The 121,543-nt window shown below is 29.0% G+C and overlaps 7 protein-coding genes, 1 non-coding gene and 1 pseudogene across 13 annotated transcripts; 5 read left to right on the forward strand and 4 right to left on the reverse strand.

Annotated features, from left to right (window-relative positions):
* Positions 1-13,243: 13,243 nt before the first annotated feature.
* Positions 13,244-14,070, reverse strand: LOC124922750 (B3 domain-containing protein Os04g0386900-like). Its single transcript, XM_047463458.1, has 2 exons — positions 13,791-14,070; positions 13,244-13,713 (listed from the first exon to the last, which is right to left on the reverse strand). Exons 1-2 carry the CDS (start codon positions 13,905-13,907, stop codon positions 13,405-13,407), a joined length of 426 nt encoding a protein of 141 aa, XP_047319414.1. The 5' UTR covers positions 13,908-14,070; the 3' UTR covers positions 13,244-13,404.
* A 5,814-nt stretch (positions 14,071-19,884) lies between these two features.
* LOC124918984 lies at positions 19,885-20,281 on the reverse strand (annotated as a pseudogene).
* A 5,696-nt stretch (positions 20,282-25,977) lies between these two features.
* TRNAA-UGC lies at positions 25,978-26,050 on the forward strand. Its single transcript has one exon. It is a non-coding gene; the product is annotated as a tRNA-Ala (tRNA).
* Positions 26,051-43,619: 17,569 nt separating this feature from the next.
* On the reverse strand, positions 43,620-47,239 carry LOC124918985. Its single transcript, XM_047459072.1, has 3 exons — positions 47,015-47,239; positions 45,009-45,658; positions 43,620-44,587 (listed from the first exon to the last, which is right to left on the reverse strand). The coding sequence occupies exons 2-3, from the start codon at positions 45,611-45,613 to the stop codon at positions 43,906-43,908; spliced, it is 1,287 nt and encodes a 428-aa protein (XP_047315028.1). The 5' UTR covers positions 45,614-45,658; positions 47,015-47,239; the 3' UTR covers positions 43,620-43,905.
* Positions 47,240-66,321: 19,082 nt separating this feature from the next.
* Positions 66,322-68,558, forward strand: LOC124918986 (50S ribosomal protein L3, chloroplastic). Its single transcript, XM_047459073.1, has 2 exons — positions 66,322-67,003; positions 68,115-68,558. Exons 1-2 carry the CDS (start codon positions 66,397-66,399, stop codon positions 68,402-68,404), a joined length of 897 nt encoding a protein of 298 aa, XP_047315029.1. The 5' UTR covers positions 66,322-66,396; the 3' UTR covers positions 68,405-68,558.
* Positions 68,559-76,265: 7,707 nt separating this feature from the next.
* On the forward strand, positions 76,266-79,918 carry LOC124918989. Of its 6 annotated transcripts, none has more exons than XM_047459080.1 (7): positions 76,269-76,302; positions 76,471-76,661; positions 76,737-76,823; positions 76,909-77,181; positions 77,679-77,897; positions 77,984-78,130; positions 79,231-79,918. In XM_047459080.1, the coding sequence occupies exons 2-7, from the start codon at positions 76,533-76,535 to the stop codon at positions 79,606-79,608; spliced, it is 1,233 nt and encodes a 410-aa protein (XP_047315036.1). In that variant the 5' UTR covers positions 76,269-76,302; positions 76,471-76,532; the 3' UTR covers positions 79,609-79,918. The 6 variants fall into 6 exon arrangements, with proteins under 6 accessions (XP_047315031.1, XP_047315036.1, XP_047315037.1 ...); XM_047459081.1 differs by having other exon boundaries at positions 76,271-76,302; positions 76,474-76,661; XM_047459076.1 differs by having other exon boundaries at positions 76,285-76,399.
* Positions 79,919-80,169: 251 nt separating this feature from the next.
* Positions 80,170-82,537, reverse strand: LOC124918987 (beta-hexosaminidase 2-like). The gene is made up of 2 exons (XM_047459074.1): positions 81,638-82,537; positions 80,170-81,257 (listed from the first exon to the last, which is right to left on the reverse strand). Exons 1-2 carry the CDS (start codon positions 82,482-82,484, stop codon positions 80,308-80,310), a joined length of 1,797 nt encoding a protein of 598 aa, XP_047315030.1. The 5' UTR covers positions 82,485-82,537; the 3' UTR covers positions 80,170-80,307.
* Positions 82,538-94,063: 11,526 nt separating this feature from the next.
* On the forward strand, positions 94,064-96,042 carry LOC124921714. The gene is made up of 2 exons (XM_047462402.1): positions 94,064-94,212; positions 94,292-96,042. The coding sequence occupies exons 1-2, from the start codon at positions 94,098-94,100 to the stop codon at positions 95,848-95,850; spliced, it is 1,674 nt and encodes a 557-aa protein (XP_047318358.1). The 5' UTR covers positions 94,064-94,097; the 3' UTR covers positions 95,851-96,042.
* A 15,335-nt stretch (positions 96,043-111,377) lies between these two features.
* Positions 111,378-114,698, forward strand: LOC124933334 (protein SOSEKI 1). The gene is made up of 6 exons (XM_047473832.1): positions 111,378-111,567; positions 111,651-111,720; positions 111,921-112,033; positions 112,839-113,439; positions 114,246-114,386; positions 114,515-114,698. The coding sequence occupies exons 1-6, from the start codon at positions 111,378-111,380 to the stop codon at positions 114,696-114,698; spliced, it is 1,299 nt and encodes a 432-aa protein (XP_047329788.1).
* The last annotated feature ends 6,845 nt before the right edge of the window (positions 114,699-121,543 follow it).

Consider the following 121,543-nt stretch of genomic DNA (forward strand, 5'->3'; position numbering starts at 1 on the left):
TCTATACATAATTACATATTTGACTTATATTAAAATAGTAAAGTTTGGAAACAAATAAAAAAAAATTCAATGTTTGGAAGACTTATTTATATTTCTATTAGTTTTGCATTGTAGATGATTATTGTTTTTGACTTAGAGCCTACTTTAAAACATAATTTGTATAAGTATGGACAGTAGTTAAGAAGTTTTGTGAGCTTGGTTGGATTGAATAGATGACTCCCTATCTTAGTTATCTTTTGGTGAATTATTTAGTTTTAAAAAACCACCGAACGTTTAAAGATAATGGTCGACTGATGCGTTTACTTTATTATCCATAACGCTATTATTATTATTATTATTATTATTATTATTATTATTATGATATGATGATAGGCGATGTCTCCTCGTGAAAAATGGTCGAGGCAGTAAGTGAATTTATTGATATTTTTTAGGATTTTCGAACTCGTTAACTCTAGTTATTATGCTCGTTTGTTGGTGATCATTTTTTGTTTGTGTTTTTAGTATTGTTTTTCAAATAATTAATCTTATTGTATTTCGGGTGTGTTTGGTGACATTTTGGACACTCATATAGTTTTATTATTTTTATCGTTAGGTTTAAATTAATCTTATTTATATCAAATTACATTAACTTATAAAAATATAAAAATAAAATGTATTTCTCTATTAGTAATGTTATGTAAGGTTTATTTGAATAACCTATTTAATTGTTTAAATAACTTATCATCCTTTTATTTACTTTTTCATTAATAAAATTAATAATTTTAACATAATTTTTCATAACCGTACCAATAAAAACAAATTGAATTACCTAAATAAATTATTTAAATAACCTCAATCCCTAATCCGAATAAAGTCGTACGTGGTGTACTAATATATAATATAATGATTGATTATAAATAAAGTTATATCTTTGTTGTATTTGATATACAAGACAATTTTTGAATTTATACAAGGACAGAGTGAAAGTTATTTGGATTTTATTTCATATTATTTCATATGAAATGTAAAATTATATGTAAAATTTATTAGATAAATTAATTAATTCAACAAATATCTTTTTTAACATTTTATAGGTGTCAAAATCAAGTGTTTCGGGTATGTTTGGTGATACTCAGTATTTTTTTTATTATCGATAAACTTGACTACTCTTATTTTTATCATACTCTATCAACTTTAATTTTTTTTATCTTCTTTAGTAATGTTAGGTGAGAGTAATTTAAATAACTTATTTTAATTATTTAAACAACCTATCTGGATGATCTCGACGTAAGGTCATCCAGCTTTTATCGGGTACTTCCATATTTCTAATAAAATGGAAAACAACCCGCATTATTAATTACTTACATTTGTCTAAATTAATTAGGCTTACATAATGTTAACATAATTTCTAACTAATCTATCATTATCCAACCAAAATTCAACATACATATCATCTAGAATTATATCATTCATACACCTTTTGAAGCAATCAATTCTAATCCAACATAATTTTATTCATACATAATTCATTGCTTTTAACAATTCTAACCTACAATCAATTCTAATCCAACATAATTTTATTCATACAAAATTCATTGCATTTAACAATTCTAACCTACAATCAATTCTAATTCAATCCCAATCTAATCCAGCATAATCTAACAAACTTAATACCTAATCTAACATAAATCAAATCAAACAAAAATCTAACATGAAAAGCTAACATAATCAAACTAATCTAACATAAACCTAATCGAAAAATCAAACTTAAATCTAACATGAAGAACTAACCTTGCACCAAAAGAGCAACGAAGAAGAGCAGCGGATGTAGATTGACGGGCGGGCAGGGGGCGACTGAAATTCGTAATCCAAACCTAAAAACAATAAATTACACCCAAATCACAATCAAACGAATCACAATCAAAACAAAATCAAACCAAAACCTAAATGAAACAACATCTAACACAAATCAAACCAACCACAATCAAACCTAAATCAAAATTAAACCCAAATCATACCAACCACAGTCAAACCTAAATCAAAATTAAACCCAAATCATACCAACCACAGTCAAACCTAAATCAAAATTAAACCCAAATCATACCAACCACAATCAAACCTAAATCAAAATTAAACCCAAATCATACCAACCACAATCAAACCTAAATCAAAATTAAACCCAAATCATACCAACCACAATCAAACCTAAATCAAAATTAAACCCAAATCATACCAACCACAATCAAAAATAAACCCAAATCATACTAACAATAACCTAATCTTAAACTTATAACCTAATTTAACAATAATATATACATAATCTAACAATAATCTAACCTAATTGCAAAAATCTAACAATAATCTAACCTAATTTCAATAATCTAACAATAATCTAACATAATCAACCCAAATCTAACAAGAATCTAAAATGAATCTAACCTAATTGCAAAAATCAAACCCTAATCTAACCTAATTTCAATAATCTAACATAATCAACCCAAATCTAACAAGAATCTAACAATAATCTAACCTAATTGCAAAATAAATAAAAAAACTAACCTTGCAGGGCGGCGGCGGCGGCGGCAGAGGGCTATTCTTCAAAATAATCGGTGGTCTTCGGCAGGGCGGCGGCGCAACGTCTTCGGCAGGTCGGCGGCGCAAGATCTTCGGCAGGAGTACGCGCGGCGGCTTGTTCGTCGGGGAGAGGCTTGAGTGCGGCGGAGATGAGAGGAGAAGAGGGAAGTGAAATCGGGAAAAGAAGAGAAAGAGGCGCCCGTTTTTTAATTTTATCATTTGATTTCCGAGAGTTATATATATAACTCTCGGTTTTACCCTTATTAAAACCCGAGAGTTGTATATATAACTCTCGGTTTTACTCTTTTTAAAACCCGAGAGTTATATATACAACTCTCGGTTTTGACCCTTATTAAAACCCGAGAGTTTTATATACAACTCTCGGTTTTCACTTGAAACCCGAGAGTTTTATATACAACTCTCGGTTTTCACCCTTATAATTCCGAAGGTTAAATATTTAACTTTCGGTTTTATCACTTCCAAATTTGTTAAATTCTTTTGTTTCTCACCTACTAATGACCTTTAACAACATTGATTAAACACATTTGTTATCCTTACAATATTGCACAATCCATATGATCAAACATTACACATATTCTTTACATAATCATACATAAACATTCAAATACACTTCTCTATATTAATAAAACACAATCATAAACATTTCAACATAAAACACAATATAAATTTTTAAAATATAACTCACATTAGATTATATTAGTTAGGAGTCTATATTGAAAAGAAAAAATACTCTAATTTAAAAAATTGAAAATATAAAAACCGAAAGTGATATAATTAACCTTCGCAAATACACATAAAAAACGAAAGTTGTATATATAACTTTCGGTCTTGAGAAGTATAAAACCCGAAAGTTATATATACAACTTTCGGTTTAGATGGATAATTCCGAAGGTTAAATATTTAACTTTCGGTTTTATCACTTCCAAATTTGTTAAATTCTTTTGTTTCTCACCTTCTAATGACCTTAAACAACATCGATTTAACACATTTGTTATCCTTACAATATTGTACAATTCATATGATCAAACATTAAACACATTCTTAACATAATCAAACATAAACATTCAAACATATATAAATACACTTCTCTATAATAATCAAACACAATCATAAACATTTCAACATTAAACACAATATTCATTTTTAAAATATAACTCACACTTGATTATATTAGTTAGGAGTTAAGATTAGTGGCTTAAAAACAAAATAATTTAACAAATTAGGAATTGTCAAAACCGAAAGTTATAACATTAACTTTCGTTTTTTATGTGTATTTGCGAAGGATTTACATATAACTCTCGGTCCTGAACATAGTTAAAACCGAAGGTTTATTTGAAAACCTTCGGTTTTTACCTTTCCCTATACTTAGAAAAAAATCGGATTTTTTTAATGTAGGGTCAAAACCGAAGGTTTATTTGAAAACCTTCGGTTTTTACCCTTCCCCATACTTAGAAAAAAATCTGATTTTTTTAATGTAGGGTCAAAACCGAAGGTTTATTTGAAAACCTTCGGTTTTTACCCTTCCCCATACTTAGAAAAAAATCTGATTTTTTTAATGTAGGGTCAAAACCGAAGGTTTATTTGAAAACCTTCGGTTTTTACCTTTCCCCATACTTAGAAAAAAATCTGATTTTTTTAATGTAGGGTCAAAACCGAAGGTTTATTTGAAAACCTTCGGTTTTTACCTTTCCTCATACTTAGAAAAAAATCTGATTTTTTTAATGTAGGGTCAAAACCGAAGGTTTATTTGAAAACCTTCGGTTTTTACCCTTCCCCATACTTAGAAAAAAATCTGATTTTTTTAATGCAGGGTCAAAACCGAAGGTTTATTTGAAAACCTTCGGTTTTTACCCTTCCCCATACTTAGAAAAAAATCTGATTTTTTTAATGTAGGGTCAAAACCGAAGGTTTATTTGAAAACCTTCGGTTTTTACCCTTCCCCATACTTAGAAAAAAAATCTGATTTTTTTAATGCAGGGTCAAAACCGAAGGTTTATTTGAAAACCTTCGGTTTTTACCCTTCCCCATACTTAGAAAAAAATCTGATTTTTTTAATGCAGGGTCAAAACCGAAGGTTTATTTGAAAACCTTCGGTTTTTACCCTTCCCCATACTTAGAAAAAAATCTGATTTTTTTAATGCAGGGTCAAAACCGAAGGTTTATTTGAAAACCTTCGGTTTTTACCCTTCCCCATACTTAGAAAAAAATCTGATTTTTTAATGCAGGGTCAAAACCGAAGGTTTATTTGAAAACCTTCGGTTTTTACCCTTCCCCATACTTAGAAAAAAATCTGATTTTTTTAATGTAGGGTCAAAACCGAAGGTTTATTTGAAAACCTTCGGTTTTTACCCTTCCCCATACTTAGAAAAAAATCTGATTTTTTTAATGTAGGGTCAAAACCGAAGGTTTATTTGAAAACCTTCGGTTTTTACCTTTCCCCGTACTTAGAAAATTTTCCGATTTTTTTAATGTAGGGTCAAAACCGAAGGTTTATTTGAAAACCTTCGGTTTTTACGAAAACAAAATGGGTCAAAACCGAAGGTTTTCAAATAAACTTTCGGTTTTGGCGATGCGATTTTTTTTAAAAAAAAATATGAAAAGTCAACAAAACATAATTATTTAATAAAACATATTAAACCAAACCAAATAAACATAATAACAATAATTCATAAATATTAAAACATAACTGTCATAAACCCATAATAAATCCATAATAAATCAACAAATTAATTATTAGATGGGGTGGAAGGAGGGGGTGGTTCATTTAGTCGACTCCTCAACAAGACAAGTTCCTGTTCGAGATTCTCTAATCTCTGAGACATTTCGGCCCGGTCCGCTTTGATTTCACTGAGCAAACGACCACTTTCGGCATCCCTTAGTCGGATTTGTTCCATTTCCAGCGTCATCTTTCTGACCTCTTCCTCACGTGCCGCAATTTCTGATTGTCTTATCAGATTCTGGTAACACGGATGCAGTTTCTCCGGTGTACGCCGAAGTCTCTTCCATGTCGAATCATCACCCATATCCTAAATGCATTTCAGATATATGTATATATATATATTCATCAAACAAAAAATCGTAAACTAACATAAATCTAGATCTACAATATATATATACAAACTTAAGAAAAATCTAAATCTTACAATAAACAAAACAAAAAAACCAAATCAAACAAATTACCTGAAGAGAGGAGAAGAACCCGCGGCTTGGAGGAGGCAGGCGGTGGCGGAGGCGGAAGAGAGAGAAAGGAGAGAAGCGGAATGAAAAAGAGAAGGGTTAGGGTTTGTATTTATAGAGGTTGAGGCCGAAGGTTTTATAAAACTTTCGGTTTTGATATTCGTCAAAACCGAGGGTTTATTAAAGACCCTTCGGAAAAAACCATTTCAAAATTTTTTTTTTTTAAATGAGCAAAACCGAAGGTTCTTTGTACAACTTTCGGAACTGAAATTTTCAAAAAAGGCAAAACCGAAGGGTCTTTGAATAACCTTCGCAATTAAAAAACCAAGGGATTTCAAAACCGAGGGTTTTTCCTAAAACCTTCGCAAATAACCCACACCCAACACTTAGAATTTTTTTGGGTTTTTTGGGAAGGTAAAAACCGAAAGTTCTTTGTAGAACTTTCGGTAATAATTCATAACCCCGAAGGTTTTACACCCCCCTCGGAATCTATTTTTAATCCCGAAGGATTTGTTCCTCTCGGGAGTATTTAGGAGAGGTTTACAAAACCTTCGGGAAAAACCGTCGGTAAAGGTCCTTTTTTTACTAGTGAGTTGTGGTTAATTTGGATATATTTGTGAGAATAAATTGATACTTGGGTCGGATTGTGGGTTGACTCGCCCATAAACTTAAAACGATTAAAAATTATATGTATGTTTTGAACTTGCAACTTAACAAAACAAATACAACCATTTAACCAACTATGCAAATAGCACTTTGTATTTTAAATTCAACACGAAATTTAATGAACGCGAGACATTTTAAAAATATAAGTTTAACTTTTTAACTAACTAATATATATAATGATGCTAAATTTTTAAAGTGTCTGAATTGTTGGGTCGAGAGCTGTCGTTAATTTGGATATATTTGTGAGATTAAATGAATAATTGGGTCGGATTGTGGGTTGACCCGTCCATAAACTTAAAATGGTTAAAAATAAAATTAAAAATGTTATATGTATGTTTTGAACTTGTAACCTAACAAAATAAGTACAACATTTTAATCAAGTGTGATTAAGATGTGATTTGCCGAAGGATAATAGGTCAGTATCAATTGAAAATGGTTTAAAAAATATAAATCAAATATTTAATTATCCAAAGTGTAAGGTCACGGTGTTAAATATTAAAAAATATGAATTAAATATTTGATTAACAAAAGTGAAGCATTCGGAAAAAATATATGATAAGATATGCGAGAAAATAAGTTGTTTTACCGAAGTGAATAAAATTTAGAATAAGAGCGTTCTATTTTTTATTTTAATATATTATTCGTGATTTATTAAAAAATTTAAATATTAAATATATATAATTATTATTTTTATTAAATTTATTTTATTTTTATTTTTATTTTTATTTGTGCAATGCACACCCATCTTTCAAATTATATTAAATAAGAAATAGGCCTTATACTTACATTCTCGCAATCCCGGGCATAGGTCTCCATCATCTCCTTGAATTATTCTCTCCATCCATTTACAAATGGTCCAATTATTATTTTTTATTCGAACTTGTTATTTTATCAATTAAATTTTAAATTGTGTTATATAAATTATAATTTTTAATCATTACAATTTTAGTCATTTAAAATTCTTTTTAAACCAACAAATTAATTTATCCGTTTTAATATTTTCCTTTTAACTAATTATGACAATTGTAAAACAAAATATCAATTATATTTTTTTCTTTCAGTTTTTTTAATTATTATCACACATTAAACATTTTTAAAACATTATAACTATATTTAATAGTTTGAAATGCATATATTTCAAAACAAATATTCAATTGAAAGCATAAATATGTCCAATTTAGTAAATCGGACACAAAATTATGACGATTCAAAATTATCTAAAAATAAATTACAAACCTATCTCTATCCGATTTTTTTCAAAACTTTTATTAGATCATATATTTTATACTCATTCAATCACATACAACAAATTAGAATTAATAAATTTCGAAAAATATTTCATTTAAGAACAATAAGTTCAACACGTCTAAAAATATAATTTTATTTACAAATATAATTAGACAAACGTTTTGTTTATTTAAAAAAAACTTAAATTTTCAAATTGTTAAAATTTGGATAGTATACTTTAACAAGTTAAAAATTCGAATATGCCAGGACAAGTTAAAAATTCGAATCCAAAATGCAATTGGCCATTTACACAAATGAGCTTAAATTTCTGAAATGCTCCCCCAAATTAAATTGTGACTACTTCTAAAGTGTTGCCACGAGTTCAGAAAATCCCCATTGTAATTTGAAAAATAATATATATATATATATTAACTAACATTATTTATAAGTCAAATAGTTTAATAAATTATAATTTAAATAGTAAAATTCTTACCTAAAAACTTTTAATTTGATTTTACTAAAAAAAAAATTAATTTAAAGGGGTCATATTTTTTTGAGATCATCACTCCAAAAATAATTTTAGTTCATAAAAAAATTTAAATATTAATTTTAGTTTCTAATATATTTATTTCAAAAACAAAAATATACATACTAGTAATTAACAATAAAAAAAATAATCTAAAATTGGGGGAGACTCCATTTGGGGAGTTAAATTGTAATTATAACAACAAATAAATAGAATGGAACATGTGATATTATAATGGTAAATATATTTTTATGACATTTGAAAATAATTTAGAACAATAACACATAAAAATTCATGGGGTTTTCTCAAATAATACAATATCTACAAACTCAAATAATTAGATTAAATAAATAAATAAATAAAACAAAATAAGTTGCATCCATCCTCAACTAAGTTGCCTATTCACACTTCTTTTATTTTATTTTTATGTTGGTCAAGCAACGTTAATTCTATACAAGATTTATATTGAAGATCAAGAAGCAATTGTAATGGTCAAAACTATGTTATTTTATAATAATATATCAAGCCAAATTAATGAAATTCTACATAGTAAATCTCATTAAATATAATGTTGGTTTTATTGTGAAATACAAAACTTATAATTTATGGTTAGGTTAATCGTTAAAATTTCACCGTTTATAAATTATTTAAAAACATTCATCATAGGGGTTTATATAATTACGACCTTAATTTCGCTAACTTTTTACAGTTATAAAGGCGTTCGTGGTCGTGGTAGTAATCCGTACTCCTTACTGTTTTCTTGATTTTTCAAGAATTATCTGAAATTCTTTTATAAATCTCACGAACTCGCGACTTGAGATCATTCGTTTTCTAGTTCACCAAACGTCTTTTCAACATCTCTGATCAGGACACAAATATCATTACAAAATACCTACCAACAGTTTTTAAAAACGATTAATAAGCAATAGAAAATGTTAATATTCTTATAGTTCATCAAATGAACTAAAATGAGATGAAAACAGTTTTTCTTTTCTAAGGAGAGTAATAGAGTACGATAGAACGATCCCTCTTCAAGGGACGAATTATGTATTTATTATTTTTTTCATCAATCACCATTATTAAAAATAAATAAATAAATAATAAGAATCACAAAATTGACTTACAATCAACTATTAATGCAATTAACCATTAATGTATTTTTTAAAATTTATACATATATATTATAGTATAACCATTAATGTATTTTTTTAAAATTTATACATATACAGTTTATGATTAGCAAATTATTGTGTAGATAATATATATATTATAATAAAATATAATTATATTTTATTTAATAAATTTAATTAATTATCATTACAAACTTTTTTTTATTTTTATATAAATATAATTTCTAACTATTATAATTAATTTTCATTTTATTTAAGATATCTGTTTATCAGAAATAATTTATAAATATTTAATAACATTTATTAATAAATTCAAAATTCATTCTCATTTTACATTAACTTTATTATTTATTGCATGTGACCTATTATATATGCCCTATAGTTTTTAGTAGATTATAGTCAACAAATTAATTATAATCCAGTCACGATAATATTTTAGCAAAATTCGCATGACTTCTAATGCTCAAAAAAGTTAATTGGTATAACTTTGACAAAGTGTTGAACATGTCCGCTTTGTGAATATTTATCTTGTCACACCTTATACTCGACTCAATTATTTGAGTATGATTATAATTAACTGTCAACTCCTAGTAAACCGAAATATCGCATACAACCCAAGTCTTATTTTCTTGTCATCTCGAAACTTACTACTCCTTTAAGCTATTCTGAAGAGACCATCAAGGCATCAACCCAAAAAATAATGTCATGACCATGGACTATTAATTAGAGTTTCGATAATAGGCATTTGAGTATATACACCCTTATTTTTGTAATAAGAATTGTGACTCCTATATTGACTATTCACAATAACACTATACGTTTCCCATATACCTAACTACTCTATCTTAAACGCCTTTTTACAAATCGTCCATACCATAACTGGTGTCAAAGTATATGATTCACATTTTATTTATTTGAGTACTTAGACTTATGATTTATTTGAATACATCGAGTCTAGGGATAATTCATAATAGTCGCTATGCGATTCACAACCGACACAAAATTATTAATTACCATGAGAGGTCTCGTGCGAAGCACTTCGGTACGACGTTAACTAATTTATAATCACCCATTTGTTCATTCAGATTATCAGCTATATTCTTGAGTTTTAGGAATAGTTGCTTGATCAAATCAAGTAATGTAGCATACATTAATTTTACCGATTTAATGATGTCATATTTTATTAAACATATGATTATGGATTATTTAAATATGAATGTTATGAAATATAATAAGTGACTTATTTGTATGATCATTTATATCATGGACTTTCACTAATTTATAGTAAAAAAATGATTTTCACAAATCTCTATATATAATGATTCTTAATTTGCAAAGTGTTTGGATTGTTGGACCTAGAGTTATGGTTAATTTAAATATATATGTGAGAGTAATAGATACTTGGGTCGGATTGTGGGTTGACCCGCCCATAAATTAAAACGGTTAAAAATAAAATTAAAAATTTTATATGTATGTTTCAAACTTGCAACCTAACAAAATAAGTACAACGTTTTAACCAACTAGGCTAATAAGACTTTATATTTTAAATTCTACACCAAATTTGATAAACGCGGGACATTTTAACCACATAAGTTCAATTTTTTAGCTTACTAATATATATATATATATATATAATGCTTAATTTTTAAAGTGTTCGGATTGCCGGGTCGAGAACCGTGGTTAATTTGGATATATATATATGTGAGAGTAAATGAGTACTTGGGTTGGATTGTGGGTTGACTCGCCCAAAAACTTAAAACGGTTAAAAATAAAATAAAAAATGCTATATGTATGTTTCGAACATACAACCTAACAAAACAATTAGTACAATGTTTGAACCAACTCGACTAATAAGATTTTATATTTTAAATAACACAAAATTTGATGAACGTGTGGCATTTTAACCCTATAAGTTCAATGTTTTAAATATATATATATATATATAAATAATGATGTTTAATTTTCAAAGTGTCCGGAATCCGGGTCGAGAGCTATGGTTAATTTGGATATATATGTGAGAGTAAATTGATACTTGAACTGAATTTTGGGTTGACCCGCCAATAAACTAAAAACGGTTAAAAATAAAATTAAAAATGATATCACATTTTTATCGTATTTTTTTTCACAATTTTTATATTATTACTCGTACAAATGCACAAATTATATACTAATTTTCTTAAAGACAATGGTATAAAACTAGTTCTCAACCAATCAAAATCAATATCATATTTAAAAAAAAATATATAAATGATATATATATATATATATTTATATATATATATTTATATATTATAAATATTTTATGGTGAGATATATATTTTATTCTTAATATTATATTTAATATATAACAATTTAAAAGATAAAGTTGTATACTTATTATAATTGTTTTAAATTAGTATTTTGTGTATAGATAAATGCTATAAATATATGGTCAAATAAATAATTATTTCTTATTGATAAAAAATAGTTAAATAATAAAATATACAATCAAATAAATAATAGTTTTATAAAATTTTAATTAAGGAAAATAAGTTGTATAATAATTTGAATATTAGTTTTTGATTTTTTAATTAGATTTTTATGTATAGAAATAATGGTTAGTATAGATACTAATTTAATGTTATTTTATAGCTTTTAAAATTAATTTTTGTATATATAAGTTTTTAGTTAATATTATGTGTAGAAATAAATATTTATATAAATATTAAAAAGTTATGTAATTATATATATATATATATATAATATTAATAATGTTTAATATTTAAAATAATAATTAATTATTTGGTGCAATAAATTAATATAAAATATTGAAAAATTAATATATTTTTTTATTCTTAATTTATAAAAAAATATAAATTAAAATTTTAAATGAGTGTTTATAATAAAGATAAAATATATTATGGGATAACAAGTATTATTTTCTTAGTATTTTGTAATTAATTTTTAGAAGATATTTATAATTTAAAACAAATAAATATTAAAATGCAATTGATTGTAAATTTTGAAAAATTTATATTATAGTTATAGTTAAATATGTGACAGGATAATAACATATAGTTGATCTAAGAAATTGGTAATTATGAACGTTATATAACTATATAACTTGTATCACTTCCCAATGCTAACTAAGATTATATTATTTTCTATAACTATTTTAATATGTCAAATTATTACTATATTTCATTATTTATTATTTAAAATTAATAACATGTTGATAGTCAAGAAGATAGAATTTTACTTCCATGTTCATTAGGCTTAAGAGAGATTTTTTACACATTTTATTGTAGTTTTTTTTTTTTTTTTGTTGATACTTGTTTGTTATAATAGATTCAGCTATGTTTGACCAACTAAGTTAAAAATAATATGGTTGATATGCATGCACACTTGAAAAGATCTAGCATTTTATTTTTATATAATAATATATGTTACTGTTTGGGTTAATCATCTCTAAAAGAATTTAAAAGAAAAATGAATTAGATAGTTTATTCGGTATTGACATGTTTAAGTTTGTCAAGCATTTTATTGTTTATTCGGTATATGTTATAGTTTTTGCACAGTTCACTTTGTATATATATATTACTAATCATAATCTTTCATGACACATTTCACTTAACATCATTTTGAATAGTGAAAAAATGAATCAGAGGTTACAACTAAATATTTTTCCAAAACATTTGAAACATTAGACATAATACAACATTGATCCTATTACTAATACAATTTACATATTATAAACGATAGTTTTTAGTAACTCACATCAAATAAGATTATTTAGAAAAACAATACCTTAATTATTTAAATAACCCAAAATGATCAAGACCTTAAGATTATGTTAGAAGTTATAATTTTAACTTTATTATGCAAATAAATTTCTTGTGCTTTAAGGTTTGAACATGATCTTAAAACAGTGGACTTCTTCTTCTTCTTCAAGGTTTTCTTAGAAAACAATTTTCTAGGCATAGAATTCTTTTAAGGTTTAAAGAAAACACATAAACATACTCCTTAACGAAACTAACAAAAGTAAATCTAAAGACATTGTTAATGGAAATACTTCATGATTTGACAATTTTGAACTCAAATTTAACTAAGGATAGTTCGATGCCTCTAATCCTCATCAATCACGATTGAAGTTTCCGACGTCTCTCCGTTCCGATTGTTCATAATCCGGGCCGGATAATCACCTCTCAAAATCTGAGTCCTGAATCTAGGAGTAGTTCTTGACACATCAAGTTCAAACACAACAGCATCTCCAAACTTAAGATCATTATCTTCCACATATTTCCTCCATTTCGTATCAAATCTCTTGAAGGTTTGATCGCCAAGATACTTAACCTCCCATAACCTGCCGCAATAAGTTAGCACAACAGAGATTGAAGCAAGAGGAAGATGCTTTTGCATCTTAACTGGTATACCCTGCAATAAAATTGCAATTATAATCCAGAAAAATTGTTTCTTTTTTGAAATAGTTTAATTAAAAATAGAATCTTTACCAATAAACACAAAGGCCTGACATGGGTTTTTTCAAGAATCATATGAAAATATGGATTCCCTGAGAGAGGCCAATGTGGTCCGTCAACTGGCCATGGGTCACTGGATAATCGATTCATGGCTCCTAAATAAAACCCAGAAATTGAAAATCTTTATGCAACTATGGGTAAGCTTGAATATCCATGAGAATGAGACGAATATATAAGGAAAAAGGAAATTCAAAGCGGTCAGAAATCTTATCCCGTTTTAGATAGAGTTTGGCCTGTATTCTTTTAGGAGTTAAGATAGACTGTGGTGGCTATAACGGGTAAATCTTCAGGCGTGCTTCGTTCTTTAATGGGGGGGATTCGTGGCTTCATCCGATTGGCTTCATTCATTTTGTACGAAAGGTTCAGACTGAACTCAAGCAGTAATAACGTCTCAAGGACTGATGGTGATGGAGAAAGAGACAGAGACCTACAATTTATTATAATCTTACTTTTATTTTATCTAATAAACAGAAATTAGGAAATACAATTAATTATCCATTGGAGAGATTGATATGAATTGAAAATCCACTTATGTCTAACTAATTTATTGAAAGTAGATTTTTGAGTTATTAGTTTAGAATGACTGAAAAAAATCGAAAAAATATTAAATGTACCTTAATCGAGATTCTTATTGAACAAAACTAGATAATATAGATTCGAAAACAATCTAGCCATTCATTATATTGGGTTTTTCTGACTACATATCTGGAGCTCCCCATATGTGCTAAAATCTTTTATAAAGATGGAGAAGAAGATTCTCATTTGAAAAAGCTATAAGTCAGGCCGTTTTAATCAAGAACTCAATGACTTTTTTTTGCCAGCCTTCATGATATATAACTTTGTTTGGGTAGTCTTGAAGATGGACATAATTATGTATAAATTGTATGGGGATCACAAGACTTTTCATTTTTTTTTTTTTTATCATTTATTGAGGTGTGAAAGTATTAAACTCATAAAAGAGTAAGGGGTTGGGTATATTGGATATTGTGACTTTCAATACTACAGCCTTTTAGATTTGTATTTGAACAAGATCAGTTTGGACTAAATTTATTAGTTACATGTATGATGAGAATAAGTTTGGTTTGGTTGATTCACTATTTTAATCTAGTGGGGTGTAGTTATCACTATTACAATTAAGAAAATTTTGACAAAACATAGATAATTATTTATAACTATTTGAGATTGAAAATATGGTCCACATTGAATAAGATAAAAAAAAAAAAAAAACCATTCTTTGTAATTACAAAGAAGAAATCAAAACAACATGAATCAAAAATAATTTTTTCTTTGAAAATTAAAAATCCAACATCTAATTAGTGATGATAATTGGTACTCGTATATCCGATATCTGTGGGTACCTGATAATCGGGTTCGAGTTTTTTAATCGGGTACGGGGTCAGGCATTAGGTATGGAAGAAGGTATCCAAATCGGGTACAAAGTCGGGGATGGGGAGTGTGCGAAACCCAAACCCGATACCCGACTATATATAAAAAAATAAAATATATTTTATTAAAATTTAATGTAATCTTTCAAATACCTCAACATTACAATTATCATCATAAATATTTTGTTTTTATACAAACTCTACTCCAACATTATTTTATTTATATTAATAAAAAAATATTTCTCTCGTCATCTTCAATTTTTGTTTAATAACAAAATATATTTCCCTTTATTCACTCTTTATATTTAATCTTTAACTTTTTTCTTCAACACTAATTTTAATTTTTCTTCGGTTTAACAAAAACAAAGTTGTCTTTTTCAAGATCTACAACATAATTATATAAGTAGGTAATTTTTTTTTTAACATTTCGATATTACTAATTTTATTATCTATTACAATTATGTTTCTTCTTCTTCAACTTTTACAATCTTTTAAGTTTTTAATCGGGTAATGGGTACCCAACGAATCGGGGATCACTACAAAATTTTGGGTGAAATGCGACACCCTGACTTGCCATTATTTTTTCATCAAATTGAACATTTTATAATTTGTTTGTTTAGGGATGGACAACATTCTAATTTTACTATTTGAGACTTTGTAATAATGAAACGCTTTTCAACCGTGAATAAATTTTCAACCACTTATGCGATTTCTTTAGAATAATGTTTAGTGACTCGATTTTTATACATTCTTTCTCTGACTTGTTCTTCAGAGTATTTTTTCTGCGTACGTGACTTATTTTTTTCCACTAATTAATTTTTTTTAACATACTGAGCTTTTAAGCTTATGCGAGATATAAAACAATGTAGTGTCGGACGATGTGAGATCTAATAGAAGGGATAATGTCTGATCCGTGGCCAATTCATGGAATGGACGAGAGGAGGGAGTCACCAGTTTGTCAACGCCGTGTGGGAGCTCGGCAAGAAAGGATTTTTTGGGAGGAAGAGGTAGGGGTGAGCATAATTTGGGTTTACCCAAACCCAACCCTAACCCAAACCCAAAATATTAATTTGGGTTGGTTAATATGGGTTGGGTTGAGTATGGGATGAGTTGAGTATGGGTTGAGTTGAGTATGGGTTGAGTTTAATTTGGGTTGGGTTAGGTTAAGGTTACCCATATTACCCAAATTATATAAATTTAATTTAATTCTCTATTATTAATACAATATAAACTAATCAACTTCCAACTTTAAGTCGAACACGTTTTTGACATGTTTAACACGTTTTTCACACGTTTAACACGTTTTTAATATTTTTAACACGTTTTCACACTTATAACACATTTTTCACATGTTTTTCATACGTTTAACACGTTTTTAATATTTTTAACACATTTTCACACTCATAACATGTTTTTCACACGTTTAACACGTTTTCACGTTTTGGCACGTTTAACACGTTTTTGACATGTTTAACACGTTTTCACACTAATAACACGTTTTTCACATTTTTGTCATGTTTAACACGTTTTTGACATGTTTAATACGTTTAACATGTTTTTGACAAGTTTAACACGTTTTTTTTATATTTTTGGCACGTTTAACACGTTTTAACATATTTAATACGTTAACACGTTTTTGATAAGTTTAACACGGTTTTCACATTTTTGGCACGTTTAACACGTTTTTGACATTTTAATAAATTTTTGATATGTTTAACACATTTTTTCACTCATTTAACATATTTTCACACGTTTAACATGTTTTTCACGTTTTTGGCATGTTTAACACATTTTTAACATATTTGACACGTTTTTCACATTTTTGGCATGTTTAACACGTTTTTGACACGTTGAACATGTTTAACACGTTTTTGGCTCATTTAACACATTTTTAGTACATTTAACACGTTTTGGTACGTTTAACACGCTTTTCACGTTTTTGGCACGTTTAACATGTTTTTGATATATTAACACGTTTAATAACATATTTTTTTGCACGTTAACATGTTTTGATAAGTTTGAACACGTTTTTGGCATGTTTAACACATTTTTCATGTTTTTGGCACGTTTAACACGTTTTCACGTTTTGGCACGTCAAATGTGTGAAAAACGTATTAAACGTGTCAGAAATGTGAGAAACATGTTAAACGTGTCAAAAACGTGTTAAAAATGTCAAAATATGCCAACACGTAGATCACATGGAAAACGTGTCAAAACATGCCAAAAACGTGAAAAACATGTTAAACGTGAAAAACATGTCAAAATGTGTTAAATGTGTCTTAATAATGAAAAACGTGTCAAACGTGTTAAACGTGTCAAAAACGTGTTAAATGTGCCAAAACGTGAAAAATGTGTCGAAAACGTGGAAAATGTGTCAAAAACGTGGAAAATGTGTCAAAACGTGTTAAACGTGTCAAAACGTGAAAAACGTGTTAAACGTGTCAAAACGTGTTAAACGTGCCAAAAACGTCAAAACCGTGTCAAAACATGTCAAAAATATGGAAAACGTGTCAAAACGTGCTAAACGTGCCAAAAACGTGAAAAACGTGTTAAACGTATCAAAATGTGAAAAACTTGTTAAACGTGTCAAAACGTGTTAAACGTGCCAAAAACGTGAAAAACATGTAAAAAAATGTGTTATAATCGTGAAAAATGTGTCAAACGTGTCAAAAACGTGATAAACGTGTTAAATATGTCAAAACATGAAAATAGTGTCCAGAATGTCAAAATGTGTTAAACGTGCCAAAAACATGTTAAACGTGTGAAAAACGTATTAAATGTGTGAAAAACGTATTAAACGTGTCGAAAATGTGTCAAAATATGTTAAACGTGTCAAAAACGTGGAAAACGTGTCAAAACATGTTAAACGTGTCAAAAATGTGTTAAACGTGTCAAAAATGTGAAAAACTTGTTAAACGTGCCAAAAACGTGTCAAAATTTGTTAAATGTGTCATAGTCGTGAAAAATATGTCAAACGTGTCAAAAATGTGTTAAACGTGTTAAAAACGTATTAAACATGCCAAAAACATGAAAAACGTGTTCAACTTATCAAAATGTGTTAAACGTGCCAAAAACGTGTTAAACGTGTCAAAATGTGTGAAAAACGTATTAAACATATCAAAAATGTGAAAAACGTGTTAAACATTTCAAAACGTGTCAAAAACGTGAAAAATGTGGAAAACGTGTTAAAAATGTCAAAAATGTGTTAAACGAATAAAAATGTATTAAATAAGTCAAATACATGTTAAATGAAAAAATAAAAATAAAATAATTTGGGTTACCTAACCCATACTCAACCCAACCCATACCCAACCCATATTAGTAAATAATATGGGTTGAATTATGGGTTTGGTAAATTTAATTTGGGTTGAATATGGGTTGGGTAATACGGGTTGGGTTTACCCGTTTGCTCACCCTTAGGAAGAGGTGGCTTTTGTCTTTTTATCCGGGCAAAGGTCTCTAATCTCTCTTCTTACAAAGAGTCACATGCGCTCTTTGTTTGTTATTTTATTTGGCGTTGGGAAGGCTGGTCAGGACTTGGACTTCTAGCCCAGGCATGGGCTCGGTCTGGCTCTAACCATTTAGCCTATGCCTATTTGGTTTAGGTCATTTGGCTTGGCTCATTTGGTTCTTTCATAAATTTTTTTTTATGCATAAATTTTTTTTTCTGCAAAACAAATATAATTTATATTAGTGCTAAGTAATATATATTATTATACTTATTCTTTTAATTAATATTTGTTTGTTCTTTTATTTTATTTTATTTTATTTTACAATTAGCTTGTGTTTTAATTATTTTGGAATCTATTTATATAATATTATTTCTAAAAATATATATTTTTTTATTTTAAATCCCGTGCAATTAGTCCGTCTAAGATTTTTTTAAATATTATTTCGATGAATCATAATTATTTAAAAATTATAAATTGAAGATGTAACAATTTTGAGTGTCTATGATCCCTCTTAGACACAACTTGAATAATGTTTTTATTTAAAAGAAGAAATGTAAAAATTTGTTTAATAGACACTGCATTATGAGTCTTAATTTAGCTGGATAATTTATTATTGTTGTTATTTTTTAAATGCGGTTATAAGGATAGAGATCAAATCTAACAAGATTTATAGGAGGCTTGTGTATGATTGCAAATGAGTCAAGCCGAGCTCAAGTCAGCTTGAGCTTGAGCTCGACTCGAACGAGTTTATAAATTTGAGTTCGAGCTCGACTCGATTATTTACCTACAAGCTTGGCTCGACTCGAAAGCTTGAAACCAAAATTAAATTTTCAAACTCTAATTTGATTCGAATTCAAACAAAAATTTATTTTCAAAATGAAAATATTAAACTTTCATACTTATTCAACATTCAATATTTTAAAATGAAAATATTAAACTATCATAGTTATTCAAAATTCTAAAACATGATACATAAAAGAGTACATTTTCTTGTTTGTCGCCAAACAATTCATTTCTCATTGTAAATAGTTGGACAAGTAAGCAAATCTCAATTTAAAGGAAAATCAATTAAAGCAAGTCAATATTGAATCATCAATGACAAATAACAACACACATAAGATATCAATCTAACAAAGCCATGGTAGACATTTAATGTGGAGTCTATTGAAAGAAATTAGTTGGTACTAGACAAGAAATATGACTACTAACATAATCATTAAACCACTGTCTCTAAGCCCTCTCACCGCGAATACGTCTCGCAATTAGAATGTCTTTTGGTATAATAGTCACATGTTTGACGTGGATGGCGTAGAGATTAATGTCTTCAAATGGATCGACTAGATACGCCTCAGCTGCCTCTTAGAGAGAAGCTACGATGGAGCTCTAAAATCTCATATTTGTTTTGAAATCTTGTGCAATCTCACGAGTATTTAGAATTGAAGCTTAAGGATCTACAACTTTGTACTCTTTTGGTACTTACAAATCTCTCTTTATGGTCTAAACCAGTGAGGCTTCTTCACACCTCCGGTAGCTGGAGTAGATTTTCTAGTTGCCTTCGTCACTAGTTATTTCCTCGGCGCTTTGCCATTAGTCAATTTCTTATCGGGGTCTATTTCGTGCACGCCATGTGGATAAATGAGAGATAATATGAAGAAATGCAGTAATCTTATGAATGAGCGAGAGAGAAATAGTGTGTAAGAGATAATATGAAGAAATAAAACAACTCTTGTTAATGAGTGAGATAAATAGTGAAGATGAAATCTCATGTAGGATATGATGATGTATTAGGGAATTAGAATAATGTGAATTGTGGGTCTGCCATATAAACTTTGAAGAAAAATATTTGTTTTAAATTTTAAATTTTAATATTAAAACAAATATATATATATATATATTATCATACTCGAAAAAGTTAGACAAATCATTGAGCAAGTATTATATGAGTTCGAGTTCAACTCAAATATTAAACGAGCTGGTTCGAGCTCGACTCGAACTCGGTCAAAGTCAAGCTCAAGTCGAGCTTTGTCCGAACAGCTCGTGAGCTGCTTAGGAAAGCTTCACTCATTTGCTGCCCTAAGCTTGTGTATCATAATTTTTAAAGACCTTTATTTTTATCCCTAGGGTTTAGGGTATAACATTTTACTTAGTTAGGGGTTAGGGCCTTTTACACCGTTAGGATTTAAGGTATCTTTTCACTCTTTTTAGGGTTTATGGTATTTTTTTTACGCCATTTAGGATTTGAAGTAACCTTTTACGTTATTAGGGTTTAGGGTAACCTTCTTCGCCTAATTTGCGTTAATTATATAATGGACCCAATAAAAGAAGGAGGAGAGCATCTAATTCACATTAACCATTTTATGGTTGGGTCGATCTTACCTTGACCTCTGGTTGTCTTGGCTTAGCTCTTTAGCTTTTGACTTCGCTTCACCTGCATTGGCCACATAATGAATATCCGTTTTGGGCTTCTTCTTGTACTTGTGTGTATGGTTGGTAGTTGGATCTTCCATGGCCATGGCTCTGTCCAGTTCGTTGCTTGCGGTCATTAGGCTATCTAGCGTGTCATGCTGGCGGGTCAACTAACTCGACACTATAAGCTCTATTGGTGTTTTCCTTGATCATCATGATTTGATCAGTTTCATGTTGCTTTGACTATTGGATCTTTCTAAGAACAACTATGAAGATATGAAACTCTGGAAAATAGATATTTGCTAAAGAAGAAAAAATCTTGAAAAAACTTGAGTGTTGTTTATTCAACCTTTACAACCAATCCTTATATAGGAGTAATTAGCCTAAAACCCTAAATTGCTTATACATACAGGGCTCAAGCCCATTAATAATTAAATATACCCTAATGGTATAAAAGACAATATAATAATATAATATATTATATTGTATAATATAATAATATATCAATATAATATATTATTATATTATATACACTAACATCAATAAAGGCCTACAACTTTATATTTTCTGACAATCAATGCTTAAACTCACAATCTCCCCCGTAAGCTTGATTTGGTTCGAGATACTTCACGCCGAGCATCTCTCGCATCTCTATAAATTTGACTATTGCTAGTGCCTTAGTGAGAATGTCTGCACGCTGCTCTCTAGTGCCTACAAACTCTACAACGATATGTTGATTCTTGACGCATTTACGGATGAAGTGGAACCGAATGTCGATGTGTTTTTTGCGTCCATGAAACACCGAGTTCTTCATTAATTCTATTGCAGACTTGTTGTCGACATAGAGGATTACCTGCCTCATCTCGCATCCGAGCACCTCGCTCAACAAGTTTCTTAGCCAAAGTCTTTGGCACGACGCTGCAGTAGCTTCCATAAACTCCGCCTCACATGAAGATAAAACAATAGTTCGTTGTTTTTGATATTGCCACGTGATCAGATTCCCGTTGAGATAAAACACCATCCCTCTAGTACTTTTTCTGTCATCTGTGTCACCGGCTAGGTCACTGTCAGTAAAACCAACGAGTTCTTCAACTTCTCGTCCTCTTCTTAACTGAATCCCATAATTCATCGTTCCCTTCACGTAACGAAGAATGTCTTTTACTGCCTGTTGGTGTAGAGTGGCAAGCTTCTCCATGTATCGACTCGCTATGTCAACTACATAAGAGATATTCGGTCGAGTGTGTGTCAAGTACCTGAGACACCCGATGATACGCCAATACTCCTTCGGATCCACTAAGCTTCCTTCCACATCCTTTCCGAGCTGCAACTTTGCTTCCATAGGATACTTGCTCGAGTTACAATACTTCATTACAAACTGTTTCAACACATGTTTCGCATAAGCTTCCTGCTTTACCTTAATGCTATATTTCTTCTGGTCCACCTCGATACCAAGTATTAACCTGACTGTGTAATGTTTCGCCACCAGTGCAAAGTTCTCCTCAAAATCATTGCATTGCTTCTGCACATAGCCTTTTGCTTTCAATCTCGCTTTGTGCTTGAGGATGTTGCCTTCGCTGTCTCTTTTCAACTTGAAAAGCCACTTTAACTCAATGGTTTTGTGACCGGGTGGTAAGTCAGTGAACTCCCATGTCTTATTCTTCCTGATAGACTCGAGCTCTTTGTTCATGGTTTCATTCCACGACTCTTCGATTACCGCCTCGTGATATGTTGTTGGCTCATCGGTGGTGAGCAACAACAATTTATCAAGATCCATCTCTACTAGTGGTGCCTCCACATAGACATCTCGTAGGATTCCGAACTCCACGGGATTTTGTACGAGCTTGTTGTTGTTGTTGCACCACTCCCACTTCTTCTCCTCCTCGAATATAGAGTCTCTGCTCACATAGATTTCCCCGTAAGATGAATTAGGAAACTTGTGCGTTTTGTTTCCGTCTTCAAACTTCATATTTCCGGTAATTTTCTCGTCGAGCTCATTGAGCTTCTCTCGATGGCCCTTCCTATGGTTGTTTGCTCCATTGTCAAGGTACCACACATTAGTGTGATTACACTCATCGCCACTTGCGAGGAGTTTCTCCATGACTTTCTCTTCACTGAACAACACCACATCTGGTTCCTCCTTGGACGGTTCTTGCATGAACTCTTCAAGGTTTGTCTTCTCGTCTCCTTCAGCAAACATTAATACTGGCTCCTCGTCATAGAAGCTAGCAAGGTTTGCATCATCTTCTTCGGGCAAAACTTTCGTCACTACCTCAGCAAACATTAATGCTGGCTCCTCATCATAGAAGCTAGTGAGGTTTGCATCATCTTCTTCGGACAAAGTTTTTGTCACTACCTCAACAAACATTAATGCTGGCTCCTCATCATAGAAGCTAGTGAGGTTTACCTCACCGTCAGATCTATTGTTAGGGCACTTAGACGCGTAGTGCCCATACTTTTGACAAGCGTAACACTTCACTGTGCTCTTTTCTTTGCGGGGCTTGGTACCTTCTTGTCGAGGTGAGCTTTCTGCACAACCTCGCCCTTGACCTTGACCTTGCCCTTGCCCTCTACCACGACCTCGGTTATCTCCACCGTTGCCGCTACGACTCGATGATCCAGAAGAAAAATCGGCTTCTCCGTTTTTCTTCATTCGTGACATCCATTCATCATGCGTGAGTAATAGATGCTCCTCCTCTTGGTCTCCGTATCCGCGAAGTCTCTCCTCGTGGACTTTGAGACGACCGATGATCTCTTCGACGGTCATATTCTTGAGGTCACCAAATTGTTCGATCGCTGTAACGATCTGCATGTATGTTTGTGGTAAGGCTCTAAGGAACTTCTTGACGACGGAGATCTCCTCCACCTTCTCTCCTAACGAGCGGATACCAGTCACAATGGATGTCAATTTCATGGCGAAATCATCCACCGATTCCCCATTCTTCATACGAATCGCCTCAAATTGTGTCTTCAAGGTTTGCACTTTTGCCTCCTTGACTCTCTCCACTCCAACATGCATTCTTTAACGTCTCCCACGCTAGCTTAGCGGAATCCTTCTCAGCCACCATGAGAAGAACGTCCTCAGGGAGTGCTTGATAGATGGCGGCGAAAGCCATTCTATCCATCCGTTCGTCGACATCTTCGAGCATCACGGCTTCCCACACTCCTTGTGCTTGTAAGTTTACCCGCATCTTCAATGCCCAAACCGAGTAGTTACTCTTCGTGAGTAACGGATAGGAGAGCGTCACGTTCCCTTCTCTTCCAATCTTCATTGCCGTCGCATCTCTGGTTGATCTTGTCGACGACATGTTCTTCAATCTAGCTCTGATACCAAATGTTGGCTTTGACTATTGGATCTTTCTAAGAACAACTATGAAGATATGAAACTCTGGAAAATAGATATTTGCTAAAGAAGAAAAAATCTTGAAAAAACTTGAGTGTTGTTTATTCAACCTTTACAACCAATCCTTATATAGGAGTAATTAGCCTAAAACCCTAAATTGCTTATACATACAGGGCTCAAGCCCATTAATAATTAAATATACCCTAATGGTATAAAAGACAATATAATAATATAATATATTATATTGTATAATATAATAATATATCAATATAATATATTATTATATTATATACACTAACATCAATAAAGGCCTACAACTTTATATTTTCTGACAATCAATGCTTAAACTCACATTTCACAAGGAAGATCATCGATGTTATATAACCAAGATTTGACTCATGATGTAATCATAAGAATCGTCGAGTCCAATCAAGAACTTTCTCAATAATTTTTTAACATTTTCTTGCTCAACCCGATTAGAAAATAAACAATATAAATTTACCACAATTTTGTATTCATAACTAGGCAAAGAATTGATGCATCGAAATTCATCCCACCATCGATTCACTGAGGAGAAATATTTCTTAAAAGGTGTATTGCCTTGTTTATGTGAATTTAATTATATTTTTCTAAAGCTTGAACGTACTTTTGTTCATTCTCACTTGAAATATTCTTTTAAGTCTATCCCTGAGTTTTAAGGTCGTTTCTATATGAATGAAGTCTTCTTTGATCTCTTTGTTGCAAGAATTAATAATTCATGAGCTTACTAGTGAATCTTCTTTCAACCACGGCGAATATTCATATTGATTGTTATGGCATTGGCATTGAATCTTGTCATCAACTAATCCTAGCTAGTTTGGATATTATTGTAAGGGAAATCCTAATGCTCTTGTTCCAACTAAGATATTTTTTTTTATAGAGAATATAGTCGTAACAATAACAGTATTTAGAAAATTTTGGCTTCCTACTTCAAATGGATCATCAACCCCCTTCATAGATCGATCACTAGGATTGACTCGATTTCTTGTCATATGCTCTGGAAGCTCACTAGTGTGTTTTAAGATCTCAACATGAGGATCAATCAAAATCTTCGATGACTGTTCGAATTCAACATCATTCTTTGCATCATTCTTGTTCGATATGTTTTCTTTAGAATCCAGGTCGATAATCATTTCTCAAAATCAGAGTCCTCAATTCTCGACTCATTGACTTCAAACACAAAAGCATCTTCAACCTTAATATCTTTGTCTTTCACATATTTCCTCCAATTTGTATCAAATCTCTTGAAGGTATAATCTCCAAGATACATAACCTCTTATTAGCACAATAGAGATTGATGCAAAGGGAGATGCTTTTGCATCTTAACAAGTAAACTCTATAATAAAGTTGTAATTAGAATTCGACAATTATTTTTTCGAGAGGTTTAACTAAAATATAATCTTTATCTATAAGCATAAAGGTGTGTTCTGCGATCGTTTTTCATGCAAGAGGCACCAGAATTAATTTTGCATCTCCAATAATCTCATCTCAAATTAGATCGCATTTGAAAATTGCGTTTAAATATTTGAAAGACAGTTGGGGATGTAGCTCAAATGGTAGAGCGCTCGCTTTGCATGCGAGATGCACGGGGTTCGATCCCCGGCATCTCCAACCAAACTAATATTTTAATCATTTTTTTTAATGACAAATCCAATATAATTAACATCTTTATTGATATTTTGCAATGGTAGTTGACATGAAAAAAGCAACTTAGATTAGCGTCAAATTGTAATTTTACAATGATAGTTGACATGAAGAAAGCATCTTATAATATATAGGGCGGAGTTCTTAGAAAATACACATTATTTACAAGGAATTGAAGATATGTTTCTTTTTCTAAAATTGTGAATCTGAATGTTTCTTTCTACTTGACTTCATCAATAAGTTTTGCCATGCTTTAATTTTATCCAAGTCTTTAGATTACTTTATTTCAACAAATACATCATTTTATTTTCAACTTAGATTTTCAAATATTCTCATAGACCCACCCAATTGAAGATTCAAATGTAACTTATTTAGAACTTCCGGTTGATTGGTTAGATAAAAGTATAAGACATTTGTATGGTTATTTTCAACTTACGGTGTTTTAAATGAGAATCGAATCTATGACATTTGTATGGTTATTTATAACTTATGGTGTGTTTTAAATGAGAATCGAATCTTAGAAGTCAATTTTGTTAACTTCCGTTGATTGTTTAGGCAAAAGTATAAGACATTTGTATTGTTATTTTCAACTTATGTTGTTTTAAGTGAGAATTGAAACAGTGACATTTGATGTCTTAGAAATAAATTTTGTTAACTACCTTAGTTATTTGTAATGTTATTATTGAGAGACAAGGATTTAAAGAAATTCTAATTAAAAACATTAATTATTCAAGCCATTCCATCATATAAACTTAGAAAATATTTGTGTGAAAAACTGATTCTAAAGTGAGTACTTTTATTGAAATTATAATAATATTCATTATGTGACAGGATAAGCTTGCTAAACATGAAAAAAGTGGGTATTCAGTTTCCTCATCATTACTGGCACCCAAAACAAGTTTGTGAATTATAAACCGAGATTTGAAAGTCAAACTACGTAAGAAAATGAAGATATCAAACAATGGGTTCAAGAACTAACCTTGGTCCATGAGAAAATTAGTAAAAGGGATTCAAAATAAGTGAGAATATTTGATAATGATATGAATGATCGAGTTTGTTTGTACCCTTTTGTAGCTGAAATTTTGAAAGTTTGATAAGGGGTATAACTTAATACATACTTAAACTAGTTACAATGAATATTATAAAACTTAATATATTCTTTTAATCTTAATTTTATAAAATTATTAAAATTTTAATTTTTTTTATTATATTTTAAAATATAATAATAAAATAAATTATACCTAATTATTAATTTAAATTTAACCATGTTTAATTTTCAAACTTAAATAATAATAAATATACAATTACTTATTTTTATTTGATTTTTTTTATTTATATTTTTTTTATTTTTATAAATAAAAATTATATTATTTTAAGTATAAATTTTTTTAATGTGATAATTTTTATACATAATTAAATATAATTATTATTTAAAAATAATAATAATGTTAATTAAAAAATAATAATCATATATAAAATTAATTTATAAAATAAAATTGTATTTCATTATTAAAATAATATATATAATTAATTATATAAATGACTGATATTATTATTATTATTATTATTATTATTATTCATTAATACAATTTATATATATATATAATTTATTTCTGAAACTAATTTATAATTATAATGTTCGAATTTTAAATATTATTTTATTAAAAATATTATTATTATTTTATACAAATAATTAATATTATTTCAATATATAAATATTTATAATAATAAATAAATTTTAAAATTAAATATTAATTAATATATAATAAGTTTTATTTATAAAATTATATAAGTTAAATTATAAATAATTTAATATAAAATAATGTAAAACATGTAATAATATAATTTATTTAAAAATATATTTATACAATAATTATATATTATTATTTTTATATAAATTCATCTAATTAATAATACAAACTACTTATAATAAATATTAAAATAATAATTACAAATAATTTAAAAAGTATAAAGTTAAAATAATCATTTATACTTCTTACTACTTTCTTATACCACCCAACCAAACACAAAATAATAAAATATATATAACTTATACATCTATTTTACTCCCAACCAAACACTAATAACCTATATAACTTATACCTCCTAATACTTACTTATAATTTATACCCCTTACAACTTATACCTATATAACTAATATACCGTACCAAACACTATCCTACTAAATTACTAGTCTTATTCTCATCTATTTAATATTAAATCATTCTCACATCCATTTAATATCTTTGCTAATAAGTGGAGTGATTTTAGAAGTGTTAAACTAGCATGTTGCATTGGTGCGAATATAATATTATTTAAATTTAATTAATTTTGAAATAATTTTGGTATGAGTTCAAATTTAAGATTAACATATATTTTTAAATTAATCTAAGTATCTAAAAATTACTTTATGAGTTTCAAATTTAATTTTTGATTTTTAAGAGAACCTAAAAGAAAAAAAAATCAAATTTATAAATTGCCCGTTCGATCCCAACCAATCACATAAATCCACGACATCTAACATCAGTTAGATGAGAGGAAAACGATTTTCGACAAAATATCTTCAACAAACATCAAGTTTGAGATGAAATTACTAATCAAATTATATAAAATTTTATTTGGTAAAATATTATTTATTATTGATATGCTTATTTAAAAATAAAATACTAAAAATTAATATAACAAATTAATTTACAATGTCGTGTTAATACTTGAGAAATTTTCAATTGTACAATAGGACCACCCACGAATACTAGGAAATAAATTAAGAAATTGGGAAAAACTACTGGAATGTGCAATCAAGATTAATTTTGACGCGAGCTTTAATCAAGGATCGAGACAAGCAAACATGTGATTTATCGTCTACAACCATCATGGAGCTCCACTTTTGATTATATCTTTTAAAACAATTACCTTCTCGACGACACAAGCAGAATCAAAAGCCATAAGAAAGGCCCTTTAAATCGGAATCGATAACTCTTGGAACAATGTTCTCGTTGAATTTGACGCTATATTTTTAAGCAACCTCTAAAGCTAATATTTTTTCGATTATCGAAGACATTCACCTTCTATTCACGTTCAACCCCGAATTCAAGTTTAAATTTAGTCACCATGAAACTAATTGTTCGACTAACTTGATCGCAAACCATTGCAATTTTTTTAGAATTATATTTTTTAACATTTCTAATTTGTTGGATCCATTTTCGGTCATTATTTTTGATTTATAAAACAATTTTTTTTTATAAAAAACCAAATTTAGTAAGAACTACATTTATCAATAATAAATAACTTTAATATAATTAATTTTGTAAAAAAAATAAGAAAAATATTATTATAATAGATAACTAGCATGAATCCCACACATTTGCACGAATAAAAATACAAACAAAATATTATTTATTTATTTATAACATTTTAAATAAATTTAATATTATTCAAATTTAATTAAATTAAATTAATTTTAAAATTTAATGTTAACATATATTTTAAAATTCATTAAATATCTACAATTACAAAAATTTTATTTTACTTTTGATTCTATACATCTGACTGTTCGATAAACTTAAACGTTTGCCGCCAATATGTCATAGAGACATCATGTCCAATTTTCTTTAGTATCGAAGGATGAATGAAGCTTTTCCTGGACTTCTTGTAGAGAATGACGACGAATTCATGGAAATACTCCCATGATATCTCATCAAGAAAATAACATTCATGATGGATGACAAACCCATGATCATGCTTATGGGCTTGGAACATGCTATCTTCTACTATACCCACAACCTATTTAAGCAGCTATAGTTTCATAGATGCTGTTTTTGCTATAGACAGACCAATCGACCACAAGACCTATGTGGGATACCTCGAAAAATGGCACAACGCCTTCTAGATGAATATCATTGAAAAACGAAGGAAGTACCTAACTGTCATTCTTCAAGAATACGAGCAGGTAAAGGAAAATGAAGAGGATGAAGTTTCTAGTGTGGGAACATGCTACAGCTAGACTTAAAGCTTGTGACCTCCGTCAACACCTTTTCTCTTTAGTCTCTCTCTGTTGATATCAACAAGAGAGATTTATCTATAACAAACTTAACGCGTATGTTCTATATAACAACTCTATGCTTGCTTTCGAATCACAAAAGAGATATTCACTATCTAGGATTCATCTTATGTGCATATGCATTACATTATACTTTGTTACAATTACAAACCCTCACCTCTTTCTCTTCGTAACAGTCCACGACTATGAAAACCGACGCGACCCCCAGAAAGAGAGATCCAAAAACCGAATATTTTATACGCCACCAGATGGCCGAAGAACTCCCAGTACCTAAAATGGTTTATGCGACCAAATTCAGGGAAATGAAAGCAACTTTGCAACATGTGACTATATAACTCGCACCAATCACAAACTCTTTAGCTAATTAGTAAATGTCGTCCACATCCCAAAACATTACGCCGACCACCAGGCTGTGAGGCTGTCCCAATTTTATAAAATAAAGACATAAGAAAAAGACAACATGTATTCTTTCTCTCGATTTCCTACCCAGTCTATCCCAGTTGTGTTCACTCCCATCACCCCATCATACTGGTCCACAAGTTCAAGAGGAAGTCTCTCTTTACGAAGACTTCGAAGAGGATATTGACCTAACCACACAGACATAACATGAGGAGGTACTCAACCCCCTGGGATCATAAGGAAGACAAATTCTAGCGTCTGACCAACCACTTCTTACGAAATATGAATGCCAGATGGCTCAAGTTTAATCCATGTAGGAATAGATGCAAGCCCAGCCAAACAAAATGGCTAAGTGCAAAAGCATTGAAGAACACTATGACTGGAAGGATGCTAGAAAGCTGCTGAACGAGCAATAATTCTATTAGGCGTTAAGATTCCAACCATATCCAAGTACATTGGAAAAAGCGACACGTTAGTCTTTTTCAAAATGTACACTTCTACAATGACCCCATTGCAACTTGGAGAATCGGCAAAACTCTATTTATTACCCTAGTACCTCAATGATGCTGCTCTACGCTAGTATCACCAGAAAAAGATAGTATATCTACAGAGTACTGAAGAATTGGCTGCAGTATTCAAAGAACGCTTCTTTATGCACCTCAACCTAGAACGACCGGAATTATTGATTTGTACCCTAATGTGAACAATGAAAATGAACATCCTGGTAAAATGAACATCTCGTTGATGATGTTAAGGCATTTTACCAGTTGTTGGATGATTCGAAATTACCTTTGTATGAAGGTTCTCTAATTTCCAAAGCCTCGTCTTTACTTAAAATTCTTCACATAAAGAATGTAGGTTAGTAGACTAACACGTCATTTGATTTGTTGTTGAGATTATTGAAGGAAGAATTACTATCAGTTCATAATCAGCTGCCAAATTCGTATTATGAGTGTAAGAAATTCATTACAGACATAGGTCTATCGTACGAATAAATTGATGCGTGTATGAATTATTGTATGCTTTTTTGTAAAGAGCATAAAGATTTTCAAAATTGCAAAGTCTATGGGCTTTCTAGATGGAATATCAATCATTCTAGTGGTGCAATTCAGAAAAAGATGAATGGCAAGTTTATTCCCAATAATGTGTTGTATTATTTTCCATTAAAGTTGAGGCTACCAAGACTTTACATGTATTCCAAAACTGCTCCATAAACAACTTGGCATAAAGATAGCAATCCTGAATATGATGTGTTGAGGCATCTTGCTAATTCAATTATATGGAAGACCTTTGATAGCTTGTACCCATATTTCGTAGAAGACCCTCAAAATGTGTGACTTTCTTTGGCAACTGACGGTTTCCAACCCTTTGCTAATGGGAAAACAATGTACAATATTTGGTCAGTAATTCTCATCCCTTACAATGTCACTACCACAATATGTATGGACACAAACAACTTTCTTCTGTCCATGTTAATTCCAGGACTTTGGTCTTGGAGATTACATTGACGGGTTTTTTGAGCCACTTATTGAAGAGATGATGGAGTTGTGGCATACTAATGTGATGACATACGATGTAAGTAGATCACAATATTTTAATTTACGGGAAGCTCTCTTATGTGGACTATCAATGATATCCCAACATATGCAAATCTGTCCGGATGGAGTATAAAGGGAAAACTTGCATGTCCATCTTATAATCAAAACACTACATCATTGAGGTTAACAAATTTCCAAAAGGAGTGTTATGAGTCATCACTGTTTCCTCCCGCCTAATCATTGTTGGCGCAAAGAGAGCTATACGTTTGATGGGCGTACTGAGCATAGAGCGCCTCATGTACTACTATTAGGAATCGAAATTCAGATGCAAGAATAAAATCTAAAAAACATTTTCATGACAAAGTACTATCCTAAGAGAACAAAAATTTCTCATGAATTCTAGGGTGATAATTGGAACAAACTTAGTATATTTTTTCAATTGCCTTACTGGAAATCATTGTTGTTGAGACAAAATTTGGATGTCATGTATATTGAGAAAAATATTTGTGATAGCGTGTTAGGAACTTTAATGAATTTCAAAGAAAATACCAAGGATGGGATTAAAGCTCGGAAAGATTTGGTCTTATTGAACATAAACATTCATTACATCCCGTTGAAGTTGATGATGTTCTTTGGTGTCTAGCAGCCCCTATGCACTATCATCGGAACACAAAAATCGAGTATGTCAGTTTCTGAAAGATATTAAAATGTCGTATGTTTATGTTCAAATATTGGCATGTGTGTAAACATTGAGGAGAAAAAAATCTCAGGATTGAAGAGTCACGATTGTCACATTTTATTATAGTATCTCATTCCACTAGCTACACATGGCCTACTTCTCGATGATGTGTACGATGTTGTAGTGGATTTGTCAATGTTCTTCCAGTTGCTTTGCCAAAAATGTTTACAACACGAGCAAATGGAATAACTATAGGATGACATTCTCTTGACACTTTGTAAACTTGAAAAGATCTTTCCACCTTCTTTTTTGATATAATGGTGCACTTGCCAGTTCATTTAGCCTTTAAGGCTTACCTTGGAGGGTCTGTCTAGTTGAATAATATATGAAGACACTAAAGAAAAATACCTTAGGAAACATGAACTTTTTAGAATGTTTAATTAGCGAGAGTTACCTTGTGAATGAGAGTATGAGCTTGTGTGCCAGCTATTTGAAGGATTAAGAGTCACGAAATGCGAGATGCCTCAATACACACTAGTACAACATTCTCCATAGTCTTTTCTATGGAAGATCTATCTAATGGCTAACCTACACATGCGAACATAGAGATCGTAAGCGTGCTTATTCGTACATTTTAAAAAATTGTCGTGAGCCTAAAGAATATTTTAAGTAATTGCGTCGATTTCATTGTGTTGTTCATTACTAGCTACGGTTATAGTACTTTTAGCAATAATTTAATTTAACAATTGTGCAGCAATTTAATGCAATAATGCGAACCCAATATTTCCAATGAAGAACAAGATTAACGATAAGTTAGTTATTTCAAAAAAAAGTAAGTAAATCGTCTCAATAGTTTCTTTTTAATATAGACAATGTGTTTAACAATAGTACCTACTGAATAAGTGGAGTAATTAACCGATGACTTTGATAGAACAATGAATCTTAAAGTTTTAGGAGGTGGGCCTACAATATATGCTAAAAAGTATAACTCGTGCAAAATAAATGGGTACAAGTTCAACACTTAGAAACATGACGAGAGCTTGACCACTGAAAATAGTGGTGTATTGGTTCTTGGAAATAATGGGTCCGAGATAATTAACTACTATGGAGTGCTCAATGAAATCATAAAAGTAGCATTCTTTAGTGGAAGGCGAGTGATTCTCTTCAAGTGTAGATGGTTTGATGTTCATCACAAAGATTAGGGTATTAATGTTGATAAGTATGGTTATGTTAGTATAAATATGAAGGACCTTACAAACTCAGATGCATGAACCATTCATAATGGCAAGCCAATCAAAACAAGTTTTTTACTCAATGGATAAGGCATCAAGGCCACCCGTTACTCTAATTAAGGTTTCGTTGTGTTTATTAAGGCTTGGTGTCAAATTGTACATTTTTATATTAAACATTACATTCTATATTTAGAGCGATCTTGGAACCTAAAGGGGGAGTAGCAAGTAAGGGCTTTGGCCGCCAGTTAGAGGACCTCGTATTGAGAAACAAGGAGCCCTTACATGCTACTCTGAAGTAGGCTACACACGATTAATCTCTCAATTGCTGACATATTGCTTTGTTTGGATGAAGGGCCAAACGTTTTCTTTCAATTTAAAGGCCACACTGTGAAGAGACTTCAGTCGGGAAGGAGGTCTGCCCTTTACATCTTATTCGACCTCCAACAGGCGCCAAACGAGGTCGTTCATTTTTCTTTTGGTTTCACTTCGATGGAAATCTTCCTCTCATTATTTAGAACTTTTTTAAACGAACCCAACACACTTGAGCTTCATCGGAGCTTCAACGGAAAAACATAAACTTTGGCAGGAAAATCAGATTTTACAATTTCTTAACCCAATTCAATTAATGAGATTGACGGAAGCTTTCCTACACTTGTTTGAACTAATAAAGAAACAAAAGCAATCTAGACTATTACTAGACTAAGTACAAATATAAACCCCATAATTTCATCAAAAATTTTGAAATCAAGGAATCCTTCACTAAACTAATAGGGATTGGTTTATAAATGTTACATATATCATTTACAAACTATTGGGTATTTTTTTTTTAAAATTTAAAGTTAAAATTAAGATTTTTTTTATTTAAGAATAATATATCAAATTCCAATTCAATAGATAACTTCTAAATTATGTAATGAATGATTTCCAATTAACCAAATGAAGAATAAGGTAGTATTGAAGAAGTGTCGAACCCAAGTATTTAAAAATTTAGATATGTTTGTAACTTGTATTATAAATAGATTGAGAGTTTACAATTGATTTGGGATAATTTCTATCAACTAAAGATACTTTTGGGTGAATAAGAATAGCCTTTCATACACTTGTTCGAAATGTTTTAAGCAAACGACACTTTCAAAAATAGTCTTTAATGGCGTATTTTATTTTGGATATTTTCCTTCCTTCTTTGGTTCTCTTTTTAGGAATTTTTAGGCATCTTGAGTCTCGAACACATGTCTCGAACACATGTTGAATTTTATTAGAGACCATTAATGACCTATCTTTTCTTGGCCGAAATTTGTCCCTTCCGTTAACTAAGGTATTTCCTATGCATGGGAACTCATCCCAGGGACGGCTTTGGGGTGAGGAAACCAATGCAGTTGCATAGGGCCTCCCATTTTTATAGGGCACCCATTTTTTAATATTTAATAATATTATTTTTTTATTTTTTCTCCTTTAATATTAAATATATATTATAAAAATAACTTTTTATCTCTTTTTTAATCTCCATATTATAATATATTAATTATTTATATTTTATTTTATTAATTAATTAATTTTTTTTTAACTATTTAGGGCCCAAAATTTAAATTTGCATAGGCCCCAAATTCTCAGGATCGGCCCTAACTCATGGTCGCACACAGCAGTCACTAGCCACTTCTGGCCAATTACTTTTTTTTCTTCCTACAAACAAGTATAATAAAATAGTGTTAGGAACATTCTAGGATCATTTTCAAGTCGTTGTTCTTGAGTAGAACGATAACTACATATAGTTTTTTAGAAAATAAATTTCAATTTTAGGCGTTTCTTATCTAGGCTAATAAATTCAGCCAAAAGTTTCTAATCAATCTAAAAAACAATAGTATGAAATTGAATGAAAGAATGAATATCTTAAACTAGAAAATGAAATTCAAGTACTTTGAATTTTATTTTTGTCAAGAAATGAAGTTATAGGTTGAATGGCAACTTACAACTAGTTCAGAACTCTTCTAGTAAGTCAATGGCAACATTTTGTGTTTGCGTTTAAATTCCACTTGAAAATATTTTGGGAGAGAGAATGGGGAAGAGAATGATGTGTCACTATATTCAGATCACATCTTCTGCTACCGAATTAGGTGTTCCCCTGTTGCGGACCAATCAAAATACAATAGCATTATTATATTAATAAATTAAAACTGGGTTGAAAAAAATAGAGAACCCGGAACCCGTATTTCATTCCGGGTTCAGTAGAAGCGGAAAAGAGTGAAGCTTCTTTCGTTTCACTCTGTTTTACATGACCCATTGAAGAGACTTTTACATGAGATTGTCCATGTAAAACTGATCGACATATATTCACTGTTGAGTGAACCGAACTTCACTTGACTCCGATTTATAAATTATGTTTATAAATTTATTTGTGATTTATTTAAATAAATAAATAATAATTCATATAACTTTATTTTTGATATATATAAAATAATAATTATGAATTAATATAATTTTATTACAAGATCTATTTTAAATAATATCATAAATTATGTGATTTAAGATATTTAAATTAATTTTATGAATGATTATAATTATATTTTATAATTGTGATATATTCAAATGAATTTGTACAAATTATGTTATACTCAATATGCATAAATTTGTTTGTAATGTATTGAAATATATTTTGACAAATTATTTAAAAATTTATATAATTATATAATTATATATATTAAATATATATATATAAAAACATATTTTTAATTATTTTTGAAAGATGTTTAAATTATTTTGTAAATATATTTACATGAATTTGTAAAACAAAATATTCAATTTTTTTTTGTAATATATTTAAATAAATTTGTAAAACAAAATATTTTAAAAATTATTTTTAAGATATTTAAAAGAATTATTAAAATTCTTTTATATTTTATATAATTATATATTAAATATATATAAATGTTCATGTAAAACCACTCACACATTTATGTAAAAACATTTATACGTTCATGTAAGTTTGCTTAAGAAAAAAAAACAAGCACTACCGGTGAAGCGAATTTCACCTGGGTATTTACAGCGCTCAAATGAATGAAACAAGCACTATATGGTGAAGCTTGTTTCACTCAATATTTGCAGCGCTGATAGAATTTAAATGAATTTACTTTAATTATTTTATATGATTATATATTAAATATATATATATATATATATATATATATATATATCATGTTAAAAAAAATTTGTAATATATCTAAATTAATATATAAAATAAAATATTTTAAAATTTATTTATAAAATATTTTAAAAAAATTATTTAAATCATATTGAATATATAAATATATACATTATGAAATAATTTGTACAAATTCATTTGAATATATGACAATTATAAAATATAATTATAATTATTCATAAAAATTAATTTAAATATCTCAAATCACATAATTTATGATTATTGTTTTAAATAGATCTTGAAATAAAATTATATTAATTCATAATTATTATTTTATATATATCAGAAATAAAATTATATGAATTATTATTTAAATAAATCACAAATAAATTTATAAACATAATTTATAAATCGGAGTAAGTGAAGTTCGCTTCACACAACAGTGAATATATGTCAATCAATTTTATATGAGCTTTACATGGACAACCTCATGTAAAAGTCTCTTCAATGGGTCATGTAAAACGGAGTGAAGAGAAAGAAGCTTCACTTTTTTTTGCTTCTGCTGAACCCAGAATGAAATACAGGTTCTGGGTTCTCTCTCTTCCTATCAACCCAGTTTTAATTTATTAATATAATAATGTTACTGAGTTTTGATTGGTCCGCAACACGGGAACACCCAATTTGGTAGCAGAAGATCTGATCTGCACTATATTACTGGTTGGAAAAATGACAAAGTGTGAGGAGAGAGAAGTGAGAGAAATTTTGTTATTTTTTGGGCCAATCAGAATGCGCCACGTCATTCCTTTTAAAATTTCTTCTCCCAATTTCCATCCCCAATCATTTCTCAATATAAATCTATTCAATATTTTGAAATAATAAATGAAATTAGACAAGAACATAGGTAAAAAAAATTAGTTTTTAGACTTGAGTCGTCACCTAAATTTTCTCACAAAATTAGAAAAAATAAATTGTTGGCGTGTAGAACAATAACTCCCTTAAAAAAAATTATTAAGGCATTGACGTTATGTTTCACGTGCCCGTATATACGGTCTCTACTTCAAATATTTTGGTCAGTTTTAAAAGTTTTTTACCCTTGTTTTAATCTATTTATTTTTTCAAATCCTAACCGGTCTAAAATGTATAACTTACGCCCTAATATTAGATCTAAACTTACTAATAATTATTTACATTAAATAAAACTAACAAGTAATCTAGAAAGGAAATAAATATTCATTATATTCCTAAATTGATTTTATAATTATAAAAAAATTAGCCCATAAATATTTGGAGCTTTAAAGTCAAATTATAAACACAAAAATGAAATAAATGTTCAAAATGAGTTAAACAGGACCAAAAACCAAATATTATTTCTTAAATGTTTTCATTTTTTAGATTTTACCAAATTTATTCAAGGAATTGAAAGGCAAAAATAAGAAAAGAAAATAAATTAGACTAAAGAAAACAAGACTTTAAGTTTTGATGGACTAGTTCGTGGACTTGGACAAGATGCAGGTGTGGTTCGTGGGCTTGGGATTTCGTATGCAGGCACGGGATAGGCCATGGATTGATTTGTGGTTTTGGGTCAGGGGATCGGATACCGATGCGATTTAGGAGTTGGGTTGGAAAAGGGTATCAAGAGCGGGCGTGGGAGCGACCAAGCATATTCATAATATATGAGCCTCAAATGTGTCCTCCATCAAACTTAGTTTATTTTAAATACAAAATTTGGGGTCCATAATTATATTTTATGTGTAAAATAAGATAAGTTTGATAGAGGGAACCTCTAAGAGCACATAATATGAGAAAGGAGATCCGGACCCGATCTTCCAGATGAAGAACAACAACAAAGGAAACAAAAAAACAAAGGTCTTCAGGAATCTTTCTACAATCTCTCGAACTCAAATTTGAACTTAAAAAAAAAGACTACACGGACACCAAAGAGTCATCCAAACTACACCTAAATCCATTGTTCAAATGGGGAAGGCCAGGACGAGGCCTCGCCGGGTCAGAAAAACAAAGAATAGGTAAAGGCTACTAAAATTCATTTTTTTTTTTCTATAGCCAAACTCATTCCTATCTCATACCAAATCAATATACAAGAACCAAGATGCAAAATTAAGCCATAAAAGAAATCAAACTGAATGTTTTAAAATAAATTAATGTAACATAGGTTCAATCAATGGAAATTGACCTGGGATTACTCCCAAATCAAACTCTAATTCGTTATTGAGTTCTTTAAATTCGTCATTATTTGTTGGCTCTCTGACTATCGGATCTTCTTTTATGAAGAAATGAAACTCTTGAAAATAGAGAAGGACAATAATATTTGTTAAAGAGAAAAAGTCTTAAGAGTGTTAAATGTTGTGTATTAACCTTTACAAACAATTCTAATAAATGAGTAATTAGCCTAAAAACCATAAATTACTTATACATACATGCCCAAGCCAATTAATAACTTAATAATCCCTAATTGCATAAAAGACAATAAAGACCAACAACTTTTAATTTGTTGACAATCAATTTTTAGACTCACAATCTCCCCCGTAAGCTTGATTTGGTTCGAGATTTTTCACACAGAACAACTTTCACATCTTCGCGAATTTGACTATTGCTAGTGCCTTTGTGAGAATGTTTGCACGCTGCTCTCTAGTGCTTACGAACTCTGCAACGATCTGTTGGTTCTCGACACATTTACGGATAAAGTGGAACCGAGTGTCGATGTGTTTGTTGCGTCCAGAAATACTAGGTTCTTCATTAATTATATTGTAGACTTTTTGTCGACGTAGAGGGTTACTAGCCTCGGCTCGTATCTGAGTACCTCGCTCAATAAATTTCTCAGCTAAAGTCATTGACACGATGCTGCAATAGCTGCCATAAACTCTGCCTCACATGAAGATAAAGCAACAATTCGTTCCTTATGAGATTTCTTGGTGATCAAAATCCTGTGAGATAAAACACCATCCCTTTGGGTTTTTTCTATCGTTTGTGTCACCGTCTAGGTCACTGTCAGTAAAACCAACGAGTTCTTCAACTTCACGTCCTCTTCTTAACTAAATCTTATAGCTCGTCGTTCCCTTCACGTAACGAAGAATGTGTCTTACTTCCTATTGGCGTAGAATGGTAAGTTTCTCCATGTATCAACTCATTATGCCAACTGCATAAGAGATATCATGTCAAGTGTGCGTCAAGTACCTGAGATACTCAATGATACATCTATACTCCTTCAGATCCACTAAGCTTCCTTCCACATCCTTTCCGATACTTGCTTGAGTTGCAATATTCAATTGCAAACTGTTTCAAAACCTTCTTCGCATAAGTTATCTACTTCACCTTGATGTTATCCTTTTTCAAGTCCATCTCGATATTAAGATAGTACGAGAGTAGCCCAAAATCACTTATCTCGAACTCCTTCATCATTTGTATTTTGAACTCCTCAACACCTTTGATGTTTGATCCTGTCACGATCAAGTCGTCGACGTACACGCAAACAATGAGTACTTCTTCTCTATGGAGTCACGTGTACACTACCTGCTCTTGAGAACATTTCACGAAGTCGAGACTCTTGTTGAGGCAAGTGTTCCACGTCCTTGATGCTTGACGTAGTCCGTAAAGAGCCTTTATAAATTGTACACCTTGTCCTCTTTGTTTTTTTTATTATGAAGCCTTCAGGTTGAGCGACGTATACTTCTTCTACGATATCACCATTGAAAAATGCTTATTTGACATCCAAGTGGTGGATCTCCCATCCATGGTGAGCTGCGATTGCAAGAATTAGCCTGACTGCGTCAAGTTTCGCCACTAATTCAAAGATCTCCTCAAAGTCAATGACTTGCTTCTGCACATAGCCTTTCAATACCAATCTCGTTTTGTTCTTAAGGATGTTTCCTTTGTTGTCTCTTTTCAACTTGAAAACCCACTTTAACCCGATGGTCTTGTGACCGGGTGGTAAGTCGGTGAGTTCCCATGTCTTGTTCGTTTTGATGGACTCAAGCTCTTTCTTCATGGCCTCATACCACGACTCTTTGGTTGCCGCCTCATGATATGTTGTTGGCTCATCATAGGTGAGAAACAATATTTCATCACGATCCATCTCTACTAATGGTGCCTCCGCATAGACATCTCGTAGGATTCCAAACTCCACGGAATTTTGTACGAGCTTATTGTTGTTGTTGCACCATTTCCACTTCTTCTCCTACTCGAACACGATAACTTTACTCATAGAGATTTTCCCACAAGCTAGATCAAGAAACATGTGTGCCTTGCTTCCGTCTATGAACTTCATATTTTCGGTAATTTTCTCGTCGAGCTCATTGAGTTTTTTCTCGATGGCCCGTAATATAGTTTCTTACTCTATTGTCAAGGTACCACACATCGGTGTGTTTACACTCATCACCAATTGTGAGGAGTTTCTCCATGACTTTTTCTTCATTGAGAAACACCACCCTAACCTTTCGACAAGATATTAAAGTTTGAATAAAAAATTAAGGTATATCATACTAACCCATCCTAACATTTATAGACCAACTATTAACAACTATATCATATCAGTCAAACTATTTAACTACGGTAATTGTAATGCCTTTAAAGGCCTGCCTTTATAGACCACCTTTAACGTTAGTATTTTTATCATCTTTATAGGGTACCTATTACTTGTGATTTTAAGAACATAATTAGAGACTATTAAATAAGATTTTAGAAATTACAGATAAAGACTATTAATTTCAAAACATTAAGTTATAAACTTTAAAATAATTATATATATAATAAATATGGAGAAAAGTAAAAAAAATAATAATATAAAAGAGTGACAAATAATCATAAAAATTTATTTATTTTTATTTATATACACGGAGTGATAAAAAAGTTTAGTTATTGGAAACCAGAGAGTGAAGAAGATATCGTGAATTAAGTTTTAAATAGGTTCTTATATATAATATATAATATATATTATAAAATAATTAATATAACTATTTATTAAAAAAAATAGAGTTAAAAAAAATCTTTCCATTCAGTATTTTGTTTTTTGAAATTTCATAATTAATTACATATTTATTAATTTTTTTAATATATATTACTAAATAAGAAAAATAATTAAAAAAAATATTTTTGATAAATGTATACTCATTCTCTGTTAATTTACAGTCGGGTTTATGATAGTATCTAATCCACGTATTCAAATTAATCACATGCCTCAACTTAGAAAATTAGAATTAAACATCATTATTATATATAAATAGATTAAAATGTTGAAATATATTGTTAGTAATACCATACCATATTAGGTTGAATTTAAAATATAAAGTATAAAATTTTATTATTATAGATGGTTAATTTATATGGTTAAGTTACATGTTTGAAACTTTTGTGTATTATTTTAATTTTATTTTTTAAATTTAACCGTTTATATACGGACTCATATATATCCAAATAAATTATTCATTTGGAAATATTTGGTTTGTCTTATCGGACTACCACTAGTCCACTATATTGAGATCATAAATCTTTAATTTCAAAGCTAGTAATTGAAGGAATAAAGTTAAGAAAAAATCTACCTGTTATAAAAGTTATAACTTTAAGGATTATATTAACTTTTTAAGTTAGAAGAATAATAATAGTAAATTTAGTGGTGTTTACAATATTTTCTTATTTATAAATTTTTATTTTACAAATACTTGTTTATCTCAATATTTATAATATAGAACTTTTTTTCATTCTAAAATTTAAAAAAAAAAACAAATTTCAACATATATATATATATATATATATATATATATATATATATATATATATATATATATATATATATATATATTTTTGATGTTGAGTTATACATTAACTATTAAATAATGTAAGGCCTTGTTCTCTTTGGGTTATTTAAAAAACCCATACAAAATCCATTTTTCAATCAATTATTTCTCGTCAATCACATCACTCATATCATTAATAAATATACAAAAATACCCTCTATTTTAAATTATTTTTTATTTTATTTATATATATCAATACCCTTTAAGTCTTTTTACCAAAAATAATCATTACATTCTCAAAATCATCACCCGTCGTCCAATCTTTCTACATAATCGAACAAGACCTGTGTTCAAAACTTTATACAAACATTAATAAAGTTATTTTCATTATATTTTATTAATAATAAGTAAAATAACCACACTTTTAATGAAAACAAAATAAAATAATCACAAACCTATATAACCCATCTTTTTATTAATTTTATTTTGCTAAGATTATGTAAATCATTTCAATACAAAAGTAAATATTAATATTAATATTAATAAAACACACTTATAAGTTCTTTAATTGATTTGAACTTTAAGCAAATATCTGCAATATAGTATTTATTATTTTTAAAGAAGTATGTTAAGAAATAAGGTTACATCTAATTTGTTGATAGAAGTATATTAAGAAATAAGGTTACATCTACATTTGTTGGACCCAAAATCAATTAATTTTAGTAACCTATTCAAATAAGATTACAAAATATAACCAATGAATTATTTAAATAACTTGGATCAATATAATACCTAATATTATCTTAGAAGCTATAACATAATTATTATTATAACACGCCTTAAAATGTTTCTGTTCGAATATGATCTTCAAACAGCAATCTCTTCGGTAATCTTACAAAGCTCTACTTTCTCGGCATCAAATTCATACAACATTAATTAAAAAAAAAAAAAAAGCACACAAAACGATTAAATTCTATACAAAAGATCGATAATAAGATTAGACATTGCCCCCATTGGCTATACTTACTATATCACCAAGAATTTCGGTTTCCTCTTTTAATCTTTCTTCGAAAAGGCCGACAAGCCTCGATGCTGAGGTCCACAGCGGCCGCAAGGGCCATGAATATAGCCGCGTCTTCCACACAAGTGATGTGCCGCATAGCTAAATGCACCAATGGCTTGCTAATCTTTCCTTCGCCTTGAACCCGACAACTCATCACAAATCCGCCCACAACAGGGCTCAATGCGCTAAAATCGCCGCTACTTCGTGGGCTCGGCACAGGCGTGGGCCCCGTTCGGAGCTGTCGATCCGTATCGATGAAGAACTCGCCACCCTTATCGGCATTTAGGAAAATTTCGGAGACGAGGAGCTCCCCTCCTTCGGGGAACTCAGATAAGAGTCGAAACCGACAACAAACTGAGTCTCGGAGGCCCGGTTCACGCCAGGCCTCTAGTTTGCCCCATGGTTGCCAGCTCTCAGACTGGCAAGCGTCGGGACGGACTATTATCCAAGCTCCCGGGTTTGACCTCGCGACCCAATCACAACCCGTTGATGGGACAAATGGAGTGGTTATAAAGGCTGCGGCTACAGCCGAGCCCGAGAGATCGTGTATCTTCACCTTCCATCCTTTCCTTTCTCTTCGGTCCGCATCTTGGTCATGACCATCACTTACATTTAACCAATAATTGTTCAATGGAACCACCTGAGAATCTCTGTGTACCATTATAAACCATAAGAAAGTTTAAACCTTCCTAAAATATTGGAAATCTACAAATTTTATATCGAAAGTTCAAACTCTAAGGCTTGATAGATATGAATTAGTTTCAAATAATCCACTATAGATTAACAATCTACTGGTCATGCATACAACAAACATTCAAAATACCAAAATAACATGCATCTTTTATTTCAAAAGAATATTTATTCATTATATATATCCATGCCTTAATGTTTTTTACACTAATATCTCAAATAACATATTTTAATTTTTCGTGTCAGTACATATTTTACTTATAAAGAAAAAATATCAAAACCCTATTTTCCTAAATATAGTTTATATTTGTTACTTAAGAGAGTTCATATAAATTCATTTACGGTTTTACTCGGAAAGAAATTAAACCAATCGAAAATCACCTGTCTCGGCTAAACTTGCAACTGAAGATCGGTTGCTTAATCGAACCTTGAAGCTGAACAATCTGAGGACTAAGTTTCGACTCGTCTTCAAATTGAAAAACATATCGTGGATCGGGATCAAGCTTAACGCGCAAATGTAGCTCAGCCTCGGGTTTTCCATTATCTTGCTTACTCTTACCAATACCAACCCAACCATTAAAAAGAATAACCGGCTTTCCTTGACTCCATTCGGGTCCAACTTCCAGTCGAAACGTTCCAATTTGTTGCCTTTTACTCCCAACGCCACAATTATTACCCTTCTTACCCGAAAACACTACTATTTCTAAACAACTTTGAGGAGCATAGAAACAACCCGGAGCCCTTATGGCTTTTAAATCTGATTCTTCGAGATAGAAACTCGAAACACTGGCTTGATGATCGGGGATTGTTTCCGAAGCTGAAATAAAGGGGACCGATGTCGTTTGAATGGGAAAACCTCGTAGACGAATCTCACACGAGCAAGGGGATGAAAGTAAACGGATTGTGGACTTTGCTGCGGATGCTGTCCCAGGAATTCTCAAACCTAATGAACCTATAGATAACCTAATGAAAACTTGAGGATCCATTTTTTTTCTCAAAACATCCCCATTATATGAATGAATTCAATTAGCCTGTCATAACAATAAAAATATCAGATTAGCATGAAAAAATTCATACGTAAAGATCGCATCAACGAAATTAAAAAAAAAAATGGGGGAAAGTGGATAGTCATTAGAAATACTTTAGAATTATTTGGTCTACAAAATTTTGTATAGTAATCCAAAAGTTTTTCACCTAATAAATTTCATCTAATTGAATCACACCTCTCTTCGTGATATATAAATATATCATATACATAGTAGTTAATTACTTAATTAGGTGATAAAAAACCGTCACAATCCCCTCTAAGTAGCAAACTCGAGGATTATAGGCACCGAAATTCACCTCAAGAGCATTAAAACCGATTTTACTATAGTAATAAATCAAAATTAACACTTTTTTTCTTTTAACCAACAACCCATCCTAGTTACCCCAAACATCAACCTTGGTTTTAATAATAATCGAACATAAGACCTTTTATCATACAAAGTACCGTGGTCTAACTATGTTGCGACCCAACAAATGTGGTTTAAAAAAATATCAAAAACATAAGTCAAATAAGAATACAAGGATTTTCAATTGTTTCTCCGATTCTAGTTAAAGATGCAATAAGTTGAGGTGGCTAAATTAAAAAAAAAAAATTATAAATTTTGTTTTTTTTTTCTCTAATAATCCACAAGAAGAGATCTTGTGGTGAAAGAGAATAAGTATAATTAAAAGAATCAAGGGAGAACATGAATAACTAAAAGTAGGATAAAAGTTTTGGGTTTTTTTTTTCCAAAATGAAAAGTTTATAATTAAAATCAAATTTTGAGCTAAGTATTAATTTTCTTGTGTTTCTTTCTTAAACCAAAGGTTATTAATAATTTAACTTGCGTTTTTAAGTGAAATAGAAAATAAAAAATTGCTTCTTTCAGAGTTAACTCAATCCTTATTTTAAATAATAAAAAGTATATATATATATATATATATATATATATATATATATATATATTATAAATTTCTGGGTGTTTAATTTCTTGTCTTTCATTCTCTATCCCAATGTATATGGCAAGCTAAAAAGGGTTGAAAAAGAAGCAGATTTCCTGAACATGGCGATTCAAAATCTAGGTTTTTTTCTTGAAACCCAAAAGGGTATGATTGAAGAAGAAGCAGAATTCCTGAACTTAGCGATTCAAAAATCTAGTTTTTTTTGTTCTTGTAAAGAAGATAATTGACAAATTAAGGATGGAAAGATAATTAACCTTAAGAACAGCAAAAGAAATTAATAATGCAATTGTTGGGTTTGACTAGAAAAACCCACTGCAATTAAACTTGGGTCAAATTCTCGTAATCAGAGTTCAATTTTAAGTCATTCATAATGAAAACCTGCAACAAGATCTTCATACCTTTATAGTCAAAGCAGAGCAGTTAAATTGTAGATGATCATAGAGATGAAAGTCATAACCCAACTTCGATCTGATAGAACTTGCAATGATCGATCATGGGTCGCAGATTCAACCCTAAACCCACTCTGGAATTCAGATAAATTCACGAACTTCTTAACTCTCTCTCTCTCTCTTTCTTTTTCTCTCTCTAGAAATATGAACTTTGGTAGCTCGAGAGAACCAATGTCTGCAATATTTGGAAAGAAACAAATAGACGGAGAAAGTAAAGCAAATATATTATTTTTTAATAAAGATGTTTCTTATATTAGTAAAAAAAAAAATATCAAATCAACAAATTTATATCTTATTAAGTTATTTTCCAAATATTATTTTATTCAAACTAATATTAATACTTGAATTTTTTGATTATTAATAAAATCACGTTAGATTGAAATGAGTGATGATAATTATAAAGATAGTATAGTATTTTCTTCTTTAATCCACTTAATAGCTCATCCACATAATAAACATTAATTTATTTATAAAAAAAAAAATTAAGTTAAACAATATTTGTAAGTGTATAAAAAAATAATGTAAAAAATTAACATGATTAAATGACACCTTACAACTTTTCACTTCAATTTTAAATAATTCTAATGTGAATTGAATAAGTGTATAAAATATGTTACAAAATATAAAATTTTAATAATTATAATTTAAATATAATTTAAAAAAAAAAAGAATCTTTCTTAGAAATATTTAAAATTTGAAGAGATTAATATTGTAATTATTATAAAGTAATATTGTTTTTAAAATAAATAAAATGATTTTTGTATATTTTATGTAGATATGAATTTATATCTGGCGTATTGGTGGGGATGTTGTAATTGTTGGATACAGCTGTGATCAAACAGAGTCGTTTTCTTATACGGTATGGGTGACATCATCATCTTCAAAGCAGTCCACTTCAAAAAAAAAAAAAATAATAATAATGTATTCTTCAATTTTAATTTCAAAACACTTTAGGGCTAGTTTGACATTAGCTTATTTGAAAATGACAATATGAATAAACAAGTTGATTATTTGTGTCAATTGAAATGATTATAGAAAACCCTACTTAATATATCAATGTTAAAAGTGAATAATTTTGATTTCATTTGATATGAAATTTTTGATTAAAATAGATAAAACTCTTTAAAGTAAAACTTAAATAAAAATTATATTTTTTTGATAAGTTATAGAAAAAAATATTAAAACAAATAATCTATAATTTTCATTTGTTTGTATTTATAATAATTAACAAATTCTTCTAATTTTATAAAAAAAAATAACATGATTATATTATCAAATCATTTATTTTTATGAGAAAATGTCATATTTTATAAAGTAAAAAGTAAAAAGTAAAATAATTGAATTGATAATAATAATTTGAAAAATGAATTGATTTTATGAAACCTTAAATTATTTGAATTAAATATGGCACTTAATTCCTTAAATGAAATTGTTCATATTTTTCAAATTTATTTTATTTTTGTATTTGTTTTTAATATGTAAACACTTATACAATATAGATTTTTTTTCATTTAATAGATAAACATTAACATTATAATATTAATGGGTTCGTTTAAAAACACTTGGAGTTTGTAGAGCTGTATTTGAATAAACAAATATTATTAAAAAAATTAATATATATATATAATTATAAAAAATTTAAAATATTATTTCATCTAAATAAATACCTTAATAAAATATTTTTAAAAATATAAATTTTAAGTAAATTATTTATATTTGTACAAACTCATCTAAGCTAGAAGCTGAATTTTCAAACAGGGACAATTATCAATTCAAAATCACTAAGTATATAATTTTCTATCTAAATACATTTAATTTTTTTAAAGTTGTTATATATTTATGGAGTAGTTTACAAATATAACTCAGTGTTAAAAGACATATGATAAATTAAATAAATTAAGTTAGGCCATATTTAAAATTTTTTAAAATTACTTTGAACTTGTACTTTGAGTCGTTTATTGATGATTTCTTTCGGGTGAGTCATCTCTGACTTAATTTGTCATTTTCTACATTTTGCACTGTTTCGTCGATTGATCTTGGGTTCAAGCTTATATTTGTTTGCTAACTTTTTTCTATCATTTCCTCGGACGTCAGTATCTTATTCGATCTACCCTATTGACAAATATTAATTTTTATGTATAGTAAAATTTTTAGCTTTAGTAATTTATTCGATTTTATATTCATTATTTTGTTAAGTTTTTATTACTTATTGACAATTTAGACTTTTCAAAGATACTAAAATGTGAGTTTAGAGTGATAAATTGTTATATATAAATAAAATACTTTTTGATTTTTTTTTTAAATAGTAATTTATTCTAAGGAGAAATTTACCACAATCATATGACCATGTCTCCAACTTTCTTAGTAGGATGGATTTATTTTGATTATTTTAAATAATTATATATAGTCATCTTGCATTATTTTATTTTGTATACATTAATGATGTCTTCATGCTTTGACTAATCTTTTAATCAACAGTGATTATATATCTTATCTAACCTTCACATACATCATTGTTATTTTAAGTTATATTTATCAATTTGTAGATGTCATATTTGTTAATATTTTGAATTTTGTTGTCAAATGGGATGTATTCCTCTATAAGTCTCATTCTTTCTTAAATTTCTTATTTTAAAATATTTTTAAGATAATAATAATTGTATTATTTATATTTTCTAAAATATGACTTTTTTAAGCGATTTCAATCTATTCAAAACATAAACAAGAAAAATTAAAAGTTTATTACCAATTACATCTCAAAACAAATGAAAGAAAAGATAATGAACAATGAAAACATTTTTTTTTAAATTATGCATGATATAAAAAATAAATGAGCAAAGAAAACTACAAATTACACTTATCAACTCACCTAGAAAACCAAAACTTTAGTTTTTAATTTTGATGAGAAATACTCTTATTTAAGTTGATGGTAATGAGTAATCCTACTAGCTTATGATTTTAAAATAAAGAATTATGGTCATCCCTAGGAATGGATAGCATTAATATGCCAAAGTTTTCTTTTCGAAAAAAATATATAATAAAACAAAATTGTTTCAGATTAATATATATTAAACCAATAACTTTTTACTTAAGAAATGTACATTTTATCTTAAACTACAATAAATACATAATAAGTATAATATTGTTGAGACGGTCTAGTTTATCTTACTCTATGGACAATTGTGTAAACAATATGTATATATATTTTTGCAAAATTTAATTTGTTGTGTTAGAAAATTTTGTTGAACAAGATATAGTACTATAAAAATTAATTATAAATTAAAAAATTGTTAAAAAACTACTGAAAAACAAAACAAAAAAAAAATTGTATCATATTAACATAAAATGAATTAACTTGGTATAATTTCTCAAAAATATTCATTATGTTATGAGAACCGACACGAATATATAGCTCGTAGTCAAAAGACAGGATGACATTTTATTTGAAAATCTATGAATATATTTAACACAACACCTCCACCAAAAATTTATTTCAGCATTAAACAAGTTGTGCATTAAATTCTATTGGTTTCACAAGTCTCAATTATTAATATTTTATTATTATTTGAGGATTATTTTATTATTTAGAACTTTCAATTGTATGATTATATATTGAAACTATGTAGTTTTTAAATTACTTAAAGATAACTTTAAATCTTGTTATTATAATTTATTTAATTTTTTTAATTAGTGATAGGAAAAAAAAATATTTTTTCAGCTATCAAAATTATATGTGGTTAATTTCTTTTTTTATAATTCAATCAAACATTATTTCATTTTTCATCGTTCAAATCATTAATCAAAATATTAAAATACTATTTATTTTTATTTTAAAATATATATATTTGTGTATTTTTACCAAAAAAAAATAAAAATTCATATCTTCATAATCAACCTATCAAAAACATTTTTTCTTAATTATTATTCTCTAAGTTCTTGTTTGGAACCATACTTAAATTTTTGTTTAAAATTAATTAAATTATGATAAATAAAATGTTTGTCAATAAAAATAAAGAACAATAAATTTTAAATAATAATACAATTTTAAAAATTATACACAATAATTAAGGGTGAAAAAAAAATTATCGATATTATAGGTATAACAAAAATACCGTACCCCGCAATATATCGAAAATATCGATTTTTAAGGTATACCGAAAAAAATGTAAGGTATGATACCGATACCGAAATTATTAGTACGATAAAGGTACGAGATTTTTAAAATTTTGGTATATCGATATATACCAAAATAATATTTAAAAATTAAAATATATATAGTACATATCTAATATTATAAAGAAATAATTAAATAAATTTGATATATATATATATATATATATATATATATATATATATAATGATGCTTAATTTTTAAAGTGTCCGGATTATCGGGTCGAGAGTTGTGGTTAATTTGGATATTTATGTGAGAGTAAATGGATACTTGAGTCAGATTATGGGTTAACCCGCCCATAAACTTAAAACGGTTAAAAATAAATTTAAAAATATTATTTGTAGGTTTTGAACTTGCAACCTAACAAAACAAATACAACCCTTTAACCAACTAGGCTAACAACACTTTATATTTAAGATTCAACACCAAATTTGATGAACGCGAGATATTTTAACAATAAAAGTTCAAATTTTTAACTAACTAATTTATATATATATATATATATATATATAATGATGCTAAATTTTTAAACTATCCGGATTGCTGGGTTGAGAGCTATGGTTAATTTGGATATTTATGTGAGAGTAAATGGATACTTGAGTCAGATTGTGGGTTGACCCGCCCATAAATTTTAAACGGTTAAAAATAAATTTAAAAATGAGGCTGTTTTTATAGCATATCTATTGAAAGTGAAATTCATCCTTTGGTTTTTCCTTTCCATTCACTCAGATCTCTTTCGTTTCATCAATTTTGTCCAGATCCTCCTTTTCTTCCGAAAAAAGGGAAGGAGAAGTATCTTCTTCGGTGGATCCCTCTTGTTCCTGTTTAATCCCCCTCATTTCGTAAGTTATTTCTATATCTCTTTCTTCCGTTTTGGGGGTTTCTTTCAGTTTCTTAGTAAGAATGGGTGAGGGTATTCTGTCTAAATAGTAGACACATGTAATAAATAAGAAAATACTAAAGATCCGAGCCATAAAATTTCTTAATTTTGACACAAGGTACTTATTAGATCAAATAAGTAAATTTGATCTAATATAATGATTTTGCCGTATCCATACCAATCCAACCCATTTCATGAATAAAATGGGACCAATTAAGCAACCAACAAAACTACTTGTTACAAATAACATCTTGTTGTTGGATTGAAACATATAAATGTTGACTAATCTGGCTAACATTAAACTTGGTAAAATGAAATGGTTGAATAATTGAAAAATGAGATTATTCAGGAATACACATTGAAGGTTGAGATTACGCATTGAATTTATAGTAGTAGATCCATAATCAAAAAAGTGTTTGTGATTGTTCTAGAAGAAATGAAACAAAAGATAGGGTAGAGCTAGGACGATTATTGTATGAGGTCTACCCAATGCTAGATGCAGAGGCGCATAATAGATCGATATGAACATCATGAGCTGTCCCGTAATAAAACCAGTTGTTTCTGATACCTTCTTCTGGGTTCCTTCTTCTCCTACTTGGGTCGGATTGTGGGTTGACCCGCCCATAAACTTAAAACGGTTAAAAATAAATTTAAAAATGTTATTTGTAGGTTTCGAACTTGCAACCTAACAAAACAAGTACAACCATTTAACCAACTAGGCTAACAACACTTTATATTTAAGATTCAACACCAAATTTGATGAACGCGGGATATTTTAACAATAAAATTTCAAATTTTTAACTAACTAATTTATATATATATATATAATGATGCTTAATTTTTAAATTGTCCGGATTGCCGGATCGAGAGCTGTGGTTAATTTGGATATTTATGTGAGAGTAAATGGATATTTGGGTCAGATTGTGGGTTGACCCGCCCATAAACTTAAAATGGTCAAAAATAAATTTAAAAATGTTATTTGTAGGTTTCAAACTTGCAACCTAACAAAACAAGTACAACCCTTTAACCAACTAGGCTAACAACAGTTTATATTTAAGACTTAACACCAAATTTGATCAACGCAAGACATTTTAACAATAAAAGTTCAAATTTTTAACTAACTAATCTATATATACATAATGATGCTTAATTTTTAAAGTGTCCGAATTGTCGGGTCGAGAGTTGTGGTTAATTTGGATATTTATGTGAGAATAAATGGATACTTGGGTTGGATTGTGGGTTGATCCGCCCATAAACTTAATACGGTTAAAAATAAATTTAAAAATGTTATTTGTAGGTTTCGAACTTGCAACCTAACAAAACAAGTACAACCTTTAACCAAATGTGATTGAGATGTGGTTTGTCGAGGGATAATAGACCGGTATCATTTGAAAGTGGTTAAAGAAATATGAATCAAATATTTAATTAACCAAAATGTGAGGTCACGATGCTAATTATTAAAAAATATGAATCAAATATTTGATTGAGAAAGTGAAAGTGTAAAATCACGAAATGAGAGATTCATTCGGAAAAAATATGTGATGAAAAATGTGAGAAAATGATTTGTTTTATCGAATTGAATAAAATGTGAAATGAGAGCGTTATATTTTTTATTTTAATAATTTTAAACATTGAATAAATATTATTATAATTTTATTTATTTATTTTATTTTTATCCTTAAGCACGGAAATTTTCCTAGTTAATTTAATTATAGAAATATAATTTTTGAATAATATAAAAATATAACTATATAAAATATTATTCAATATATGCCATTTATACACCGATTATATTGATTTTTTTTAATTTAATATGAATGATTATATTGATTTTTTTTAATTTAATATGAATTTTAGGTATTAACGGTATAATACTACCGAAATTAAGGTATATCGAAATTAAGGTAAGGTAAATGTATGAATTTTTTGTATACCGAAATAAAGGTAAGGTAAATGTATGATTTTTTTATATATCAAAATTTTTGGTAAGGTATAAGGTGTGGATAAAAGATTAAGGTGCACTGTATCGACCAATTAATAATAATAATAATATTTTGGTTTCTACCTCTTTACCAAGTTTGTCTATTCTTATATCTCTTCTACATTGTTCCTTTCACAAATTTTTTTGTAAAATAACTTTTCTACCCCTCTTCGTTAGAGGACAAGGAGAACGCATAGGGAATTTGAGAGAAGACGATCCTCCCCTAACTCTTATATTAATTCTTTGCAGATATACCAAAATCAAACAAGTCCCAAATAAACAAAAACAAGTCGTACGGTTCTCATATGTTACATCATCAACGACTACTTCAAGATGAATTATTTGTAAAATAAATTTGAATAAAGTGATTAATTAAATTAAGAAAAAAGAAATGGACAAAGTCATTAAAATATCATTAGTATTTACTATTTTAAAATATCATCTTGATTTTTATTTTTTGTTTTTTCACCAAAAACTAATTCATATCATATTTTTTTTTCAATCATTAATCATTCAATTTAATAAATATATCAAAATACATTTATTTTATTTTTTATATAATTTAAATTATTATTATTTTTATATAAATATTTTTAATAAATGAGGTTAACATGTGCCCACCGTTAAGGATATCAATTAGGAATTCGAGTCGGAGAATATATTCCTTAAATCCTCGTGGAGTACCGTTTATACTATATTTTTTAAAAAAAAAATTATGTAATAAAATTATATAAACAAATTTTTTTAATATATAGTAATATAATGAAAATTTATATTATTATAAACAAATAAACTTAAAATTTTTACAAAATATAATTAATAAATAAATATATTAATATATTAATATTTTATATATTTAATTGTGTTTATAGTGTTTTGGGGAGAATTGAAACGGGATAGGAGATACAAATATCATTACCGCCTGAAGCTTAGTAAACTATTGGTCAAACCGGGGAAAATTGTCCTAAACGGAATAATTCGGTGGTTCAGTTACCACAGAATGGTTTCAAATTATCATCCTTACCCACAATCATGACATCCACTTCAATTTAAGACGTTATAAGTGAGAATCAAACTCATGACATTTAGTCTTTTAAAAATTATTATTTTCAATTGAACTATTTTAACGGGTTAAAAAAGACATTAGATTAAAAACTCAAATAACCTACCTCTTTTATTAAGTAATTTATTTATAAAAATAATTAATAAAAACTCTAAATAACCCAGCTTCAAACAAGCTTTTAATATCTCTACCATATTCAGGATACCAATGAAGATGGAGATTAATGAAGGTTTATTGACATTTTCTCTCTATATATATTAAAATGTAAGATGCTTGCCTATTAAAAAAAATATTAATATACATATTAAAACAAAATAAATAGTTAATATAAAAAATGTACGTGTATAAAAGATTATTGTATACTTGTATAGGATCAAAGTTTGAATAAATTAAAAGTATAAATACAAAATAATAATGCAAGAGCTTAATGTATATTCAATTAAAGAAACTATACTCTTCAATTTATTTTTCATTTCAAAAACAAAAATAAATTATAAGTGAGTAGTTTAAATATGACAAAATAGGAGAGAAAGATAAAACTTAAGCAAAAACATCAAATTAATGAAAGAATTTAGCGAACTTTCAAATCTTAAAATATAAACTATTTTTTGAAAAAAATCAACTTGATTCGAGATTTAACTATAGAGAACCAAATAATATTAATTATTGAATTTACCACTATTCATGTTCAGCCAAATGAATCCCTCAAAATCCATTACTTCCTTGTATCCATATAAATTAACTTTTACTTTAATATAATTTTTATAAGAAAATTTGAATATGAGACTTCAAGAAATTAAGTATTTTAGTGTAAGCATGTCCTTATCTAAGGTACACCCAATATATGTATTTAGTATGGATTCCTTTTCTTTTTTATTCATAATTAAAATAAAAATAGTATGAATTCTCTTATGTTTAACTTTTGACTTTGGAAGTTAACTAGTTGAAACAACTGACATTTTATTTTCTTTTTTATATATGTTTCAAAATAAGTGTAATTTTGTAACAATTAATGTAGTTATGATACACTTTAAGAAATCTTAAATGACAAAGTTTCGGAAAGTATAACACACAGGAGACTTTGTTTGGTTGCAATAATTTGTTGTTTTTTAGTCATTTTATTATTTACTTTTTAAAATATTTTTATGATTTTTTTAATATATTGTATTGAGATCTATCTGAATAACTCATGATAAATAATGTCATAACTTGAACTTAACTATTTATTTATTTTTAAAGATTTTCACTATTTTGTTACGATAAAATAGATCAATGAAATAAATTTATCTTTTAAAAAAACACACAAGGACATTATCAACAAGACAACTAAGAAGGAGAAATGGTGAAAAATCACTCCCCAAAATAAAGAAGAAAAAAAAAAAGTTAACTGATTTTAACACACCTAGTATATTTATAGATATTTCTAGCCTTCTTAAGAGATTTTGGTTTGAGCCCGTCGAACGGTAAATTCTGCATCTGGTTAAATGTATTTGCGGGGTATATGTTTAAACCCTTATTACCACATTTATTTTATAATAATCAAAGTAAAAACGAACCTCTTAAAAAAAATTATTAGCTATGGAAACCATCTATTAATTATCAAAATCTATACTCACTACTTATATCTTCAAGCAAATTAGTCTATTTTATTTTTTATTTTCTTTATCTTTACTTTTGACAATTCACCATTGTATTGTACGACATATTTTAACAATAATTACATAATTCATTAATATTATTATTAAGAAAAACTAAATTTAGTAAGTTAATAGCAATAATGACTCACGACCCAGTTCCACAATTCATTAGTAAATTATTTCTAAAGTTTTATATTATCACTAAATCTATAAAAGAAAGAAAGAATTTTGTTTCTAAGTTTCTAAATGAAAAGTAATGCAAATATTGCAGATGAAGATTGGTAGAGATGGGCCAATGAAAGTGAAGTATAGTAGGTAGTAGGTTACCTATTTTTGGTATGTGCATTAATCAAATATTATTAGGTCTTTTATTGGCCTAATCCGCATGCCTATAATATATATATACATATTATTATATTATATGCTTGCCTTAATTAATTAATTTCATTTTATTATACATGAAATAAGTTGTATTTGAATGGTGCCTCCCTCAACAATGCCCTGCCTAACCGGGCTTATTTGGTCACCTTTCAACGTTTAAATTCTTATAATGTTTTGATTACATTGCAACAAATATATTATTCAAAGATATATATGTCGAGAACATCCACACAAAACATCGCTATAAAAATTAATAGAGTTGTCTATGTCTATCTATATATAAATAAACATACTAAGAAAGATACATAAATTAAGATGAATATTTTTTTTTAAAAATTTTACTATACCATTTAAGTAAGAAACTTGTATAATTAAAGTTGTGATTCGAGTTTTCATATTCAAACTATTTTAATATATATATATATATACCATCTTCTTTAATATTTTTCTCTATTATACATTTGATATGCATGTGGGAGAGGGTATGGACTAAAGACAACATTTTGTGAAATTGTAACGTTGTTAGTTATTGACTAATCGTTGTCTTAATAGGTTAAAAGGGTCCCATAAAAGATTTCTTTGTCCAACCTAGCAAGAAAGATAAGGTTAGTTCAAAATTAATTATTTATTTTATAATGTTATCTATTATGAGCTGTTTTTGTAGGCTGAAATAAATATTAAATCAATTTTTTAAATCAGTTAATAATAACCATCAATTCATTTTTCAATTTAAGACTTTTTCTTTTCTTTTTTTTGTATCCAAGTTTATTCACGAAATGACTAACATACCCTTTTTTTGTAGTGAGAAACACACTTTTAATCTCAACTAAACACACTTTCATCTTATGAGGAAAGATTCAATTATAACTACAAATTTTTTTAAAAGCTGTGTGAAGTTCATTTTAAAAGTTATTGTCAATTTATTATAAATATTACTATTTAAAATTAGAAAAATAATTTCAAGAAATGATAAATCTTTTATTTAATTCGCATAAAAATAAGAAAATCAAGATTTTGATTGTTTTAGATCACTATCTCATCTTAAGTCTCATTGTTAATAATATATTTGAATTATCAACTAAATATGTTCTTTTAGAATGCTGGGTTCCGCTTCTTTTTTAAAGTGCGACTAATCTATGCGGGTTAAACAAATAGTCTTTAATCAATTAACCGATCGCATAATTTGTCTCTTGACGGAATTGAACTTAGGACCTCAGAGACTAATGATATCCACGTATTGTTGTATAATTTTCATTTAAGAACTCGTAACATTTTATTTTTAAAATTATTTTTGTCACTTGAACGATTGATTGAGTCAATGTATCAAATACATCTTATTTAAAAAAAAATAAAAAAAAGTTCACTCAAATAACCCTAAATAATACACCGAAGAATAGACAACCCAGTGACTAATATATTCATAATATAACTAGAAGAAACCGAAAAATATCATATTATATATTTCTCTGTATAAAAATGACCATATCTATTGGGTAGGAGATAAATTTTAATTATAATAATGATATTTTGAAAAGAGAAGAGAAAAAGGACAATGGTCTGTGTCTTTAATTTGTTTTTTCTTAACTAAATTCTAGTTTATATATTAAATTTAAAATCAAACAAATCTTAGCTAAAATTATAAAAAATAAAATAAATGTCACGTCGAAGAGATAACTTGACAACTCAGCTGCATGTGCGGGAGCGGCGCACGTGGGACCCCTCCAAAAGAGGAGGCCACCACACATCACATGACACATATGAAAACAAAAAAAAATTACTTTATATTTGTTTTTTACTTTTCTTTATTAATATTTTACTTCTCTTTATCTTTTACTTTAGTCACCATAAACTTTAAAAAAATAAAATGTACTAATTTGTTACAAATTGCATGTTATAGTTATATGGGCACTCGAAAAAAATGATGGACATCTTCCATTTTTATACATGTGGCGCACTACCGGATTGGATTGAGATCGAATTAATCCATATTTTTACTTGTATTGAATTATTTATGTCCTATGTTTACAAATCAATTTTGTTGATATATATGAATAATATATATTAATCATGCCAATAATCTCATTGTATTATTGATTTTGAGAGATCGACTTTAATACAAAATAATATATAATAATTTAATATTGATAAATAATAAGTATCAACTTCTATCATTATTTACTAAATTATTCGTTCTAAAGATTTTCAAAACAAATTTAAACTAATATATATCATAATTAAGAGTAAATTAAATCTTTTATTATGTTATTCTATTTATTTTCCTCTTCATTGTCAATATTATATATCTCTTCTAAAAAAAAAACATTATTTAAAATATTAATTTTTTATTAAAAAAAACTATATATAAAATTATCTCGAGTTCGTATTATATTAGTAAACATAATATTTCATTAAAAACTCTTTTATCGATTCTATCTTATTTTTTTAATAAATTATTTAATTTATCATAAAAATATCAAAATACATTTATTTTCTTTTTATAAACAATAGAATATTATTGTAATTTAATTAATTAAAAACCTAAATAACTTATTATTATATATATTAAACTGAAAAAAAAAAAATCTCCTTCCAATGACACTTTACAAATTAGTAGAAAATGACTTGAATAATTATCTAACTAAATTATGTTTGGGACAAGTATAATGACACTTTATAATAAAGAAAATGATGTTAATAATTTTCTATACAAAAATATGTTTAGGGATAATTTATTAAATGAACTTTGATACCACTTGATCATATTTTGTTTTCTAGCAAACGAATACACTATAAAGATCATTTATTTTTGTAAATGAGCTCATTGCAAAAAATAAAAACGAATACTATAAGACTTAAATAACTGAAATTGCTAATTAATTGGCATATTTTGAAAGACTTGGTTGTACTAACATATATCAATTTGGTCTAAATTAAAAGAGTTTGATAATAAATCTATATTGTTTTGTATTGTGGTGAATGGTGATGGATAATAATATAGTTTTTGGAGTTGAGCTAATTCTCGTGCATCATTTTGCCATTCAAAATTCCCATGTATCTTAAAAATGAATTACCATATATTAGTTTTAAACATATAATAAAAATGTTGTGGAGTTTTTATGTTTATATAATAGGCTACTTTATTTAGTAAAAATTAGGAGTTATTTATTTATTTTGGTTAGTTTGAAAGATATCACAACTTCAATTAATTATAATATTGACTTCATAGGTGTTTAAAAAAAAAATACTTGTTTCATTCAAACTAATTTAATTTTACATACAAATGATCCATAATTCTTAGGAATGAAATAAGTTATTTATTATTATTATTATTAGATTTTTAATATCTCGTCCTCGTAACATTCACTTAAACTTAAAACGTTTATTCGAATATGTGACTTTTCATAATATTAATTACTTTATTTTATTTTATTTTGTAAATAATTCGTGTTTAATGAAAAATGTCGAGAGTCGTTAATTAAACATAACGATACAAACATGACAGAAAAGAAAACATGAAAATATAAATAAAAACATGCCGCATAACAAATTATCAATTGTTCTCGAGATATAATCCATTGACTTTTCTGAACGAATATCAAAAGAGTCGAAAAATTCGATCGAGAATCTAATCGCTTCATCTCAAAGATCTACGAACTCAATAATTCGGACGACATGTTTTGTTATCTTATTTTTACTTTTTTTTTGTCTTTTTTTAAAATATTTTATTTTTTAATATTAATTTCTTAAACTTTTAATTAATGTTGAAATGTTAAGTTCTTGTTGAAAAACTACATAAATCAAAATATCATGGATGAGTTGTTTTATTATTTTTTCTGGTATTTAATAAAAGAAATGAATTAATGCAATTTGTTTTTATATTTTTACAAAAAAAAATGGTCATCTTTATCTTCAACCTTTCCAATATACAAAAGTTCAAGAAATAAATAAATAACAACTATTCTAACTACAAAACACTATTGAAAATAAATAAAATTGTTTTTTAATAAGCTATAAAATAGGGTAGACTAGGCTGGCTGCCATAAAAAGGATGAGCCAATAATACATTATTGTTATCTATCTAGAATCGATAGACTTTACCTCAAACAAAGTCTATACCTTTCCCAACCTTTTTTTTTTATTGTGCCAACTAATAAAATGCCTATTTTAATTTAAAGTAGAAAATAATTATTTCAAATTTACCCATTATTTTCTTAAACCATTTATATTTTCAAAATCATGAAAAATATGTTTTATTTTGTATAAAATAAATGTACGGTTAAATTTACACCATTAGATAAATCTCTATTTTAAATGAAACTCTTTAGTCGAATATAGGATCATACAATACAACCGAAAGCAAATATGGGAGCCACTTAACCATCATAAGGGAGAGGTGGGTCATGACTAAATCTATTTGTCATTTTGGAGTTTGGCCCTCATGAGATTTTGATGCTCTTAGTCCTACCACCATGTTCTCATAATTTATAATTCAATACAATTTAGCGACTTGTTTGTTATTCGGTCAAGTGGAGCCTATTTGATCGCTATAAATAAGGGATACGTTACTAAAAGAAACGATACGAAAACAATGAATGCAAAAGAAACCCTTAACAAATTCACTTAATATTATACAATCTCTACACGGTCCCTCAAAGTAACTATGTCCTTCTTTACCAATCGGATCCAAATTATTAATTGTCTCTACCTAAACTATTGGTACCTTATTTATTTTTATTTTTGTATATCATCTCTTGGCCAAATGTGGAAACATGTAAATAAATGGAAAGATTCGTAGTAAATTGTATTGCGTTTTAAGTAAAAATGTGGAATATTACATCAAGAAAAGTAAAAAATCAAGCTAAGTTATGGCGACATAATACACAATTAATTGAATTAAATCTCTGATTTAAATAGAAATTATGACTATACAAAAAGTAATACTTTTCACTAAAAAAAATAATATTAAAAAAAATGAATCAATAACTTTCCAAACAAAAGCCATGCCTTACAAAGAGAGACAAACCTCTACTCTAGCTATGTGCATTTTCATAATGTTAACAAAATTTAGAGCTTGTTTGATATTTGGTTATTATTATATGAGAAAATGACCGACACTTTTTATATGATATTTTAAAAATAGTATAAGGAATAAAGATATTTTATATTTTAATGATTATTTGAATAATTGGTATTGGATTGTCACATTATTTTAATTTATTTAATTCAAATAAATTACATCAAATAATTTTTATTTATTTGACTTTTTCTGAATTTTATAAAACTAGCACGATTCTGTTTTTAAGGCGTTTTTGATGTGAATTGAATAATAAACTATTGTCTTGTATCTAGTATGTTCAAACAAGCTCTTGGTATATATATATATAAAATGATATTTAATTTGTAAAGTGTCAGATTGTCGGGTCGAGAGCTGTGGTTAATTTAAATATATATGTGAGAGTAAATGAATATTTGGGTCGAATTGTGGGTTGACCCGCTCATAAACTTAAAACGGTTAAAAATAAAATTAAAAATTTTATAGATATGGTTTGAACTTGCACTCTAATTAAACAAGTACAACCATTTAACCAACTAAGCTAATAATACTTTATATTTTAAATTCAATACCAAATTTGATGAACGCAAGACATTTTAACAATATAAGTTCAAGTTTTTAACTAACCAATCTATATATATAATGATGCTTAATTTTTAAAGTGTCTGGATTGCCGGGTCGAAAGCTGTGGTTAATTTGGATATATATGTGAGAGTAAATGGATACTTGAGTCGGATTGTGGGTTGACCCGCCCATAAACATTTTTATCGTAATATATTTTTTCACGATTTTTTATATTATTATTCGTGCAAATGTACGTGATACATACATATGCACTCATATAAATACAATTGAAAGAGGGTTATCCTCATTTTTCTAAGGAATAAATTTTGATTAAAAAAAGAATAGTTATAATTTTTATTTTTATCAAATAATGAACATGACACATGATGTTTTTTTTCATATTTTTCAGCCCAAGGTACAAATGGGATTAAAGAAATGTTTGTTTGGTGGGTGGTAATAAATTAGGTGGATCCAACCAAGTTTGGGATAATGTCAACCCAAAACAGCAACACAAACAAGAATCCAATGTTTCTTAAATTTCAAACCCATTTCTCAACTCTCATTTGATCAACTCACATGCACCACATAGTAACAACTAGCTTCTAAATCATTAAAATATTATTCAATTGGAAATTTTGTTTTTAACAAATATTATATTTCATTCATAATAACATTGTCAAAGTCCTCTCTCATAATAGCATAATCAAAAATATTACAAGTCCAATTGATTAAGTCCACTTATTTTAATTAAATTAGCAACTACATTCGGTTATCATTACCTTTAGTAAAATTAAAATTGATATAGTTTTTTTGACGTCCTTGAGTTTTGATATTTGCGACAGTTTTGCGGTTAAACCATGGACACCGAACATTGGTAAGATTTGCATAGGTTAAACATGATTTTGGAGTTAATTGGAAATTAGAATTATCAATTTGTGTAATGACTTATGTACCCTTGCAAGAAGACACTTAGAAATAATTTTGAGTTGATACCAATGAAATAATTATGTACCCTTGCAAGCCTTAATGAGTTATTAATAAAAATGAAAGCCCAACACTGACCTGGTGCCTTAACGGGCTGTACAAAAATTAATAAGACCAAAGTAGGCCTTACAAATTTATTAGACAATTGTGTATACTTCTCAATTTTTTGTATTTTGTTTTGTTTTTGTTTATAGGGAAAATCTGACTTGACTAACTTAACTTAAAAGCATTTTAAGTTTGAATAGTTAATAGTCTCTTAGGCAGGGCTTAAGGCTGACCCTAGGGTGAGGCGAGTTAGGCAAGTCCGCCTAGGGCCCCGCCCCCTAAATAAATTGTTCTATATAAGAGTTGAACTTGTAATTTTAATAGAATTACAAAATCATTTGACCAACCAGATTATATTATTTTATTAATTTAAATATAAAATTCATTATTATATGTTTCAATATAACATACAAGTTAAAAAAAAAATAAAAATCATTTTTTATTTCAACTAGGCCAAACTTTGGGCCAGCTCTACTCTTAGGTATCGACGATTTACATTTGAACTACCTTAACTCATATACTTATACCGATAAAAGTAAGATTTTACAGAATTATTTGAAAAATGTCTTATTCAATTTGAAGTGGAACTAAACCTAAACTTAGATGAAGTTTACCAATTGTTAGTTGTATGGCCTTGTTAGTTGTATGGCATGCTCAATAAGACTATAAAAAACATGATCAATAAGGAACCTAATATGAATAACTTACATATAGCAATAGACTTAGGTTTAATGGTTGTATAAATGTACATGATTAACGATAATAATTCATATCAATGTCAAAGTCAACATCAGTTTTGCTTACGACAATTTTTCATATTTCACACCAATTTTAATAATTATCATTTGTAACTCAACATGCCGTTATTGACGCCAAAGTAGTGTTAGGCAGAGCAGGATAACCCACAAGTTTCGCACCTTCACCCCGAGGCTGATGCAATTTTCTTGCATATTCACAATCTTATCGTGTTTGATTGTAACTTCACTCATTTGACGACTATTTTCTTCTAGTACATTTTGTGTTGTCGACCACCTTCAAGATTATTAATGTTTTTATCCTAAGAATTGATGTTATAATTTTTGAGATTTGTCTTTCTTAATTGTTTTGCTTGATCCTCTATTCTCAACAATTTATAAGTTTTTCTAAGTTTTTATTTTATAATTTTTGGTATGTACTTTTATTGCTAAATTTTATTTATTTTATAAAAATAGTAATTCATACATAGAAAGTTGATGATGTTATGAGTAAGGGTGTAATGAAATTGATCAAATTGAATTAGCTCAACCCAAACAAAAAGTCAACAAAATGACTTATAGTTTTTGAATAGTTGTTCTGTTAGTCGATTTTGTAGCAGTCAAATTGTTTACTACACCGATCATCATTAAAAGAATTAAAAAAAATATAATCGTTTTTCTTTTGACAAACAAACATTTTTCTTAATATATTATTAGTTTTCAAACGGAACTAATCAAAAGTTAGAATTGTTTTCAACAATTAGATAATAATTAATTATATATTAGTTGATATCATATAAAGAATAAACTCAATTAAAATGATTTATTAAAGTCTAAATAATATGAGCTTATTTAGACATTTATAATAAATATGAGGATATATTTATATAAAAATAGGAATACCATTTACTATTTTGTTAATGGCCTGAATGGTAAATTAATATATTAGAGTTGGATCTCCACCCATATAGATAGTCTACCTATTGTGTTATTATTATCAGTCAAAAGGTTATAAATGTTTATTCACTCTCAAAAATATTCAAGAGTTATCTATATAGGGTTAAAGACTTAAACTCCACTTACATCAGATATTTTGATTCATGTCCAAGTTCAGATCTAGATTCAGAGCTAGGAGATTTAAGAGACATAAAATTAAATGAACGACTTAATGAACTATTCTTCATAGATATGAGTATTTTTCTGCAACTAAAGTTTATCTCAATTTATTAATGTAGAATATTAAGATTATAAAATAAAGAAGAAAGAATAAAGATCTGGATTAAAAAAATTCACTTTAGAATTTTAAGAACAATACATACAATGAATTAATTATTTCGCATTACATTGAGTAAGAAAAATGTTTGAAATATTTTTCAATTTTGTTGGGTAATCAAATTCTTCTGCACGTGCACGTGTTAGTAATGTCGTGCACATTAGTTAGAATATCTCGTCAAATTTGATATTTTATTCGTCTAACCCGGTAAGAGATTCTTACTTTTCTTGCTAACCAGATTTATATACAATCACTTAAAAACTTATCTAGGCGTTAACTACAAATAGGTTTATAAATAAACAAAAGAAAAAGAGAATAATTTAGATGATGACTAAGTACTCCTACTCCTTTTCAAATGAGATTTGAGTGCATTCTTTAACAAAAACATTGAATGTTTTAAAAAAAATAAAGTTTGGTGTTGAAAATGAAATTTGTAAATAATATAAAGGCTTATCTATAAGTTTTCAAAAACAAATAGAAGCCCTCTCAAGTCTTATCCATGGTCTCTCTCAATTACACACTAAGATAAGAGGAATCGCATTTCCCCCTTTCTAGCTAGCTAGCTATGGCTACCGGAGCTTCAATGGCTACATCAGCCACACTTCCGTCCACCGCCAAATCCTTTCTCCATTCATCGTCTCCGTCGCCGTTGCCGTCGCGCGTAACCCTCCGATTTCATTTCTCCCAACACTCCTCTCTTCGTTGCTCCTCATCTTCATTCATATCCCCTTTATTCCTCCCATCTTTACCAGCAAAACCCAGAAGAAATCAGAGGTCATCAACTTCAATCGTTATGTCTATGGAGGCAGGAATCGGCGTAATGGGGACCAAGTTGGGAATGATGAGTTTCTTTGAGGAGAATGGCACCGTCGTGCCGGTAACGGTTGTGGGTTTTAGAGAAGGAAACATTGTGACTCAAGTAAAGACGGAGGCTACGGACGGATATAGTGCTGTTCAGGTCGGTTACAGACGGGTACGAGATAGGAAATTGACGAAACCGGAAATGGGTCATCTTGAGAAGTCGGGTATAATTCCGTTGAGACATTTACAGGAGTTTAAGCTTCAGTCTGTTGATGGGTTTGAGACTAATCAGAAGCTGGATTTTGAAGAGCTGTTTAAGGAAGGTGATTTGGTTGATGTGGCTGGTAACACCATTGGCAAAGGATTTCAAGGTTTTGCTTCTTCCTTTAATATAACTATGGATTTTCTGTTTGATAGTAGTATTAAGTTTTGATTATGATAAGTTCTAGCTATTAAGAAAGAAGCCATTGGAAGGATGAAACCTAAGTTTGTTCTTCTCTTGACATATTCAATTTGCTCATGAGGGTGTTTAGTTTTCTTTGACTTGGATTTTGAGCTTTTATGAACAGTGTAAACATACAAGAGATTCTAGAATACTTTGTGTGAAGACACTCATTTTCACCCCTAAATTGAGATTCTGATTTCTGATCCATCTTCATATTAGGGCAACAATGGTTTGGGAAACACAATATTTCTTTAGGCTTATTGTCTAATGACACTTAAGACTTCTCGAATCTTAATTTATTTTGGGTGAACTTTACTTTCGAGTTTTGAATGATGATATTGTTGGGAAAGTTGCTAACTTTTGTAAATTTAATTTTGGGATATTTTGATATGCATTAGTATTTTTTTGTTTTTATAAGGTTGATTAAAGTAATGGGTTGGAATCATCTTGTCGAGCTCTTAAATTTTCCATAGGAGTTGACATTTATTGAATAACTCAAAAATCATGTGTTTACTAAGGCCATTTTTGTTGCACTAGTGTCAAGATGGAACAAAATCTCAATTCGGTGATGAAAATTGAGTGTCTAAAACTTCTTTCAAGCTGTTGACAGTTTGATTTTTAATTTGTTGATTATTGATAAGATCTATTTCATTAGACCTGCCTAATTTCATACTTAACTGTGTTCCATTAGCCATTCTTCTTTCTTCTGTTTGAGTTCACATGTTAAATGGTTGTATAAGCTCTACGACATGCTGAATTATAGTTAACCGTGTCTAAAAAATTGTAACTTGTGGAGCTACATTGAGCCTATACACTGATTATCATTTTGAATAGATTTGTCAGTTTCTAACCCACGAGAGTAACTCAACTGAAAAGATCTTGCATATGAGACTCAATGGTCTGAAGTTTGAATTCCACTATGATAGCCCAGATTGAAGTGGAAACTTATCCAAAAACAGAAGAACAAGTGTTTTCCGAATGGGAATTTGAGTGCAAATTGTCTTTTGCGTTAAAATGAATTGTCTGCCCATTTTCAGGTGGAATAAAAAGGCATCATTTCAAAAGAGGTTTAATGACACACGGATCGAAAAGTCATAGACAGCTCGGTTCGATAGGAGCTGGGACAACACCAGGAAGAGTTTACAAAGGAAAGAAAATGCCTGGAAGAATGGGAGGAACAAAGAGAAAAATAAGAAAGTTGAAGATTGTTAAGATCGATAAGGATCTTAGAGTTGTCATGATCAAAGGTGCCCTACCTGGTAAACCTGGAAATCTTCTACGAATAACGCCTGCCAAGATCGTAGGACTCAACATCCCTAAAAACTAAGACATTATTGTTTCTAATTTTCTCCAATCTTTTTTTTGAGCTAAACCAATGTTGTTGGTGTTGTGTTGATTAGCCTTTTGGTTGGTTTAAGAATTGCATGTTACAAGTATTAAAGTGATTATTGTTTAGTCTAATATGCCATTTTCTTTTTCTACTTGTGGTCATACCATTTTGTAGGCATTACACAATGTTGTATGTAATAGTATGTTCATTTAGAAAACTTAAAGTTTTTAAATTCAAATTTCATATGTTTTTAAACTTTATTTAATTATTTTTAGTTAAGAATAAGTTTCTTCTCTATATAAAAAATCTTCTTAGAGAAATTCAAAAGTCATTTTCTTCTTGGCCCTTTACGTGGTTTCTTTTTTGTATTAGAAGTTGTATGTTTAGTTTTTTTTTCTTCTAATCACTCAAATTTGAGTTGTGTTTTGCTTTTTGTTTGTTGATGGGCTGTCACAGCTCTTTTTTTGTATTAGAAGTTGTATGTTTAGTTTTTTTTTCTTCTAATCACTCAAATTTGAGTTGTGTTTTGCTTTTTGTTTGTTGATGGGCTGTTGGCTATGAATACTCTTTAATTGTATTGGTAATTATATTCGTGTCTATCCCCTTCTTAATCACAAAAAAGATGAAATTATCGAATATAGAGTTAATTTTTATTTTTTTAATAAATAGATTTTTTTAGTTCGAGGTCTATCACATATATTCTCTCATTATTTATATGATTTTCTTACTTTTTTTTTTTTTTTATCATATATTTATATGGTTAGTTATCCCTTAATATAATTTTTTTTGATATTACTTACCAACACTAAGTCAAATATAATTTTTATTATTTCTCAGAATATTTGATTGAGACTTTTTCGATACAGTTTAAATGAGTTTGATGACTTATTTTACTTCATCAATAATTGTTACCGATATTTGGAGTCTACCTTGAAAAAATTACAAGATTGTTATATTTTTTTATTATAATTTTAACATTTGTAAATTTGTTATATTATTTAACATATTGATGTTATTTTACAATTATTTTTTTATTAGTATTTTATTTTTTTTGAATTAATGATAATTAAATAAATAAAAAAGAATGATTTAGTATGAGTTAATTTAAAAAGATTTGCGAAATGGGCTCATTGTTGTTTTGCCTATCTTTTGGGCTTAAGAATAGGATTATATTGGGGCTTGATGAAACAGTTATATAAGGCAAGAAAAACTATGTAAATTAAAATTTTATTTTAAATTGTAAATTGTATATTATTATAATATTTATTTATAAAATTAATCTACAAAATAATATAAAAATGAATGAAAGTAAGAAAAAGAAATAAAGGTTATAATATTAATTATTTAAATAAATAATAACTTTTATTTTAACAATTTGTATAAAATTATAAAATAAAAATAATTTATAAAAAGTAATAAATTTAAAACCGTATACGTAATTACTTAACAAATATTTAAGAGTTTATTTAAATTAGACTTGTTAGCCTATTTTAAAATTATATTAGAAGTGAACTTGAAATTTTAATTGTGTTGATTGACATTTATAAATATTTATTAGATTTGGATATAAATTTGGACTAATAAATATCAATAGCTATATATCTAACTAAGTTAATGTTTATAAATATTATCTTATATAAATCAATATATATGGACTTACAAAAAAAATTAAAAAAAAGTTTTCAAGAAAATTATCATGTTCCTAGTTTAAATTCAGACTTAAATTTTACTTTGAAAACAAACCTTTCTCAAAATTGATCAATGTTTTTCGTCCAAATTCAAACTCAAATCTAACTTTAAAAAAAAAAAATTAAAAAAATTATAACTTTTATGTCTAAATTCAATCTAAAATCTAATTTAAAAAGAGTTTTCCAATGGAGGTAATTATGTAGTTAAAACTTGGAAATCAATTGAAAAATGATTTCAATATGTAAAGAAAAATAGGTTGAGATAGTTGGGCAATACAATAATTGCTCCCTTTAGATGCTGAAGTGATTGACCAAGAAGATAGACATTATTGTGGAAATCTTTTTATCAAGAATCATTTTCTTTTTACTTTTAATATGTTATATGATAAGTATCATTTGAAATAATTTAATCACTATTTGATTAACTCAGTTGCATAATGAATTTTCCTATAGACAAACTAAATTGAAAATTTATTATCTTTTCACTCAAATAAAAAAATTAAAACTATTATAAGTCGAAGACTTTTACAACGTTTAAGTTGGGTTATAAAAAAAATAAGTAAGCTTAAAAAATATCATAGATAGAATGGGCAGATTCCTTCGGAGTTAGGAGCAGTAAAGCAAAACTGTTAAAATCTCGAATCGACTATTAAATCTTACGATTTCACATAATGTTATCGAGTTTGATATTAAGCAAACTCTAAAATAAGTAAACTCTTACGATTTTAAATTTACGATAATAATATTTTACGAGTTTATCAATAATTTCGATTTTACGATTTTATACAATTTTTCGTTTAAAAAAATAATATATATTTAAAAATTATAAAATAAAGTTATTATTTATTTAAATAAATAAATTAATATAATTAATTTTGTAAGTAATTTTTTTATAGTGTTATTTACTTATTATTAATTTTTAATTAATTTTATATTTAAATATATAAAATTTTAAAATTAACTAAGTATAAAATAGTTAATTATATCTATAAATATTAATAATATGTAACTATTATTTTTTCAAATTAAACTCTTACGATTTCATCACCTTCTAGATTTTACGAGCTTATAATTGGCCAACGATTTTACGTAAACTCACTATTTTACGTAAATTAACGATTTTGACAGTATTGTAATAAAAATATGCCTTAAATATGCCTTAAGACAGCTCGTGATCATAGTATAGTGACAATTTTGTGAATATGAACTTGTGGACTTCAGATGGATGAATGTGAGAAGCAAATTAATTAAATTAGAAAAATAAAATTAGGAATAATATACCTTTCTTCTATATTTTATATATATATCCATTTTTTTTAGCTCGTTGATCATAGTATATTTTTTTTTCGCACGTTGATAGATCCATCTTTGTTTCCAATGAATTTTGTTTTTTTATATAATATTTTCATTTGAATAGATATATAAGGTTTTCAAATTCAAACTCAACCCGTGACAAGGAAAATAAAACATCTTTTGATCACTTGCCAACAAAATAAATAAGAAAGTACTGAAATTATTTGGATTTTTTTTACAAATTAATCATAATTAGCATTTGCACGAGTAATAACATAAAAAAACTATGGAAAAAATTACGGTGATAATATTTTTATTTTTATTTTTAATCGTTTTAAGTTTATGGGCGGGTCAACCCATAATCCGACCTAAGTATCCATTTACTTTCACATATATATCCAAATTCACCACAGCTCTCGACCCGGCAATCTGGATACTTTGAAAATTAAGCATCATTATATATATATATAGATTTGTTATTTAAAAAGTTTGAACTTATATTGTTAAAATGTCTCGCGTTCATCAAATTTGATATTAAATTTAAAATATAAAATCTTATTAGCCTAGTTGGTTAAAGCGTTTACTTGTTTTTGTTAGTTTGCAAGTTCGAAACAAACATATAACGTGTCAACCCACAATCCGACCCAAGTATTAATTTACTCTCACATATATATATTTAAATTAACCACAACTCTCGACCCGACAATCCGAACACTTTAAAAATTAAGTATCATATTATATTATATATATATATATATTAGTTAGTTAAAAAGTTGAATTTATATTTTTAAAATATCCCGCGTTCATGAAATTTGATGTTGAATTTAAAATATAAAATTTTATTAGCCTAGTTGGTTAAAAAAGTTATAATTGTTTTGCTAGGTTGCAAGTTGAAACATACATATAACATTTTTAATTTCATTTTTAACCGTTGTGCAGGTCAACCCACAATCCGATCTTAGTATCGATTTACTCTCACATATATATTCAAATTAATCACATCTCTCGACCCAACCATCCGAACACTTTAAAAATTAAGCATCATTTTATATATATATATATATATATATATATATATATATATATATATATATATATATATATATATATATATATATATATATATATATATATATATATATATATATATATATATATATATATATATATATATATATATATATATATATATATATATATAAATTAGTTAATAGGGATGTTAGATTTTCGTATTTTAATATTATGTCTTTAAAATATTTTTTAAATAATTAATTAATCAAAACAAGAATTTCAAACAAGAATTTTTATAAATTAATTATAATATTAATTAATATATTACTATTTCTGTTCGAATTAGTTGGGTTATTTAAAAAAATTATATCCAGTTCTACTGCTTATTATATTCAATCAAGATTCAATATACATGGTACTATAATTAGGGGTGAGCATTGGGTGGATTAATCCGAAATCCAATCCAAATCCTAAATACTAATTTGGATTGGATATTTCGGATTGGATTGAGATCGGATTGAGTTCGGATTGGATTAGGATTATCCAAATTATCCAAACCATCTAAATAAAAACACATTTTTCAATTTATTTTTCTTTAAATTAAATTTCATCTTAATATAATATATATTTTACTTATCATCATTTGACAACAATATTTTTTTTTATTTTTATTTTTTTTATTTTTATTTTTATTTTTTTCAATTTCAAATTTAATAATAATACAAAATTCGAAACTTAAAAAAAATTTTAAAAAAAAAAATTTTAAAAAATTGTTGACTAATTTCAAGGTTATATATTTAAATATTTTTTGGTTTGGATTATCCAAACCATTTTCAATCCAATCTGTATCCGATCCGTATTAATTAGTAAAATGGTTTGGATTACGGATTAGATAAATTTAGTTTGGATTTAATATGGATTGGGCTAAACGGATTGGTTTTACCCATTTGCTCACCCCTAACTATAATCGGCGGATCAAATATTTGTAAATAGGATTAAATATTTGTAAATTCAAATTGGATAGTTCTCCTAGGTTGATTATACTCAATCAATATTTTATAAGGTATTATATTCGAATGATGAAATATTTTAAAATTCGAACTGAATCGATATAAAGTAAAGTTGAAATCGGTTTTATATGTGTGATAATGAGCTTTTTGATTGATCAATTATTAGTCGTAGGATGACAATGGTGGGACACTAAATATGGCTATTATTGTAATTTATTTTCTATTATTTAACAAATGTTATGTTATGGTGGGTGGGTCAATTTTGCTTTACAGGAAGGAAGCACATACATATAAATAGAATTAATTATTCAATTTCATATCAAATGAAAAGAAAAGAAATGAACCCACATGTTTAAGTCTGTTTGTTTTTGGGATTATTTGAAATTTTAGGTCAGCTTACTATTAATTGTAATGACTAGTTGCTAAAAGCAAACAAAAATTACTATACATATAAGATTATTAATGAAATGAAATACAATGCAATCAAATGGTGCATTGATTATAGGATTTGCTCAACTATGAGTTTGATACACAACGCAATACGAAGTTATTATCGACTTTCAAGACTTATCGATTTTTTCTGTAGTTTATATAGATGTTGAGTTTGTTTATTCTACTTATTTTTTTGATAACAAATATTGGTGACATTATAAATATTTTTTCAATAGTTTTTTTTTTGTTAAATTATAACAAATTTTGTCATAACCTAAACCTTATTAATTTTTTTGATAGGGTTCAATTTAGGTTGCGATTTTATTATTTTATAGTTCAACAAAATGAGTTTTATTAAAAAAAAAAAAACAAACATAAAGTTTGAATTGTCTTACTTTCTTTTTCTTAAGATGTATGAATCAATTTACATAACTTAACTAATCTCCGAAAAAGCTAACATATCACCATAATGCCATAACCAAGTCTTCAATCCTCGATGACAATAGATTACATTAACTCTACCGCACATCGCATACTATTTGGATTTCATTCATTCAAACTAACCACTACCGTAAAAATGAAAATAATAAAATAATAATAAAAAATAATAAGACATGACAATTTTGGAGTAATTGGGCAAGTGGACCATCATCAACATAAATGGTTGGTAGATTACCTATCAAAGTTTTTCAAATCATAAATCCTTCACTTCAAACCCTAAACCAAAACCAGAATAGACTTGACTTCGACTGATCGAAGGTGTGGGCTATTGCTAAATGGGGAAAAACTATATTTTTTTTTCTATATTTTATCATCATTTATAATATATAGTCTGATTTCTGTTTTAAATAATCATGTTATATTAATAATGTTCATCTCCTACATACATATATATGAGAAAATGATAGAAAACACCAACTACCACATATGTCATATGGGATGGCCGGCAGTTACGGCTACATTTAAACACTTGAGAAATTATGATCTGTTTTTTAGTTAGGATCTGTTTGGAATGAGGTAAACTAGATGGTTGTTTTGTTAGCAAATGTTATTTCCAGTTCATTTACAGTTGATACACCCATACATTTTATACTACTATCTCCTTAATAGATACAAGAATAACTTAATCAACTTAAGTGAAAATATCTTTATCAATTTTCCCTAAAATTACCCTAATTAAGACTTAAGTTGATGATCTTGTATTAAGTTCCTATAGATAATAAAAAAATATATTCATGAGTTGTGATATAGTTTTTTTTTTTTTTATATTTAATTTCATTGTGTTTCGAGAATATATCGTTTGTATTGTTTTTGTCGTAATTTAAACAACTCTCATATTTATAATATTATTGACTTTTTTAAATATGCTTTTGTTAATTTTAGTTTAATGTGATTAAGAGAATAAACATAGTTAATTATATCATATAAAGAAAACTATGTTTGTCTAAACAGTCAACATTAGTCAAGATTAAATCATCTTAACTATTTAATATGGTTGAAATTTTCTTTTTGATATTTAATCATATTATTTTGATTCAAATGTAGTTTTTGTTTTTTTTTTTTATTTTCATTATAAACCCTTTTGATGTAAAAGAGGTCCTAGTTATTTTGAAAATAAATTCAAAAAATAAAATAAAAAATGATAAATTTCTTTTGTAGAAGTCCCTACAAACAAATAATAATGAAGACGAAAATCTAGTGGACGGAGAGAGAGACCACCGTGAGGATGTTTAAAATCTTTTTTTTTTTTTTTAAAAAAGAATGGAGTTCAGTTATAAAAAAAAAGTTTAAAATGAAAGAAGAAGAAATAATAAAAATATATATATTGTTGGCCAAAATAATGATAAATAAGCCCCTACTATATTCAAATTTTGTCACATGCCCCACAAAATATTATCATTGTTTAGGTCCTCAACTTCACGGGTTCCATTGAAAAGTGACACCCAAAATATTATCATTGTTTTGGTCCTCAACTTCACGGGTTTGATTCAAAAGCGAGGTGTCAGGTTAGTTCTCTTCATTGTTTAGATCCTCAAGTTTAATTTTCTATTAAATCTCACCCCTTTTAACTTAATTCTTAATTTATGATTTTTCATATTTAGTTTATTAAGTAAGAGAGTTCAACATTCAATCAACTCAATCACCCATTAATTTTTTATTTTTTCCCTTAAAACTAAATTAATGTTTGAGTTGTATTTTTAAGATCAAAATTTATTATCAACACACCAATTTCAAAAGTTAATCCATAAAAAAATTCTACAACTTAGAAACCATAATATTGAAGAGATAGATATTATTAAATTTATTAATATATATAATTAAAGAAGATAAGGGCTATGATTAAAATAGAGGGACCTGTTTATATATAAATTTCTTTATATTATTGGTTTAGAGAGGTCAGTTCAGTACAGCACAGTTCAAGTTTCAGTAAGAGAGTGGAGAAGTGGAACCAACCAAACCCGTAATTCTTCCCCCTCCTATCCTATCCTCTCTCTCCCTTTCCAACGTCGGCAGGTTTGGTCCGGGCCCGTTTGGCATTCCAAATCATTGATTAAAAGGCAGAATTTAGATTTGAACTGTGCTTCGTTTTGTTTTGTTTTGTTTTCTCACTTCTCTTTAACAATGGCAGCAGCACATTTTAGCATTGGAGGAGGAGGAGGACTCAAGAACACCACCAAGCTTATAGAGAAGATGACATGGTTCTTACTCTTACTTCTTCTCCTCCTTCTTCATCAACCAGTACCATCCTTTTCTAAGAACCATCGTCACCTTCGCAAGCAAATGCGCCACTTCAACAAACCCGCCATTAAATCCATCAAGGTCTTTCTCTCTCTCTCTACTCTCTACTCTCTCTCTAGATAATTTGTTTTTGAATTTTGAATTTTGAACTTACAGAGTCCAGATGGAGATATAATAGATTGTATCCGTATATCCCATCAACCTGCTTTCGATCATCCTCTCTTCCAGAACCATACAATTCAGGCATCTCTCTCTCTCTCTCCCTCACACACACACAAAAACACAGTTACAGAATTTGGTTTAAATTAATCGGGGGTTTTTTATACAGATGAGACCAAGTTATAATCCGGAAGGGTTGTTGTTTGATACGAACAAGTTGTCGTCAATTGGGAGGAAATCTAGACCTATGATGAGTCAATTATGGCATACCAAAGGGAAGAAATGTCCACAAGGGACTATTCCAGTAAGAAGAACTAAAGTTGATGATGTTTTGAGAGCAGGCTCTGTTAAACATTATGGGAAGAAGAAGAACAACAAACACTCCACTGTCTTCGTCCCTCAATCTTCTGAACCTGATCTCATCACACAAAGTGGTCACCAGGTACAACACTTTTTCTATTCTATCATCTTGTTGTTGTAATTATGGTTGGTTGGTTGGTTGGTTCGGATACACTGAAATCGGACAACATTATTCATTAAATTTGGATTAACCCCACTAGAATAGCTATCAATCGCCTTAAGTTGAAGTGGTGGATCGTGTTAGTTTTCTAAATTTAAAATAGTGGGTCGAAACCAATTTTAGGTGATTCCAGACTAAGAAAGGTTGAAGGTTCTCCAAACAAGATTTCATATGAATTCAATATCCAGATGAGAAATTTTGACGGATTGAGTGTTTCCAAGTCACGTTTTCTCATCCAAAGTCAGATGAAGAAAATGTTTCCAAAAGAGATCTCATCCATATCCCATACCCATATGAGAAATTCTGAGTGAAAGAGTCTTTTTCAAATAAAGCTAAAAGGGTAAAAGAAAGGTGGAGAAGGGAAAATACTTTACACTACTAATACTAATACTAATTATTAGTTTATTTTTGGTTTTTAGCATGCAATAGCATATGTTGAAGGAGACAAGTACTATGGAGCAAAGGCAACAATCAATGTATGGGAGCCACAAATTCAGGAAACAAATGAGTTCAGTTTATCTCAGATATGGATTCTAGGAGGTTCTTTTGCATCTGATCTCAACAGTATTGAAGCTGGCTGGCAGGTCAGCCCTGACTTATATGGAGATAACAACACGAGATTATTCACATACTGGACTGTAAGTTAGTCAATTTTTTTTGTCTATTTTCTAATAACAACTATGGTCAGTAAATTAGTCTCACATGAAAAAACAATAATAAACAGAGTGATGCCTATCAAGCTACTGGATGCTACAATCTCCTTTGTTCAGGATTTATTCAAGTCAATAATGAAATAGCAATGGGTGCCAGCATTTCCCCAATTTCTAGTTACCATGGATCTCAGTATGATATTAGCATACTTATCTGGAAGGTAATAATAATAATAATAATTAAATATACAAACAAAGTAAAAGTGTACTTAAATATTATTCAAATATGGATATTCCTGGTGGCAGAGAATCTTTGACGTGTTATCATATGGGTATGTTCCTACTTTTATATGCAAATACTAATTGTTATCTTATTTTCAAATAGTATTTATGCCTCTCTTTTTTAATGGGATGCATGTAATATGCTGACAGGTTTCTAATAATCTATGGTATTTTAATATATATATAAGTTAGTTACCATTTGCTTATTGGAGCATTTTCAGTATAATTTTAGATATAAGCTTAGAATAATGCTTGATTCCACATGGGTCTTATGAGTCATCTATTTGAATGAAATATGCTTATACTATTTAGAACCCCCAAATCTAGTTCAATATTTTGGAAATGCTCAATTATTCAATATCAGAGCATTATATATCTGGCTTATATCAATTTCCTTGGATCTGGATTTTTTTAGATGAGACATCATCTATCTTTTCTTGTTTTTGTTTGCTTCATGCTACATTGATTTTCTATATCGCCGGTAAATCTTGTTCTATACAAAGGAAAATTTACGTGTATACTCATACCTTAAAGGGTGTCTTAGTTAGCTTGGGAGTTTTTCTTATCAGTTAAGAATAACTTTGTAATTCAACTGACTCATTAATAAAAATTTCCTAACGGGTTTTCCTCTCTATTTAACATCATTTAGTATTAGATGTGAATCATGGGATCACAATTGGAAACGAATTGTATCCAAACTTAGTGTGACCCTGATTCAAATTCTTTCTCAATTAGATTGCATTTGAGACCAATTTATATCTGGTTCATCTCAATTAGATGAGTCTCAAATATCTTTGATTTCATCTGGATTGTTCAGATGAAACATCATTTTGGTATTAGATGTGAATCCATATGGATAACAATTGGAAACTAAACTTATCAAAACTTAGTGTGACCAGTCTCATAAACAAAAGTGCATAGATTCATTTTACTAGGAAAATGATAAGAAACTTGATTGTGAAGCCAATTATGGTCTTGTATATGTTTGTTTCTATATGGGTTTATTATTCTTACACTGCTTGTGTATGTGTGTTTGAAGGACCCGAAAGAAGGAGACTGGTGGATGCAATTTGGAGATGGGTATGTATTGGGATACTGGCCAGCATTCTTGTTTTCTTATCTATCAGACAGTGCATCAATGGTAGAGTGGGGAGGGGAAGTGGTGAATACAGCAGAAGATGGGCAGCACACCACCACTCATATGGGAAGTGGTCATTTCCCAAATGAAGGATTTAAGAAAGCTAGCTACTTCAGAAATATTCAAATTGTAGATGGGTCCAACAATCTCCGACCTCCCAAAGAAATTGGAACCTTCATGGAGCAATCCAATTGCTACAATGTTCAACTGGGCAGGAATGACGATTGGGGTAACTACTTCTATTATGGTGGTCCTGGTAGAAACCCTAATTGCCCATAACACATGATCAAAGTCAGAAAGAAAGAAGTGTTTGTTCATATTATTCAAATTCTCTTTGTATACTTCTTTCCTCTAGGCTTGGTTAGCCTTTTTTAGCATGTGAGTTGTCTTGGTGGGCTATGGCTTTTCTTGAGAAAGTGGGAGTGGATAAGCTTCTTGAAAGTCAAGGAACATCCACTTTCTTTTTGCCCCATATTATTGTGTATTAGTAGCAATATTCATTATCATGCTCCTGACTTAGGAGCAGGAGGCTAGTTTATTTATTAAATTCTGCATTTTAGTGTGAAATAAAATTTGTTATTTAAAACTACCAAGGGTAAAATAGTCTTCAAGTACCTTCCTGACATTTTACAAATCAAACATTTCTTTTCCATACACTTAACTATTTTAGCACTTAAAATTCAATTATATCAAAAGCACCCAATCTTTTAAAAGGGTCAACTTTGTATCAATAAAATAATGTGATTGTGAGGAAAAACATAATGGACAAAAGATAAAGTATAGATGTTAGATTCCTATCAAATCACATTGTTCCTATCAAAAGCACCCTAAGTGCAACTGTCAATGATAATCTCAATGAAGTTTATAGATAAACAATAGAAAGATTCATAACAGAGGTTCACACAATCATCTAAACTTACTTTGCACTCAGGGAAGTTTCATATCTTGCAATGAAATAATTAAGAAAACAAATATAAATTAAAATGCATTAACAGTGTTGCACATGCCTGGATTCTTTATACACCAAAGCGGTTGAATGGGTTCAGCACCAATACCTCTAGAAACCATTCTATGCCTCCATTGATTCAACCGGTCTGTAGCTTCTGCGTATCTTTTCAACCCATTCTCATCGCGATTCCCTGACCACATCGTTTCAGCCATTGCAGAAGATCTTGGCCATAAACGTGGATCCAGGACCGTTGAATCTGCTTGCTCAGACCAGAGTGCCACTTCTCCTCCCAACACCAATTTGGCTTCTTCGTCGCTCAATCCATACGTTATATCGTAATTATATATCAATTGCCATGACTTGAAAGGCCCGCACCATGAACTACCATTTTTCTGATCGCTTCCAGGAGGTTGATTATACTCACTGTTATTTCCAATGAAGTCACCATGTCCACAGTCCAAATAATAGAAATCTGCAGATGAAACAATGGCACGGTATCCTAACTCCACGATCTTCTTCGTGTTAGTTGGTCCACCGTTCCATGTCTGTAAAATTGTGTTTTCTGTGGGGAGAATAGTGGATCTTATATTGATATTTTGATCCAACAGAACATCTTCCCAATAAACCACAGTACGATTTAAGGAAGAAATGTATGGGTAAGTTGAATTGACAAATATTTCGAGTAGCTGACTGAGGGTGCCATTCTTTGCTAGAAAACCTTGAATGGTTGGATCGGCTTTCCAGCAGCCAGGAATAATTTCATCGGCCCCTGCATGGTAAAATGGTTCTGGGAAAATGTTGGTAACATCACGAATAACATTCTTTACAACTTCGTAGGTCTTGGGGTTCAATGGATTGAGGTGACCAGTTCCAGGTTCAGATGCAAGGCGATCTGACCATGAGGCTCCTGCAGGCCACCAGAACATGTTGGCACAGGTAACGATCTCTGGGTAAGCTTCGGCCCATGATCCTGTATGGCCTGCAACACAGGTGGAATGAATTCAGTATTTTGTTCAGACTGGAAATAGGAAGGAAGTTTGAAACAATTCATCCAAGTCATTGGGATGTTATGATTGATAATTCATCAGATAAGTTATAAAACATCTTTTGTGTATAAGCTAATTAACCACTTCTAAGCAGTAATACAATTCATACAGTCTGATTTTGTGTTGATTTTCTCACCAATCGCCAACAAGATAAACCCTATATTGGAGCTGAAACTTGTACTAAAAGATCAAATAATAGCTCAGAGTCACTTTCAATAGCTTCAATTGAATGAATTGATTAACAATAATAGAAATACCAGTATCTACATGGAAAAAATAAAAGATTTCAACTAAGCTATACTACTAAACATACCTGGCATGTCGATCTCTGGCAAAACCCTAACTCCATGTTCCAAACCAAACTCCACCACTTTATTAACATCCTCAATCGAATACTGCATATCAACGCCATACGATCCTTTCGCAGCCAAATCCGGCTCCGACGGCAACACCATAGGAAACGAATGGGAATCCGAAATATGCCAATGAAACACATTCAACTTATTCTCACTCATCGCACTAATCGTCCTCAATATATCCTCTACTCCATAATAATTCCTCGACGTATCCAGCATAATTCCCCGATGACCAAAAATAGGCCAATCGGAGACATCAATTCCCGCCGCCACACGAGAAGGATTCCCCCACACAAGCTGCGTAAAACTCTCCAATCCTCGCATCGCTCCCCACGCCGTCTCCGCCCACAGAACCGCTCCATTGCTTCCATTGGATGGAACAGTCAATGTGTATGACTCGTTAACGCCGTGGTGAAGCGGAGCAAGGAGATCGTCGACGATGACGGTTAAAGACAGAAGCGCCGGACCTCCGGTTAGGTTTACGGCGGGGCTAACCAGAGGTTGATGGTGTTCGTAAAGGGCACGCCATAAAGAACGGTTAATCGCCGGCGAGAGGTATTTATGTGTAGGTGATAGGATAGTGAAATTATTGGAAAGTAAAATCGAGTGCGGGCGAGTCCAGGAGAAGATTCTTGGTTTAGGCCAGATGTTGATAGGTGATTGGGCAATGATTGTAGGAAAGCATGTTGAGAGTAGTAATAGTAGAGAGAGAAAGAGGAGAGGGGATTTAGTTATTTTTATCATTTTTTTAGGGGCCTCTTTTGGATTTGAAAAAGCCCAATATTTATAATTGTTTTGGCTCATTTCTAAATGGACATGCCGGCCCGAGAGGATTGGTAATTAATATTTAATCAATTATAACTTCTTCTTTTTTTGTTTATTTGGGGTAATGTTTGTTATAATTTGGACTCATCTGAATTAATTTTAAATTTAATTAATTTGTCAGATTATGAAACCCATTTTGTAACTGTTCCCAGGTATAGTAGAGAGTCAATTAATTTTAACATTCAACATTAAAATAACGTTCATTTTGTAAAGTCTACCCATAATATATTTAAAAAAAAAAGGAAAAGTGGAGACTAGTTTTACATGGAAATTTATGTGAATCTTAGTATCTAATTTATATGAAATTTAAACATATGGTTTTTTAATTAGGTTTCTTACTAGAGATATGAATAAATTATTATTATCTCCCTCTAAAATAATAATTTAATTTTGACGATACCGTGAATGTTTTCTTTTATATCCACGATTTTCTCTCGTTTTGAGTTTTCACGTATACTTTTATTATCATTAGTCACACATTTAATTTATATAGAGTAAGATCTCTATTATCGTGACACATCTAAAATGTTGTTTTCATATATATATATATATATATATAAACTATTTGAAAGGAAAACAATAATATAATAAAGAAAAATTTAATCAAAAAGGGAATCATTTGCCCATGTTATGTGCCTAGGATAACATCAATTTTGTCTATCCTACTTCACTGCTTCCATATTATGGAAAAGATATTCTTAGATATTTTATGGAACATTATTGGTAAAATCTGAATAATTCTTAATACCATTGTTGGGTTTTGAGAGGTGTTATCGGTTTAGAAAAATGGTGCACTATTGAGACTTGATTTAGTGAGCAACCAACCTCATTGAAAGTGAACAAGAAGAACACTAAGAATAAGGAAAAGAGGATCTAGCATCTTAAAAAAATCATTCTTAATTCTTTTGGCTAATTAGGGTTATCGAATTGTGCAGTTTCATTGTTATTGATGTTATTGAGAAACTTAGATCATATTAGTTTTTGTTTGTATTTAATTAAAGAACGGTTAAGTTTAAGTACTTTGTAAAGATGTTTGTGCTATTGCATTTATGTTATAATATATTAATGTAATTTGTGTTGTTGTCTTAACAATTTGTTTATAATATATGGAAATCTTTTCGAGAAAAATAAGTTGTTTATAAGATAAAAATCAACCAGATGTTAGCTCGACGTCGAAGTTGTATACATAGACGGCATCTTGTTTACCCTTTGTTCTTAACGTCTAATATTTTTTTGTCAAATCTAATTAAGTAGTCTTATCCAACCACTTATACAAATTTATTAATATATTTAAAAATTAACATAGTTTACTTCATATCAAGCTAGCCGGCCTGTCATTAGTTTACAATATTAAATTAAGATTAAATTAATTGTTAATGATTGTCAAAATATGAAGTTTGGTTTAAGGTTGTTGTCATCTATATAGTCGTGATAAAGTTGTTTTCACTATGCCAGTTGTATTAACTTCGTCTTAAGTTGATTAATCAATGAATTAGCCAAATTAATTGTCAACATTGTTACCATTTTCTTTTCTTTTTTTTTTTTTTTTTTTTTTTTTTTTTCTAAAGTTGTGATTTAAATAATATATATTGATCGATGTCTACTTCCATACTAGGATTTTACTAGATTTTGATGTAAGTAATCTTTATTGAAAAAATAATTTATAGAATAAATATTTAAAAAAAATTAAATAATAATTGTGATTCATATATTTTATTTAAATATATAACATCATTAATAAAACTATAAACGAAATTTTTATAAAATATTTAATTTAATAAAAGAGAATATATATTTATATGAAGAGAAAATATAATATATATATATATATATATATATATATATATATATATATATAATTAGATAAACAAATAAAAAAAAATTAATTATTATTAGTTGTTTCATAATATAAGTAAATTGTATAAAAACAAATAAATATGTAATAATATATATATATATATATATATATATATATATGATAAAAAAATTAAAACAAACTTTTATAAACAAAATATTTTATATACATATAAACATGATTTAATTTAATAAAAGAGAATATATTTATATGAATGAGAAAATATATATATATATATATATATATATATATATATATATATATATATATATATATATATATGAATATATAATTTAAATGTTTATTGATTAAAAAAACATTACTAAATTTATAATAAATAATTTATTATCTAAAATTAAAAAAAATTATAAAAATAAATAAACAAATAATATATAAATAATTGTGAGAAAATGATGTAAGGAAAAATATATTTATATAAAATTAATTATGAAATATATACAATAATGTGAGAAAAAAAATGATAGATTAAAACTGAAAATAATAATAATACAAGACATACCAAAAGGCTTGATTTAATTTAAACTATTGAAAGCAAAATAAAAATTTAAGTTAACAAAATATTAAACAAACATTCATATAAACAAATAAATGTATAACTAAGATATCCTATATTATAATAATAGTTAATAATGTATACTAATAAAAAAAACAACTTTCATAAAATGAAATTAAAAAATTGAAAAATAAAAAATAAAAACTAAATTTTTTGTCTTTTTCGTCCTATCTCTTCAATAACTTTGTTTGATGCTCCTCCCTAATAAAATTTAATTAAAATATAAAACACATTTAAAAAAATCTAAATAACACATTAAAGTAGATAATAAAAAAACAATTTATTTGATCACAAAAAATTGAAAAAGTACCTCTTTAACAGCTTTGTTTGAAATTGATGCTCCCTCCTAATAAAATTTAATCAAATATATATAAACGTTTCAAAAAACTAAATAAGACATTAAAATAGATTAAAAAAAACAATTTATTTGATCACAAAAATTGAAAAAGTACCTCTTCAACAATTTTGTCTGAAATTGATGCTCCTTCCTTAACAAAATTTAATTTAATATATAAAACACGTTTCAAAGTTGAGCATAAAGATATCCAAAATATGTTTACCTGTTGAGTAATGAGTGATTGACTTGGATCAAACACTTTTATAATTGTAAAATTGTGCGCTTTTTTCTTCAGGTTATAATCAGTAATTTTAATTTGGAACACAAGTTTTTGCGATGACATTGATGGTAACGGCAATGAAAATCTTTGTCACAACTCAGATTTAATTGTAACAAATCTGAAACAGTTAGATTAACTAACTTATTGACAACTCTATCAAAAAACACAAATAGTGCATCTCCTGACTCGTCACCAACCTCAATCTCTAATTTATATCTAAAATGGATACAAAATAATTAATGAAAAAACAAAATAGATATAATCAAATATATGAATATAGTTTGTTAATGATAAAAGAGACAAAAATAAACACCTTGGAGTAGGATTTTTCTGTAACTTTAACACATGAGTTGCAAAAAAAAATATCGCCATCGAGCATTACTTTTCTGCGACAATCATCACAAGAGTAGTAAAACCAATCATTGTAGTTGCATACATTATTGATTGTCGCTTCAACGGTACGTATACATTCCTGTTAACCAATAAACCATTAAGATAACTATAAAAATATTGAAATACCAATTTTACCAACCTTGCTTTCCTCATTTGACAATAAGTTGTATAATTCCTCAATTGTGTGTCGATCTTTCATCATCTCATCTTGTAAAGACATCGAACTTTCAACAGTATCATTCAACAAACATACTTGAGATGGATGGACAACAAATCTACAATTAGTTGAGTAAAGGTGGCACAAAAATAATAGTCATTAAAACAACAAATATTTAAACAAAGAGTATTGTTTAAAGAAAGACAATATCAACCTTTCTCGCATAGTCACCACCTCTGGAATCATTAGATTTTGAAAAACTTGTGTGGCCATTGTTGAAGAAAGGACATGATGACCTATTGAAAGCACATAAAAATGGTTAACACAAACATATTAAGACATAAGCATATTTTTTTTACAATTCATACATTGGTATAACTTGACAAGTAAGCCGGTCACAACTATTACGATAGGATCTTGGTTGTTAGATCTCTCAATAAATTCAATTTTTTCGGCTATGTTTCCCCCATAAAGTTAGATTAATATATTCTCCACTATAAAATAACACATAGAAAAGGTAAAAATTAAAATATTTAATAGAGTAAAAAAACAAAAGAACTCATTTAACTTATAGATTTATAAATGACCAACCTTTCAAATTGAAGGTTCAAACCACATTTTGCAACTGTGTTATATCCAGTTTTGCTAAAAGTCTTAGAGCCTAAACTGATAAGACGAGCTATAATAACTATAACATAAAAAAGCAAAATGTAAGTTAAAAAACGAATGAAAGACAATAGTTAATCAAAACACTACCTGTTAGTTGTGAGCAATTGTCACTTCTAGAAATAACCTCCTTATAATTAGAGAAATTAAATATATATCTCGAAATATTTAGAATATCAGAAACAGACTTCATGGTTGTCTCGTAGCTAAACAAAATTTTCAAAGAGTTTGAAACAGGTTTGTACTGAGCATTTGACTTGACAACTCGAAAATTTTGAAATATGTACATGTTACCCTCGTTTAATAAGTTTCGATGTTTTGGAACAAATTGACGATCGATGCTGACGTGAATAACCGCACTCTATAAATTACATGTTAGTTTGCACTAATATGATACACATTATAATAACATACATTAATATATAACAAAATATTAAACACGCTTACATCCTTATATATTAATAAGAAATCAACACTTAGCAATTCATTATTTTTTATAGAATTTATTGCATCTCACATGTAAATAATTTTTGTGGTTCAAAATAATTTTTTAGTGAAGTTTTAAGAAACGAAAAAGTTTCATGATATTCAAGAATAGGTCTTAACTTATAGAAGTACAAGTTAAGAGCGGGGGTTTGTGATAATTTGTAAAAGATATATGCTTGCGACAAGGAGGCTAAATCATTGAATTCTTATTAAGAATATTCTGAAGCGACTTTTTTTTACTGGAAATAAATTGAATTTGATTTGATTTCTCAAATCTTGTTTCATTACTTTGATTATTGAAAATGTATTTTTCCATTTTTTCACTAAAAAGTTCTATATTTATTCTAAGAATAGTAATGATAGATAAAAAGAAATTCATGTAGATTTTTTTAGTATTTTTTTTTAAATAATAGAATTTATCTTTTTAATTTTTTTTTGTAATTTTAATCTTTTAACATTCAAACTTGTTTTATTATAGCTAATGTTTATTTCCGAAATTTTTTTTCTCTCTCAGTAAATAATTTGTCCAAAGTTGCCGTCCATAGTCAAATCTAGAATTCCAATAGATGATTGTGTGTCCATTTTTCTGATATTTTGATATGAATTGACATTATAATAGTTAGTATAAAATGTAAACATAAAAAAAACTTAAAATAAAAAACTTTAAAAATATTTATATGTAAATATAGATTGAATAATAATAAAAAATTAAATAATATAATATATTAAATATGAGAATAAAGACAAATATTATAAAATAATGAGAAAAAAATTTACGTATTTCTTTTATGATTAAAAATAAATATCATGTATTAACTTTTAATAGATTCACCATATTTTGTAAAAATAATTATACTCAAAAAGATAGAGAATCTTTTTTCAACTAATAAACTTATATGTATTTAAAAAAAAAATTAAATATATTTAATTTAAAAAATTATTTGTATTTTATTAAATCATAAAATATAGTCATTACTCCTACTTTGACTCAAAAGAAGTTAGAATATTATATTGGATAACTTCAAATAAAGTAATTTTAAAAATATTTAGATTGAATAATAATAAAAAGATTATTAATATAATATAAATATATTAAATATGATAATTAAGACAAATATTATAAAATAGTATGAATAATAAATTAATTAATTAAACGTTATAATAAATAATAATAATATTTTTTTTAAAAAGAATTGGAGAATTGAAAAAAAATATTATGCTAAGAATATAGAGATTATATGCTTTTAAATTTTTTATTTTATTAATTAGTCATAAAATTTATTATTACTCGTACTTTAATCAAGATCGAATTCAAAAGATAGGACTTTGCAGCTGCCTAAAATGATCAAATTTTTAGAAAAAATAGTGAACAATAGATTGTTGAAACATGACATATTACAAATTTAATTATTGAAATAATGATGTTGATAGAGAAATTGAGAAGATTAAATAAAGATAGTTGGTTCAAAAGGTCGAATATTATAAGGGATAACTTCAAATAAAGTAATTTTAAAAATATTTAGATTAAATAATAATAAAAATATTATTAATATAATATAAATATATTAAATATGATAATAAAGATAAATATTATAAAATAATATGAATAATAAATTAATTAATTAAATGTTATAATAAGTAATAATAATATTTTTAATAAAAAATTGGAGAATAGAAAAAAAATATTATACTAAGAATATAGATCATATGCATTTAAATTTTTTATTTTATTAATTAGTCATATAATTTAATTATTACTCACTTTAACCAAGATGAAATTTAAAAGATAAGATGTTGTTGTATTTGCCTAAAATGATCAAATTCCTTAGAAAAAAAAAGCAAAACAGTCAACAACAGATTATTGAAACATAACATATTGTAAATTTAATTATTGAAAGAATGATGTTGATAGAGAAATTGAGAAGATTAAAAATCGATATAGAGATAGTTTATAGAAAAATTGAGAAGATTAGAAATCGATACAGCTTAGAGTTAGAAGCCGCAAAAGGAGACCGATGAATTAAATTGCTCTAGATAGGTAGAATATCACTCTTGGATATGCAGAATATCACTCTTCTCTCTTAAATTTAACATTTTTGATGTAAAATTATTTATAGAAAAACAAATATTTAGATAGAAAAGAAGATGAAAAGTTTGGTTGATTTAATATATTGGTTTAACTGCATTACACGGTTTATATTTTTCATAATTATTGTTTTTGTGTTAAATTTTATAATTAATATAATATGATAACCGAAAGTTAAGTCTTATGTTATAATTAATATAATATGACAACTGAAAGTTAAATTTTATAATTAATATAATATATAATTGAAATTCTTAATTTTATTGTAGGTTTTAATGTTTTGTAATTAGTATTTAATGTAAACATGATAATTATTTTTTTTTCTATTTTATAATTAATATAATGGGATAACTGAAAGTTACATTTTATAATTAATGAATATTAATTATGACGAGAGAGAAACTTATCTAAAATATATAAATAAATAAGGAAAAAGAAATTACATAATTTGTGAATGATTGCGGAGAGAGAGTGTTCTACACCTCAAACATTTTAAATTAAGCGTAATTAGATATATATAGATTTAAATCTACATAGTTTTTTTTGTGTGTTTAGGTGAATACAGTGCATGAGATCTAAACATCCTCCACCACTTTAATCAAAATTAATATAATCAATAACTTAGGTTTATTTCAGCACGGGTCTTGTGATATTTTTGTTGCCCTAGGTCGAGTTAAAAAATGGTTTTTGTGAGGCTTAAACCCAAAACTAAATAAAAGTTTTAAGTTTTTATATAGAATCACTATACTACAATATCTTATATGTTTAATATTATAATATATTTAATTAAAATCTTATTATTTTTAATAAATGAATTGTCCTGGAGAGTGGGCTGCTGAAGTTTGCGGACTTATCCCAAGGCCCTGATCATGACACAAGTCTTTCTCTAAAACATGTATTTTAGTTTATTGATACAAAGATTTTTTATTTTATTGATACAAAGATTTTTTATTTTAGAATAAACTTAACTCTCAATTCTTCTTCTAAATTAGGTTATAATTAAATAACTAACTATTTTTTAAATTTGTTTGAAAGTTTATATTTAATTTAATTGTTGGATAGACTATGCAGTTGTATATTTATTTATTTCAAAAATATAATCAATATTTTAGAGTAAATTAATACCGACCAGCCACTGCAACTCATTAATGAGATTTGACTTTTTATATATATAATAGAGGTAAGAGAAAAATAATAAAATTAATAATTTTATATTTTTGGGTGAGGGGGAAATGAATTATACCAGGTTTATAATATATATATGGTAATACTAAATAGTTAAGTTAATTAATTAATATATTAATATATTGAAGATTTTTAAATTAACTGCATCTCAATGTTATAATCTTATATATAATTTACATTTTGAATGAATAGAATAACGGATTGTGTTATTAGATCTTAGAGTTTTTTTCTCTCTCCAGCCGCGTCCTAGACTAACGGTCAGTTTTCTACTATATCTCTTCAATCACTTTTACGACCCGTATCCTAACAGTTAATCTTTTTTTATCTTCTCTTCAATCACTTTTTTTCGATGATAAGTAACAAACAAGGTTTTCACTCGGTCTTTGTCGTTTCAAACATTAAAAATCATGTCTTTATTGTTCTTGAGTTGGAAAACGTTCAATACACAACATGGACAGATTTGTTCAAGATCCATGATTGTTCTCATCGGGTCCTTCATCACATCATCACGTTGGTCCTTGTTCTACCGCCGCCATCGACGAATGAAGAGAAAGATACACGGCTAATTCTCGATGCCACTATCCTTCAGTGATCTATGCCACAATCTCACGTGATCTCCTTCACACGGTTTTGGAATCAGACTCTACAGCTGAACAAGCATGGACACGACTACGTGGGGGGTTTTTCAAGATAACCGTCATTCTCGTGCGGTTTCCCTCGAGCAAGAGTTTTCCACCACCATCATGATGGATTTTTCCAGGGTCTCGGCTTATTGTCAACATCTTAAAGTCATGGCTGATCAGCTGTATGGCGTCGGTAGCCCGGTCTCGAACGACCGCCTAGTATTGTAGTTGGTCACGAGCCTAGAGGAGGCGTACAACGAGATGGTGACGTTACTCCGGTAGAGTGATCATTTACCTCAGTTCTACCAAGTTCGGTCCATGTTGATATTAGAGGAATCTAGTTTTGCGAAGCGGGTGACCTCTAGTTCGGCACCGACGTCGGGTGTAACTCTTGTCTCCGATGCGTATATGACGAATGAGTCACAACATGTGTCATTGTGGTATCTCGACAGAAACCAAAGAAGAAGGGATCTCATAATGGGGGTCGATCAAGGCAGTTCTAGTACCAACTTCAAAGTCATCCTCTTTCTCCCTGGCTACAACAATGGGCTGGTCATTCAGGCTCACCATCATTGTCTTGACAGTTGCCATGGGCTTCTCCTTCATGCTCGTATCCAACGACTCAATGGAAGAGACCTCCTTCTAGCTCTCGTTCGTCGATGCCACAACAATAGTCGGGTCTCCTTGGCCCGCGTCTTCAAGTATACATGGCTCAATCTTCACTAACTCTGACAAACATTGAAGCATCCATGTATACCCTTGGTATTATGTCTCCTAATTCGACATGGTACATGGACACTAGTGCAACATCTAGATGACATCTCAACAAGGTACTCTCGTCTTATTTCAATTTAAGCCTTAAACATGATAGTCTTGTAGGAAATAATAATACGATTCCAGTTTTGGGTATTGTGTATACCATTATTTCTTCTTCGAATCCTAAACTTACCTTGAATAATGTTCTTTATGTTCCTACTCTTGTTAAAAATCTAGTTTATGTTTGTAAATTCACTATGGATAATCTTGTGTTTGTTGAGTTTGAACCTTTTGGGTTTTCTGTTAAGGATTTTTGGGCGGGAATGCGTCTAATGAGATGTGACAGTCCGGGGGATCTATATTCGGTCATAACTGGGAATCAGGTGTCGTCTTCTATTTTTGTTGTTTTGTCTCCATCCTTGTGGCATAGTCGAATGGATCATCCTGGAAACTCTAGTTTTGAATCTCTTAGATTAAATAAATTAATTCACGGTAATAAACAACATGTTTCTCATATTTTACCTACGTGTTCATTGGGAAAACATGTCCGTTTGTCATTTAAGACTTCTATTATGATTTCTTTGTTAACGTTTGATATTATTCATAGTGATGTATGGACGTCTATTGTGTTATGTTTTATGGGTCATAGATATTATGTTTTGTTTCTCGATGTCTTCTCGTCTTTTTTATGAACTTTCCCTTTATCTCATAATTTCAAGTGTTTAATGGTTTCTTGCAATTTTGGACACTCGTTAAAACCTAATTTGAGAGGGATATAAAATATTTTTAATGTGAAAATGGGAGGAAATTCGATAATCATTCGTTTAGAGAATTTGTGTCCACGTATGGGATGACCTTTCCCTTCTCATGTCCTCACATTTTGTCTCAAAACAGCAAGGCCTAGACACAGTTCCGTACTATCAATAATATGAATCGTACATTACTCACTCATGCCAAGACACCCACCTCATTTTGAGGTCATGCTCTCCAAATGTCACTATATATGAAAGGTTGATTTACTTCATTTGTAAGTTTGTTCCCGAATTAGACAAACACATACTTATATTTTGTCTCAATTAATTGAAACTTAAAAATTTTCATAGAAATTAGAGACTTCTTAGTTTTTTTTTTTTTTTTTTTCAACTCTCTTCTAATATTGTCTTCAAAATCTTGATCCTTCTCCTACTTACCACATACAAATAGTAATATTAATTTGTGTCAACAAATTCTATTGACATGTAGTAATTAATAAATTTTTTTAACATTTTAGTGTTCATATTAATTTGTTAGACAACAAATAAATTAGTTTGTATATCATAAAAAATACATTTAGAGTAAGCAATTAATGAAATAAAAAACGGGCTAAGCTATTTGAAGACCATGTATCTTTCTCTTTATTTTACAAGATTATATTTACTGAATATTATATCTCTCGAAAGATAAGATAAATGAACATACCTCATTCGTTTATATCATTGCGTATATAGTATAAAACGAGTTCTACAGTTACGAGTAATCTTTGAGCCTCGATGAAGTTTTAGAAACTTGTAAGTATAAAAGATGCAAACTTCATTTTTTGCATGCTCTTATTAGAACTCATGCAATACATTACTTCATTAATTCAACAAGCAAAACAAAGTGTTCTTTGTGTACAAGATAAGTCCTCTCCACTTCAACAAGAAATATTACTTTTTGGTCCCTAAAATCACGCCAGATTTGAAAACAATTATTAATTAATCTCCTAATTTGCATATAATTCTAAAAGGTATCTCTTCCTTGCACGACTAACCAACCTTTACCAAAATAATATTTTTGTTTTATCTTTGATTATATCATTTAACAACTTAATTATTTCTTAATCATTAATTTCCTTATTCTTCTTTGAATTTAATCAAACAAATGTATTATCTTTTCTAGAAACCGATCCATTCCGTTACAAAAAACTAAGGGTGCATAATCTTTACTATTCAAAGTATAAAGACAGATAAACATGAAACGTTTTAATTTCATCAAATAAAACAATCTTTTATAAAATAGAACAATCTAGTAACAAGTAACATAAATATGTTTGGTTTCATGAATCTGTCAATTGATCTGTCTATATATATAAATCATATCCACAAATTTAGAAATGTGATAACTATTTGGTCAATTGTCTTTGTTTAAAAGGGACCAGGCTAGTCTGTCACAATTAATGGGTAATCTTGTAGGGACATCAACTATGAACATCTTCAAGAAGAAGGAGAAAAAGCCTCTCCCCATTGAAACAATGTTCAAGCTTCCATCTCCAATACCCATTTGGCCACCGGGTAAATGTCTATTCCCCTTATTTCGAAAACGGGTTCTTTTTCTTTTTCTCGTCTAATCAAATATTTGTTCTTAAAAAAGGCGATGGTTTTGCAAGTGGAACCATTGATTTGGGAGGGCTAGAAGTGTTCCAAGTTTCGAACTTCACCAAAATTTGGGCAACCCATGAAGGTGGACCGGATAATCTAGGTGCGACGTTTCTTGAACCGAGTTCTATACCCGACGGATTCTTTGTTTTGGGATTTTATGCACAGCCCAACAATGTTTCTCTCTTTGGACGGGTATTGGTGGCAAAGGATGTCACAAATGACCCCGAAAACTCAACTCTAAAGCAACCGATTGACTATACTCTTGTTTGGTCGAGCCAGCCCGAGCCAATCAAGCAAGATGGAATCAGCTACATATGGCTGCCCACACCGCCCGAAGGCTACAAGGCCGTCGGGCAGCTAGTCACCACCACACCCGAAAAACCTTCCCTTGACAAGATTCGATGTGTTCGGGCCGATCTAACCGATGAGTGTAAGTCGGATGAGTGGATATGGGGAAGAAATAATCTCAATGTCTATAGCCTTAAACCAAGCAATATAGGGATCCAATCAATGGGAGTCCCCACCGGCACGTTTCTAGCTCAAATTGACGGATCATCGGCTGGTCAAACCATAGCTTGTTTGAAGAACGTCAAGATGAATTTATCTTCTATGCCTAACATAAGTCAAATCAACGCTCTTATGCATGAGTATTCACCTTTGATCTATTATCACCCCGACGAAGAATACCTCCCATCGTCGGTTGGTTGGTATTTCGATAACGGTGCCTTGCTTTACAAGAAAGGGGACGAGTCTAATCCTGTCCCAATTGACCGGACAGGATCAAACCTCCCACAAGGTGGCTGGGACGACGACACTTATTGGATCGACCTACCGATCGATAAGGTAGACAAGGAGAAGGTCAAGAAAGGAAATTTAGGTTTCGCCGGAGGTTACTTGCACGTCAAGCCAATGCTCGGTGCGACATTCACCGATATCGCTATATGGGTTTTTTTCCCATTCAATGGACCGGCTAGGGCAAAAGTCGAGTTTTTCAATATCTCACTTGGGAAAATAGGTGAACATGTTGGAGATTGGGAACATGTTACTCTTAGGGTGAGTAATTTTACGGGCGAGTTAACTCGGGTTTATCTTTCGCAACATAGCAAAGGAATGTGGATCGAGGGTTCAACTATCGAGTTTAGAGACGGAAACAAGCCCGTGGTGTACTCGTCGTTGCATGGGCATGCATTTTATTCGAAACCAGGACTTGTCTTACAAGGCAAAGGAGGGATAGGTATAAGAAATGACACGGCAAAAAGTGATAAGGTGATGGATATAGGAGCCCAGTTCTTGGTGGTGGCGGCTGAGTATTTGGAGGGGTCGGATGGAGCTGTGGTTGAGCCACCTTGGTTGAATTATGCACGTAAATGGGGACCGAAAATTGATTATGATATTGATGGAGAGATGCATAAGGTGGCTAAGTTTTTGCCTGGGAAATTGAAGAAGGCATTTGAGAAATTTATTCAAAGCCTGCCTAATGAAGTGTTGGGAGAGGAAGGGCCTATTGGGCCTAAAATGAAAGATGTTTGGAATGGAGATGAAAGGACCTGATTGATTGGGCTTATAAGTTACAACTTACAATGAACATATTAGTGTTTGAAAATAAAATTAATATGTTGGTTTTATAATTTCTCATATCTATTATTTAATTATTAATTTATATATATATATATATATATATATATATATATATAAGAAGTTGTTAACTTTGTGTAAAGAAAAACATTAAATGATTACATTTCATATGTCTTAATATCAAGTAATGAAAATTAGGATCATATTTATAAAACAAAATGAAGAGGGATTCATTTTGTTTGGATCCTCCTTTTCTTCCAGAATGGGAGGTGAAGTATCTTATTTGGCGTGTGATCATTTTGTTCATGTTTTAATCCCTTTTATATTTATAGTAGGTTGTTTCTACATCTCTATTTTTTTCTATTGTTTGTGGTTTTTTTTTTTACAATTTCTTAATGTTTCTAATAAATTTATTGGAAATATTTAAATTATTAACAAAAATATTTTCTATTTAAAAATAATAATATTTAAATTATATGTGTGTGGTCTAGAGATGTGAAAGACTCAATGTCATTAAGAGGAGACATAAGTTATTATTGCACATTACACATTATTATATTCTTAGCATTCGTTTCGTTGGAGATATAACATGTACATATATGGTTGGAGGTATAACAGGTATATATGGATTTGTTTGATTATAAAATTGTACATCTACTCTAATTAATATGAGTATAAATTATACATTAAATGCGGTATAAAATTATAACTGATATAAGTAGGTTAAAACTTATAAATTTTTACTTTCCATATTTAACCTTAAGATATAAATTCTCTTTCATAATAAACTCTCTCATTTTTCATTTTATCTCTCTTCAATATTGAATACGTTTCTTCTTCTTAACTTAATGTTCTAATCTAAGATGATTCAATCCTAAATCGAACGAAGAAGTGAAGCTTTTGAAACCTAATCTGAAAACGAATATGAAGAATAACAGTTTTCTATCTACGGTCAAGATTCCTCACATCATCAAGTAAGCATGTTTTTATAGTGTTTCTTTATATACTGAATATTATCTTCTTTTATTTGCTCAGATTTTAGAGATAAAAAATGTTTCATTTGCCTTATGAGAGATATTAATCTACATGTCATTGTATTCCTACATCTATCAATCCTACACAACTTAGAACAACCACAATAAATAGGATAACAAAACACAACGATACTACATATATTGACTTGTTAAGAATTGATAAAAGGACTTTCCTTTGTTTATGCAACCTTATGGAAATCTCAGGATTATCTCACTCTAAAAGTGTGTCTCTAGAAGAAAAAATAGCTATATTTCTCTATATTTTAGCTTATCACATTAAGATAAGGAATGTTTCATTTGTATTCCTTCGTTCTGGATGGAATATTAGTAAATATGTGCATCAAGTGTTAAAAATCATTATACGTCTTCAAGCTTATCTTCTCAAAAAACCAGAGCCTTTGCAAAATTCTCATACAAATGAAATGTGGAAATAGTTTGAGGTAAATAAAAATGTTTCATTCTTAACAATGACATTAAAGTTTTTAATAATTTTGTATACATTAAATAGAATTGCTTAGGAGCTCTAGATGGAACATATATTCCTGTAAATGTAGGAGAAGATTAGAAAGCAAAATATAGAAAATCGAAAAGGACAAATTACAACAAATATTCTTGGAATTTGTTCTCATGATATGATGTTCATCTATGTGTTACGTGGTTAGGAAGGTTCTACGGCTGATAGTAAAGTTCTAAGAGATGCAATTAATAGAAATTGTGGTTTAAAAATTCCTCGAGGTAAGATATATATTTATATACAGTATATATGACTATATACTACTATAAAATTTAAATAGAAATATTAGCCGATAACTACATTAACACGGGTTATTATTACTTAGTAGATGCTGGACACACAAACGGAGAGAGTTTTTTAGCACCGTTTAAAGGTTATAAGTATCATTTAGGATCTTGGAGTGTTGGACGAGAATAATTTTTCAACATGAAGCATTTTGCTGCAAGAAATGTTATTGAAAGAATATTTGGTTTGCTCAAACTTAGATGGGCTGTACTAAGAAGCTCTATGTTTTCTCCAATTAAGACACAATGTCGTTTAATCATTTCATGCTGTCTATTACATAATTATATAAGAATGAAAATGTCAATAGATCCTATGGAAGAATTACTAAGAACATTTACAATGTTCAGCAATTTATCCTTCACCCTATCATCTGGTCATTTTGGTCTAGGAATGATAGCAGAATCAAATGAGATAACAACCACTGGTAAAAAATTGATTATTAAGGAGAGCAAAAACTCTCGAAGAAAACCCAAATGCCTTAGGTGATAGTCTTCGTCGAGGGCGATAAATGCTCTCGAATCGTCTCGGTGATACAGCTGTCGGTGAAAAGAAAAGAGTATTTGCGAGGGTATATTAAGCTCTTGGAGACAAGTATTTGCGAGTGCAATCAAAGGCCCTTGGTGACAAGAAGAGAGAATTTGTGAGGGCAATCAAAGGCTCTCGGTGAAAATTGTATATTTTTACTAAGTGCAGAAGCCTATTGCTCTCGACTATGATGATTTTTCTAAAATAAAACTATTGTGAACTAAATAATTACCTATTTAAACCAATCAATTTTAGACAGAAATCATATATAAATTAAAAATACCGAATTTTATATACCAAAATTCCAAAAATACAATCATCCAATTAACATAAATCTCAATTCATCCAAGAAATACAATTATCTAATAAACCAAAATCTCAATATTATTATTTTTTAAATATTCATATGATAATTAAATATTATTTTTATTAATTTAGATATAGTTAATAATAAAAACTAAAATAAGATCAATATTAAAATAATAAAAAACAGTTTATATAAATATAAGGGTAAAATGATCTTTTACTCTTATATTACTTTTCTTATACTACCAACCAAACACAAAATTATAAAACATATATAATTCATACATCTTTCATATTTCTAACCAAACACATATAATTTATATATCTTAATACTCTCATATAACTTATACCCCCTTACAACTTATATCCATATAAATAGTATTACGTACCAAACGATGCCAACTAAGTATTTTAATATCTAAAACTAAAAAATAATAGAAGTTTTAATAATTTATATCAACTACGATTAATTTTTTTTCTTTTTTTTGGGAAAAACGACTTAACGTTATTTCATTAAAAATTCTCAAAAAGGAAAAAAAATCAAATGAGTTTTTGTATTTTCCTAGACAAGCATAGAAAAATATAATTTGTAACAGTCTAAAACAAATGAATTACACAACACACAAACAATTGAAAGGGTTTATCTAACTAAAAAATTTTCCGTTCTCGTGACTTCTTTGAACATGATTTTCCAGTTTCAACTTAGTTTCCAGTTTTGCTCAGTCATTGGTACTCGTCTCAACGTTTGTAGATCTGTGCTGCTGTCAAATACTATGTCTTCACATGTCTCCTCTACACTTCTTATTCTCGAGGGCATCTTTGCGTTCCTTTCTCGCCAAATGTGGTAGACTATTGTACCAAAGCCGATTTTGAAAACACTTGACATGAATCTTTTCCCCTTTGCTTTGAGTATGACTTCCTTTTTTATCTCTTTCCATTCTATAGGCAGGCAAGCCATTTTCACGCTTCTAGAAAATTTCTTCCATAGCTCCGATGCAAAAGGACAACAACTAAATAAATGATCAATTGTTTCTTCATTTCCTTCACATAGCAGACAACTTGTATCCGAGATTTCCATATACTTTTTTACCCGATCTCTTGTGTTTAGCCTTTCCTGAAATGCAAGCCATATGATGAATTGGTGTCTCGGGATAACTATTGACGACCAGACCAGATTAGCTCAATCTACTATTTGCTCCTTCTCTCGAATGGTGTTTCACACTTTGCTTGAAATCATCTTCTCGTTTTCATCGGCTTTCCATCGGTGTATGTCTATTCTTTAGTTGAATTGGATGTTACTAATATGTTCGAGAATACGCCGCCCCACCGCTATTCGTCTAAGGAGCGAATTCCATAGCCCGTCTTTAATGTCTTTGACCTTGGTAGCTAGGCAGTCTCGTCTGATTCTCACATTTCTAAATTCCTCTTTATTGATTAGCGGTTGGTCCTTATACCACGAATCATGCCAAAACAATGTGTTTCTTCTATCTCCCTAGCTAATGTCAAAAAGTCCCGCAATATTGTTTGTTAGCTTAAGGGATTTTCTTTAACGACCATCCCATACACTTATTTTGGATGTCCAAACTCTTGCTTTGTGTTTCATAAACTAGGTGTGGACCCACTTTATCTAGAGTGATTCTTGTTTGCTCTCGAAGGCCCATAGGTTCTTATACGTCAACGCTTTATTCCATTCAACACAGTTCTTGAGCCCTATGTCGTCTTCTTTCTTTGGTTTGTAAAGTGCGGTCCACTTAACCTTCTTCCCGCCTCTCCTGTTGCTTCCCCATGTAAGTTTCTTTGCTGCACAGCCAGAAATTGAGTTCTTCACTTTCTCAATCAGTGGTCTGCAGTGCGAGATTTAGATATATTTTTCTGTGAGTGGTATGCCTAAGTATCTTACTGGGAAGTTTCCTTCTGTGATGCCCATGATGTTGTATATGTTTGTTTTCTTTTCCTCTTTTACTCCTCCGTAGAATTCTAAACTCTTGTTCTCGTTGATAGTCAAACCACTAACCTTAGAAAAAATGTTAGTACAACTCTTACAGTTTTTATGGAATGAACGTCATCATGCGCGAAAATGAACAAATCGTCAGCAAAACATAAATGTGTGATCTCCTCCTCCTCCTCCTCACAGAATGAGTGGAAGATGTATGGTCGATTCTTTCAGAACGTCGTAAAGACGCTCTAAAAAATCGCCATGATGACGACGAAAAGGTAAGATGATAGGGGATCTCCCTACTTCATGCCGTTTTCACCCTTGAAATAGCCTCTGTGGATCCCATTGATGCTAAACGGAAGATGATTTGTCTTAGAATCAATAGAACTCTTATCTTCCTTAGGCAGGACTCCATCCTTGACAACAGGTATCGATTTCCCATGATTGTTACTTGACCTGAGTGATTTTCTATCTCTCCCGGTCTTCATGCAGACTGCTAGTCCCTTTGGAAGCTTCTTCAGATCAATAGACCGAGTCAGTAGGGCTCCCTTTACCCGTGTTACAACGCTAGAAGGGATCATTACCAGCCAAAGGATAAATCAACCTGTAAAGAGGATTGATTTACAAAGGAACAACATAGTGGTGAGCTCCGCAGTAAAAGGTTGGCTCAATAGACACAATTGGAATTCCAACTGCACCTTAATAAGGGTTTAAAGTTAGAAATTCAGTCAAGAACGAGACTAATTTCCTTTGAATTAGTCCTTAGCTAATACAACTTCCAACAAATCAAAGCTGACTCCAACAAATCTCCCCCGTCAGCACAACTTTGCGGGCTCTAATAAACCCGATCTCTCCCAACTTGTCCTTAGGTAAGGACTTTGTAAACATATCTGCACCATTCTCACTTGTATAAATCTTCTCCAAGTTTAAATCTTTTATCTAAAATACATCACGTATCCAATGATATCTCACGTCGATGTGTTTGGATCTCAAATGAAAAGCTAAATTCTTCGAGAGATGAATGGAACTTTGATTGTCACAAAATAAAGTGAACTTCTCTTTCTTTTGGTCCAACTCCTATAAGAACTTTTTCATCCACAACACCTCTATACATGCCTCGGTAGTTGTAATATACATAGCTTCTGTAGTAGACAAAGCAACACACTTTTTTAACATTGACTTCCATAAAACATCATCGCCTACAAAGGTAACCAAAAAACTTGATACAAATTTTCTTGAATCAACACCATCTGCCATGTCAGAATCTGTAAAGCCTTCCAAAACATGAGTATTAGTTCTGAAGCATAAACATAATTTTGAAGAGCCTCGAAGATATATGAGAATTCACTTGACAACTAACCAATGTTCTTCTACCGAGTTAGAGAAATACTGACTAACAATACCAACTACGTGTGTTATGTCCAGTCTGGTACATACCATGGCATACATAAGACTACCAACTACGGAGGCATAATGTACATTCTTCATCTCATATTTCTCCTTCTCACTTGTAGGATATAGTTTAAAACTCAAATTGAAATGACCTGTAAGTGGAACTGAAACTGGTTTTGAATTTTTTATTGCAAACCTCTCAAGTACCTTCTCAATGTACTTCTCCCGCGATAGACAAAGTGTTTTGTTTTTTTCTATCTCTTGTGATTTCCATGCCTAGGATCTGGTTCACTAAACTCAAATTCTTTATCGCAAAAGACTTGTTCAAATCTATTTTGAGCTTCTTAATTTTCACAATATCTTGCCCAACAATCAACATATTATCCACATAGAGCAGAATAATAACATAATCATCAATGATGTATCTCTTAATGAAGACACAATGATTAGAAGTAGTCTTATTGTACCCTGCTTTCATGAAGGAGTCGAATTTTATGTACAATTGTCTAGGCATTTTCTTGAGCTCGTACATGCTTTTCCTCAACCTACAGACAAGATCTTTTTTACCTTTAACTTTGAAACCCTTGGATTGTTCTATATAGATCTCTTCCTCTAAGTCACCATGGAGAAATGAAGTTTTCACATAAAGTTGTTCAATTTCTAAATCTTGACTAGCATCCAATTCTAACACAACTCTAATGGATGACCTCTTCACAACCGGTGAAAAGATCTCTTCAAAATCAATCCTCCTTTTCTGACCAAAGTTCTTCACAACCAGTCTTGCTTTATATCGAGGTTGTGAGCTATTCTCTTGATGCTTCAACTTGAATACCCACTTGTTCTTCAAAGTCTTCTTTCCTTTTGAAAGTTTCACCAAGTCATAAGTCTCATTCTCTTGCAAGAACTTTATCTCTTTTTGCATTGTCACCGACCACTTGTTCTTATTTTCATGAGACAATACTTCTTAATAGGTTTCTGGTTCTCCCCCGTCAGTCAATATCACATACTCATTGAGAGGATACCTACTAGAAGTTGCCTACTTAGATCTTCTAATACGTTGATCATTGGGTGGCTCTAGAGAACTATCATCATCTCGTTCATCTTCCTCTGTTGGCTCAACATCAACTAGAAGTGTCTCATCAACCTTAAATTGGGCATTTTCCACATCATTGGGCTATGATTGTGGTGTACGAATCCTATCATTATCGGGCAATTCCTTCTCTGTAGATTTTGACTTTTATTTTTTCTCAAAGTCTTCAATGGTTTGATCTTGAAGAATACCACATCTATGTTTTTAACAGGTTTCTTGTTAACCGAGTCCTAATATCGGTACCCAAATTCTCTGTGCTATACCCAATAAATTTCATTGTCTCGTCTTTCTATCAAGTTTAGCTCTTTCATCTTGAGAACCATTAACAAACATTTTACAACCAAAAACTCTCAGGTGATCATAAGAGACGTCTTTACATCTCTAAACTCTTTCTGGAACGTCGCCATCTAATGAAGTTGAGAGTGAAAGGTTTATTAGATTAATTGTTGTCATCATTGATTCTCCCTAAAAGAATTTTGGTAACTTAGCATGAGACAACATACACAAGCTTTATTCCATGACTTCAACAGTATTCCACACATGACCCTCTATATTCGCCACCATTGTCCAAACGAGCACATTTCAACTTCTTCCCAGTTTCTTTATACACTTCAGCGTGAAATAACTTGAAGTAATCCAATGCTTGATCCTTAGTCTTCAAGTAATAATCCCACACCTTCCTTGAGTAATCATCGATAAAAATGATATAATAATGAGCACCACTTAAAGTCAAAGAATCCATAGAATATATATTTGTGTGAACCATATCTAGGATATTGGGCTTCCTAGATGGAGAGAAACTCTTGAAGGAAACTCTATGTTGCTTACCAACTAAGCAATATGTGCATGTCTTCAAATTTGTGGACTTTAAGCCGCGAAGAACGATTGTCTTAGAGAGAACTCGCATGTCATTCTAACTTAAATGACCAAGTTATTTATGTCAAAGTTGTGTTGAACAATCATTAATTGCATTTGCTTCTCCTCTGTAAGACTTAGCCTCTACCACATAAAGAGAACCGACTTTCCTTCCTTTAGCTACCACCAAAGACCCCTTAATGAGTTTCCATTTTCTTTCACCAAAGTGACTGTGATATCCTTCATCATCAAGAATGTTAGTGGAGATAAAATTCATTAGAATATTGGGAACATGTCAAAAATTCTTCAAAAGTAGCTTGCACGAAGTGTTAGTATCCAAACAGATATCTTCTTTTCCAACAATCTTACATGTAACATGGTTTCCTAGCGTCACTGAACCAAACTGTCCACTAGTGTAAGAAGTAAATATGTCACAATGATTGATGATATGATAAGAAACACCCGAGTCTACCACCCATTGTGTATCTTGAGAAACAAGGTTGATACTATCATTGTCGTAAACCATATCGATGTCGTTACCATCCACAACTACAACCTTACTACTTACATCTTGCTTATTCTCCTTTTGTTCCCTCTTTAAAGATCTGCATTAATACTTATTATGTCTTGGCTTGCCACAATGATAACATTTAATCTCTTTTCTCGAGCTGGATGTTCCCCGTAACCTATCTGAATTGGCATTGTGATTCTTTGGAGCTTTACTTTTACTTCTACCACTTATCTCAGTCACGAACACCTGACTTGGAGTCGAGAAGCCTTGTTCTTTTATTCTAGCCTCTTCATTCAACATGCTCTCTTTCATCATTTTCAAAGTGAGTTTACCTTGTGGAACAAAATTGGTAATTAAAACCACAAGTGTCTCCCAACTATTAGGCAAAGATTTAATCAAACACATAACATGAAGCTCATCATCAAATTTCATTCTTATCACAACCAACTCATTTAGAATACTCTAAAAATAATTTAGATGCTCAAACATAGAAGACCCATCTTGATATTTCAATGAGCAAACTTCATAAATAGAAATTCTCTCTTTTAAGTGTTGTTCTTCTCATAAAACTTGCTCAAAATAGTCCACACTTTATGAGCATTAACCTCAGTAACCACATATTGATACACGCTATTGTTAACCCATTTCCTGATCTTACCAACTACCTTTTTCAGCTTCTTCCAATCTGCATCCGACATAGCCTCTAATTTGCCTTTATCACCCAAGATAGTGTCTTCATAATCATAATTACACAATAAGTCATCCATCCATGACTTCTAAATTTTGTAGTTGGTAGTTGTGAGTTTGATCATCGTTCCATTACTACTCAACGATTCTTCCATTTGAATTACACAAGAATCACCATCAAACGAACTAAACTTTGATACCACTTGTTCGAGAAAACGAATAAAAGCACTTGTTTAACAATCTAATTAGACAAGCTACAACAAAGGCCTAAAATTTCTTTTTCCTCTTCTGTATAATCAAATGAGAAGTCAATTCAATTGAGAAAAATAGCTTTCAAACAATCAAAGAAACAAGACACCGAGATTTTATGTGAAAAACCCAATTTAGCTAAAACCACGGGACTCTTAGGCCACTTAAATCATCCATTATATAAATAGGTATACAAATGTTGTACAATACAAGCCTAAAGGTAATCTAATAAGAAACATCAAATAATATCATCCTAAATTATCATTACAACATATATCATCATCATCATCAAAGATGGCTAGCCAAAAACAGAGGCTAAAGAAAATTGTGTGTGGCGTAAAGCCACCGATCAGAGAAGAATAGAATAAGGGATGGTGTTCTCGCCTACACGAGTTAACCTCGTCAACTGGTTGGAGGATGGTCGGAGGCTGGTCGATATCCTTCTCTAGAGAGACTAGAGTGTACAGGGAAGAGGGAGCAGAGATCAGAGAGAAAGTAATTTTTTTGTTAGTTAATTAAATGCCCTAATGGACTTTATTTTTGGTCAAGCCCAAAACAATTTGAGTTGACCCCAACAAAATGAATAATTAACCATAAACTGGAAAGAAATACATTAAATAAGAACATTAGTTTGGTGTTTTTCATTCTACTTGGAGAGGTCCAGCTTGGTTTAGGATTTATTTATTCCCACATAATAGAATGTGGAGTGACATTATATTTTTATCTATGTTTTCTCTGGGTTTTATATAACAATAAAAAAAAAGTGGTTGGGGGTAGCAATTGGAAAATATTTATGTTTGATGGAGTTTCCACCTGCCATTTGATCGACTTCAAATTTTGACAAATTTTGGTTATTTTAGAGCTATGTTCTAAACGGTGAAAATTCTAAGCATTTTAAGTCAGTCCAACCGAACTAGAATGGAAGAATTGGTATAGTTGGTTGATCTTGCTTTTTTTTTTTGTTATTTGCTAAAATTGTTGTGTGATCTTAATACAATTGATTAGTAACTCTAGGTTGATTATATCTAAAGTGATCCCTTACATGTAACATTGTTGATGATAGTGAATTGTTAAGTGACATATTTAAGTTTCGTGATTTTTACTCTCGATTTGGAGAGCTTTTACACGATAAAACTTGTTTTGTATTATCGCTCTGATTATTTTGTTTTGCTCATTTTTTATACTCATTTAATTGAGAACAATTAATTGAGAAGTGTTTAATTTTAAAGAATATATTTTCTCATCAACATTACCCCCTCTCTCTATATATAATAGTTAGTTTTTTTTTCTCAAATGAAATGTAATTCATGTTTGGAAACTTATGGTTTTTGTTACATGATCATTCATAATTGCAATTTCATTTTTTCTAATTTCAAGGGAAAAGTAACACAATTCTTATCCTTATAGTCACTTCAATTTAAGTTATGAAACATTGGCAAAACCTTTTCATTTGAGGTAGTCAACTATTATTATTTTTAAAAACTGTCAAAATAAAATTGAATTATTTTGTTTGCATTAATAAAATTAAGATAAAAGGTGAAGTAAAAATGATTTTTTTTTTTATATTATGTTACCATTAAGTTTTTTTTTTTTTTAATTTTTATTAGAAGCTAGACGACCTTCACAGTTATGACCTCTATTTTAATTTAAGATGTTCTAAATGGGAATCAAAATTTTGACATTTAATCTCTTAAAAATACTTTTGCAACTTGAGATACCTTCATATATTTTTATCAAATAAATATTTATATTGGGATTTGGCTAAATGAAAATTTGGAGAAGAGAAATAGGCTTAAAAATGTGATTAATTAAGATTCGTGTGTTGGGTATTATAGTACTGGCCTAGCTAATCATATATGTAAGTTAGCTGTCTATATATAACAAGTCTTAGCTGAAACGGCACGCACAGATTTATACTATTTTCCACCATTATTAATGCTTTCATTTTCCATCTAGAAATCTCTCTTTACCCACTAAACATGTTTTTTAGTATATATTTAGCTACCCTTTTTCTAGTTCATTTCTTCTATTATTTACTTTCTAGGCATCAATTGAAGAGTTCTTGATCATACAAATGCGTTCAAGAAGTCAGGAAATTGCATGGCGGATGTAAGTTTTATTATTATTTTTATCTTTTGTTTTCGCGAAATAGTTATGGTTGAATTCTTAAAGATCGGAATCTAATGCTTTTCTGAACTCAAAATTTTGTTGCTCCATATTTATACCTCTTAGTCCCTAATGATAATCGATATGACAAAGGATCCAGGAAATCCCGGACTAACAAAAAAAAAAAAAGATTATTTTTTTAATTTTAATACAATAGTATAATTCTTACTTTATGTACAAAGAATTTTGAAATACTTGTAATTTTGTTTTTATTTACACTTTTAAAAGATGGGATTTGGTTAATAGTCTAATTCTTATTTTATGCGGTAGAGATAGTGAGTTTGATTTTGATTTTGAAATGTTCCTAATTTATTTTATTTTTTTCATTTGTCTTATTTTTTTAATCCGGACAGGACATCAGGGTGTAAGATCTAAGTCCAACTCATTTTTTTTTATTATTATCTATGAGTCATGTATTTATTTCAATCTTTTAAAAATAATAACAATTTATATATATTAGTTATTCAATTGTTAGTTTCATAAACTACATGTACATTAGTTTGGGTTCTATTATATCCGAATGCACACTAATGGTATTTCATATAAGAAAGCATATCAATCTTTCACAATTTTACGTTATCAAATTTTGAGAATTCTCAAACTCAGGAATTTAAGGATGACAATTTGAAACTGCCTTGCGAAAATCGAACCGAGTTGTCCCGTTTGGGACGGTTTTTCCCCGAAATCGAACGGAAATGGGACGGAGATGGTATTTGTGTCCCCCGTCCCGACCTTACTCCGATTATGCCCTGAACACTATAAAATATAATTAAATATATTAAATCACTAATATATTTATTTATTTATTATATTTTATAAGAATTGTAAATTTGTTTTTTATAATAATATAAAATTTTAATATATTATCATATATATTATATTAAAAATCTGTTTATATAATATTATTTTTAAATATTTTTAATTTTTTAAAAATGTTTAATTAAAACGGTGTCCCGCGAAAATTCTCTAAAACTGAAAAAAATCGAACGGGGCGGGAATGATATTAAAAAAAATTCCGAAATAAAAACGGTGTGAGGATAGTAAATGCATTCCCCGCCCGAACCGCCCTATTACCATCCCTACTCCGAATCTCAAATTGGCATGGGATATCACCTGCTCTTTACCGCTATACTAGAATATATCACCTACTCTTTACCGCTATACTAGAATATAGTAGATCTCTTCAAACTTAATACACATAGGACACTAGTCGTTTGTTTTGATTCATTTTATATTCCTTAATTGATATATTATCTATCAAATTGGTACCATGTAAAAGGCTTCATCCAAATAATAATGACATTTTAGAGGAGATATTGATATTCCTAGTCAGCTTCTATTGAAAACTAATTAAATTTCTCTTTTTTCATGATCATGTAACACTATATAAAACTTAATTTATCCACATTAGGATGTAATCTCATTTTCCACTAATTAGTGTGGCAAAAACAGTCTAAAAGGTTATTCTTTTATATTTTGTAGTTATCTATATTTTTTATTAAATATTAATAATCAATCTAATTAAAAATGTTATGATTGAAAGGGTCGAACTAGTCATCCCGAAACTAAACCCAAATCACAAAAAAAAAAATCGATCTCCTTTTGTGATTTTTTTAAAATAAAATAATTTTCTATTTTTATTTGTATATATACATGTTTCTATTTTATTTTCTAACATTACTCCACAGTTTGAATCTTAAGTTTAGTTTTAAGTAGAATTGAATTTTAACTTTTTAATAAAAATGCATGGGTAATAAAAAGTGTATATATATTTTTAAAACATTTGAAAGTTAATGTATATATTAGACATATATATTTGATGGTATTTAATTTAATAATATAATCCAAAATTGGATGTGTCAGCCTGACATATGCAATATGTTGAACTTATCCATATATTAGTCAGTTATATATTATAATTCTTTTGGTTATATAAAATTTTTCATTTGTTCTTTTTAACAATGTTTTGATGATTTATTAATTATTTTTGTGTGATTAATGAATATAGTTTTATTATTTTAAAATAACCCGAATTTTTTTAATATATAACTTTCATACAATCTTTTTAAGTCAAAAACATTTTCATGAGAATTGAACTTTAACTGATTTATTATTATTATTGTAGTTTCCCGATTATACTATGTGTTAGAATTATATTTATATACTTCAACAAATGTATATATATCATATAAAAAGAATTTTATGTCTTTAATTCATTTTTTTACCTATGTTTATTTATTGGGTTATTTTTATCACAATTTAAGATTCAAAAACTATAAATTAATTAAATGGTTTTAATTGTTCTTATAAAAAAATACTAGATTATTTGTTATTGAGATTCAAATTTAATATCCTTCCACAAGATCTTTGAAATTAATTGATTTTAATAACTCTTATTAGCTAAAGAAATGATCAATTAGGCCACCAACCTATTTCAAGTTGAGATTTAATTATAGATTAATTTATTTAATTAATATTTGTATTTATGATATTTTTGCCAAGTTATACAAATGTGTTGAGCAACTTTGTAGCCAAAATAAGAAATAAATAGATAGATAAAAAAAAAATTAATAATTATAATTGTGTGTTAATTAAGAAATATGATTAGATCATTTAGTTGCACCAGATTTCAGAAACTTTCATTATATAACCACAATACATGCGAGTAATTATTAACTAATTAAACCATAATTACAGGGTATTTTTGGACAAGATCCTTATAATAAAATGGTGATTAAGCAAGAGTAATATAGTAAAACTTTTAATAGGAAATGGAAACTATATAAATATACTTCCTGATTTTTCAATTAAATAAACTAAAATATAGTTGAATCAAATTATTTTATAATAATATTATAAGTTTGAAAACATTAGTAGCTAGAGTGGAATTAAATTTGAATAAAAAATTTAAAAAAAAATATATATTATTAAATTTGTTAATATATATAAGATATATTTTAAATATATTTTATTCAAACTAATATTATTAAAAAAAAAAAAAAAAAAAGTTAAATATGGTATCAAATTATAATATCCAGATTATCTTTCTTGCTTTAATTTATAATAGAGAGTGATAGAGAGAATTTGGTGAGAGAATAACTTGACATCACCTTCATTTCTAAATGTAAAAATGGGAGGAAAGAGAGAAATTATTTGATTTTTTCAGCGAATTATGTCAAATCATTCCCTCACCAAATTCTCTCAACTAATCATTTCTCTTTATAATATTTTGGATTTTTCACAATAATTTTGTAAAATTGTTTTTTATTTTTTAATAAACAATAGTGCTATGCCTCAAAGAATGTTCTCTAACACTCTTTTCTTTTTATTCATTTTGATTATAATTAAGTCATAATAAAAATATATTTATAGAAAAATAGAAATAAAAGCCATGATTTGAATAATTGGATCATTCCAACTTAAATACTTTCTTACTCCTTTTGAATCGGCAGATCGAGGTTAAAACACAATTTTTGTAATTTTTTTTTTTTAAACTAGTGCTATTATTGGCAATTTGAACATTATATGGCTAAGTTATAGGGAATCAAACTAGGCCTTAATTAACACAATTAGCGAAAACTACGATGTTTCTAAGCTACAAATCTGGTCCCCTCCCACATTTTCCATCATTCCCATTTTCTTAATTTCTTCTCTCTCTCTCTCTCTCTATATCTAAAAAGAATCAATTAAGAAGAACAAGAACATGTAAGTTCGATCTTCAAGCTACTGTGTTAATATAATATTCTATTAAAAGAGATGAAGAAGGCCTGCATCATTACAAAGATTCATTTTTTAATTACTTTTATAGATCCAGGATTAAGCACGATTAATCACTTTTTGGCTTTTCCTGCCGGCATCACAAATACATTTTCTATCACTTATTTATACTCTTTTTTGTCTGAAAAACAGAGCATTCTTCTTTAACTTCTCATACCCATTTCTGTAACAGAAGAATGGAAAATACCCACATCGGAAGTAATTCTACTACCAGTTCCGGCGCCGGCGCCGGTGCCGGACTTACATCTCTTGTCGGAGAAGTTAGAAAACTTCACATTGTCTATTTTATTAGTCGACTTGGTCGGATTGAACATCCTCATCTTATCCGAGTTAATCATGTTTCTCGCTCCGGCGTTCGTCTTCGAGGTAAAAAAAATTTAAATAAATAAAACTGTTTTTTTGTAAGTTATTACTAGATTTTGATTTTATTAGTGTTGTGAAAATCTTAGATGTTAAAAGGTGGCTGTCGGAATTACGTGGGAAGGATATGTCTGAATCGTATTCTTGGTCTTACAAAAGGTTTGAATTTAGATCGAGTTTTATTCTTACTCAAAACGTCTTAACGTGATTATCTCGAGAATTTTGGTTTTACATTACACAAATATCATCCGGTCAGTGTGAAGTTAAGAAAATTGTCATACTTGTTGTTGGTTAATTTGAATTTTTGTTTAGTGAAATTATTTTTTTAAATGAAATTAATTGAATATAAAAATGGGCAGGAAATATAAAGCAGGATATGTATGGCAAGATTTGATGGATGATGATTTGATTACTCCAATATCCGACAATGAATACGTTCTTAAAGGATCCGAAATTCCCTCATCAAGAATTGGTAAGCGTTTCTCTCTCCTCTTTTTTTAAATTATTAATTATCATAATTATGATTATGCTAATTAATATAATTATTTATAAATCAGTTACTTCATAACAATCATTCAACTTATACAAAATATTCTTATTAGTTGTTTTACCTTCTATTCATATTAAATTTGGATTAAGAATGATATAATCTTAGTTATTGATTAATAATATAATTTATAATTAAATGTTTTATTAGTTTTTTTAATCATAATTCTACATTATTCACAAAAATACGAACTAATTAAATAATTTCAAATATTCAAGACATAAATTATAGATTATTGTGACTTTTACATTAACTTGTTTTTCTTTATTTTTTAAAAACAATTTTTATCCATTAAAATTATTTTTTTCAAACAAAATATTTGTTAAAACAAATTTTAAAGTTAGAGTTCCATAAATGATACATTACTCTTAAGAATATTTGTGTCGGACTAATTTAAGAGAGTTTCATTTTTATTAATAATATTGTAAATCATTTTGCTAGATTTTTCAAAAAATACACTACTATAATAAAATGGTGAATTATTTTATATAAGATGTATTAGTATTACTTTAAAAGAATATTGAGATTGAACCTTAACATTTTTGTGAATTTTGTATAAGTTATGTCACCATTTAATATAAATAAAAGTAAAATGGATGACTTGAATAACTATATTCTATTTAAGTTTTGATCAAAATATGGATAATAAATATTTATAGAAATGACCCAAAAAAAAGATATTTATTTGAAAAAATGTTATAATTTGAATTTAACAATCATCACACTCCAGATCTTGAACCAACCACCATAGAGAAGAAAACTTCAGCTAGTTCGCCGGCGGCGAAAGAGTCGCCGGAAAATGAGACAGAAAAAACAAGCCATCCCATAAAAATGTCGTCGGAGATAGATCAAGAATCTCCTCCGTTCAGTTCAAACGCATCTACAATAACCGACGATTCAATTAGAACAGAAGAAGATTCAAATAATTTCAAATCAAACAAACCCAATCAAGAACAAAGCTCCAATCTTGAAACTACCCCATCTCTCTATTCAATCCTTTTTCAAAAAAGGAACAAGAGCAAGACCACTCGAAACGACGTCGTTCAAGGCACTCCGGCGCCGGCGCCGGCGGGAATGTTCAGGAATTGGATCCGATGTGGGAATGTAGAGAATCATGAATCGGCTGTGGTGGTGATCAATAGAAGGAAAAAGGTATCGGAATCTGATTCAATCCAACGGCTGGATGGAAGTGTGGGATGCGGGAGTATGAGTTGTAGAAGTAGTACTGATGTAGGAAATCGCAGCTCGATTGATAAATTGGGCGGGTCACGGTCTCAACGAGTTCTTCGGACTAACCAACCATGGGAAAAAAACGGGTATTTTAATACAAGGTAATTAATTAATCAATTAATTAATTCCAATTACTACTTTTATTATTATTATTTTTATGGTTAAATGATCTTTGTTTGGATCAGTTGAATATGGGTCTATTTTTTATCCTTATTTGAATTTAAACATATAAAATAAAAACTTTTAAATTTGACCTTAATTAATTATGTTAATGTTTCAAACATTTTATATTTAGGTAAAAATAAAATAAAATAATGGATGTGTTAGTTTATTAAAAAAATACATTATTTATATATAATTTTAATATAGCATATTAAAATCACTATATTTATTTAATTTTGTTAATGTTAGACAAGTGAAAATCAAATTCTTAATCTTAAGTCTCTTATAAATATCTTTTATTATTTAAGATATATGTTTGTGAGTTTATATTAAAATGACTATATTACAACCATTTTGATTAAATTAATTTGGTATGATGATATTAATTTATTTTTTTAATTTGTATTATAAACAATATATTTAAGATTTGAATTATTTTTTTAGCCTCTTTTAAAAATGAATTAAAATTTAACTCATAGTTCATGTGATTTAGAATATTTCAAATTTAAATTTGTATTTTTTTAATTAATTTAATTTTTTTTTAAATCAAACTTGTTATTTTTATTTTAAATAGTATAAAATAAGAGTTAAAGGTTTTGAGACAAACTATTTTTTAAATTAATTTTAGTTGAACTGTTTTTTATTATTATTAAAATGAAAGCTTGAACTTTGAATAGATTATTTTATTTGTTTTGTCGCGATTATGTTCGGTATTGACTCGATTAATCACTTTGACCGGGGTTAGGTCATGTTTGGAATCCAACTTAACCAGTAATGAAGGGGAGAAGGGTTCAAAGAAGTGTGAAAAGAAGGAAGAAGACTCCACAGCCCAAAGGCCAATTTCAACTTCTTATAGATATAAACCCATAAATGGGCCCAATTGCTCGTAAGCCCATTACTTTTTATTTTATATTTAGGTTAAACTTTCTAATTACTTATATTTTGGGAATTTATTAACTTTATTTTTGGGGTTATTTTTTTTTTACCTATATAAACGTTTTGAAACTGATGTAGGCAGTGCGGGAAAAAGTTCAAGCCAGATAAATTGCACACCCATATGAAGTCGTGTAAAGGGATGAAAGCGTCGACGACGAAGGATATAAACCCTAGGGTTAGCTCAATGATCGACGATAAAGATGAACCGATTTACAAAGAATCATCTTGTGGCCTTTATTTGACTCTTGAAGCTCCAAAGTAATAGCTAGAGAATAATATAAGTAGTGTAAATTCAAGAACAAGGAATATAGGAATGTTAGTAGAATTAGACTTGAACTTGTTCTAGCTTCTAAGGGTCTTATTATAGTGGTATTGTTTATTGGTTGAAATATTTAAAATTTTATATTCAAGAGAAATTGGAAGGTAAGAATTATTATAAATGAGGTCTTTGGACTTTGGAGTAATTGAGTTAATTTATTTTTCTTTATATAACTATTTATAGAGTAACCAAATTATTTATAGATCTCTTAAAATGAAGTAGAAACATGATTAAGAGGCCTCATGTAATAAATTGAAGACTCACGAGCGAGAAGTATTGTAAGCACATGCTTCTTAATTTATTTTTAAATTTTCTATCTTCTAAACTCCCCCAACTATAATTAGACATGTGGCAATTTCACATAATTTATTTATTAGTTTTAGTCTATTCATTTAAAAAACTTTATAAGAATTTATGTGTCACTTTGTTACTCATTATAAAAAAAAACTAAAAAGATTCATATTATGCCTACGGATAAAAATATAAAAAAATAAATTTAATAAAAAAATAATAATATATATTGAATGTTTAAAATTCTTAATAAATCACGAATAATATATTAAAATAAAAATAAAACGCTCTCATTCCACATTTTATTCACTTCGATAAAACAACTTATCTTCTCGCATATTTTTTCGAATGAACCTCTCATCTCGTGACCTTATACTTTCACTTTGTCAATCAAATATTTGATTCATATTTTTTAACCACTTTCAATTGATACCGGCCTATTATCTCTCGGCAAACCAAATCATAATCACATTTGGTTAAAGGGTTGTACTTGTTTTGTTAGGTTGCAAGTTCAAAACATACTTATAGCATTTTTTATTTTATTTTTAACCGTTTTAAGTTTATGGGTGAGTCAACCCACAATCCGAGTCAAATATCAATTTACTCTCACATATATATCCAAATTAACCACAACTCTCGACCCGGCAATCCGGACACTTTAAAAAATTAAGCAGCATTATATATATATATATTAGTTGGTTAAAAAGTTGAACTTATATTGATAAAATGTTCCACATTCATCAAATTTGATGTTGAATTTAAATATAAAATGTTATTAACCTAGTTGGTTAAAGGGTTGTACTTGTTTTGTTAAGTTATAAGTTCGAAACATATATATAACATTTTTAATTTTATTTTTAACCGTTTTAAGTTTATGGGCGGGTCAACCCATAATCCGACTCAAATATCCATTTACTCTCACATATATATACAAATTAACCACAGCTTTCGACCCGACAATTCAGATACTTTAAAAATGAAACATCATTATATGTATATATATATATATATATATATATATATATATTAGTTAGTTAAAAAATTGAACTTATATTGTTAAAATGTACCGCGTTCATCAAATTTGGTGTTGAATTTAAAATATTAAGTGTTATTAGCCTAGTTGGTTAAAGAGTTATATTTGTTTTATTAGGCTGTAAGTTCAAAATATACAAATATCATTTTTTATTTTATTTTTAACCGTTTAAGTTTATGGGCGGGTCAACCACAATCCGACCCAAGTATTCATTTATTCTCACATATATATATCTAAATTAACCACAACTCTCGACCCGGTAATCTAGACACCTTAAAAATTAAGCATCATTATATATATATATATATTAGTTAGTTAAAAAGTTGAACTTATATTGTTAAAATGTCCCGCGTTCATCAAATTTGGTGTTGAATTTAAATTATAAAGTGTTATTAGCCTAATTGGTTAAGGGATTCTACTTGTTTTGTTATGTTGCAAGTTCGAAATAACATATAACATTTTTAATTTTATTTTTAACCGTTTTAAGTTTATAGACGGGTCAACCCACAATTCGACCAAAATATCCATTTACTCACATATATATCTATATTAACCACAATTCTCGACCCTATATATATATATATATGAGTTGTGTCACTTTGTTACACATTATTAAAATTGAGGTTGTCCATTTGCAGTGGCAAAACATGATCAAATTTCAATATAGGCTCAAAATACTTAAATCTTATAATATATAATTTTTTTTAATTATATAACAATTATATAAAAAAAATAATACAAGAAGTAATGATAACAAAAATATAAAATTATGTGCATATCAATAGAATAATTATTTTCTTACACTTAAACTACTATCATTAGTACTAAGTCGGGGACGTACAAACAAGAGGAGACAATTGTGTCATACGAGTGTTCATTTGCTGAAAATGTTGTAAAATTTGTCCATTTACAATTGTAGCAAAAATCTCATTATCGATGTGTACTACCAAATTGTCATTCATCCACTCATCCCCATCCTATTACGTAAATCAGTCTTGATAATTTTTATCGCAAAAAAGACCCTTTCAATAGAAGCAGTCGTAACTGGTAAAACCATTGTCAACTCAATCAAACGATATACTAATGAAAAAAATGCATTCTTCCTAGTTTCACCCATCTTTCTAGCAAGACTCCTCAAATCTCCAATCATTCAAAATTTATTTTGTACATTTTTAATGTAAGTCTCAAGATCGTTCTCAAGCATTATATGGTCAATTGATGAAAAATCTTCTAGATAAAATTCAGCAATGTGGAGTAGCTTACCAATATCAAATTGAGAAAAAGAGTCATTTGGATCTAAATAAGCAATACAAGTAAGCACATCCGTATTTGATTCTGAAAAATGATTATTCATCTCTTGAATCATCATATCAAGAATCTATAATAATAATAAAGTGATTAAGAAATTCTATTAAAAAATAATATCGTAAAAAATGTAATAAAATATGTGAATATATACCTCACAAAAAATTTCAACACGATAGTGATGAAAATTAGTAATCATTTGCCCATTACGCTTGCTACGATCACGAATTTTAATATTTTCTTCCATGTTAGGTACTTGGATCATATGATTTCTACAAAATGTGTTAACGACATCCAAATATTTTCCCATCCTTCCTCTCTAAATTCTTGTAACATAATTTTCATCGTTTTGATCAAACTGATAGCCAGTACCATGTTTTGATCATTTTGTTGTAAAGCAAGCGACAATTCATTTGTGATCCCCAATAAATATTTTATGAAATGCATCACAAACACAAATTCATAACTCTTCATCTTATCAATTAAACTACCAACCATACCACTACTATCATCACTAGTACCATCATCATGCACATAATCAAGCACTTTTAAAACAAAATTATACGAAAACATCAAACGGACAATAGTCATATAATGTGAACCTCGATGAGTATCCCCTAGTCATTTTAAACTAATTTTCTGATTCTTTCCTTTACCACTAACAATATCCCCTTTATTCAAACTTCTAAAAGTCTATCATGTTTAACTTGTCTAAATTTAACTTTTCTTTTACATGAAGTACCAACAATATTCACAATCATAGTAACATACTGGAAAAAATCGCTCAAAATCCGATTACTTTTAGCAACTACTACAGCAAGAAGTTGAAGTTGAAGTTGATGAGAAAAACAATGGACATACCTTGTAGATGAATTTTCCTTCAATATGAGAGTCTTTGATCCATTATACTCATCTTACATATTTGAGGCCCCATCATATTCTTGAACCCTCAATCTTGATAATGATAATTTATGTTTTGCAAATAATTCATCAATTGCATTCTTCAAGGAAATATTAGAAGTGTCAAACACATGCATAATAACAAGAAATCTTTCAATGACACATCCAAATTTGTTCACATGTCTTAAAACAACTCACATTTACTCTTTGACTAAATTATCTCGACACTCATCAACCATAAGAGAAAATACATTATCTCCTATATCATTAAGAATGACATTTTTTACTTCAGTAACACAGACACGTGTTAACTCTTTTTGAATTTTTGGAGACTTCATTTGATTGTTTCTAGGGCATTATCACACATTGTCTTGGAAACCTCATCATTTCTTTGAGTATACCACTTAATCAATTCAAGAAAGTTACCTTTTATTTAAAGAGTTCAATGACTCGTCGTGTCCACGAAAAGGCAAACCTTATATCAAAAGAAAGCGTTTAACATCTAAAGTTGTCGTTAATCGAGTGTGATATGCAACCTACATTACATGACCCTATGTTTGTAGCAAATGTGAAACACTTTGTCGTTGATTTTGAAAAGCCTCAAGTTGTGTTATTGCGTCATTTTGAACACTAGCTACACCACCAACATGTGTATTAAATATTTCAATCGTTTTTCTCCAATTTCTTATTCCTGAATTAGTAAATGTCTTATCGCTAACTTGACATCCTCTATGAGAGTTTGTAAAGAGATAGAACCAAAAACAAAAAAAATAGCATGTTTTGATATGCTATACTTTAACCATGCAAAAATTTTAAACCACACATCTTGAATACTCCTACAAACTTTACCAAATTGTTTTTAGGATAGCTATGACCAAATGGTTGACAAGGGCCTCTAATCAAAGACTCTCTTCGAACTTGATCTCTAATAGAAATATTAAATTCATTAATTGGTTTGCGTAGCCCTAGATCACTAATAACATCATCGAGTTTAATTCAACGCAATAATGTTTTTACTTACTGATTTCTTCATTAACACTTTTACAATAGTCAACACTTCGTTTTAAATACTTCTCCATAACCTATATTAGTATATTACAGAAAAATAAACATAATAATTAAATAAAAAGTAAGTTTTTATCATAATCATACCTCTTTTTATCTTATTCATCTTTAAAACTTATGTGACCTTAATACCTCTAGAATTTATGAATTAAACACATATTCTAAAGAATGGAATTAGAAATTAGAGGTAATATGTATCGAAAATACCTTTTAGGCTTTTATGATAAAGAAACGAATTTTGGGGTTAGAGTCTGAAATAGGGAGTTAGAATAAAATCAAAAGACTTCTTCACAAATCTTAGTTTATAGAAACCTGAATCATAAAAATGGAGCCATTTATAAAAATTAAATCTTAAAATTAGAAAATACCTTCAGTTAATATAAAGTTTTTGTTTTCTTTTGGGACAGCTGAACAACGAACAAGGGTTTGCCTTCTTTCGCGACGGCCGACGACCCTTATATTTTGCAACTCGGAGTGCTGGAATTGGACTCTAGTTCTCTTCTTCACCTCTAATAAATTGAAACCCTAAATGCAAGTGCAGGCCTGCAACGGACGAGATCACAGATATGAGATACTCCTTTGCCTCTTCAGTCCAATCTTTTTTCTCATTCTACTAATGTTACTTTACTAACTAGCATAAAGCTCGTGCATTTGTACGATTAATAATATAAAAATTGTGAAAAAAATTACGGATAATATTTTTAATTTTATTTTTAACTGTTTTAAATTTATGGGTATGTCAACCCACAATCTAACCCAAGTATCCATTTACTCTCACATATATATCAAACTTAACCACAGCCCTCGACCTAACAATCCAGTCACTTTGAAAATTAAGCATCATTATATATATATATATATTAGTTAGTTAAAAAGTTGAACTTATATTATTAAGAATGTTCCGCATTCATCAAATTTGGTGTTGAATTTAAAATATACAGTCTTATTAGTCTAGTTGGTTAAAAAGTTATACTTATTTTGTTAGGTTGCAAGTTCGAAACATACATATATCATTTTTAATTTTATTTTTAACCGTTTTAAATTTATGGGTGGGTCAACCCACAATTTGACCCAAGTATCCATTTACTCTCACATATATATCCAAATTAACCACAACTCTCGACCCGGCAATCCGGACACTTTGAAAATTAAGCATCATTATATATATATATATATATATATATATATATATATATATATATATATATATATATATATATATATATATATATATATATATATATATATATATATATATATATATATATATATATATATATATATGAGGAGTGATAGAGTGAGGGAATTTGGTGAGGGAATGACTTGACATCACCTTCATTGGTTGGAAAATGTAAAAGTGGGAGGAAAGAGAAAAAAAGAAATTATTTGATTTTTTCAGCGAATAAGATTATGCCAAGTCATTCCCTCACCAAATTCCCTCACCTAATCATTTCTTATATATATATATATATATATATATATATATATTACATTAGTTATAATTTATAATTGACATTTAAAAATAACCAAATAGGTATATAATTATATTATATAATACAATTATATCCCTAATAATTATATCTATTTAAAACCTATCATATTCTTTCTATCTTACTACTAATCAGTACAGGAGTTAGCCGGTGCACAGGCTCATGCTGACCCTAGTTTGGTTCCGCCACTGTCCATTTGTTATATAACAATATTAGTTTTTATACAATTTATAACACCTTAAATTCAAGGCTCTTATTTATTTTTATTTTTTTTTAATATAAAAAACTATCATGACTCCACCGTCATGATTTCACTTCTATTTAAGGCGTTGCAAGTGAAAATTGAATCTGTAATATTTGGTCTCTTAAGAATTACTTTTACCACTTATGTGGTTTAAAAAATCCTATTAAACTATAGTTGATTCATATCCACCGCAATAAAATACCAATTAAGTTAATTGTGTTAGATTTATTATACTAATATATATAAATAATGTGGTTGGGGCTATCGTTTATTTAGAACCCAATTGATAAAATGATCTACTAAACTATTTGGGCTATTGGGCTAAGTCACGCTTGTTTGAGTATGATAAATATTACAAGTGTAGAAACCGGATACTTATTAATTTTATTATCGATGCACTAAATTATTAATAAGACACATAAAAGTGGTTGTGGTCTCTAATTAGACATTTTAGTAAACC

This window comes from Impatiens glandulifera, chromosome 1 (assembly GCF_907164915.1).
Source record: "Impatiens glandulifera chromosome 1, dImpGla2.1, whole genome shotgun sequence".
NCBI classification, from domain to species: Eukaryota; Viridiplantae; Streptophyta; class Magnoliopsida; order Ericales; family Balsaminaceae; genus Impatiens; species Impatiens glandulifera.

What these genes read in the sequence shown, in the direction of transcription:
- LOC124922750 (XM_047463458.1), bottom strand. Translation starts at nt 13,907, where the DNA reads ATGAATCGATTATCCAGTGACCCATGGCCAGTTGACGGACCACATTGG. An exon ending in TCAGGCCTTTGTGTTTATTG is followed by an intron (nt 13,714 to 13,790) that starts GTAAAGATTCTA and finishes ATTTTATTGCAG; the next exon opens with GGTATACCAGTTAAGATGCA.
- LOC124918985 (XM_047459072.1), bottom strand. Translation starts at nt 45,613, where the DNA reads ATGGATCCTCAAGTTTTCATTAGGTTATCTATAGGTTCATTAGGTTTG. An exon ending in TGCAAGTTTAGCCGAGACAG is followed by an intron (nt 44,588 to 45,008) that starts GTGATTTTCGAT and finishes AATGGTACACAG; the next exon opens with AGATTCTCAGGTGGTTCCAT.
- LOC124918986 (XM_047459073.1), top strand. Translation starts at nt 66,397, where the DNA reads ATGGCTACCGGAGCTTCAATGGCTACATCAGCCACACTTCCGTCCACC. An exon ending in CATTGGCAAAGGATTTCAAG is followed by an intron (nt 67,004 to 68,114) that starts GTTTTGCTTCTT and finishes GCCCATTTTCAG; the next exon opens with GTGGAATAAAAAGGCATCAT.
- LOC124918989 (XM_047459075.1), top strand. Translation starts at nt 76,464, where the DNA reads ATGGCAGCAGCACATTTTAGCATTGGAGGAGGAGGAGGACTCAAGAAC. An exon ending in CCGCCATTAAATCCATCAAG is followed by an intron (nt 76,662 to 76,736) that starts GTCTTTCTCTCT and finishes TTGAACTTACAG; the next exon opens with AGTCCAGATGGAGATATAAT. An exon ending in TTAGCATACTTATCTGGAAG is followed by an intron (nt 78,131 to 79,230) that starts GTAATAATAATA and finishes GTGTGTTTGAAG; the next exon opens with GACCCGAAAGAAGGAGACTG.
- LOC124918987 (XM_047459074.1), bottom strand. Translation starts at nt 82,484, where the DNA reads ATGAGCCAAAACAATTATAAATATTGGGCTTTTTCAAATCCAAAAGAG. An exon ending in GCCAGAGATCGACATGCCAG is followed by an intron (nt 81,258 to 81,637) that starts GTATGTTTAGTA and finishes CCTGTGTTGCAG; the next exon opens with GCCATACAGGATCATGGGCC.
- LOC124921714 (XM_047462402.1), top strand. Translation starts at nt 94,098, where the DNA reads ATGGGTAATCTTGTAGGGACATCAACTATGAACATCTTCAAGAAGAAG. An exon ending in AATACCCATTTGGCCACCGG is followed by an intron (nt 94,213 to 94,291) that starts GTAAATGTCTAT and finishes TTCTTAAAAAAG; the next exon opens with GCGATGGTTTTGCAAGTGGA.
- LOC124933334 (XM_047473832.1), top strand. Translation starts at nt 111,378, where the DNA reads ATGGAAAATACCCACATCGGAAGTAATTCTACTACCAGTTCCGGCGCC. An exon ending in TATTCTTGGTCTTACAAAAG is followed by an intron (nt 111,721 to 111,920) that starts GTTTGAATTTAG and finishes AAAAATGGGCAG; the next exon opens with GAAATATAAAGCAGGATATG. An exon ending in AATTCCCTCATCAAGAATTG is followed by an intron (nt 112,034 to 112,838) that starts GTAAGCGTTTCT and finishes ATCACACTCCAG; the next exon opens with ATCTTGAACCAACCACCATA.